Genomic DNA, 144,179 nt, shown 5'->3' on the forward strand with positions numbered 1-144,179 from the left:
TTCACTTACTCAAAAGCACCCAGGAAATAACTGCTAAAAAAAAAAAAAAGAACAGACCTGAAAGTCCCCTGGCTCCCACTACATTAACTTCACATCTGGCAAATTTTATTGCACTATGTGTCTCCTATTGAATTTTCTAGTTTATGCAGTCTCTCTTGTGCTGAGGGTTGTTTCATGAACTTATGCACTTTGCTTTGAGTTGTTGGGGTTTTTTTATCCCCTGAAGCTAAAAGTTGCATCCCTATTGTGAATAAAATAGGAAACAGATTTGTTCTTCTCAAATGTGTTGGGCCTTTAAATGGAAACTGGGAGGAGAAGGAGGGGACAGCCTGCAGCCCTGCCACATTCTTTCCATTGATACACATTGACACCAGTCAAAAGTCTGATTCTGAGCCCCTAGAACAATAGATAGGAAAATGTTTTCTCTATTGTTTTTCTTCTGTCCCTTTTAAATCAAGCATAGTGTTGAAAAGCACTACAGAGCCTGGTCTAGGGCTCGTGTCCTCTGTTAGTCCATAGAATAAGACAGTTACTTACCCCACAAGTTCAAATACCAGCATACTGGCCAACAACAACAACAAAATGGTTTTATCTCAGTGTGAACTAAGCGTAACAGCTAAAAAATGATCTGCTCCAGGGGAGAATCAATGTGCTTGACTGGAAGAAGCAAATGTAATTTTCAGGCAAGCAGGTAATTCCTCATCTTCCTGCCACAAGGGTATGAGGTGTAGGTTCCTATGCAGGTGTAATGCTGAAGATACAGTTCAGCAATCTGACTCAGGCCTCCACCACCACTGTCTTTCAGTCATTTTCTTGTCAACATTTTCTTGCATAACCATGAAATAAAGGAGCCTATAACGAGGTCTGATGCAGCCACAAGATAAAAGAGCAAACTGTGCTACTGCTGTTTGTTATGGGATGGGAGCGGGCATAATGCAGAGGCTGAAACTGGTGGCAGTGTCCAGTTCGTGTCCTATACCTACACAGACAGAGGTAAGCTAGCATCCAGAGGCTTGAACTTAGACTCAGCATTTATTTCACTTACTAATTTAAAAAAAACCCTTAAATGCTGGATTTAACTTTTCTTAACCACCATCAGTTTTGCCACCAGCATACAGCAGACAGTAGTACTGATGAAGCTTCTGGTTCTCAAAACCGAAAAAAATTATGAATAACAACTGAGTAAAACTAATTATAATTAAGACAGAGCTAGTGTTCTAAGCCTATTTTCATTTGCCTCAACCTTTCAAACTCATCTTCTTGAAATAAATATGCCCATTCTTAGCTGTCACTCTGAAGTATTAATTAAAAATAAAACCAAACCACAAAATACTTCACCACAAAGAAACAAACCTTGAGCAGAAGTGTCTAATTTAATCTGCTTCATATGTTAATTAAACAAATGCTTTTCAGAGGTCATAATGCAAAATTTGGCAAAATAATGGTCAAAAATAGCAGTTCAGTCTTGTCCTATGTCTTACATATGGATGAGATGTAGGAAACAAGACCCTTCAAGCTGGAGGACATTTGGTTAATGACTTTTACAGTTATGAATGTTAGAGTCTTCACAATGTTGGTCAAGTACTGCACACAGGGAACAGGAAATCACTTTCTGTTTTCTTTAATTTGTCTTCATTTTTTAGACAGCCTGAGCTTAACAGGGGTTTGTATTCTGAAGTGGTTCCAGATTCAATGCTCTTCCTCTTCTCAGCTGTCCCAAATAACAAAGCACCTGAATGTTAAAACGATATTGTTGGCCTTTCTCAGATTCTGTTCAATAATCTTAGTGGGTGAGATTTGAATTTTGAAAAGTTGTAATCAGAGGAGAGTTTGAATCAATAATGGTTTTGTGACATCTTGAGCGATAGCTTGATGTTCAGTGAATCTGAGTACCTACAGTCTTGAAGTTTTCTGAACGCACTGTTATTGCATCCTGAGAAGGTGTAAATTCCAATGGATTTACCTGTTGTGTTGAGTTTTTTTCTTTAACAAAAGTAAACCCAGCAAAATTTGCCATAAACCCCTTTCCTAGATCAATTCTTCTAGCAAAATGCTAGGCAATTTTTCTGACTTACACAGCTGCCTTATTATGTCACTGGGGAAAATCATAGGTGAGAATAGGTGCCACAGTGAGGAGAATTTAAATGCATGTCTGCCTACACTCTGATCTGGACATTCCTCACAGAATGATTCTGAGTATTAGACAGGCTGTGGGGGAAAATCCAGCTGTGAGGGTTCATATAGGATTGAATAAAAATGTTATCCCTATTAATAAACCAGGACTTTATGAAGGATGACTTTTTCCTGGCCAGATCAGGTAGTGTATCAGCTTGCAGGGACTTCTCCCATCTTCACTTTTTAATTTCATGAATAAAAACCTGCCAAAACCCCATACTTGATTAACAAGTTAATAAATTCCCAGCACTTCTTTCATCATCAGAACAAACAGAGGGAAAAACACTATAAAAAGAGCATTGAATTACAGTTGTGACCTGGTCTTATGACTATGCTTCAAAATTAGGTGTTTCTCAGTTTTTTGACCAACTCTGAAGGAATAAAGGGAGTATCATTTTACAACATTCCAAAACAATATTTCAGCTGGAAAATGAATGGTACCAGTAGATGCTAGAGTAAAGACAGGCAATCCAACTATAAAAGTGCTCCTCATTTCCTATCCCAGACAGCTGAAACAAAACAGATGTCACAAAAAAAAAACCAACAAACAACCCCCCCCCCAAAAAAAACCCCACCCCAACAAAAACCCAGAAGTTAATCAAAATCTAAAGAAAGAGTTCAGAAAACAACTGTGATACAGGGTCATAGATTCATACAAACTCCTTGTTAAAGACTCAATTTCTACCTCCTGAAAAAATATGGAGGAAATGAAAACAGGCAAATTATACCAGGAGCATGAGCATTTCATGAAATATTGTGAACATTTCACTATATTCCATACTGCCTTTAGGCAGTTAACAGTGGTTCCGAACACCAATCCTGTATTGTTGCTGTTTTAATCTCCTTGACAATGGTGCAATTTCTGGATATGCATTATTTACACTGACCTAATAGGATCTTATATTAGCATCGTTTAGACAAAGAGAAAGATGCAGGTTATATGATAATTGGAAAAGGAATAGCTTTGAGAGGCAAAAGCAATTCTGAAGAGCTTTAAGTAGAAGTATATGCAATCACTTGTAGTGATGAAAAGCAAATTGAAAAAACAAGAATACTGCTACTGAAGTATGAGTTCTTCTATCCTGTTAAGTTCTGCAAGCCCGTTAATACACTTTCATCAATAATGGTGTACACAATTAGCACTAATACTAAAGTTAGGACAAAATGGACTACAGACCTTAGGTAAGATTGTGCTTCTTTGTTTTAAACATTGCATACATAATACTAAAAGATCATGGGATCGTCAAAAGGCATGAAGTTCCTGATGGATCTCAGAAGACAGAGGATGACACCCTGCTTCCTATCCATTTCTCAGAAGAAATAATAAGCCCAAAGACTAGAAGAGCTGCAGATTTTACAGACTTACCCTGATTGTTCTGGCTCCTCAAAGTAGAACCAACTATTTTTCATCAGACCCACCTCCTTTTAAAATCTCCATAATTTGGAGATTAATGGTATAAATGAATGGTAAAAACGAATGGTATAGATAAAGTGATTACCAGCAATATAGCTATAGTGGTTTTGTCAAAATAAGCCTAAAATTAGGATTGTTTGGCTGATGTTAGAATTTATTCTGTATGGGAAGATACCTTCCTCTCTGTGTTCTACTCCCTTCAAATTCCTGCTGTGCAGAAGAAACCACTGAAGTCAAGAATGTGCTGGAGGAGAAAACAAAAGAAAACAACATGTAATGTATGTCTATTTTTTTAAGTCTTTCTCACTGTATTGACAGTTCCAAGAAATAAAAATATGAAAAAAAGCCCTCATGAAACAGGCTCCAAATATTAAACATTTATATGTATTATAATATGTAAGATTTTGTTATAGATTTTAACACATATTCTGAATGTTTTTATTAACTTCAGATTTTTTTTAAACAGCCATTTAACATCTATATTCTGAACTTTTCCCATTAAAAAGCACGAGTGGAAAAATCAGGACTTTCTCCCCATTGTTTGCTTGTTGACTTTTTGCTATTGAAAACTGTGTGTCTATTGCAATCACATAATGATGGAACTTGGTCTTTGGAGAAAACCTCTTATCATTTAGCAAGAAGTGCTAGCATTACTGATAGTAATTCCCATGCGCCAACATCAGTATCAAATCTTTAATGTGAAAGTTAAAGGGTTTTAATGTGTTCATTTTTTTTTAAATAACAACCAGTCCAGGTCTAGGTCTGTGAATAATGATGCCATGTTTTGTTAAACTCCTGAGCATGAAAATCTAGATCAAGCTGACGCTGAAGCCAACAGCATCCCATAGGAGTTTCCATCAAAGAGGTATTGTGCTTTATGAGTGCCATGTAACTGACTCAAATCTCCAGCAAGAAATTGCCAGTAAGTTAAGAACAGATGTACCTAATTGTGTTCTTATGGAGGAAAAATCATGGCCATTACATTAACTAAAAAGGCATTGCACATGCGCAGATTATAGCTGTGCATCCTCCAGTTCTTATGTTTTTAACAACAGACTTTTATGTTGGTTTCTCATTATGTCTGTGTCTATACCTATACATTATGTATCTCCTAAATCTTCCATTTACCATAGTTATTTCTCAAAATGGTGGCAGGGAAAGGGTACTACTTAATAAAATGTCGCTTTTTGTTTTATTCTCTTGTGAAAATATCTAGCTAGTAAGCTATCACCTGAAGAGCGTTGCAACCCTATTATCCTTGGGAGTGACCATTTTTAGGGCCTGAATTTTGTTATGTCCTACTTTCTGGATGAGTTGCTATTATTTCAACAACTGTCATCACAGCATAGGCTTGACTTAACTACAGCGAGTACTACTAGCTAAAGTGAAGAAAAAACCCCTCTGTTAATATATGCAAGCTTGTACTGTAACCACTGAAACTGTGAGCTGTTGAGCTCAACTGTGGACTGAGGTTAAGCTGTTGAAGTGTTGGAAGAACCAGCTATAAGGAAGTCTTGGTAGTGGTATTTCTGAACATGTTTGATAATTACTTGTCAATATCATATTCTCAGTGTTCTTTTTATTGCTGTGATTTCAATAAAATTCATAATCAAGGATTTAGCTGTCTGTTCTGCACTTGCACTGAAGGAGAACTTATCATTTGATTGCACATAAGGAAAACTTGTCAAAACCACTTATATTTGTCTTTAAATGTGAAGTTTAGCATCATTGTAATTACACAGGTGAACCCTTTACAAAGTGAGAAATCATTTTAAAAGGTAAGAGAAGATTTTCATAAGTGGAATTTCTTCTTTCTTCATATATTCAGCTCAGAGTTGTAGTGGTTGCATCACACTGTGGATGCAGAGTGTCCTAATAGTCACTCCTCACAATAGTAGTAATTTATTCTCAAGGGAATATATTAAGAAATATTTCTTTAATATATAAGTATCATTAAACTGAAAGGTACTGATTATGTATTTCAAATTGTGTTTACCATAGTTTTACTCTTAACTGGAAAATGGTTGTGTGTCATGATTCAGCTCACACACAAATGACCAGAATGCTTTCTGTTTTCCAATCACTTGCCTGCTATGTATTTAGCAGCTCAAATTTGTTGTTGTTGGCTTGTTACTGGGAATAAAATTGACCATTTCAGTTCAGTGCCTAGGGGTAAGCTATTTAGTACTACGACTGATACTACCTAACTGTCATAACAAAGTATCAAGGACTGATTCCGTGAGATTGTAAATACTACCTTCCCTACTTCTAAAGCCAGTCTTTCCATATAGTTAGGCGTGTAGATATAGTGACTTGAGAAAAAAATAGGTATTAGCATATCAAGTTCTTTCTAGAGAAACTGAAAAGGAAATTTCCATTCTATTTGTTCAGTAATTTTCTGCCAGAAGTTTGAAATCAAATAAAAATGTCATTTTTACTGGTTGTGTTTCAATGGAAGAACATTTTGTTTCTGCATTTTGCTTTGACTTTTATACAGAAATACATAGCGACAAAATCATGGAAAACAGGACAAAAATGGTAGCTGTCACTCAGCCCTTCAAAAAAAAAAAAAAGCCATTTTGTTTTGGTTTATACTTCAAACTATAAAACTAGAGTGAAATGAGCATGTTTATTTATAGAGGAAAAAAGCTGATCGTGTACTCAAAGAAGCAATTTTTTAACCGTAGGTATTTTTTGTATGTAAAAGACTTCAAATCCTGGATATGTACAACTTCCATTCCCAGGGCTGCCAGCACAAAAGATGAAAATAGCGAGAGAAGCCAACATATGAACAGCAGTCTTTTAAACGCTGGGGATCTGCAAAGGCCTGCTGTGTTGCATTATATTTGTGGATTTCAAACTGCAACATGCAGATGTATGCACATGAATAATTTTGAGCACAAGAGCTTTAATCCCCTTGTAGAAAATAGAATCAGTCAAATGTGTAAAGGTACAACATGTATTCATGGTTTGGTGACTGAAGCTTAAGACCAAGTTCTGGGACACTGACTTTGTTTTCAGATATCTTAAGTTTTTTGCATATGTGCATGAAAGAATAACTCTCTGAATTCATGCTTTCTGTTTGCCGCCTTCTTCATACATCTGGGAAATCTGATTTTTTTTATATACTGGATTACTTTAATACTAGAGTGAGGTATGAATTATTATTTTTGAACTCCATGGATTTTTCTACTCTAATTATAGGCTTGATAGTCTCTTTGACAGTATGCCTGCCATTGTGTGGACTTGAAATGAAAGAGTGAGAAGGTACACAGCTCAGAAGTAGTTCATTTCAATCTTCGATGCATTCACTAAATAATTCAGTATCACTAATGGAAATCTGATACACAGGGGTGGGGATGTGGGGCACTCAGTTGTCAGGGTCTGGCCAGCTCAGTAGCTTGGGAACAACAATGGAGCAAATGTGAAAAAAATCTTTAAACTGTTCTTGAGTTTTCCTCTTTGCTTTCCTGGAATCATGTTACATATTTTTGGAGCTGCTGTTGCTGATGGCTAGAGAGGGTGAGAGAAAGAAATTGATATTTACAGTGCATCTGAAACAAACAAGGCAAGCTCAGCTCGAGCTGACCTTTTTAACTGGTGTGCACAGGGTGGCATTTGCTTTTTGAAAAGTACAGCCTCATTCTACTCAGCAGTGGGACTGAAAACAGCAAAGCACTTCCTGGAAGCAAAATGCATAAAGCCTCATCCTCTGACTTCATAGTCTGAGCTTTAGAGTAGAATTTTTCAAGGGCATCTTTGGAAAAAAGTGCAAACTCCTGTTAGAAGCTGGTGAGATCCAAGTAGCTATCTATTTCAGGTGGCTTGTAAAATCGCTACCTAAAAGTACTGGGAACCCCCACCTCCAAAGGAAAAAATTGTTACTTTTCAAAGAACTGGAAATCTGCAAGGAAATTCTCCTTTCTAAATTAGCTGTGTGTCCAGACTAGAAGAGTCGAAAATTGTTTTTTTCAGCATGGGTTTTTCTGTATGTCACAAGAAATACAGACTAGACTGTAGTTCCACGAATCATGTAAGAAATAAAGCACTGGCTGGAAAACAAAGTCAGGAGAGACAAAACTGGAGATAGGCCTCCCCAACTTCACAGTTGTTTTAATAAGGAAAATATCCCTGTGGCAAGTAAAAGGTCATAGTTTGTCTTCCACCCATCCCTTTTCCCATGCTGTCCTGTTCTTTCCCACTGGGAACCAGCTCAGTAGGCATCTTTAAGTCTGTGATTAACATATAGTTGATGACTTTTTCTTGGCAAAAACAGTTACATTGGACCTCCCAAGATTGCTGTATTCACAAACTGTCTAACCACCTCTGTCTTTACAAGTTCTATCTCAATAGCAAAGGTTCAATCAAGAAATTCAATCGTTATACTCCATGAATATCAAAGGCATCAATGACAGCAGGCAATTTGGGGCAAAGAATATCCTTCTGTATTTGTACAGTGTTTATTGCAATGGAAACATCAGTTAACCCTCAAGGTGCCATTGGGACAGAAATTATATTAATATTAAAGCACCTTTACTTTTTGTCATTAGAAAACTGAGATACTTTCTTTTTCAGTCACAGGTGCTTCAGACCATAATCTGCCATCTGAGAAGCTGTGTTAACCTCATCTGCAGTTTTAATTTGGACTTTCTGAACCAAAACGCAAGCCGTATCACACAAAACTAATTTCTGTGCATGTAAACTCAGTTTCAGAGAATTAACTTCTGAGCTATGGAAAACTAGGTATGGAGAAACATGGTGAGCAAATTTGGCCAAAGATTGTCTGTTGACACTGTTTCTAAAATGTAGTGGACAAATGAGGCTTCTAACATCATGCACAACTTTGTGAAAAGGAGTTGCTTTCTGCAGAAAGTTTCCTTTGTTTGCTGAAAAGCTGAATGTGTTAAGTTTTCAGTGTTTTAGCTAAGACTCGGATTTCTGTGAGAAGAGATCTCTTGACCCACTTTGACAGAATCTGTTTTGGGTTCACTCAGTGTGAGCTTACAGATGGCCCCTGTCTTCTTCCTACTTTGTTACTCTGACACACTTGACCATCTGAAACGTGCTATTGTGGTTGTGTGGAGAAATTCTGAGGGCTTAAAGTGTCAACCACTACCAGGTGTTTTTTGATAGAAAGTGTCTTTCTCTAGATGTTCAACGGTGCTTAGCACCGTGATGCCAGAATTTCATTGAGAAGCCCTCAGGAAGGTTGAAGCTAGCTATCAAGGATCTGTTCAGCTTTGCATGCTCTAAACACGAAGATGAAGTTTACTATTGAGTGCTCATTTCCACTCGTCCAGCTGCTAGAAACGATATTCTCTCCATCTCAAGCCATCATTTTTCACTGCAAATCAAAATTGTTGTTTTAAATTACATCACTGTCATTAAATCTGCCGGTGGTGCAAATCCTGAACAGCCATGCCAGGACTAAACAACATAACTGTGTGATGAAAAGAAGATGCCAAGGTGTGGATGGAAGGGAGTAGTTTACTTTTCGAAGAAAGACTCCAGGTGGGTGCAATTGCCCACGCTGGGACTAGCCGCACAGTGCTTTTCATTGTCACAGATGGTAGGTGTTAGATGATGCAATGTGTATGGTGCCAGACAAATTACTTTTTTAGCTCATTCCTCTGGAAACAGGAGAAGAATCTGAACTGGATTTCTGTGCAAACCTGGAGCAGGAGCTGCAAGCTGCAACCCCAGCAGAGACTCAAGCAGTCAATGGGCCCAGTCTTTCGAATCAAGTCAGCCTTGCTCTGGGGATGGGGAATTACACAGAAATCGCCTGGAGTTTGGAACAAGTCCACTTAGTTTTAAATTAAGCTGTGAATTGGGGAACACTCTTATTCAATGGTGTAATGAACCTACAGGTTGGAAAAGCCTGCTCCTAAGTGAAAGCCTCAATATAACACCAGCAACCACTACAGCCAGAAGTGTTGAAACACCATGATGAAAGTTGTATCGTGTCTCTTTCAGCCCAAGTTGAAATTAAAAGATACTTTTTTTTCCTTTTTTTGTTTCCCTCTTCCCAGCAGTATTTCCAGTCCAACACTGTGGTGGTCTAACTGGCAAGTTGGAGGTTAGCGAGGCTAAAGTTAAAGCTCGCCAACTCCGACAGCCAAAGGCTACGCGAGCAAAAGCTGTGGCTGCCTGCGCCTGGAACGGTAGCACCGGCCGGAGGGTACCGTGAGGTGGCTGCCCCTCGCCCTCGCCTCCCCCCGGCTCGCCTCCGTGGCCGGGGCGCCGTGAGGAAGAGGAGGGGAAGCTGCTGGCCTTAAAAAAGCCCGTTACCGGCCCGCGTGCCGTGCTCGCCGCAGCGGGGGCCGCGCCGCGCCGCCCCGCCGGGCTCCCCCTCGGCGGCGGGCGCACGGGGAGCCGCGGCCGAGCCCCCCCCGCCGGCGGAGCGGCCCCGTCCCGCCCCCTCCCCCCCCGCCGCCGGGGGCGAGGCTGCCCCGCGGGTGACCCGCCCGACGGGCGCGCCCCCGCCGCATCACACGAGGGGGCAGCGCGGCCGCTCCCTCTGCCCCGCCGCCCGCCTGCCTCCTGCCTCCCTCCTCTCGCCGCCTCGCTGCAGCCCGGGCTCTGCCGAGTCAAAGCGCGGATCAGGTTCCCTGCCCCAGTATAAAAATCTCGGCGAGAAATCTCCGGCGGGAGAGAGGGACCGTGCGCGGGAGGAGCGCGGCGGGAGGCGGCGGCGGCCGGCGAGCCCGTCCGTGGGGGAGCGAAGGGACGCGCTGCGGCGGCGGCGGCAGCAGAAGCAGCAGCCGCTGCTCACCGGGGACGCCCGCGGCTCGCCCCTCTCAGCTGCGGGAGAAGAGCTTTTTGCCGCCCGAAGTAAGTCCGAGGGGGCGGTGGGGGCTCCTGGGGTCCGCCTGAGGGATGGTGCCCCCCGCGGGGGTGGGTGGGGAGCGCTTCCCCCCCCGTCCTGCCCCGGTTCCAGGAGATTTTCCCCCGCGGGGCTCCGCAGCCCCGGCCCCTCCTCGCCTCCTCTTGCCGCCCGGCGGGCGCCGGGGAGCGGGGCCGTGGGGTCGGGTGGGACTCGTCGGGGCGGTGGGGGAGCGCCTGCGGCCCCGCAGGCACCTGCCCGGGGCAGGTGGGGGCCGAGGTCTGGGGGTGCCGGGAAGCGGGGACGGGGTGGCGGCGTTGGCCGTGGCGGGGAGCGATGCCGCGCTTGACGGGCGCCCCGCTCGGGGTGGCGGCCGTGGGTCGGTAGGTGGGAGCGTCAAAAAGCCAGGGCGGGGTGAGAAGGAGAGAGGTGGCCGTGGGGGACGTGAGCCGGCGGCGAAGGGAGGCAGGAGTCCTCACGCTGCTCCATCTCGAGGGGACAGAAGCGCAGCGGAGTGACCCCAGAGCGGCAAACCCCCTGCGGGTCCCAGTTGTCCTGTGCCAGGAATGTCCCGCTGAGACGCGGGATAATCAGGTTAAATTGGAGCCTCAGACCGAGCACTTTAGCTGATTTTTTTCTTGGGACTTTGTCTTCTTATCCCTAGTTTACTTCTAGTGGAACAAATGAATCTAGCAAGTGCTGATAGACCTATTTAAAACTGTTGTCGTTAGTTTGTGTCTTTCTTTTCCTCTGGAGGGAGAGGTTGGGAGAAAACGGGAGTTAACAACGGTGAAAACACAGTTTTCTCCTGTTGAGCATATGCATTATTCTGCAAATGTGTCCTGATCTCCAACACTGGTGCTTCTAACTCCTTATCCTCCTTCATCCTCTCCTTTTTAAAAGTAGAGCTTTTTATAGGGGAAGGGTAGTCTTCATTCTTCAGGAGCTCATCTGCTCCTTTGACATGTTCCAGTTGGCTGTCGCACACCTCTCTTCCACACTGCAAGTGGTTTGCCTTGGTAGTGAGTGTCTACTATGCACTAGCTTCGGGATACACTCCGCAGCTGGATTCTAGGCTGTAAACCCTAGAGACTAGGTTGTTCTTGGGACTATTGTGGAAATGTTTGTGACATGCATAAAATCTTTTTCGGTGAGAAAAACCCTGCAGCTATGGATAGGGGTAGGTGTTTTAACTAGATCCTGCTCGCTCTAAAAGACCTGTATTAAAGTGGAAGAACGCTTTACCTGTGGCTTATCAACTCTTGAACTCTCTGCCCTTTCCTTATTTTCCCTTTGGACTTTGATTTTTTTTGAGCTTTCAACAAAGTTCAACTTTTTGGACAAGAAATAGACTGAGTATGTAACTGTGCTAGGTAGAAGGAGGGAAGAGTTGGAGAGAAAGAGAGAAGGGAAGGGTACGGGAAAATTTGTTATAAAGAAGTACTTGTCTTCTGCATTTTCGGGACAGTGTGCTTGAGCTAATTTACAAAGCAAATTTTAAGTAGGTTTTTGTTTGTTTGTTTGTTTGTTTGTTGTTCACCCCTTCCCCCCCCCCCCCCCCGTGTATTTCTGTTTCCTCTCTGCAAAGAAATAAGAATTTTTAAAAAAGGAAAAAAAAGTCTGAACTTTTGATCAAGAGAAATGGTCCAAAGGGAAAAAAGAAACCTGTGTATTTGTGACAAAATTTGTTGATTTGCTGTAGCAATGAATATTTGGAAGTGAATTGCGAGGGTACTTCATTGGAGAGGACAAACAAGAAAAAAGCAGCAACAAAAGCCCTGCTGCATAATTTAGTGATTCTTCCTGAAGAGAAGGAGAGCAGGGGTTTAATATGCTCCTGTCTCCAGACTAAGCTAAACTGTTTGATAACTTATGACTTGTGAAGCTTTGGATGAAATTGAAGGACACAAACTGACTGGTGTTAGCATGCTCCAGAGCAAGCTCGTGGGTGGAAAAAAGAGAAGCCAGCAACAAATCTTTCTTTTACAAATGGTAAGTCTTTTTTTATAGTGTAGAAGTGGCCTAAGAAAAACAGACGTTTTGCAATTATCCAGATATCTATCACCAGTTATATGAGATGCAGTCTGAGACTGGTACATCCTTGCCAGCAGAAGGTTGGTTTTACCACAGTATTATAAAACAGTGCTGCTATCGCAGTACCATATGCCTTTATTCCTCTATGCCCATACTGACACTGAGGACACTTTAGAGGCTTATCTTATTCCTGACACAACTGTCCTGATGGATGTTTTGTGTAGATTCATCTTTCTGTTGCTAATGTGAATATTATTACTTAGCTGACCTCCAGCAGTCACGGCTCCAGCAAGGTACATCCCTGACATGTCCTATATTTCTTCTTGATCATTCCGGGAATGGTTGTTCCTGAGTCCTCAGATAACAATTAAAAATAGTCCTTTATAGAAGCTCTAAAAATGCACTCATTTAACTCATACTCTTATTTTAGTGTGGTTTGGTGACAGGAAAGATACGATTTATCAAGTGTGATGGTGCAACAAGTGTTTTAGCATAACACTACGGCATTAGGAATGGAGCTGGCATTGCTCATGAAACCTCCTGCTCTGTTCAGGCCCCCTCATTACCTACACTCCCAACCGTGGTGTTTTCTGTGGGAACTGGTCTTTAACAATGTACGCTTTGCTTCGATATTTACAACCTCTTGCTGATCAGTGTATCAAAAGCATTTTCGTTTAGAGGATTCATTTCAGGACTTTAATTGAGGAAATCTCTTTGTTTCAAGCCTCTATAATAAACTATTCAAAGTGCTGTCTTTGAACGAACTAGGTCACTGTAACGCGCACACACACAGAGTGATTCTCATCTGCTTAGGGTAGCCTGCATTCGGTTGAGCCATATCCCTGGTGAGCTTGTCCCTAATTTATCCTTCTTGGACTGGCTTGTTCACAGGGAGCTTATGCTGAAAATTCACTGCTGGAGGTCATTCTCCATTCTTGGCATCTCTGGCAGCCTTAAGCTTAAATTGCAGCCTCATTTTCTATCCAATCAATACCACTCTTATGTGGCTGAGTTTCCATGGTGCCCCCAATCTTCTGTCTACATATTGATGTCTGACAGCAGGAATAGCATTCTGTGTTGCTATATATACTTACTAAACCTGTCAAAACTATTTAGGGTCTGTCGCACTAATTTATATCCATATCCTGATATTATTTGTATCTGTTGAGCTTTGACTGATGGAACTCGCTGCACTAAGGAATCAGCCCCAACAATGCACTCCAGGGATGGCTCAAGGGATGGACGTTTTGAGAAAGGGAAAAAGACTCTTCTAGAGTAGCTGGGGTAGTCTAGAATCCTTTGAGCACAATAGAGTCATTTTGAAAACATCCAAGTCTCAATGGCTCCAAGTTAATGCTTTGGAAATCATTCTCCATTGTGCTACTTTGAATGCATAGAGGGTCCTCTCCGATGGAGATGTGGAGAGGAAAATAGAACAGTGGGCATTGTCAAGTGTTCAATGTGCATTTGAGGCAAGTTGGAGGAAATTTGAGTCAGTTGTTTCATACTAACTTTCTTCAGCAGAAGCACTGTGGAAAAATGAAATTAAAGGATCGAGCCATGTCTTCTGTAATGTGAATGTTTGTGTTTTGCTACAGTAACCCACAGGGCATTGTAGTTGTGTAAGAAACGGTATGGCCGTGTCTCTGTGGATTGACACAGCAGCCACTAAACAAGGTGAGAAAAGATGTATCTTCTATGTGTCGTTAACTTCCGAGGGACTGATACTTGTTATTTGTGCCAACAGCAATAGACACTAAATAAAAAAACAGTAGATTTTTTTTTTTTTTTTAATTTAAATGTGCTTTGCAAACCATTGATCTTGTGTCAAACAGATGTGGTCATCAGCTGGAGAAAATCTTCAATCCTGCTGTCTTTAACATGAGCTTGATCCAGCCTATGAAATGAATTGGCTGTCAGTATGGAATTTGCTGCTTAAAATTTTGTTTGCACTGAGTCGCCAGAAGAACTGATTTTGCGATGCCAAGTTCATTAATGCTTTTCAGACCCTCTTCTGGCTCCTACAGTCTTTTCACTAGTGAAAAGTAAGGACCTTTAAGACTTTAAAGGCCCTGTTGCAGGTGGTGTTTGACATTGTGGTTCAGTTTGTTAAGCTTTCAGCAATGGCTTACCTTATCATGGTAGAAGGAATCAGAGGGACTTTACCAAACCAGACACTCTCTTGGCCAGTATATCCCACCTTATTTTATTCCAAAGAGTACAATTACTGAACCGTTTAAAGCATCTGACTCTACTTCCCGCAGTGGCACCGTGATGAATATTTTTTTTAAACTTTGCTCATTTCCTTGCTTGCTTATATATGTGGGAGTGACTTTTTAAAAACTGTAGTCATCTTGCAGACTGCTTTTTAATGTCTTTCAGACTGAAGGTTGAGAGACCACAGCTGTAGGCAGTTTCATGGGAGATGAGGGGGAATGTGAATATCATAAAGAGCTAGATACATTACTGATGCAGCCAGGTGATTTCCACCCCCTCTGTCCCTCCACTCCAAAAAGATTCTGCCCTTCCTTGTCTTCCCAGAATAGCAGATTCTGATTTCAATGTGGATAATCTCTGAAGGTGAGAAGTAGTCTTAAGTCTGAGGTAAAATCCAGTTTTGGTACATTAAGAAAAATATATTGCTGTGTTAATTTGGGCCCTAGGAGCACGTTGCTTTGCAAGTGCCATTGATTGCATGGCAGCTGCAACAGAGGGGTTTAGGGCAGAAGAACATTACAAGAGTTGGGGATTTTCTAGTAAAAATAGTCTCTGAAAATAAGTAGCGCTTGGGGCTATAGTCCACTGCCATTTAGTAAACTGCAAAGTTCAAATTTAAACTGGACCTTTCTCCTCTGAGGCCTGCCAGCACTATTTCAGAGCTTATTAAATGTTTCATGAGAGCGTTATAAAAGTCTTCCTTCCTCATTAGTTTCTACAGAGTTCCAGTGTAGCTTGGACATTGTAAACATCCCCTATTCAGTTAGGGAATGATACCATTGTCAAGTGCCTGTGGGGAGGGAAGAGAAAGAGGAGAAATTCTTAGTCCAAATGCTTGTTTTGACACTGGTCTGCAGCTAGCTAACATTGTAAATGAAATTCAGTATTTGCCATCTTCAAATGATGTTTTTGGAGGAAGTCACTATCTGTACGAGTTCTCCTCCCAGGAGTAAAACCAGACCGAACAACTTGGAGGGAAGAGTTGGCTTGATGGGCTCTTCTTTCCTTCATCAAGCCTCTCTCTATGCACCTGGGCTGATGCTCTCTTGGCTTAGTGGGGCTGGTCCAGCTGTCAGCGGAGACAGGCACAGACAATGAGGTTGAGTTAGACTATTTCTCAGCCTTGAATGCAAAGTTGGTCTTGATCTTCTGAGATCATTAAGAAAGAGAGACCACTCTGCTTGTGGCCACCATCTGACTTTGCTACCTGCATCTGTCTGTTGCCTTAGGCTGTCCCTGATGATTAGAAAGGTGAAAACCAGATGATTGTGCCATACGGGTATAAAAGACAGGAGGAACTACTTGTGTATTGACACAAGCAGTAAATATATAGATATCTGTGGAAGTCAGAATGGCCCTGTCTGGTTGCAAGAAACAAAAATGACTGAACTTGGTTCTCAAATTCAGTTCCATTGAATATCAGGCATAAACCCTGTTTTGTTCTTGTGTTTTGCTTCTCAGAGCCATGCAAACAATGGCATTAGTTTCATAACCAACTAGAGATGATCTGACTATTGCATTTAAGGCTTCCTTGTTTCGACCGGAATGCTAGTACAACAGATTTATTTATGTATTTATTTTTTTAGCTATACTTCTCACACATCATGTATCTCAAAGTGCAAAAGAGTCTTAGTAGTGCAATGCAAATGTATGCGCCCATCTGTAGCCAGCAACAGAAGGCTCACAGTCTGGACCATCTTTGCCTCCATGACAGGAGCATCCCAAATGCGCTTAATACTGTGTGTAGGTAGTTCTCATACCAAAACCTTTTTGTGTAAAAGTAGCTATTTTACAGGTGTTTTGTCTTTTTTTTTTTTTTTTTTTTAACAGATTTACAGCGTGCAAGTAACAGTGGGAAGAATGACATTGTCTCAAAATGCCCATTTGAACATTTCTGTGATGCTTTTCTAGGCACTTTTATAGACAGTAATGGATGGATGTTTCAAGAAAGGTCTACTGTCTTTGAAAGTGATATAAGGAAGGGACTTAGAAATAGCCTTGGTAGAAGGATGGCACCTCTAATTTGGTGCTGTTTCTGCAGTATTACAGAACTACCAGGTCACAGTTTCCTTTTGGACAACTGAACTTCTTCCATTTCGATACTGAGATCTATTTCAACTCACTAAGAATCATATTCTTCCTGTTAAGCAGAGATTAATAATAAACGAGGCACGCCTCCTCCAACCATTATTCAAAGTTGATGCTTCAGCAAGAACTTCATTAGAACAAGGACTATAGAGTTCAACCTAAGATTTAGAAAGGGTGCCCACCCCTTTGTTTTGGTGACAAATTCTTCAAAATAAGACACAAATGAGGTATAATGCTGGTAAATGGTTGTGACTCTTCTTGCACTTCTTGCAGCAGAATCTGATTACTTTCATTGGAATTGCCTTTAGAGTGATGCACCTTCTAATAAATTAAAGATAAATCAAGAGATTGTTCTGTTCTTCTGTCTTAAATCTGGTAGGAAAACACTTTTTTTCCTTTAGTTTGAACAATAAAAATTATGTGTTCAAAAGGAGCCTCCCCACCCCCACCATATTAATCAGAAATAGTTTAAACTTCTTGTTCTATCTACTTAGGGTTGTTTCTCCTGGAAACCCCAGTCTTCTGTGGTAGTACCTTAGCTTTCCATCCAGTGCTGCTGAAAGGCTCCCGAGATGCAATGATTGCTTCCTGATAGCTTGCGACACCTGACTGCCTGTTTGTTTGTTTGGATTGCTGCCTTCCCAGAGGTCACAAAGATGTTTTTGTTTGCACAAGAGTCACTTGCTTTTATTAGAAACCTGCCTGGGTGCAGCTGATATGCAGTAGGGACCCAGGGGGTGGAATAAAAAAATCTAAGGCCAACAGATAGGATTTTCATAAATTTTCCAGAAACATTGCAAGCTTTGATTCAGGAACTTCATGTCATTTCATTATTAAATCCTCACTTCCCTAAGATGTCCCTTCAACCCGTGTTTCTTTTCTGATTTGCGCGTTGTCAGATACTTTTGCTAATCTCTGTAGTTGATGCTTGCTTAAGTGATTATTTGGCAGAAGTGTGTGAGCAGGCATGTGTGTGATTGTCGTTGGCATGGCAGTTAGTATGATATAGCATTAGCATACTTGCTCCATGCTGCAGGCCACCTTCTCTTCTAGGCATATTTATGCAGCAGGGGAAAAAAAAAAAACCAACAAAAACCAAACAACAGAAAGCCATGGGGGAGCCAGTTATTCGTATGGTGACCTTCTGGCCAGTTTGACCAAGGACCAACAGAGTTCAGAGGAGCCTAAAAGCTGCTCTCGTTTTCCTTCTATTACTAGTCACAAACAGATCATTCACCAGCAGAGGATTTATGAGCTGCAGGGATTATGGGCTGCCTCAATAGGGGTATCTACGTTGAATTTAGTTCTTGGGAATTTCCCTGCACTTGCAAAATAGCATGGGAACCGTATTTATGGGGTGATAAAGAAGAAAAGACAAGCTCCGCTCCATGTTTGTTAGCTCACGACCCTGTCTTTAAATGGGACATAGAGTTTAAATTTGTGTTTTGGACTCATTAATATGGAACAACCATTGGGATTATAGGTGTATGTGTTTTAAGAGGTGTCAGTCTCTCAATTACTTGTAATTTGAGCTATAGTCTTTGCATGTCTTGTGCATTGGAACAGTTTTCGTGATTATGGGTTATCTCACTGAGATAATAGTGGGATTTACTTAGACAATGTAAATGTAAAAGTACATCTGAAACCTTTGCTTGATCGGTGCCTTAATTTATAAAATTAAACACAGTTAGCGGAAATAAAAATCTTCAATGATACCATAGGCATTCAGGTGCATGTCCTTTATGGGTGGGTATGAAATCTCTTGTGATAACTTTCATAGCAACACATTTACTCTGGAGCCTTCGGCAGCTTCACTTGATATTTTTCTGGACATCTATTTAAGCATGAGCTGCTCCTGTATTTTTGGTTAAAATCGAGCTATCGAAGAGCTGGTTTTCTTTTCCACTTTCTGCTGTTCTTCTATCTGTCCATGTTAATAACTGTACCTTTCCAAGGCACGGTGTGGGCGGGGCATAACTCCCTGACAAAATCAGTCACTGTACAGCTGTCTGGTGCTGTGAAGGTTCTGGCTTTTCCTGATGAGAGGTGGAGGCTGTCATCTTCCCATGGGATCAGTCATCAGTTATACCTCTGAAGGGGGACCACTTCTGGGCTTAACGTCTAAAATGGTTTTGTAAAGCTGTTTGGAATCAGAAATGTAGGAGAGTGGGGAACATGTTCTCTCCTTGTCTCCAACTACCTGCAAAACTGGTCATGTTTTCATGATGAAAAAATCTGAAGTTCAAAAAGGGATGGGAATGGAAGGAAAAGTGGGTGAAGTCCTTGCTCTTAAGTATAACTTTGATCTAGAAAAGTTATTTTGAGGCTCTTTCAAAAAATATTTATAGATTCTTTTAGTATTTTGCAACCGAGATAATATTTACAAACACCCCTTCTTATTCATTAGCATAATGTGCTACATCGTCCTGGCCTTTCTTTGGCTGCTTTTCTGTGCTCAAATACAGCATCTCTGTGCGAGTTTTCACAAAGGGTGAAAGCTCTTAAAAATGCCTGGAGATTGAATACTGACATACAAGGAGAGGACTAAAAAAGAAAGGGAATATATTACAGCATGTACTTGGTTCATTTAATTGCGATGTACTATAGTTTGAATTATTTATGACTATATCTACATGGAAGTAGTCCTTTAAATAAGAACCCCACCTCCTTGTGCAAACCACAACTAGGTTGAGTGGATATGGAGGCTGTGCGTTTTCATAGAGAAAAATAATGATATGTATAGACACTTTGCCCCAACATTGTGCTTTACACATGTACATCAAAAGCGAGTGTCTGGAGAAACGTTCCAAACTGTAGGGATGTGTAGCAAAAACGTGTTATCTAACTTTAGACTTTCCAATTGTGCAACACGTACTATAAAGGACAAGTTCACATCTTTCTGTATTGACAGTTTCAGCACGTGCAATAAGGTTCTAATTCTAGTTAGGATTTTACCAACTGAGATTTCTCAAGTAATTGTAGGTGGGAATTTCTTGTCTTATTTAAATAGGATCTTCTGAAACAAACAAAAAACTCAAAGCAGGAGAAGTCTGTGAAGTGAAAATAATCTAAGTCAAGAAAAATTGAGGTTGAAATATTTCACATCAGGCTTATCGAAATGTGAATTTTTGTGTTACTGAATCCAAGATTTCTGTACCAGGTCAGTGAAATTCTAGTGTGTATCTAAACTCTTGCAGCACGTAACGGGTATTGAGGGAATGGAAACAAGATATTGAGCCTACATATGAGGTTGTTAGATACATTGGCTACAGTAAGCTCTTTGTGATGCCCTGTGATGTCAGTCTGATGCGTTCGTCATGGCATTTTTATGATCACAATGTCTCACAAAAAGAGTGGTATAGTATACAGCAATGGGAAATGAGGAGCATTTTCTCAAATTTATCCTTTCCTGATCAGTTTAGGTTTTTTTTCAAAATATACCTTTGAATATTAGAATATAATTGTAATAATTGTAAACATTTGTAAACAATTGTAATAATTGTAAACTATTACACAACTATTTATTTACAAAATAAACACAATAATTTATAATTGTTGTTTACATTTATTACTGGTATAATTATAATTATAAATATACTGAATGGAATTTTTATTCCATTTTTTCCCAATGACTTGTGTTATGTTCTTTTCAGTTGCTCCACAGGACATGGTGTTTGGATTTTTTTTTTCTTCCTCCCTGTATCATCATAGCTTCTGTTACAAAAGACATTTTAGCCTAAGCTGAGTGTTAAGTAGACCCTTAGCCTAGAATAATAGAGTTTTCACTGCCTGATGCCGTGTGTCATTTGTGTGAAATGAAAGGAATATTTTTTTAATGTATATTTTTATGGGTATATTTTTGTAGGTATATTTTCATATATATCTCATTTATATATGTCTTCTCTTCCCTCAGGTTCAAAAAAGTATTCTAGCCTTAAAAATGTTTTGGAGTAGCAGAATTTACAAGCTGTGGCAGCTGATCCCAGCTTGGCTGCCCACTTTGAGCAGCCTCGCCAACTTCTCTAGTTTCCTTGCTGATTCGTGTCTGGTCTCAGTTTTGCTGTCTTGCAAAGCTAAACCACTGAAGGCTGCTACTGCTTCTGTAGCTGTGAAACAGGTCAGGTTTTTCTAAGGCATGGCTCAAGTCCGGTGATTAATAGTCCAGTTGTACAAGATACAAAAGTGGATGGAAGAGCATGGGTCGAGTTCTGTAAAACTGACAGGGGTTATGTGGACTGCTTAAAACTCTTTGCAAGTAGCCTTCATCTTCCTTAGCTTTAAATGTACAAAGATCTGAAATGAATTCTTCCCTGAACAGGTAAACCACACCTAAGCTGTTTTGGTTTAGAAGATGTATTTCCATAACTCTGAATAGCTGATGTTTCCTTAATCTTAATTCTGAATTCCTGTGTCTCTAATGTCCTTATTTTTATAACCCCGACTTCTCTTTGCTTCAACCTCTTTTCTATTTAAATAGTGTATTAGGTTATCTTTCACAAATATTACACATTCTCTCATGTTTCTTATTTTCAGTGGCCTTTTAGAGCCCCACACCTAGTTCTAAATCAGCAAAACATTTCAGCTTAGTGAAAATTTAACCTGTCATTCTATAACTGCATTATAATTTCCATAGTCAAACTTTTTTTCATGTTGCAGTTTAAAATTTTAGAAGCACTATTCCAAAGTTATTTTCAAGTCTGGATGACTCTTCTGCTAAGCACTAGGATATGACATCTTTTGTCTCCAGAATTTTTTCTGTGTCTAGAAGTAAATTCAGTAATCATTGGTATATAGTGGTATGTAAGCATGTATGTATTTTTGTTCCATTAGACTTCAGCGTGTCTGGTGAATTTTATTTGATATTTGTGTTGTCCAGTTGCCTGGGTAGCTGCGAGCACAAGGACCTCCATACTGTTGACTAATACAATTTTATGTGGGCAACACATTTTGTTGCCTTGTTTTTCAGATGATTCATAAATGAACTCAACAACACTGATCCTAGGCTGAACTTTGGGTGTTACAACCCCTTCTTCCATACAAAGAACTGATTATTGTTCTTACTCTGGGATTCTCACTTCCTTGGCTAAGATTTAGAGAGTGACAGGACCTTACCACTTATCCCAAGATTACCAAGCTCTCCTAATTGCTTTTTTAAAGTCTTTGAAAATCCAAACGATTTACATCTAGTGAAAAATAGCCAGAGTAAGTTTTTAAAGTCTTCTTGTAGATTAATGATGCATAGTTTATCATTGTGAAAAATGTGGCTTTTTAGACTTTTATAGTTTGTGAGGTTTCTATTTCAGGCTAGCTGGTTTACACTTGTCTTAACTGATTTTTTCCTAGCTCTGGAAGTGCAGTTTAGTGAAACTGAATTTCTCAAGCTGTTTCTTTTTTTTTTTTTTTTTTTTTTTTAAATTGACTTTATTTTATTTTCCCTAATTCTGTCTGGCAGTTCTGCCTCAAGTTCTCATATATAAACCTAGGGCATACATCTCTCGTCCCTACTTTGAAGTGAAAACTGAAGCAGAGGAGCCATTTAACTTCTGTACAATCTCTTTTTCTGCCCTCATTGAATTTTTTGCATTAGGGTAGTCTGCCATATATTCTGCAGGAGCTACCGGCTCTTCTGGAGTTCCAGTTTCCCATGTGCTTAAGGAATGCCTTATTACTTGTCACTATGTATTTGCCTCCTTGTTCCTCAACCTTGCTCTTGGACCTCTTAATCTCCATTTTGCATCTCACCTGCCAAAGTTGTTCTCTCCTATTAGTTTCACTCAGGCTGGATTTCCATTTTCTTTCTCTTAAGGGTATTCTGTGAGTGAACAAATTCTTAAACTACATTTGAGAAATCGTTGGTTAGTTGTTTTTTTGTTTGTTTTTTTTTCTTTCTTTCTCAGTGGCCAGAAGTATCATCAGTGATTGCATTTTGGCACCCTTTCAGAATATCTGTAGTCATTCCTTTCATGCTTTATTAAAGGAATGTTCACAGGGAACAGAAAGAAATGACTCCCAAACACTGTGCTTCTTGAAGCCTGGTTCTCTTAGGACTGGTAATGACCTCCCAATTGTAGCATCAGGGAGTAACTTTGGGGTGAAGATTTCAAAGGACTGTGAGAGAATTCTGTTTACATCCTATGGAAATGTATTTGAACTATTGCAATTCTTCCTTTGGAAACTAGTCTAGAAACACAGCTAATTCCTGAACCAATTCTTTTCCACTGTTTGGGACTAGCTCATTGTAGCTTTTCCTTCTGAAAGCTTCAAACCAGCTGCCTACATATAAACTGATTACACTGACAAGAAATAATTTTTAAAAATTTCATTTTCACATTTCTAGGAAATGGTAATGTTGTCATCATTTGATCGCCAAGTATTTTACATTGATCATCTCTGGTCTGAATCGGAGGCTTGTCTTCTATCATCTCCAAGACTGTAGCTCAGAATTTGTAGTTGGAAACACTGCCCTAATGTACCTCCTTGCAAGGAAAAGCTCATTGAAGAGAGCCTGAGAAGTCAGATTTGTACTTTAAGAGTTCTTCCTCTTTCTTACTTGGTATAAGTGCAAGTATAGCTCAAGGTTGTACGTTTTCTCTTTTTAGAAGAATCCCCTCTAAGCATTTTAGCTAAAGGCCCAGTCTAAAGTCTGTCCAAGTAATTAAATATGTATGTAAAAGTAAATGTATGTATGTATGTAGACTCATTGTGATTTAGATTGTCTGTATAATTTAACACTTTTTGTGTTGCTGCCTTTTTTTTTGATTAATACTTGAGCAAACTGTGCTCCAGGAAGCCATTTGTGATAGCAGAAGTGCAAGCTGATTGCAGTTGTGTGTTGATGCCCTGATGCTTTCCAGCTGTAGTAAATGGACAACTATTTGAAAACAAGTATGTTAGAGATGGAATATCCTGTAAAAACTACCCATTTTCCCTTAAGTCTGGCTGAGTTCAATTAATGTGATGCTTAGTCTCCCTGCATCTCACAGAGAATGTTTTTTAACATTACCTTTTTGTAGTACATTCATGCTTCTAAAATGTCTTTCATTTAACTTCTAGAATTATTCACATTCTGGGCAAAATTGATGCTCCCCCCATTTTCTATTATGGAAAATCAAGACTTAGCAAGTTGAGGTTACAGGTACTTTAAGGTTATTACCTCTTAAGTAATGAATCCCAAAGCAAATCTTTGGGAATAGGAGGAATATATTGTTGCATCCTTCATTTTGGAGCTATCCTCTGTGCTCAGTGTTGGTAGGGAGGACAGGGTTTGGGCATCCACTTACATGCTTACTCCTCAGCAGGTCAGGAACAGCCCCTTCTCCAGGTTGCATCTCTGTGCACAGATGGAGTGAGGGAGACGGGAGACAGCAATGTGTTATCACCAACTGATGTCACAACAAACAATCTCAAAGTCTCTGTGCATCTTTTTTTCTATTTTGATGCATGCTGGCATTTCTTTAGCAGAATCAAATCAACTTATGCAAACATATGCCAAGAGCAGGAAGGGAAGGCTAATTGATCAAGAAGAATGAAATGGGCTTCTGTATTTAACAGTTTTGGGTTTTTTTTTTTGCTAGTGGAACAAGATTTATAATAATGATTACTAATCACAAAGGTCACTCAAGCCCTTTCTTAAATTCATATATTTAGAGAAAAGCATCTGTAAAGGAATATATGAAAAGAGCCAGTTACGGATCTCAGCTGGGTGATACATACACGTTCTTCCTTAATTTTTAGCAAACCAGTGTGTGCAAGTTAGGTGCATTGCACTTGTAAGCCCCATCTCTCAGCATTTTCATATAAACCTGTTAACAGGATTGGGCTGGACTTAAGAAAGAGCTCGTTCCTATTCTTGGTGAGCTCAGGTGGCTTTTATGTAGGATGCTGTAATGGGCACAAGGGCTTAGTGCTCCTTGTCATCATGTGAGTCGCTGAATGCATTACAGTTTTTGTCATGACACACACAGCATCAGGAGTAACAGAAGCCAACCTAGGTTGCAGTTAAGCTCCTGCTTCTAATGATGGTGCTTTTAGATTGCTTGCCTATGACACTTCTGAGTGTGGCAAATTAAGGAGTGACAACAAGTAGTTTTTGTTTAAGGTAAATAATTGTTTAGGTGGAACGAGCAGAAAAGCGTGCCTGGTTTTAATGGTACTCCACTGTGTATAGGCTTTGGAAATGAAATAACTTGACCTTTCTTAATAGCATACTTTGTGTTTCACATCCAGCTGCTATTGCCACTGGATTGAACCATGCAGTTAGGGCATTCAGTGGTGGGGGAAGAGAGTAACAGTGTCAGAGCTCAGGGGAAACGTTTTTGTCATACAACAGGTCGAAACAAAGACTGCCAGCCTCCTGGGGCTGGAGCAAGCCTTCAGCTTGGTACGGTGGGTCTGTGGGTTTTGATGGCTCTGTTAACACAGCAGTGTCATATCAGCACAATGATAATGCTAGTGTACTCTGCTGCTCTGGTGTTTCCCAACCCCATCCTGGCTCATGCAGAATTCACGACATCGTCTTAGGGTGTGCTTATCCATATGTGTGGTTTGCAGGCTGCCGGCAGCTCTGCGAGGTCCCGGAGTACCCTGCCATTGATCTGATTCTCCTCCTCCTCTGTTTGCATGGCGGAGCAGAAAACACATGTATAGAACTTGCAAATCATAGCAACACAGGTCACAAGCAAAGTGAAAGTTGAAGTGGTCCTGATAAATTGGATTGTTTCCCTGAAATTGAGAGAGTTTTTCACAGAGAAATGAAACATGCTGTCCTTTGGGGTTAATAAAATGTGTACACAGAAAATTTGGAAACACGGTCGTAGAATAGCAGTGGGAGGTCTGACATCAGTTTCTGTACATGGCTGAGGATGCTGAGTGTTCATCTCTTAACTCAGCCACTCCAGGACAGCTGAGCTCTAGTTGCAGTTTGTATGGGTGGCTAATAACTTTGATGCACGGTGACTAACCTAGGTACTGGATACTTTCAGTCGGGACACATTTTGGCCTGAGAATTTGTATTTTCAAGCAAGAGCTGAGTGTGGTGGCTGGAATGTGTTTGACCCCAGTTTGGTCAAACTTCAGCATCTGCCCCTTTGGAGGCTGGCTTTTTTAGGCAGAGACCTCTCACAGCTTTTGTGTTTGGCATTTGTGATTCCTGTGACATCTGCCGTAACAATCAAGGCAGATGAAGATCATGTCCAAGAAAAGACTGAAGAGGATTACAAGGTACTCTAAACCTGAGGACAGAGAACTTCTGTGATGTGCCATGACAAACCAAGGCAGGACACGCTGAGAAGCTCCCCCACCTAATGTTCATTTTAAAATCAGCTCTGCTGTCCTGCTCTTACACCCTTTTCCCAGGGTCAGGCCTGGGAAGGCAGGTGGGGCAGCGGGGCTGGGATAAAGAGCTATCACACTGTGGGGAGCGGTGGATGCTGCAGGTAGCGATGAAGAAATGCTGGCAGTGTGGTGGTGGGGAGTACAGTGACACAGGGTGCCTGGGGTGTCAATACATCATTTTTTTCTTCTTGTGGCTAGAACAGGACTGTGAATACAGAGGAGGTGCTGTAGGATAAGACACATGGTTTTATGGAAGTTCGGGGCAAGAGAAATGAAATTGTGCAGACATGGTGTGAAAGATATTTGCAGAGTTGTGTGTGGGAATGTTACATTTCACTTTCCTGCAGCCAGCTTGGTGTAGCTAATAGTATTTAATGCTCTATTGTTTCTTTGTTTGTTTGTTTTCCCCCTTTTAAGCAATGTATTTAACTCATAAAGGAAAAAGAAATCTTATTCATGTATGTAGTACCTTCCTGGGAACTGGGAAGAACACAGGGCAGTTTGCAGTTGACACACAGAGATGTATTCCTGGCTGAATAAGCTGTTCCTGAGATGCTGAGGGCCTATTCCTAAGCAGGCGTGGGATCAGGCTTCCATGGAAATCTGGCTTTCTGTGTCATACTGTCAATTCAAAAGATTTCAGAAGCTTTTTAAAAAGTTGGTCATGATCTGGACCCATTTCTGGTTGTTCTCCCCCATTCCCTTGGCTGTTCTAATTACTTCTTTTAATTTGCAGTGCCTGATGCTTGAGGAGAAATCCCATCACAAATCTATCTAAAGTCTCTGGATTATTTACTGCATAGAGAATTCAGGCCTTCTCTTGCTCTCCGCAGGGAAAAAGAAGAAAAAAAAATAATGTATTGCTGATAGTAAATTGGGTTAAAAAGGGAAGAGATGGAATAAATACACCTTATGCTCCCTTGGATGTAAGGACAAGTGGGTGGAGTATCAGACTGCGAGGGAGATCAGAGGAAGAGCTTCTCCAAAGATGATTCTCCAGGCAGGTGAGGAGCTGGCTGGTCTGGTGGCAGAAAGTTTGCAGACTCTTTGAGGAAGTTGGTGTTCTCATGGTCCTCAGAAACTTGGGTGTTACCTAGCATCTCTTTCCCATTTTCTTGGTCACACAACTGCATAAGATAAAAGCTTCATCGAGCTCCTAGACCTTGGACTGGTCTTGCAAAATCCAGCCAGCCGTTGTGAGAGGGGTTAATTCACACCGTTGGCACAGAAGACAAAATGGATCTTTGAAACAAATGTGGTGGTGGGGGTAAACCCATCAATCATGTGAATACTGCTTTACAGTAATTCACAACTGCAGCTTTTTCCTTAAGCAAGGGCTGGCTGAGTCCGATCAATCCCTTGGCTCTCAGATAGGTCTCAGCAGGCAGTAGCTTGTGCCTTGTGGGTTTGTATGTACATGAAAGCCCACTTTATATTAACTCTGTGGCATAGTATTTTTTTTCCTCTCTCTAAACCCCTTAGCGCTAATTCAGTGCAATTATACTCACTGAATACAGTACTGACAGCCCCACTCCTCCCCCTTTCCTGTCAGGATATTGGCCTAAAATTCACTAGATGAAGAAAATCCAAAACAATGATGGGATTCTTTGTTCTGGCCTTCTACATAGGTTTTTATTATTTTAATGTAACCCGTTGGTCACACTTTCAAGTATTTTCTCTAAAGCTGAAAACAATTATTTTTTTTCCTTTTAAAAATTAATGAAAAATTAGACTTTAGTCTTTAAGGAAACTGCTAAATATTGCAAAACTCATTACTAACTGAGCATTGGCATAATTATTAACAGTCTGGGGCTGCTGAGGACCTCTTTCTGCCTTTTTGGAAAGGGGAAAGGTGCCAGGAAAAGGCAGGGAACTTCTTTTCCACCTGTTCCTTCCCATGTCTATGTCTGCGTGTTAGCAATGGGTGACATTTTGCCTGTCGTGCTTTCAGGGCTGAAAATAAAGATGCAGGTGGCTTAGCACAGCATGTTTTAGTCCTGCCTAGTTCCATACGTATGAATGAAACTTATGTACTGGGAAATATCTGGAAAGCAGTGACTAAAAAGGATTTTACGGGGTCATAGGAGGTAGGTATTGGCAGATGAGGTCTGAATGTAAGTGCTGTCGTGAAATGTCTAAACCCAGTTCTTAGGCATGTAGGTGAGACAACCAGACTAGGGCGATGGTGGTGACGACATAGATGCAAGGATAAAGCATTTTGTGTTGGTGTCAACATTTTCAAAAGGTACAAAAATGAAACAGAAAAGGAAAGGAAAAGCTCTCCAACAAACTAATGGTTGGAGAAAGTTCACTCTGCACCTTAAAGAGCTTAGTTTGCCTGACAGACTCAAGGAGAACAGATAACCACATTATAAATATCTTTTAGGAAAAAAAAATAACAAGTATGGAAGGCCTCTAACTTACTGGGGAAAACCATGATAAGAAAAATTCAATTACAAACTAATTTACTATTTTACAGTGTCGGTGGTGGGAGGCAGGATGATAATTTCACAAAAGCTTTCATAGAAGGCAGCGGTTCCCTCATCTTGTGAGCCGTAAATGGCAAATGTAGAGTTGTGGATTCCGTAAGATTGGTACAAGAAACTAGCTTGGGGCTTTTGCAAAAGGGCATCCATTTTGTCTCAACAGAAGAGTTTTTCTCAGCAGCTCAGAGGTGAAATGTGGGTAGGTCAGCAAAACAGGAGTCTGTGTTTTAAAAGATAGAAAAAGTATCCTTCTTTATCAAGTAATGGAGTTTTCTTTTTTACTGTAACACACAAATACTGTAATTTAGGTACCAGTTACTTCCTACAAAGACTGTAACGATGCAAGTCACACCTCTTGTGTTGCTCTTTATCATATCAAATTGTAACTCAGCTGTTGTAAACCTAGTAGAATTGAGCCAAACGTCATGTGAAAAACAGAGTGAACAGGGAAACATGCATTATAGAAACTAAAAGGGCCGTGCTGGGAGGGCCATCAAAGTATAGAGGTGCTTACTCCTTCCTTTCTAAGTGTGTATGGTTTTTTCGGTTTGTTTGTTTGTTTTCTTCCCCCCCCCCCAAGCCCTGCTTACCTTGCCTTAGTGGAATGTTAGCTAAGTGTGTGCTTTTCTTTCCAATCAAGAATGATTTTCTTGATAGCAGACAGACAGGCCACAGCCCTTATTCTTGAAACTGTAGTCCTTTAGGTCTCCATCCAAGCATTGTCTTACTGTCTTTAGGTCCTGTCTGTATAAAGCCTCTCAGAAAAGTGAGTCTGAATGAATAAAAACATGCATTTGTGAGATAGGTAGATTGTGTCATTTTTTTTAATGTAAACAAATCTCTATAGAGTGAAACAAACTAAATCAAACTAAGGTGTTGCCTGTTTAAAGAATAATATCCACACCATTGTGTGCTATTTCTTACCCACATTTAGTTGGGGAATGTGCGAGGTACACAGGGATAAGGAGGTCTGGATTTTGCAAGACTGAGGAAACAGAGGCATTAGAGAGGAGGAAGGTGTCAGCTTTATGGGTTTCCTTTGCTCATGGGATTAAGGGACCTTTATTTATGCTTTTCTAAACATGTGGATAAGCCGGTTCTGTTTCCAGAATCAACAGAAATGCTGATTTTCCTCTCACTGAGAAGAACGAAGGAGTTTAGCAGCTTTGCACTCTAGTTCAATTTGAGAACTGACTATAGTTATAATAAATTGCTGGCTTTATTTAAGAAGGTTCTGAAAGATCAAATCCAAAGTAGGATTTTTGCAAATGGGAAAAACTTGTTTGTTCCTCTCACTGAGAATATGGAACTGTTCCCCAAATTACATTTCACTAAATTGAGTTTTCATGTGTAATACAAATTGGGTGGGGAGGACAGGGGGCAAAAAGCAGAAGTTGTAAGCCTGTGATGTGGAAAATGGTTATAGCCTGCATCAGTTCCCCAGACCTTAAGTGTTGCCTCTGTTCTCTCTCCTGCTTTGTTTTATGCAAAGATCATGCTTCCCTAGTGACCATTAGGACCCATTACCTCTTGTTTTATCTCTGTGATTAATGTTGCCTGATTTAATGATGATGTTGATGTAGTGGAACCATCTGGTGATTCAACTTCAAAAGGCTGAAGCTCTAGTCTAAAAACTTTGGATAGAAGTGGCAGTATTGGGCCAACCTGACCTGTGGAGCAGAGCGAAAGTTATTCTGGATTTCTAGAGCTGATGAGATATTTCTTCTCTAGCTTTACGCGGGTAGCTCCTTCTATTGCTACAAAAAGTGTTTTCAACAAGTTTTGTTGTTTAGGTGAGGGCATGTTAATTTTGAACTTTCTTATGTGAGTAGTTGCCTAGGTAGCAAACTCTCTATCACAAGAGACAACTTCGTTTAAACAACACAGACAATAAATATTACCAGAGCCAGATAAACTGCAGAAAAGTGGGCATCTTTATGAGATTAGAAGGGCAGCAGTAGATATGACAGAGGCATATACATTATGAGCTATTCTGATTAGCTCCTAATCCTTAAACAGACTTTACTGAACTCCGTCTGGTTGAATTGCTCTCTCTGGGGACACTGTTTTTGTATTGCTGACACAGAAGATCCATCCATGCTACCTTTTGGGTAATTGTGAGCTGCCAAGCCTGAGAGTTCAAAGCCTGGAGCACACTGCATTGGGGAACAGCAGCCAGGAGCCGGTGCTCTTGCTGAACAGATGGTGACCCAGAAAGCTGTATGCTCAGCATTAAGTACTTAATGACATGCAGGTGTCCTTCATGGTCAGGAGCACTCAAGTTTTTAAATTTACTGTAGGAAGTTGGTTACTTTGAAGACCAAATGAGGCTTCCCACCTCTGTGGAGCCATTTGTGGCACAATTTACTGCTACCAAAATCTCTGTTTAACATAAACAGATGTGCAGCACAGAACTGACCTGAACTTCCCTATAGTGGGAATTAAGCGTGGATCAACCAGAGACATCTTAATTCAAGACAATTCAAAGCCTTATCCTGAAGCCACCAGAGAGAAGAACCATTTAGAGGGTAATTCCCCACTAAGATAATACTATTATCTGTTCTTAACACTAGCACAAGTTGGTTTAGACCAGAGCTGTGTGGTTTCTCTGCCTGTGTAGAATAGCAGACTTCTGCCATGCCCTGAATAGTCATTTTTTATAAGTAGCAAAACCTTTCCTAAAGGATACCTTTCTTTCTGTTTGCCAACCATCTTTTGGAGAGGCAAAGCTACCGGTCAATGGGTGTGGGAAGAGAGGAAGAGGTCTGCAGACCAGAGGAGTAGGGAGGATGAGTCAAGGTGGAAGGAGCAGCACAGTAAGGTTTCTTAGGCTCTTTCCTCTCCCCCTCTTGTGTGTTGTGGTGCTCTCTTCTGTCCTCAGTTTATGAGCCTGTAGCATTACTTCTGGCTCTTACATATCTGCAGAATGGCTTCTCGTGAAGGATGAGGCATAGAGAGGTAGCAGTGATTCTGCGTCATGCCTTCAGTGCTGGCATTCTTCTGCAGTGAAATATACTCCACTAGCTTTAACAGGTGATACTTGCAGGTATTTGAAGGGAATGATTCTCCAATAATGGGAAACAAGCCACATGGTAAAAACACCACATCAGTTCTAGGCGTTCAGCAGGTGGAAAGGAGAGTTATCTGTGCCTGCTTCCATTTATGATAGATGCATTCTGATAGCTGTGGAAGAGAGACTTGGGAGCAATGGAGAATGCCAGCTTTAGTTTTAGTTCATTTGTATACAAGTTGTTACTTCTATTTTTCTTTTTTCAAAAGTCTTTGTGAATATACTAGGTCCCTCTTACCGTGACTCATAGGCAGTATATACTGTATATACTGAAGTGACCATTTCTCTGTCTGTGCCTGAACTCCCCTCCCTGGGGAATCCACAGGGTAGCTCAGACTAGAGCTAGAGTATGACCCAACATGAAAGGTAATGGAGATTATCAAAAAGCTGAAGCTTAAGTATAAGTTCTAAGCCTGAGCTCACGGGCCAGCAAAGGTGCTAACGCCACTCCCAGGAAGCTTGACTTGGCATCTTGTTCACTGAATTAACAATGAATAAAGTTTAATGATTCCTGCTTTTCAGGTGATACCTTTTCACTAGAACACTAAAAAAGGAATTAAATTGTGGCACAGGGATTGGGGGAATGAAAGAGAATCATGCCTGGTTAGCTTTCATAAGGAGGAAAAAGAATCTCATGATTCAGAATGTTAATCGCTCTGTAAGGGGTAACTATCTCCTCACTTAATCTGTAGGTACGCTCATTTCTGAGTTGTACTTAATGAGTAAACTTTGGACTGGTCTTCGATGAAAAGGAGAACTGAATTATCATTTTGCTGTAAGGATAAGGCAGGAAAGCAATCTTAGGTAAGAATTTGCCTCTTACTGAGTTCTGCCCTTTACAGCTTTTCTCTCATAGCCATCCCAAAGTTCCCTGCTGGCTTTTGCCTAATTTTTGGTATGCATGAGATAAATTTTGACTGGTTATTCTGGGAATATCATAAATGATGTAAGTATCTTAGTATAATCTATGACACTCTTACCTAATACCTTTCCGAAAGATTCTGAGTTTAGGGAATCACTTGCCACTGCTTCTTGCCTTCCTTCTGTCCTGCTTATCTCTTTTTCAAGTGATGCAGACAAATAAGCTCTTTGAAGCTGCTGTTTCTCAGACTTTCCTTCCTCTCCCTCTCCCTTTCTTTCTGTCACTGGCATCAGCAAGCTCCCTCAGCTCTGTAGGACAGCATGCAGCAGCACGTTTTCCTTCATCTGACATTGGGAGACAAGGTGTCATTTTATTTTATTTTTTTTCTTTTACTGGGCATCTGAAACAGATGCCTTGAAAGAAGGAGCTCTTTGCCAGTGCAGTTGTAGTGGGGTTGCGAGAAATGGGGAAATTAGAGGAACACGCCGTAACCAGTGCTATGTCTGAGCGAATAAGCTATTGCCTCCTAAGTGCATTTATTCTCTAGTGCTAGAAATTGCCTTGATACTGGCTATTTATCACATATCAAGACAAATCAAGCTATGTGATGCAGAGGTGATGGGGGGGAAAGCAGGTGTATGTACTAGGGGCAAAACACTTCAGAAGTTGGAGATCTGATGAAGTGAATTTAAACACTACAAACAGAGTTTTGTTTCTAATTATATTTTTAACTTGGCAATGAGTTGCCCATCCTTTAGGCTTTCACTGCAATTTCTTTTCAGTCATCTTTCCCTTCTCCCTTCAAATGTCCACCCTTCCCTGGTAATCTGACAAGAAATTCTGTCTATGGAAGGGGCTGAGGAAATAACCCCTCCTCCCCAAATAACAGCATTTTTCTTGGCAAAATCTGCAGTTTTTGCAAGTGAACTATGTTCCCTCACACCTCCTGTGCTTTTCTTTTTCAAATCACATAACTTCCTGCATGAGGTAACCTTTTCTATCTTGGTCTGTCTCTCTCCCTTGCTTGCTCTCCCTCTGGCTTGCTTTTCAGTCAGTGTTGCTCTCTGGGTCCCTTGCTCAGTGATGAATGAGTTTCATTCATCTTTCTTTTGGGGGCTCTGTGAAAAGCTTTAGACTTTGCCTGCTCCCATTTTTTCGCTTGGCTATTCATTTCCATGGCGATGGAGAAAGGAGGGGGGCGGCAGAGTGGGTGGCAGTGAGGCCAGAGGTCAAGAGTGGCCACTTTCTGAATTAAAGCTTTGAATTCCATTAAAGGTGACACGTTGTAACCTGGAGTAGCTCTCCAAGAACTTGGCTGTCAAAGTCATCAAAGCAAAGGGAGAGGGAGGCAGGAGAGAGAGGGAGAGATCAGAGGAGGAGGAACCCAAGAGCTTGGAGTTGCTGTCAGGATTACATCTGGTGACTTAATATAGGGGTAGTTCATTTGTGTCACCATACACTGTGCTTCAGTGAGGCCATGCTCCGAAATCTGCATGTGGATAGGGTGTGTGAGGTAGAGAGGATTCCCCTCAGCCTTTGACCAACAAATGTAATCTTCTGATTAAGTAAACAACCCTTCCCCTATGAGACATGGGAGGGTGGAATTGAGTGTAGGTAAGTGTCTTGGCCACTTTGGGATTTCATTAGGTTATTTTTTCATTTCTTTCACAGAGATGCTAGGAGGACTCAGCCAACAAAGATGAGAGATATTTTCTTGGCATGGTACAAATAGTCACTGAGAGAAAGTCTGTGTCCCAGAACACAGCGTGTGAAGTAGAGCACAGTGTATCGAGCTGTTTCCAAACATCCAAAATTTAGGTTTTTTGAAAACATTAAATTTGGAAATTTGCTAATCCCTGTATTAAAAAAAAACACAACAAACCCAAAACCAAAACCCAACAAATAAAAGAAAACCTGCTGAATTTTGTCATTTACAGATGTTTCTTCTCTGAAGGTTGATTAGAGGGGGAGAGGAATTGTAAGGAGTCACCAGGCCCTTATGCCCTGTGTGCATGATATATTCTGAATTCACATACCCTCTTTGAATGATCTCATCATGGTGGTAATCAGGGTCTGTATTAAAACCCCCCTTTGTCACTTGTGCAACCTCATGAGCCGGTGGTTCAAAGCAGAATTTTCTGTTAGTTCCTAAATGTGTGATCTTGCTTCTGGTACTATTGAGTTTCAGAACTCATCTCTCTTATGATGACCTTATCCTAATGTGTATTAGCAGGAAAGCCTGCTAATTTTATAGTGTATAAATTTTTTTGTCCTTGGTTTCATATGTTTTCTGGATTAAATAAAAGTCCCAAAGTTTGGTGCTAAATTCCTTGTGGAAATTGCTTTGAAACCTCCCCCCCAGCATTATATTTCTCAGCTTTCTAAATCTATCTGGATCCCAAACTGGACTATACTGTGTCTGTTGGTCCTGCGTGTGCTGCTGTCAAAACCTGTGCTGTGCGCTTGGCAACCAAGATTTAGAAAAATCTTTCTCTACTCTGAATCACACTAGGTATGAAGCCTTCAGCATCCAGGTCAAGTTGGGATGTCTGGAAAGACTCAGTTCCTCCTCTCTCAGCATACTTAACACTTCATAGCAAGGTTTTTTTCATCCTTATGGTTTGTCTGCCTATTTTACCATTTACTAGCATCCCTGAGCTTCCTTGTGGCCCTGTAACAAATGGCTTAATGTGCTTGAGGTGGAGGAGTATTCTAAGTTTTTTTCTTTGGCTAGAAAATTGTGGCTTTTATTGCTGGAGGCTGTTAGGGTTCTTTGCTGAAAGTAAACTGTGACAGACTTTTGCCTGTGTTTTGCTGTTGTTTTTTCTATTTTTATTTACTCTTTCATATAAAAAAATATTTTCAGAATCTTGTAAAATAACAATCTTAAAGATTCTTTATTATTTTCCAAGTTCATATTTTCATGGTGCTTTTCTCCCCTTGTGTGGTACATAAGACAGTAGTAGCCAGTAATTGGTCAAGTAAGATAATGTATTATTTTTTCTTCGGTATTTCTTCACTTCTTTAAAAAGCAACAAGGAGGGACTGAAAGCAAAAGGAACACTGGATTTTTCAGATTAATTTACACAAATCCTGTATCTTTGTGATGTAGTAAAAGTAAGAACTGGGGCTGTATATAGTGGCCACAGGAAAGTTATTAGAAAAGTTTTACATTCATGTTTGTGGTTTATTTGGTTGTTTGTTTATTTTGGTTTTTGGGGGTAGAGAAGATAGGGAAGGAATAGTTTCAGGTGCCAGAAGTACCCTAAACTGAGAAACAAAGGAGAAATAGATCTTACATTACTAAATGAATGAGACCTCTGTCAGTCATATGTAACTCCAGAGATGTTAAAAGTCCTCTAATTAGGGAGAGAATCGTCTGTAATATGTATTATTCCATGCTAAAGGAGAGACTGCTGAGAGAAACAGCTCTAACTTTGGAGACATGCTGCAGCTAATAAAAGCGACTAAACCAGCCAGGGAAAGGATCAAAACTGTAACAGCAACCACTGGTTCAGAGGTATGCAAACTCAGGCTGAAGGGACCTCAGAAATAGGTCAGAGACAAAGTGAATGGAGAATAAAAGCATCGTAGGTCTTTTTACATGAGCGATAGAAAGAAGCAGTGCAGGGACTGAGCGTGGAGAGTTTCTTTGTTAGTAAGGAAGATATTGGCCTACTTTAGTAGACTCAGACTCTCAGTCTGCCAGCACCCGAATACGGGGGAGCTGCTGTCATATTTATAATTCTGGCATTTGATCGGCGATCCCTCTGTATCTGCATCATGGTGACGTTCATTGCCGCATATTCTTGATGCAAGGGTGCTGTGAACTGCCCCGAGAGCAGCACTGTACTGAGTACTGGCTGGTGCACTAGGGCCATTCTCTTTTCCTCCTTAAGAGATTTAGCTCCTTTTTTAATCTGCTTTGGCTGGTGAGATGGTTGTTTGAAACAAATCTGCTCCAGCATGACTTTCAGTTCTCTTAGTCCTCTATTCCCTTCACCTGAAACAGGATAAACAAGAAATTAAGACAATGGGGAGGAAGCATAGAGATGTGATTTAATGTGGGGACTTGATTTACCTGTTCTACTATGCTTGATCCTACTTTTCCACATACACTTTCCTTCATGAGACAATCCTGTAGTTTGAGCCTCAGAGGTGTTGCTTTGCTTAGTCTTCCTACGTTTCTTTGTATTTTCATACCTGCTGGTAATATACTCTTCCCCACTCTGTAGCAAACCCACCTGTTAATGTTGACTCTGCTTAAAAATGCCAGTACAAGGAGTAATCACAAATCTGACCTCATTGTTAATCTGTGTGTTATCTGAGGAGTGGGAGTACACTGCCTTGCAGAGGCTGTAATAGGATTGATTGGATAAAGCACAAGCAGTTTCCCTTCCTCTGTCAAGCCATTTTGAGAATTAAAATGCAGAAATAACGCACTGTGTAAGCTGTAATAATTATGCCTTCCATTTAGAGACATATCTTGCTGAAAAGCAGACATGACAAAACATTAAATCCCAGGATTTTTGCCTCCCTAGCTGGTTGGGTTTTGACTGTAAAACTTGCACACACTAGTGTGCATGCCACACAGCGCTGTGCATGGTCCAGGGTTGGGAGAAGCAAAACCCCACACCACACTAAGGGAATTTGACCAGGTCTGTGAGTGTCCATCCTTGTACAAAACCAGGCCTGCTGGTGGTGTCAGGTGCTTGTGAGGCTGTGGGGCTCTTCCTGGCTGAGCACAATGCTGGGTATTCAGAAGCCATCTGGTCTTGGTCCTGGGCTCTTGGTGGCTCTAGGTGGCTCTGCTTGAGCAGGGGGTTTGGGCAAGGTGACCCCCAGAGGTCCCTTCCAACCTCAACCATTCTGTGATTCCTGTACTGGCTAATTGTGTGACTCTTGAGCAATTGTCTTGTTCAGGCTTGTACCCCATCGCTGTCCTGTTAGTCAATGTGTATGCTACAGCATAGCACTGTGTGCTAGTAGACGGGAGAAGGGAGCATGAGTGGTGTTGAAGGAGAAGGGGACAAATGATACTAACTTTTTACTTGGAGGAATTACTAGTAGAAACATGGCTATTTCAGCTACTGTTCCAGCCACATGCACAGACTGACATCCCGATAAAGACTCGTGTGAAGGGACAATGTTCTTACTCCTTCAAAGAGACTTTATTGCTTTGTAAGACAGCCTGGAGCTGCAGGGAAATTAGTCCTGTGTTGTGGTTTATGCTGATGTAGAACTTAAGACTGAAATGCTTTCTAGGCACCCTGCTTGTTGTCTTTGGCCATGGAGCAGGGAAGCCAAAGTGACCAGGGGTTAGCTTTGGAGAGAAGATGTCTAAATAAGAATTGTGTCTGCTTTGGAAGAAAGGCCAAACCTCCGATGTATGCAGAGGCACATTCAGATGTTTTGTGCAGTCCGGAAGGTGTGCAGAGGTCCTGATTGCATTAAATGTTTAAATATGGCTTTCCTGGAACCCATAAGGATGAATTGCTGCTAGAACTGGTAGGACTGCCTTGGGAATGGGCTGCTGTCATCTGGGTACTGGAATAGCTTGAATTCCTCAGACGGATTCTCTCCTTCCTGCCCTCAGTCTCCAGCCTTTCTCACTAAGAGCTCTGCTTTTTCTTTCTAAGGTTATTTCTGGGTCAGTAAAGAGGAAGATATAATCCGTGAGCCTTGTGAGGTAGTTAGCTTAATCATCCAACTTTCTTCTGGCAGAAAGCTGCTTACAACAAGCCTATTCTGTGACAGGGAGAGGTGGGGGGAGGAAAAGGGGTGGGGTAGCCTGGATCACAGATCTGGAAATAGGTGCTGGAAATCCCACTCTCCTGACATAGAACTCCCATCGTTAAATCCCTTGGCAGCCTCTGCTTTATGTAAATGTTTATAGAAGGGGGAATCAAATTACTCTGATCTTCTAGAGGTTGGAAATCTGACATCTACCTGTAACAGTTTTCAGTTAAATTCTGTAGGGTTTAGTAGTAATACCTACTAAATTCTGTGTTTCCATCTTTTGAAATCTTACAGGGTGCTTTTCTTTAAAGTCTAGCCCTTAATAAGTTTCAGCATAATTAAGCTATCTTCATCTTGGATTGAGAAGAGAATCTTCAGAAGGATTTATTTGTATCCATTTCCTTTGCTGAGTTTCTAAAATGTCAGGACACAGAAACTAATCACCTGGTCTCAGGGTGTTTGAGCAACCATCTCAGCCCCCGTGTCTTCAGTGCAGTTGGCTGGGCTGAGCTTCATATTCAGATACTTTCTGTATTAGCCTTCCTTCTCAATGCACAGCCTGCTTGTCGCTGTGTCTCCTGGCCCATTGCATTCCTGATCATCATCTTCCAAGTCCTTTTTCATGATATCTGTTTTAGGCCTTTGCCATCTGTGACACAGTCTTCTGCCCTGAAACATTTCAGTCTTTTCTTTCAGTGACAGTGTTGGGACTGATTGTTTCTCAGTTCAGTGTATCTAACATACAGCTTTTGTCCTATCACTGTCAGCTTTTGGAGACTGTTTCTCTTAACGTTTCTACATAACATGTATGTATATGCAACATCTGTAAAAGTAGAGCCTTATTTGTTTTTTTCCCCCCTTGGGAACTCTTAGCTGTAATAAAGAATCACTGTTATGCATTCTTTGCACTGTTTGGGGTGGCTGTAGTATACACCCTGCATGCAATATTGCAAATATGGGGCATAAGAAGAAGAAAGGGACATGGTACTGGGCTGTATCTTTGAACTGTATCCTTGGGAGAGAAGGATCAGTCTGATGCCTAGCTGAACTGAGCCTTTCTTTGCGCCCAGGTGCACTCAGTCAGCAAGGAGGCATTCACTGGGAAATGGGTCCAGGTCTGGAAGCTCAAGGGGTGGATGGAGGGTTGCAAAGCATCACAGTCAACTTATGTGAGATCCAGTCCTGTCTCTGGGAGGGTTTTTGAAGGTAATCAACTTGTGTCTCATGCTTCATGTATGGTACTTGGGAGACATCTGTAAAAATAGGCTGCTGGGGCTGCTTGCATGCTTGCATCTTTCAGATCCCAGGTATAGATGGTGTAGGTGTAAACTGTTCTGTCCTGTCAACATGCTTGTTTTTTTCCTTATTTATAACTTTTGAGTAGAAGTGCCTTTTTTGCAGGTGACGTGTGTGTGCTGAGACTTTACCTTGTATCTTCAGGAATGAATAGGACCCCAAGTGACAGGTCATGTAGAAATATAGTACTATAGTATATATTTGATTATTTTTTCTTATTTAATTTAAAATAATTAGCATACAAGGGATACAGACGAATTTGAGTCCAAGTCCCTGTCTGCTTCTCACTGTGTTCATTGTGCCTGGATCATGATTTTTTTCTTTTTCTGGAAAACTGCAGACCAGGCAAATGTTGACTCTGAGAAGATCAAGCAAATAATTTCTGCTCTTCTTTACTTTGTACTGTTTCAACATGAGGTCAGATCAATGGAGTGAATCAGAAGTCAAATATTTGCCCTGACCCTTAAGGAAACATGGTCCTTGGGGTGGAGTGATAGAAGACATACTGTCTTTATTCCCATATGTTGCAAGGGCAGACTGCTGTGAAGGCCAGCCCTGGTATGGTATTGAGGACGTATTTCAGGTCTCTGTGCATCCGAGTGTCACAGTAACCAGCAATGTTGCTCTAGGGATCTAGGAAGAGTATCAGACTAGCTGCTCTACTGAAGCTCTAATTTGCTCATCACTTTTGGCTGATGTGATTAGCAGTCAAGGCTAATTACCTGCAGGAATGCTCCCTCTTGCCTCCCTGAATCCACACATGAGAAAGCTGGTGTTATGATCCTTGGTGAGATAAGCTGTTCTTCCTTCTTTCCATCACAGGAGAAGATACGAATATTAATGAAACAGAGACAAGGGAATGCTTCAGGATCAAATATTCTCTTTCTTGAGTTTTTCTTCTTTCGGTGTTCTGCTTTGTGTGGTTTTGTTTCTTCTATTCCTCGAAGAATGGCAGAAAAATTCTCAGAAGCAATCCCATACACATACACCCATTACATGAACAGATATATGTTGTGTGCCAGCAGTTTTTATTGTTGGTGAAGAAAAAGAGTGAAAGTAACTGGCAAACAGATATAAAATGTGTATATTTCCTTGTCAGTAAATGTGATGCAGTGACCCAAGGAGGGGATGGTAGAGAAGGAAGTTAATTGAAATGGTCTAGAACTTCAAGAGAGTCTGAATTTGACCCTGCCTTCCTGCGTACACGTATGCCAGATGCACTTTATCGGGCAGGAAGGCAGTCATACCCGAAAGCTGAATTTCACTTTTCATAGCAAACAGTAATAGAAAAGAGCTAAGAGGTTTCAGTATACCCTGTGGATCACAAAATATCCAGAAGGAAAAAACCTAAAATGACTAGGCTGGGTTTGGGGTTTGTTCCCTTGTCTCCCGCACTGGCACACATAGCAGAAAGTGCATTCAGCCTTGTTGAGCTAATTGTTTAGGAGTGGAATTAGGATTGATGTACAGGGAGAATTGAGAGTGTATGACTGAAATCCATACAGGACTGCTGACTGAATGGTATTTTGTGTCCTGAAGATTGTGTGACTACAGTAATACAAAAGGTAACGAGGTAAGTTAGCTTATAATGAACCCTATGAAGCCAGTGATTTCCAATATTCTAGCTATTCAGGATAAAGCTGAGCTACATTTATATTTAGCTATATTTAAACTATTGCAGTCTGAGACGTTATCAGCATTAGCTGGGCACTGAGCAGAGATACAAAAGATCCCCATTTTGTGAATCTAGGTATCTCATGTGGCAGTAAGGTCCTAAGTCCCTCAGGCATTTATATCTAAGCACTTGCCTGGTTAAACCCTATCAACACAACAGGTGACCAGAAAAAATCATGGAGTTTGTGGGATCTCCAGCCTCATTCATTAAAGGCAGGAGGTTCACTTCATGTTGGTTTCTACCTGAAAGGACACTGTGGAGAGGTTGGTGCTGGTCTCTTCTCACAGGTAATTAGCGATAGAACAAGAGGGAATGGCTTTAAACTGCAAAAGAGTATGTTTAGACTGGACATTAGGAAAAAATTTTTCACAGAAATAGTGGTCAGACAGTGGAATAGGCTGCCCAGGGAGGTGGTGGAGTCACATCCCTGGATGTCTTTAAGGGCTGTTTAGATGAGATGTTGAGGGATGTGGTGTAGGGGAGAACTTTATAGAGTAGGGCTGATGGTTGGATTCGATGATCCCAAGAGTCTTTTCCAACGTGAATGATTCTGTGAATGTTTGGGGTTTTTTGTTTTGTTTTGAGTTGAACTTTTTGTGTTTTATCTTTATTTGTGCAGAAGTTGAGATGGAAAGGGAATATGTGTGCATGAAATTGTCCAGTATGTTATCTTTTGTTTGTAAACAAAGCACCTTTCATCTCTTCTTTCTCTTGGCATATAATGTCCAATAACAAATAGCGTAATTTTCAGAAAGTTTCAACAGTGGAAGGTTGTTCCTTGCCCTTTTATGAGCATTGCGCTCTGCTTTTTCAAATTTCCTTAAGAGTCATGGTGCCAAGAGATCTGAATTGGTGTAAGTCAGTGAAAGGATTTTTGTTTGAGCTTGAACTGCCCTACCTTACTCATGCCTTATTGCAGTTGAAACCTGAACTCAATCCTCATAGGTATTTTCTCTGATAGAGACTAAAAGACAGTCTCAGGAAAGCTTAAATACCACTTGTTTCTTTCAGGCAAGATATTTTGAAATCCACATTAGACTTTTTCTGCCTGCTTGTTGTCAATAATTTCCAAATTCAGTTATATGGTATAGCTATAAAGAGAACAAAATATTTTTCCCCCCTTCCCTATTGGCAACATTTAACTTGAAAGGAGGCTGCATGTTGCCAGAGTCCAGAATCCTCCCACTCCAGTCCTCTCTTCCAGGGATTCTGCAAACCGCTTTGGAATGTGCCAAGACCTTTGGGACACCCACACCCTGGGAGAGAAAAGAAGGATCAGCAGTTTGGTAGCTTTTTTGCATTGGCTTTCTGACATTGCTATTAAGAAGTATCAGGGATTTATTGTCCCTGTTCTATTTGTGGCCATCTATAGCCTTGCAAAGTCTTTTTTTTTTTTTTTTTTTTTTTTCCCCTGGGGATGTTTAGCTGCAGATAGGTTCAAGACAGGTCAGTGGTCACATTAAGATTTTTCACATTCTGATATATCATCATCACCAAGCATTTTCCAATGTAAAACTTAAGTACCTAACATTGTAGAAAATATGTGCTATAATATAATCAGTCATGATGTACAGTGTGTCTGAAGTTCAAGAACATAGTTTTAAATGAAGTTTTTCTTTGCAACTTACACTTTAAATAGCGGTAGCAGTGTTGTTTTTCTTTTTTTTTTTTCATTTGAATAGTTGTGCTTTAAAATCTAAAATAGGGAATACACCTGAGGGTGACATGTTGAGAATTTTGTATATTCCCTTGCATCTCTGACTGTTTTGCTGCACCATTTCATTATGACTTATACCCTTAGTCTTAAAATGGAGAGACCATGTGCATCACTGGACATAGTGTCTGCGGATAATTCCAAAACAATTTTTAATTGGTACTATTTTGGAATTGCTGCATGTTTATGTTTCTACCATCATTATAGGATCTATTTTATGGCTTTGCATGTTGTTCAGTTATTGGTTCAAGGTGAGTATAAAATGTTAATGGATCATTTTTCCCACTCCTTTGCACAAGTATACATAATTGAATAAAGTACAAGGCAATGAAAAAATGGGCTGATGCTGTGAATTGTGTCCTTTAATGCCTGCCTGGTCCATAAAACTCCATTTTGCCATCTAGATAAACTTTGTATTTAAGAATTGAGTTCTGGATAATACGAACTTTATCACCATTTTTTTTACTACTTACATAACTCTTCTCTCTGTCTGGCTTTTAGTACATTCTTCACATTTTCATGTCTGAGTGCTTTCATATGTAGTGACACAGACCTTTTATTACAGTTAAGGTTCCTACTTTCCACAGTTTGTGTGCTGAAGTTGCTAGATTATCAGATTATCAAATCTTCTTGACTCCTGGTGCTAATTTATTTCAAGAGATCAAGCAATGTGGGATTTGGGTTTTATTTTCATTGCATGTGGCTAGGGATGATAATTTTCATATTAAAACCTAACCATTGCTCTTAGCTTGAAGGTACAGGGAGAAGAAAGAAGCAGGAAAAGGGCAAAGTTAAGTTTAATACTTTGGAAATGCAGCATAATGAAATAGTGAAATGTTATGGTGGCAAAATTTAATTAGCTGAAACATAAGAGAAAACAAAGCATGACATTTATTTTTAGGAAGAAGCCTCCCACAGAGAACTGCAGAATACCTTGCAGGGAGAGGCAGACTTGAGAGAGCTTTTTAGAGTACAGATATTCTCATCAAGCAACAAAGTAGGAAAGTACCTTTAGAAATTGAGTTGTTTATTATTATTGTTGTTGTTATTCTTAACAACACCACCCATGGAGAAGAGTGAGTTGCTCCTGCAGGAAATAGTGCAGAACAGATACATAACAGAATTGGAATCCTAAGAAAATTAGGGATATAAGCAGCTGCTTTTGCAGACTAGCTATTCTGAAGAGAATATACAGCATGTATTTTTGGTGGAAGGGGAAAATGAGGAAAATACTAAAATGAGACTGGAATGGGAGAATTAAGGTAGAGACTGAAAGAGAGGATAAAATGGTAGGAAAAGGAAAGTTAAAAGAAACCAATAAAGGACCATTTAAGAAGAACAAGGGTAGACTATGGGTTGTAAATTAGTATAAATGGAAAAGAGCTTTCTTCTTGCACTTTCTTTTTTTCTGAAAGAGTATTTTGCTAACTCGTAGTTTCTCATATATTAGTCTGAATTAGCAGATGTCCTGGTTCTCTGGATGTGGTCCCATTTTGCACAGCATCAAGCTGCAGGATGCAAAATGCCCTGCTGTGTCTTTTACATGATCAGCAAGAATAATAGCTGAAGAAGTACAGAAGTGGGATTTGTTGTCTTTATGTTATAATTAACCCATCACATGCAGCTGTGTTCAAATATGTGTTTACACGTGTAGGTTTATGTGTATACCTGTATATGTGTGTGCATTTGGTTAGTTGTACCAAATGTCAGTAAGCCAGGGAAGAATTAGCAAATTATAGATGCTGAACAGCAAGAACAGACAAAAGGATTTGTCTTACACTGTAGCGCTGCATCCAGTTTGCCCTTCCTTGTTCTAGTCATACTCATCGTACACCAGTCCACACTGAGGTAGTTTCCGTATTCATACCTATGAAGAGATTGGAAATAGCACTTGACTTTTTATCAGGAGATACCCAGAAAGAAGTTGGTGGCAGCAGGCTTTTGTCTATCAGGAATGCTGTGTTCTGGGAAACACTCAATTGGATGTGACAGTCATGTAAGATGGACCCCTCTTGTAGGTACTAGGACCATTGCATGCATTTAGCCAGAGTTCACCTAAAATTCAGCCTCTGCCTATTTAAATGTTGTGCATCTGACTGTGCACTGATTCTGTTCAGTGTTTGTACTTTGGGGAATGCATAATAGTCTGTGACTGTTGCTGGGCCAGGAAGGGCTGAATGAGTCAATACTGGCCCTGTCTGAAGCAGTGCTAGGCCTGTGAAAAAAGAAGGACTTAGGAATAAGTGTTAATTCACTGTTTCATTCCTTATTTGGTGGCAAGATATTTCCTTATGATAATTAGTACAGTGCTTGTTTAAAAATCATCTTTTCTAGCTCAGTCAGAGGCAACTTTTGCATGAGCAGGCAGCTTAAAATCCAGCAGAGGGCAATGCTGTATTGCACCTGTTCAGATATTGCAAATAAGTCTACCTCGAGGACCTTTGAATTATCTTCCCTAATGAGAAACCATGCATTTAATTCGTGATAGATTATACTAACCTTGTGGTTTTGCAATAAAGTCCTGGAGTATTTCTGGGGAAGTCACTCCCATTGGTGGTAGGTGTGTTGGTGATACAAGACCAGACTGATTTGCATTACATGTTTGAGCTGCTCAGAAATAAACCAGTCATGACTTGTCGTAACTTTACACCAAAACTATCAAGAGTTAGCATCCCCCACCTTTCCTTCTTTCCTTCCCCCACCCCTCCCCAGTACTTAGCTATTCAGCTGTTTCAGTTATATTAAGGCTTTTTTTCCCACCATTGTTCTTGCATTCATTCTTCTCTCAGAAATGAGAAAACTCAGTAGCTAAAATTGACCATGTTCTTGGAAGACTCATTGAAATTGAATTCCTGATTTACAGAAATTGTAACAACCATGCATACCACAGTACTTTTCTGTTCTTTAAACATCTGGGAAGAAATTCAAAGCAAAGGACCAATAGGAAGTACCATTAAGAGTTACAAAATATACTCAGCTCTCTACTCCCTCATGAAGAGTATAAAAAGATATGGAGATCCTACGAGGTCTGGTGCTGTATGATTTCTGGACAGCTGCAGTCTCACAGGTTTATAGGACTCTTGATGTCATTTGAGGTTGATTGCACTCTTGCTGTCTCAGGACTCGCCTGTGTGTAATTCTGGTGTAACTGAAGAATCCAGAGCTTCAGGAGCTCTTCACTCTGACAAGGGCCCATGGGCCCAGAGTGGAGCCCATGAAATTGGTCTTTGAGACACATGCCAGCTCCTCTTTGTTATCACTATGGCAGCTCACAGTAGTAGTGCAGTCCCTAGAAAGATGCTTTTACCATGAGGCTCCCCAAATTCCTCAACCAGCAATAACAGTAAAGGGTTTCAGTTGGGAACAGAGACAGAACGTGTTCCCCAGTGATTCTGTCTGGAGTAGAAGCACCTCTTGGAGAAGTCATTTGAGAGAAGGGAAAGATGTTTAGAAACCGTGGAAGCACCTGAGAAGGGTCTGGTAGGGAATGGGGCCCACACTCACAAAAAGGTGTTGGATTCACTAGCTCATCTCAAGTGCACCTATACCAGTGCATGCAGTATGAGCAACAAACAGGGGGAGCTTGAAGCCATGATGCAGCATGAGAACTATGACAGCAGCTGTCACAGAAATGTGGTGAGGTGCCTCACATGACTGGAGTGCTGCAGTCAATGGCTACACAGTCTTCAGGAGGGATAGACGGGGGAGGTGATGGAATGGCCCTGTATGTAAGAGAATGCTATGACAGCTCAGAAATGAAGTATAGTGATAATGGGGTTGAGAGTGTTTGGAGTAGGTTAAGGGCCAATAAAGCAGATCTTGCTGTGGGAGTCTGTTATAGACCTCCCAACCAAAGCAGTGAGGTGGATGAAGCTTTCTATAAACAGTTGGGGGAAATCTCATGGTCATTTGCCGTTGTTCTTGTGGGGGACTTTAACCTTCTGGGTATCTGCTGGGATCACAACATAGCAGAAAAGGAACAATCCAGGAGGTTCCTGGAATGTGTGGAGGATAACTTCCTCACACAGCTGGTGAGTGAGCCGACCAGGGAAGGTACCCTCCTGGACCTGCTTCTTGTGAACAGGGAGAGCTTGTGGGGGAAGTAAAGGTTAGAGGCCGTCTAAGGTGCAGTGACCATGAAATGATTGAATTTTCGATCATTGGAGAAACAAAAAGAGGGGTTCCTAAAATGGCCACCTTAAACTTCCGGAGGGCAAACTCTGACCTGTTCAAAAGACTGCTTAACAAAATCCCTTGGGAGGCTTCCCTGAAGGATATGAGAGTCCAGGAAGGCTGGACATACTTCAAGAGAGAACTCTTAAAGGCACAGGAGCAGGCTGTTCCCGTGTGTCAAAAAACAAGCAGGCAGGGAAGGAGACCGACCTGGATAAACAGGGACCTTTGGCTGGATCTCAAGAACAAAAGGAGAATCTATTGCATTTGGAAGAGCGGCCAAGTCTCTCATGAAGACTATAAAGATGTAGTGAAGTTATGCAGGGAGAACATTAGGAGAGCCAAAGCACAGCTAGAGCTCAACTTGGCTACTGCTGTTAAGGATAATAAAAAAAAATGTTTCATAAATTCATTAATGCAAAAGGAAAATTAGGGAAAATCTCCCTCCTTTATTGGATGCAGAGGGAAACTAAGGATGAGGAAAAGGCTGAGGTGCTCAACACCTACTTTGCCTCAGTCTTTAGCAGTGGATCTGGCTGTTCACTGGACACCCAATCTCATGAGCTGGGAGATGGGGAGGGGAAGCAGAATGAGGTCAGCACAGTTGAAGAGGAGGTGGTCAGAGACCTGCTACACCCCTTGGATGCACACAAGTCTGTGGGACCGGATGGGTTACACCCAAGGGTGCTGAAAGAGTTGTCAGATGTGCTCGCCAAGATGCAGTCCATGATTTACCTGAAATTATGGCCAAGTGGGGAGGTTCCCATTGGACTGGAGGGTGGCAAATGTGACACCCATCTACAAGAGAGGCAGAAAAGAGGATCCAGGAAACCACAGACCTGTCAGTCTGACCTCAGTGCTAGGGAAGGTCATGGAGCAGATCATCTTGAGTGCCTTTAAAAGTCTTATAATGGACAACAAGGGGATCAGGCCTAATCATCATGAGTTTATGAAAGGCAGGTCCTGCCTAACAAACCTCATCTCCTTCTATGACTAAATGACCCAACTATTGGATGAGGGAAAAGCTGTGGATACTAACTACCTGGATTTTTGAAAAGCATTCAGCACAGTTCCTGATAGGATTCTCATAGAAAAACTGGCTGCTAGTGGTCTGGATGAGCAAACGATCTGCTGGGTCAAGCACTGGCTGGCTGGCTGGTCCCAGAGAGTGGTGGTCAATGGAGCTAAGTCCTTCTGATGGCCGGTCACAAGTGGTGTTCCTCAGGGCTCAGTGTTGGGACAATTTCTGTTCAACATCTTTATTGATGATCTCGATAAGGACATAGAGTGTATTATCAGTAAATTCTCAGATGACACCAAGTTAAGCAGGAATGTCAATCTGCATGAGGATAGGGAGGATCTACAGAAAGACCTGGATAGATTGGATCCGTGGGCCAACGTTAATGGGATGAGTTTCAATAAGGCCAAGTGCCAGGTCCTACACTTGGGCCACAACAACCCCATGCATCACTACAGGCTTGAGGAGGTGTGGCTGGAGAGCTGTCTGGAAGAGAAGGATCTGGGGGTTCTAAGTGACATGCAACTGAACATGAGTCGCCAGTGTGCCCAGGTGGCCAAGAAAGCCAATGGCATCCTGGTTTGTACCAGAAATAGTGTGACCAGCAGAAGTAGGGAGGTGATAGTCCCCCTGTGCTCTGCACTGGTGAGGCCACACCTTGAGATTGTGTCCAGTTTTCGGCACCTCAATACAAGAGAGATATCGAGGTGCTGGAGCGAGTGCAGAGGAGGGCAATGAAGCTGGTGAAGGGCCTGGAGAACAGATCCTATGAGGAGCGATTGAAGGAGCTGGGACTGTTCAGTTTGAGGAAGAGGAGGCTGAGGGGAGATCTTATCACTCTCTACAACTACCTGAAAAGACATTGTAGAGAGGTTGGTGCTGGTCTCTTTTCACAGGTCATTAGTGACAGAACAAGGGGGAATGGCTTTAAACTCCCAGCAGGGGAGGTTCAGACTAGACATTAGGAAAAAAAATTTCACAGGAAGAGTGGTCAGAAAGTGGAATAGGCTGCCCAGAGAGGTGGTGAGGTCACCATCCCTGGATGTGTTTAAGGATCGTTTAGTTGAGATATTAGGGGATATGGTGTAGGGGAGAAGTTTGTAGAGCAGGGCTGATGGTTGGACTCGATGATCCCAAGGGTCTTTTCCAACCAAAAAAAAAAAAAATAGTCTGTATGTTCCCTGTCCTTCCAGGTTGGATTACTCTTTGTAGCAACCTGCAGAGTGACTAGCAGTAGCAAACTGAGAAGGACTTCACTGTAGAAGTTCAAAATACATGTGTTTTTATCATACTGTTTTGATTTTCTCATGTTCTACTTCAAAAACAAGTCAGCAGTGACTTCCATATCTTGCAAGCCAGTTTGTTCTAGGGGACCAGCCACCCTTATTAGGATGCAGGGCAGAGATTCCATTTTCTGTGGTTTGCATATCTGATTATAATTGCAGAGAGCAAAGGAGACTAGAGGGTGGAGTAGATGAGAATGTCTTTCACTGATGCTTGTCTCTAGGACAGTAAGGATGGCATGATATTGATCAATGATATGTTGGAAGAGAAGGAACATAAATAAAGTGTAAAGCCTTACTAATTTTGTCCTTGAGTGATACACATTTTTCCATTTAAATGTTGATTTCTAGAGGCTGCCTTTGTAACTACAGTAGAATCCAACTTGTGCAAAGGGAACTTGCTGCCGAAGAGCAGACAGATGTCCTCCTTGCTGAGTCTGAGGTATACATGCCACTACTCCTGCCCTGCACAGGCACCACATAAAGACATCCAATAAATTGCTATGATTAATGGCTTTTACACCTTTATTGTAAAGAACAGTAAATCAAGAGCAAGGTAAATATTAAGGGGTTTACGACAGTGGGGTACATAAGGGAGGTGGTTGTGAGCTTTTTCAGTGGCAAACCCAACAGTCCTGGATTTACCACTAATATCTAGGCAAACTGTTTTTTCTTAATTTATCTGTGCAGCAATGAAGTTGACTTCAGTTGCTTAAAATTCCAAGTCTGGAGCTGCTCACCTTGCTAATTCAGTGTGTGTGTGTGTGTAGTGCCCTTAGTGATACAGACTGCCTGCTGCTTTTTAGGAGAACTGAGGTGCCTGGATCAAAGATGTAAAACCCATGCTGTACAGATGCAGTGGCTTGATCTGCCTCCTCGGTAGGTACAAAGTCAGTGGAGCAGCCATGAGCTGTGTCATGGAAAGAGGAGCTGTCTCAGGTGCTGTCATCACTTGGTACCTACCAGAACTTTTGGGTTTTGGGTTTCCCCCCCAAAAAATCTAGCCCCAAAAGTAGGTGATTAACTACGCTGTAAACAACAAGTGTATACATGCAAAGAAGGATGAAGGCAAAAGACTGCTGTCACATTTCTCTTCTAGTGAGAACCAAAGTCTCCAAGCGTTGTTTATAAAACAAGCCTCAAAATCCAGCTTTTCTTAAGTCTTTAAGAGTGCAAATATAACTTGCAGCCAACGAAATTCCATTGTCTCTGCTCTGTGGCAAAGAAAGTGTTTTAATTTTTTTTTTTTTAAGGACATTCGGACTGGGTCCCTGAATACCAAGTCCCAGCTGAGCATGAATTCAAATGACTAAGGCCTAAGTCCCTGATAATAAGGGTTTATTAAGGAAGCACTAACGGAGCTGAACTGGAGTGGACTGAATGGCCAAACTGAAATAATGGAATGCTTGTGGCAACCAGAAAATGATTGTTTGTTGGCATAATCCCAGGATTAACTTCTGCCAAGAGCACGCAGTCTTTCCTTGCCAATTTCTTCATATGGGGAAATACAGTACTGAATTTCTGCACGTAATAGCAGTGCAGAAGAATGGGAGGAGAAGTGGCAGTTTGCATGAGGAAGGGGAAAAAAATGTACATCCCAAATGCTGTAAACAATGTGATCCCTAGAGCTCCACTCATCAGCAGGCTCTAAAGAGACCACCTGGGTTTCAACTTTGGGAATATGGTCTGTAAAACATGGTTTTGGCTATGGAGTTCTCTCACTGGACTCTCTAAGTATCCCTGAATACAGCATGCAGGGAACAGAAAAATTTGAAACTTTGTTCTACAAATCCTGCCTTTATGGTAGTTGAAGTGCTTACAAGCAGTTTCTTTCACACATGAAAAAAGAGAGAAAAAGAGACACGTTCTCAAGACAATTCTGTTGAATCACACTTGGCAAATATTTTATTCACTGAGGAATACAGTTACGAGATGTAGCTATACATAACTGCATGTTAAGTTAAAAAGTTTATGGAGTAACTGCTGCTCGTGCAAGGGAGAAGAGAGCAATGAGACTATATCGTACTGCTTTGCCATTATCTAGTAGTCTTTTGGATAGGGTATTGAGTGACGGAGTCCCGATTCACATCCCTGCTCTGTTGGATTGGAAAAGTTTTTCTTTTCAGCCAAAACCTCAAATACCTGAATGCTGTAAATACTGTCCTACAAGTGGTAGTTTCTCCACATCTCCTATGGAAGCTAATCACGTGATATAAAATAATCAAGTATTCACTAGGGCATAACAATTCCACCTTCCAGGAAAATGCCTTTGAGGCCATTAGAAATATCGTAGTATGAGAGAAATTCTCTATGTGGACAATTGAGATGCCCGTCTGAGTAATCTTTGAGCTGTAGCTAGGGCTCTCTTGAGGAGTAGGAAACAGTAATAAAAACCTCAGTTATCAATCATAGGGAGGATCTGAAGACAGATCTTCCAAGCTTTAAATTGTTGTTTTGAAATCAATACAAAATTCAACAAAAAACCCATAAGCATAAATGATTGTTCTCTTTTAATTTCTGCTTGTGTATTAGCACTAAGTTTGTGTGACTAACTGATTGTTCAAAATCCCAAAGGGGTAGTTCTCAGAGATCTTCAGCAAGAGCCTGATTGCTGTGATATAAGGTCCAAAGCTGAAAAACAGTCTGGTTTGGAGACAAGTGGGAAAGGATATTGTCTGCAAACAATCAACCAGTAGATCAACAACAAATCTGAACTGTTCTCAGCCTACTTCTTTTTGTTATTGCATTTGGATATGTGGCATAGATAGGCCTTTTAAAAATTGCCTTATTTATATGTTAATAAGAAGTCAATCTAAATAAAACCTGCCTTCCAGCAGTAGTTCAACCTCCTCCAGGTCTGTAGCCTCCCTTTGGAGATTAAAAATGCCAACTTCTTCCTAAATGCAATCTCATCTTTCTGGCATCTACTGGCTTATTCCGTAATACTGTGATGATACAGTATGTCATCAATGCGACTCTTGTCACACAAGTGCAGAAATCTGGACTTTATTTAAAAAAAAAAAAAAAAAAGGCAAAAAAAGCGCAAGCTCTTTAGCCATTGTGGTTTGGAAAGACAACCGTCCTGGTCTGAGTGATTGGCGGGGTTTTTGGTATCAGGGGAGGGACCTAGAGCAGTGGCCCCCTGTGAGAAGTGTCTCAAAGCTCCAGCAGCTCCAAGTCAGACCCACCTTTGCATCAAGACCAGGGCAGTTAGCTGCGCCTCTGCAATAACATATTTAAGAAGGGGAACCTAGGAGGAGTGGTGGGAGTTGTAAGGAGTTGCGCAGAGAACATCTGTGTGAACACCAAGGTCAGCGGAAGAAAGGAGAAGGGGGGGAGGTGCAGAGACCCCCGTGTCCTGTGGTGGGACGGTAAGGCTGCCCCCCTGCCACTCATGGGAGTTGATGCCTGTGTGGAGCCCCACACCAGCACAGGTGACTGTGCCCAGAGAAGGCGGGGGACCCCATGGGAAGATGGCCCCGCTGTTGTAGTTCAGCACTGGGAAGATTGCAACAGGCAGGGATGACCCACATGTTGGGGTTAGTTTGTGGAGGACTGTCTCCTGTGAGAGGGGGACCATGCTGGGACAGGGGAAGAATGCCAGAAGTTGTGTGTGGTCCTCCCTTTCCCACCCTGAGGTGGAGGAAGCAGCAGGACTGAACACAGCCCCCATTCCCTGCCCTCTGCGCCGCTGGGAGGGAGGAGTAGGGCTATGGGGAGTAAAGCTGAGCCTGGGAAAAAGGGGGGGGTGGAGGAAGGTGTTTTCAGGATGCGGTAGTGCTTCTCACGGTCCTGACCTGTCTGTTAAATGTTGTTGTTGTCAATTTCTGTATTAAATTTAATGTTTTTTTCTTCCCCTAACGAGTCTGTCTTGCCTGTGCCTTAATGGACGAGGTCATCCTTCCCTGTCCTTATCTCAGTTTCCTGGGCCTTTTGCTTTATTTTCCTCTTTCTCAGCACTGGGGGAAAGGGGTGAAGAGTGGCTGCGTGTTATTCAGTTGCCCTCTGAGCTCAAACCAGGACTCTGGGGAAAGCTTTCCATATGTGACTTGTTGCATTTTTATTTATCTGAGTATTGAGTAAACTGGAAAATAGTGCTTGGATCATTTTGTTATTCTCAGGTGGCTATTAACTCTCTACACCAAAGATATGGTCTTAAATTCAAACAAGTTGGTGGGTTTTTTTTTTTGTTTGTTTTTTTCTCTTTGAGCATCCAGTTCACCTGTTTGGACCACCAGAGTAACGATGAGTCTGGTTCTCCTTCAGTTGGCTCCCAAAACCTACAGTTGTCACTCTGAGAATTTCTGTCTCTTGCACAGTGTATACAGAAATCTCTGGAAGATGCAAAATAAAGACAGTGTGAAATATGGGTTAGCCTGCCCACATCTTAAGAAGAGTTTCAGTTTTGCACTGCAAATTTTGCATTATTGTTACTCAATGAATTTTCAGTTCTCTGCTTATTGGTGTATATAATCTTCCCATCCAAAGAATCTGTTAAATATTTAATGGTATAACTCACTTTTTTTTTTTTTTTTTTTTTTTTTTTTCTTCTTGCTTAATGTTCTCCCGATGCTAGAAGTTACTCTTTGTTACAGAAACACAGATGGAATAGGATATGTGTCTGGGTTTGGAAGGATGTGGCTTCCCTTAGGAACACTCACCTTCCCATGGTTTGCTGAATTCTATCTTCCAGTTTGTAGAAAAGACGTGTTTATTTTTTGTTTCAAAGAAGTTGTTTTAGTGGTCTTAAAACAACTTTGTGACCTGAAGCAGCCACAAGGTGCAGAATGACTTATAAGATGTGTGTAGAAGGATAAAGGAACGAAGAGGAGGGGAGACATCATCTGGGACTAGAGAAAATGAGAGTTGGAAGGGTAATTGAAAGAACAGGGTGAAATGGTGACCACCAAATTATAGTCGGGACGTCAGATAACAAGATTTTTATTTTTCAATGGAGTTTCTTCATTTCTTCCAACACCTTCCAGCAGATGAGGATGATAACAGAGAAGGCTAATCCGTCATGAAATCGCATTCCTGCCCTTATTTGGTAGATGAAAACAGGCTTTTGAAAAATTGAATTTATTTTGACCTGTTGCATGGCTAGAAAGTAGCTGCAGCACAGTGTCCTTTGAATAGTAATACAGTAACATGCAGGCTTACTCTGTAGCTATCAAAATTTTGCTGCAAGTACGCAGCTCTGTATTGACTTCCAAAATGGAAAGATTTTTTGAAATATAGCAAAGGAGCTCGACATTCTAAAAGCCAAAAAGACTGCTCTGACGTCTCACCTGTTACGTACTGCACACTTCATTCTCTGCCATCTGCATCAAATGATGTAGCTACAATATTCTTTGACCTTTTTTATCTTGGATAGAAGCATGAAACTTACTGCAGATAAGATAGGTAACTGGAGCAGAGGCAATTCTATCTTTCTGGTCATATTTGAAAGTGGAATTTTCTGTCTAGGATGTTTTTTTTTGTTAAGGTGCAAGACTGTTTTCTCTGAAAAAAGTTCTCAGTCACACACTCTTTTGGGTAATTAGAAGCAAGTTCATTCATGTCTCTAAACCTCAGTTTCTGTTTTGCCAAGTGGAGGTGGTTGCACTTTCCTCTCTTTCCCTGGCTTACTTGTTTCTAGAACAGTCTCAAGGGTGGAGGCACCACTTTGAGGTGCTATCACAGAATGCAGCTGTTCACTATCAGTGCCTTACAGTGTGTTGCTGCAGCTGTTGAAAGGTGTTGCTCGTTTTTAGCACTAGTATGGTCATGGTGAACATTGGCCAGGCTCCCATACCTGAAAAGGGAGTGGCACTGGATCCCAACTCATTTTTTGCTGCCATTAAATGACACAGTGAATGTCCTTTTGTGAATTCAAGGTAAAGTCCATCCTGAGTGGTTGTTAAATTGCTCTGGATTAAGAGAGGAAGTTCTTGAAGTCCTAGGTAAGCAGGAAGGGCTGTGAAGTACCTGAAAGGAGGTTGTAGCAAGGTGGGTGTTGGTCTATTTTTCCAAGTAACAAGTGATAGGATGAGAGGAAATGGCCTCAAGTTGCACCAGGGAAGGTTTAGATTGTATATTAGGAAAAATTTATTCACCAAAAGGGTTAACAAGCACTGAAACAGGCTGCCCAGGGAAGTGGTAGAGTCACCATCCATGGAGGTATTTAAAAGATGCTTAGGGACTTAGTTTAGTGGTGGACTCGACCGTGTTAGGTTTAAGTTGGACTCAATGATCTTAAAGGACTTTTCCAACCTAAATGATTCTATAAATATCAATTGCAGAAGATGAGGTCTGGGGTATTTCTTAGCTGAATGGTATCATACTGGAGGGCATATGTGCCTTGGAGATGCCATTTGCTTTCTGACTGGCAGAGGAGGTAACATGCTACACAACTGCTACCCTCTGCTCACTAACTGCTTTTGGAGGAGAATGACTTAAAAACACAGTCTAGCCTATGTTGCAATGTGGCCAAAACACAGATTTCATTTGCATGTCACATTTGTTTTGATTGAATTAATTTCTTCCTCATTCATTTTTGCATATATGTCCCAATGGCCTGAATTTTGTCACTTGTATCAAGGAGATAATTTATCTGGTAAAAAAAAAAAAAAAAAAAAGTAGTCCCTTGAAAAGACTAATAGAGGGCATAGGTGAAAGGCTGTGTGCTTTCAGCTTAAATGGGTTTCTGACTGCATTGCATATTTTGGAGTGCCGTCTGACTAGACAGACAGCAAAGCAGACAGGGAGTTGTAATGAGTAAAGGAAATAAAATGAGTCGTTTTACTGAGCAGTACAGAGTATTTCCCAGGGTCTGATTGGAGGGGAAAAATAAGTTTCCAACCTGACAGTCATCTCAAGCAGACCAAACTTAAGTATTTGACAAAATTTGATTACTTTTAAGGAAGGGTAGTTATCAAGGAAAAAGGGCTTCTGCTGTGTCTTGCAGCTTTTCCTCAGCAATGCGCTGAGCCAGTGGGAGCTGCACAGTGTTGCTGTTGTTCTCCTCTGCTTGGGAGAGTCTGGCCATCCTGCTCAAAGCCTGGAATGATGAAGACATGAGATCCAGGAAAATAAAGCAAGCTGCAGCTGATCCTGAATAATAAAATTGTCCCTCCACATAATCATTTTTATTATGGGTTTCTCAGTGTTTTTTGAAGGCGGCAACTGCTATTATTCCTATTTCATAGATGGAGAAGTGAGGACAGTGACAGATGCTGTGATTTTTGCTAAGAAAGATTGGTCCAGATGATTCTTGAGGTCTCGTCCAACCTCTATGATTTTCCTATTGCCATTGAGCTGAAAATGTCCTCACTGGGGGAGAGGAAGAAAAAGAAAATAAAAATACAGTGGAGGCATCTGCCGGACTTATACAGTACAGCTGTTCATTATGAAAATCATGTCACAGCTTAAACAGCTCTCAAATCATGAGGCATTCACAATAATGGTATGTCCACTGGTGCTGTGGTGACATTAGTGTATATCTGCACACAGTTTTTGTCCTCGTAGCAGTAGTAATAAGCTTTTGCTGTGGACCTAATTACAAAAATAGTTATATTCATTGATTGCTCCTTTTCTTTTCTGACTGTGATACCCATAGGACATTGTTACAACTGCTGCAATTAAGAAAGTGGGGCTTCATATATTTATTCTGTTTCAATAAATTAATTTATAATAGTGAAGAAAACTTTCTCTTGGCCAGACAGGGACACTGAGAGACTATTTTCTGCCCTCTGTTTAGCAAGTGGATGGGAATATGCCACTCCTTACTCTAACATTTTTGGAAGGTACCCAAATTAATCTCTGATAGATGAAAACACATTAGTTAGACAAGCAGGTGTCAGCTGTATTCCTTATACCAGAATACTCTGTATAACGGTGTTTATTTGCCCTTTACTGGTCCTGTAGTGTCATGGTAGCTGAGTGGTAGGGATATGGTTGCTTCTCAGAGGCATTGCAAAACCATGAAAAAATACTTTGTGTTTTAACAATCTAAGGCAACCAGAAGATCATTAGGTAGAGCAAAGACACTAGTCAGTTTGGGGTGGGAAAGGAAGCAGAAAGAATAACTGTAATAAGAGCTTGTTTCCCCCTAGATAGGCATGCTTTGTCCTTCTGTCATTATCAAGTAATTACATCTTTTGCATGTTGGAGGAGCAGCTCTGAAAGAGAATAGAGAGGATTTACCAGTAGTTCTGGCTGGGTAAATTCATGAACACAACATGTGGATTCTCTGGGAGAGACACATTGATGCAGATGATGCATGGCAGAGTTGAGTCAGCAGCTTGGCCTCGGTCTCACGGAAATGAAAATAATTGGAGAGAATGGAGGTGAGCCTCCTGTGGTCTTCCTGGTGATCAGATTCAGGACTGTTTAATCTCATCTTTAGTCTTGGAGAAATGAAAGAGACCCAGTGTGACTTTGTCCATACTGACACAGCAGCTGTGATCATTGTGGGAAGAGCAGGGAGGGAAAAAAAATCACAGTAACAGAAGTGGCTTAAAATGTCTTTTTCAGTTAGGATCTGGAAATACAGGGAATGAACTGAAATATCAGTTGGTTTGGTTTTTTTTGTTTTATTTTCTCAGCTATAGCAGTGGGAGAGGGAGGTTGATAGAAGAGGCAGTTGCAGAAGTCAGTAGTAGTTACCACTTGAGAGCCCTGACTCGCTCAGACCCGCCACAAGCAAAAGAGAGGAAGAAAATGTGTGCATTGTGGATAAGAGTGAAATAAAAGCTCAGGGAAGAAGGAAGGAAAACTGATTTCAGCAGTGATGTTCATTTCAGTGATGTAGTCTCTAAGAGTTTTGAAGGCCAGGGCTAAGAAAATTATCTCTATATACTGGTTGGGGAACAAAAGAGAAAATAGCAACTGCCCCTCTTACATTTAATAAATGTAATGCTTTTCTTGAAAGCTCGCCATGTTTTTTCCCCCTTTTATTGACATGACTTTCTTAACATCAGTTTATGATACTGAATGGTTTTGGTTTTTTTTCAATTATGATGTTTTAAAAATGTGTTCCCTAGGCTTTCTGAAAATAATATAACTTGTGTAAAATCTCGTGTTGGAAATTTGGAAAGAGAGAAGCATAATTTTTTTAATCCCTTTTGGAGGGTTTTGGCCATCTCTATTAGAATTTTAGTTCCCTGGCCTTTTAGCCATCTGTCATGCCTGTTGTGTTTCTTTAGCACTGTGTTTCTACTTATGACACTTTTCCTCTGAGGAAGAAACCATTTGTTCAGAATGCTACTGTGGGATGCTAAATTTTCACACAAAACAAGGACCCTTTTTGTAATTGATTCCTTCTTCTGTGATCAGGTAAAGGCTTATAGTGTCCTGAGTTAGTAAAATTTTGCTTAAAACTTTCAATGAAGAAATTGCACAGCTCTTGGTGATCCCTGACAGATAGAGCTGGCTAACAAGAAGTCCAAATGGAGGGTTCAGATTTCTAGGTCTGATGTTATGTTCCAGAAATATCTGGAGAGTCAGCCTATTAGAAGCAGTAGGATCCTTTCTATGGCTTGTGTAAAATTATATTTTTAATGAGAGGGAATGCAGTTTGATATCAGTGAACTTGTAAGAACAAAAATAAAATTAATTCATTAAAAGTGCTTTCAAAAACTTGCCATCTTGTTGAAAGCAATGTTCTCCCATGAAACATTTTAATTTTGGCAAAACATTTTTGAAAAATGAAAGAAATGTTCTATCTATATTTGTTTGGACTGGCCATTTTCTTGAGTCTTAAGTCAGTCTAAACTATGCTCAGCACTATAAGGCAGAATTGTTATACCCAGGAGTATCTGTTACCAACTTGAACTATTAATTTGTGTCTGGAGAACTACAAACATAAAATATCCACAGTGTGTGTTTGCCTTAGCCTGATGTGAGAGACAAACACACAATCAACTATGAAAATATTGAAGGCTAGGGGAACTATTATCCACAACTTCACTAATTACTTTAGCCTATTTACTTGAGCAAAGCTAGACGGGACATATTAATTGATCATTAGTTTTGACTTCTTCCTCATTTACATTTTAATAATTTTCTTCAATCATGCAATTCTTGGTTCCCTGCTTATTTTTATGGCATTGGCATAACTTGCTGGCCTTGATACTCATTTTTCTGGCCCTTAATGATGTCCATGTTGAAAAGAGACCATAAAGTTGATTACATACTGAAAAACATAGTCCCTGAACTGCACACTGCAATTTTTGAAGAGAAGTGTTTGACTTGGGCTTATCAGAAGAGTCATGCTGTGATTTTTTTTCCTTTTAAGCTAACTATTTGAATTTGTCTTGTTATTATGGGGACCCTGTGCTGAACATAAATGCTGATTTTAAAAAGTAAACAAAGTCTCCCAAATACAATTTCAGCCTGCTAGAGTTTTCTCACTTCTCCCTAGCTAATCTGCAGCAATTAACAGTTATACTCAATTTTATTCTTTTTTAAAATTTGCCACTATACTGCTGAATAAATTGCTGCTTACCCAACTCCTTCCAGTACTGGCTCACCTTGGAAGCAGTTGCCTGTTCCCTACCAGCTGCTGCTTGACAGCTTCCCCTCCCCTGCATGGAGGGAGAGCATCACTGGAGCTGTTTCCGTGTGGTGTGTCCCCTCTCTCCCCCCTACAGGGAAGCAAAGGAGAGGATGGAAAAAAGAAAAGCTGAGAAGTACCTGTTAGTTGAAACTCCCTGATTCTCTATCTTTTTGCCATACAGAGCAATCTGCCAGCTGCAGTGTGTCATGTGTGTTGGAGCAGGGACCTGGAGGCTGGTGCTGAGATGCTGTCCCTGCTACAGAGCCATCCTCCTATGGCTGAAATGCAGGGAGTTTTATTCGGTAGGGTTTGGGGTTTCCTACACTACTTTGAACTAACATGTGAGCACACAGACTCAGACCACTGGTATCCACTGTTTGGTGTTGCTGATGCAGCTCCCAAAATTTCGTGACTATATCACAAGAGAATACCAAGTCCTCACAGGAAAGTCAAAGGAGTAAGAGAAATGAGCACACAGTTTTGCTTTGGGCAGGACTGCAGTAGCTATGGGACTCTGAATTAATACGGGCGTGTTCTTTTTGGTACACTGATCAACCCATCCACGCCCTGCCCTGCTACTTCCACCAAGAGTAAAACATAATTTTATTACTTAAATTGACCAAAGAAGAAAACTTGGTGTTTCATCATTATTCTAGTAGATTTTCTTTAATAAAATTGTTCTAAAACATAACCATTGTTAGAAATGAGATTAAGGCATGATTTTTTAGTCAGAGATAGTATCATTTGGCTGAGCAATCAGTTGTTATAAGTAAAGGTTCTTTCTTTCCTTAAACCTTGGCTCACTTTTAGGCTCAGACTGCTAAGGCGATAGTAGTAGTTATGTTTGAATTGAACATAGCATTTCTTTGGTCCGTGAAGGTGAAACTAAATGATGAAGATCAGCAAGTTGGCTCCAGTCTTTGTGCTGTGAGGAGAGTTTGGGGATCTTTACCCATAAGGAAGTATACAGAGAAATGTACGTGATGTCTATGTCTACTTATAGTATTCAGGAAGGAAAAGTAAGGTGAATAAAGATTTATTACTAGATAGAGAAATAACATTACAGTGGCAAGGTAGCCAAGACAAAGAAATAAATTACTGCTTTTGAAAACTGCAGTAGTCAGAGTGGAAAGCAGGTAATGAGAAGTTGGTACCTGGAAGACATTTGGGTGAGATCAGAGAAATATCAGGTGCAGGTGGCCTGGGCAATTAATTGGAGAAGCTGGGAAGAGTTGTAGTACCTGCAAATAGATATTGTTGGATTAGCTCCACTCCCCCACCCCACACCCCCCACTGTAATGGTGATCATGACTGATAGAGAGGACTTGAATGTTCAGAAAAAGTCCAGAAAAGATGGAAACCACAGTAAACGTCATATAGCTGTAATGGAGATTAATGATACACTAAATAAATGAGAGCTAGTGATATGCATAAGATAGGATTCATATGACTCAAAACTACCTTGAAGGAGTATGGAAAACACTCTTCTGGTTTGTGTCAACCCAAAGTTGGATGTGATTTAGTTAGAAGTCCTTGTCGTGTTATGCATGAGGAAAATATAATGAGGCGATCTCTCATTATAGAAAGAATTATCTTTCCAAATTTAGATTAGAAAGTAAATGGTGCTAATAATAATAGGGGCTAATTATTTGTGGATTTCATTTCTTCACTACCTACCATAGGACTATAAAAAGGTGATGCTATTTTAGAATTTAATTTTGTATGGCTTTACAGCTTATCCTTAAAGCTCATCCTTAAAAATAAATAAGATGATTCAGTTTAGATTACATAGAATCATGAACATAAATCTAATCAAGCTTTTCAATTTTCAAAGTTGATTTTTAAGAAATTAAATAAACTGGTGATGTGTGTTGGACCAATGCAAGATTTTTAGTAAAGGTTTCAAATCTATTTGTATAAAAGTAAAAAAAAAAAAAAAAATAAATTGTTTCCTCAAGAAAAAAGAGGGGGAAAAAAGTCTGTGGAGAGGAATTCCATATCTAACTGGGGATCACCCCACTAAAGTACTATCAGGAGCTTGCAGGAATCTAAGAAAAGTAGTGTCCTGGAAGTCCAGAAGAGTCAGATTGCTGAGATTTACCAGAAATTTAGCTGACTTAAATCTTGCAAAGAGAATGAAAATCAAATCTAGATATTTTTTTTTTTCCTCTAGTCCTGCAAATAAAGACAACACAGGAAATATGTATGTGTGCAAGGGAAGAGGGAACATTTTACAGTTGGAAGATTACAGTTCACAAAGGTCTGGCTCCAAAAGTGTGTGAGCATTTGCCTTGGTTTTCAGTATGGCAAAACAAGTAGGACATGGAAACATGCACCAGATGGTGAATGAGAAAGAGACCTGGAGAAGCAGAAGTTTCTGCAAGTTTTACAGAGGTAAAACTCCTAAGAGCTGCATAGTCTTTAACTTCTCTTTTACAGAGAAAACTGTGTTTCCATCTCAGAGTACTGTAAAAATGGCACTTGACATTTCAGATTCATTAAGACTGTTAAAACATGCATCAAATACTTCCTGCTGTTGTACAACTGGAGCATAGCAAATATAATATTTATATTTAAGAAGGGAGAAAGAAACAGATCCAGGTAACTGCAGACATGTTCATCTGCCCTCAATGGACTGCAAAATAGAAGACATTTGGAATAAGAGAATAAATTAAGAAGTGGAGGTAAATATTAAGTTTCATTAAACACAGCATGTGTTTACTGAAAGGAGACTGATCTCCCAAACTAGCTCATTTAAGAGCTGATTTTGTAGACGTGACTAATCTGGGACTAATCAAAGTGTAATTTATTAAAGTATTTGTTGTGGGACTTGAGAAATTATTCATTCAAGCAGGAAAAAAGAAGAATTAATGCCAAAGCTAGTTCTAACATGGGTAAGGAGCTTAAAGAGGACTCAAAATGAGCAGTGTTGTCAAATGAAATGATGGTCTATAGGAAATTCTTAAGTCTGCTTTTGGGCTGCATTTTATTTCATGATCATGGGATGAAAATGACAGTGTACTAAAAGACGAAACAGGAAGTCATAGTTATGCTCAAAGTATTGTTTATGGGTAAAGAGGAACCATACCTTTTATATATACACTTATATAAAGTAAAAAATTTATTGTTAGTGTAATTGAAATCTTAACAGTCTAGTCCAAGGATGTAGATGTATTTATTACAGAAAAAGAATATGTGTATGCAGCTGCTATAATAGTAATAACTGTACCACCACCACCACAGTTAAAATTGTTACAGATGCACATAGATTCAAGTACTTTTCCTAATGTTATGCTGACCCTTCCCCAGATCCTCTCGGCTCTAAGGTTTGTGGTTTTATTATGATGTTGGTGGTGGTGATGGTTATGGTGATTTGTTGTCATCCGGGGTCCTCGGTCAGGAGGATGTTAGTGTTGATGATTTCTTCTTCCTCACTTTAGGATTAACTTGGGGTGGCTTTTTTTATGTTTGCTAACGTGCTTTTATGCCTTTTTCTTTCTTCATTGGTCTTCAGCTCTGTGTCATATCCAAACATACTATATATGGCACCTTTTAGGTATGTTGGAAACTGTCTCTTGTTTCTCTTTCTTACTCCTATATCTAGTTTTTTCCAGCTCCAGGTCTTGCATTTCTTTATCTGACCATGAGTTAGTTGTTTATAGCTGGGGGCTCTCCGTTGTCAAGCCTGTGCCACATCTTGTATCTCCCATACCTGTACTCCTCTACACTGCACCTCATGTCTCCGCTTCTCAAGACCTTTGCTAAGATACCAGTCCTGTATTTCTCTGTAGCACATTATTATAATAGAGTCATAAAACCTGGGTGGCTCTATACAACGGCAAAGAAAAATATATCAAACTAGCCATAGCTAATGCTATAGAAATTATTGCTGTTGCTGCTAAACCAAATGTGGCAAAGGTACGAATGGGTCAAGGAAAGCTCAGACAGAGCAAGTCTTGACAAATCTCAGTCTTGAGGCCTTGCAAACTCACTACAAAGCCTGTGGCCTGTCGTTAGCAATAGGAATACATGCAGTATTGCAATACATGCAAGGTAACAGCATTATCAACACAGCGGATGTTTGGCATGTTGTACTGGTAGAGCTGGAGGATATGGATGGGTTAAATCATATGAGAAAACCTGATAGTTCAGAGTGGGAGATTACACTCATATGGACTAATAATAAAACACTTGCTTCTATAATCTGGGACCTTGCCAGCTGCTTTGGAAAGAACAGATGAAGGGAAGGGCTTGTGAGTAATAGTTATTAACAGCAAAAAAGCCACCTGCAAAAGGCATATGTGATCCTAGGATGTGCTACATATGTTAGCTTCAGTAAGGCTAGGAAAAATAAACACTTGCTCGCCAATAGAGCTTCATCTGAAATTGTCTGGTTTGTTCTGGGTGCTTGTGTTCAGGAAAGACTTGTTCAGATGTGAGAAATGGAGAACCTGCATATGAGTTAATTGCATGAGTGCAGAATTGCTCCAGTGAGCTCACTGAGATCCAAAGGTCTAAGGAGCACAGCATGAGAACACCTGGGCCACCTTGGGCTGCCAACTTGGATATGAAGGAAGCAAACTGCATTTGCAGGGCCTTGGGTTGGAAGGAGTAAGCTTTCTCTTGGGCTGTTAGACAAAGCCTGGCACTTCATGAAATTGTCTGTAGTGTTTCTGGACTGAACGGAAGTGTCTACATGCTACTGTGCCTCACTATGTAGATACTGGTTTGTGTCTCTGGCAGAGCTGGGATTTGTGTGCTGCAGCCCATAGCATAGATATTTCCTGAAGGAGTCGGTACACTTAGTCATGTGGACTGTACTCATCACAGCAAACGAATGATTTAATGTATCAGGTTCAGAAGAGATGAGTGTGACTGTAAAATCAGGCCAGGGGTAGTGAGGGATTTGGAGTGGGAGGCTCAAGCTCCACTTAGAAGGTCCCATAAAGTGTGCAGCCATAGCGTTTCTGCCTGACTCTCTTTATGGTGCTCAACATGAAATTGAGCCCATGGATGGATGGTTGATGGAAATCATTAATTTTCTGATTGCCTGCCATTTAAAAATTTTCCTTTAATTTTTTACTCCCAAGCAGAGAGTGACTGTGAAATCAACTTTAAGACTGAAGGAATTCCTTTGCCTCATTTTTGTTGGGAGAAGCCACTTGCTATGGTGCATCTCAGCTGGGCTTCCCTTCTCACCTTATTGCACACTTCATGTTTTCCCAACACTCTATATTTCAGTGTTTAACTGTCATTAACTACTTCTCCTCTCATTCCTATTTTGGTGCTCTTTTCAAGATTACTCACTCTCATTTTCTGATCTTGTTCCAGTTTACCATTTAAACTGTTCCAAACTATCTTTCTCTGTTTTTACCTTTTCTTCTTCTAAAGTTTCCTGGAGCTCACCCCCTCCCCTCAAATGTTTCTTTTCTTTCCTTTTATTTTGTCTTTTCCTGTTGGTTGTGAATACCACTTCTATTTGTTTAAATGCTGCTGTCTTGTTCTGTTTAGGGGCTCTTACACAGGATTTTAGAAATATTTTCCGTTCATGACACATGAATTACTTGTTACCATTGGTGCAGATAGAAAGGTCATTACAAAAATCACAATGTTAAGGAGGAGCCCATCTTATATCTCACGAAACACTTGAGTTTTTTATTGCTATTAGCAGTTTTGTCATTTCTTTAAATCAAAGGTTGAACTGGAAATGTTATCACAGAATCTAATGAAAAGCAAACATTGGCACCTTAGAATTTTGAAAAAATAAACCAAAAAAGAAAAAGATATTTGCAGTGGAATATATTGTTTTCAAAAACAAGTCCAGTCTGACAAGTTTTTTTCTTCATCCATATTTTTAATGGCCAGCTGAAATATTTGCAAGGAAAACTGAAGACTGAACTCAATTGTTGATAGTTGGTGTGGTGATTTAGGCCCTGTCGGGACCTGAGACCATGCCACCGTTGTCCTTCCCCTACCCTCGGACCGGACAGGGCAGGGAGTGAGATACAAACCCTGGGGTGGAGATAAGGAAAAATTGAATACAATAGTGTAACAAATAATAAACTGAACAACAACAATAAGCAGAGATATACCACAAGGATAGACCAGCAAAGGGGAGCAACGACGAACAAAAGCTGTCGCTGCTCTTCCCGCACTTGGGCGCCCGGACCTGACGTCAGCATGGTATTGAATAACCCATCTGGAGCTCCCTCCCCACTGCTGGGGAAACTTAACCTTATCCTAGCTGAACCAGGACAGGTGGGATTTTCTGGACTTCTGAAAAATATCTAATATTTAATGGGTACTTTATATAAGCTGTATGTAATTTTGTGGGCGCATCTGCCCTTGCTGATCTATCATGTGCAAAACAATTATGCAATTTTCTGTTGTCACACTGGTTGCGTCAAATCTGAGGTATGGCAAGGCCTCCATCTGTACAATATGGCTTTTCACTTGTTGGTAGTTAATAGCAAAGGCACTTCAGGAAGCAGTTTGGTGCTCTCTGCCAGAGGGAGATATATGTGTATATATATATCTATATCTGTAGGTTTAGTGTTTGCCTTAGACAACTTGGCAAGTGTTTTGGCTGTAGGGAGACTTCAAGTCTTAGGAAAACATCCTATATTAAGGCTTTATGGGATTTTGTTTATAGGGCTTCTGGAACATTTCAGATTCCAAAACCCAACTATTTTCCCTGCCTGTTTTGCTGAAAATAATGGCAATCAGATTTGAATTTGAGTCTCTGTCAATTTAGTATAAGGCAGCTTCCCAAGAAACAGCTATCCATGGCTCCTGGTGGCTGCCAGAAACCCATGGGGTGCATATGATCACACCCCAGGTCCCCGGGGTGGGCAGCAAGGATGTAGGAGGGAGGCCCAAGTCCCCTCTTGCGTGCGGTGGCATTCTGTGCAGCAAACTCACTAGTGCTGCCTTGCTTCAGCTTCTGACATCCCCAGACAGCACACTGGGACGGTGTCTTGAGATAAGTATTTGTGTCTCCTTCCGTATGTGTTTCCAACGAGCGCTTAACTCCCTCCTTCAACAAGGGATTCTGGTGAGTCATTTGTAAGACAGGAAGTGAGAAGATAAATTGTAGTGAAAATGGGATATGAGGTAAGGTGCAATGCTACTGATGGTGAAGTCTCTCCAAGGGAATGGGTCTGAGAGGGGAAGTTTGGTATCTTAACAGTATTGCAACTGTGTTTGATTATGGAGAACTAGTTTGAAGTAAGTGGAATAAAAAGTCAGGCTGCTTTTTTTTTTTTTTTTTAATGGCTTGTTTTATTTGTTTATTCATTTCATTTTCTGTAAAACGTGAGGGGCTCCAAGTGGAAACATGTAGCAGAAGAAAGGAAAAAAGAAATCCAAGCTCACACAGGACTCGTGTGCTCTAGCTTTGGGCTCTGAGTTCAGTGGAAACACTGGTGGTTCTTTCTTCATGATGGGAAATGGTACTTTCTTTTGAAGTAAACCAAACTGGTTCTAATAACAGATCTTTCAGACATCTGAATGCCAGGTCTCTTGCAGTCTTCACATGAACTTTATTTCAGCAAAACTATTAGCTTTTCTCATCTGGCTTCTAGCATGGTATTAAAGCTGGATACTCAAAAGTCTCAGTGTTTGGGATTCCTCTCCTGTTTTCATGCCAGTTGCAATTATGTTGCTTTTGAGCAAGAGGTTGCCAACAGGGAATATGGAGGAGGGCCAAATTAAATTTCAGATAGATTTTGTTCTTTGTTCACGGTGAGAATTATTTCTCCCCCAAGGCTGCTGTACTCAGCAAAATGAGATCGGGTTGCCTCTAAACTCTCTGTAACATCAACCTAGTTGAGTTTTTAAGGCCGTCTTAGTGGCCAGTACTGTTGACACCTCCTTGGAGGGCTGATGTAGCATGAATCTCATGGCCCTGGTTTGGAAAAAAAAAAAAAAGCTGGAGAAACTTTCCATCCAAGCAATCTCTACTCCACTGTCTTGGTACCTGGCAGCCTGCTAGAGAGGTGTCTCTGACAAACAGGGATGTTGCTTATTTTTAACGTGTATTTGTTATAGCCCTGCTTTCAGATAAACAATGCCAAAATTAGACAATGCAAAGTATAGCGAAGTGAAAGGGAAATATGTGTGTAAGCCACTGAAATCAGCCAGCTCTGAATGACTTTTGGTGATTGGCTAATAACTGATGCTTCTCCATCAAGCAGAAGAGACAGCTTACAGGCCCATCAGGAGCCTCGATTCTCTGACAGGTTTCTAGAAGATGAGCAATAATTCCTGAACTTCCAGTGGCAAAAATCATCCATAACATCAGTGACATAGATGAGGGATTTGGTACACAGGCTGGAAGATAATTGTTAAAAATATTTGTATTGTCTCTGGAATTAATAGAATTGCCCATTCTGCCAATGGCTAATTAAATTTGCCCTGCCTCTGTCTTGTGGCCCTGAAGCAGAGCTTCCCAAAAATGGTGTAGCAACACTTTAGATGGGGTCCCACTTTTTGCAGTCTAACCAACCTTTTTTTTCTCCTCTCTCCTGTTAATCCCCAGAATGAAACAGCAACAACAGCAACGTCGAATGTTCACGGCTGCCCTCCTGGCACTTGTTTTCATTCTGGCAGCTGTGAGTACCACTGAGGCTGGCAAAAAAGAGAAACCAGGTAAGGTCCAGTGTAATTCAGAGCTAATCCCTGAGATAGATTGTATGTTTGGGAGAATGTCAAATGCTTCTGGTTTTGTTATGAAATTCAGGTCATTTGTTAACCTTTTGACATACGGGGTAGGGATTTGTGGCTGTGACGTGTTATTCTGGGTTAAATAGGAAAATAGAAAGTATTTTCCATGAAAGCTGTCAGTTTGACAGCCTGAGAGACTGGAGTCCTTAGTTTGTCACAGAGTGGGTATTGCAAGGCAGCTTAAAATTTGCTCTGGGAATGCTTGATTTAGGGAGAACCAAACAGGAGTGATGAAAGAGCAGTTATCGTGTCGCTTGTTCGGTGTTGTATATGACAATGCTGTGTGATGTGGAAATCTTCTGACAAAGAATTGAACTAACTTGATGCTACAGATAGACAGCCAGACATCTAGCAGTAATTGCTCTCTGTCAGTAATGAACTCAGACCTCATTATAGGAGAAACAGGCCTGGGGTGAAAAATTCATATCTATCAAACTCAGTTTTGATGGTTTTTAAGGAACATATATTTTGGTGTTTTTCTTAAGCTCTTATTATTTACAGACTACTTACACACCAGTTAATATGACCTGTAAGTCTATCAGAATTAGTGTTCCCATTAAAAAAAAAAGGTGTGGCTATATGGAAATACAAGAAAATGTGAACATAATTATACAAGAGCTAGAAGGAAAATAATTCTATATCAGGTTATTTAAAGTTGTGATGTTTTGATGGCCTAACTAATTATTTTTGTGAACCCTTGGGTTTGATAACATTGCTGTCTTTTTTCATCAGACTTGGGTTTAAGGATTTAAATGAAATCATGATACTTACTTTTGTCCCTAAGCAGCAAACCTGCCAGTATTAAACAGCATTTTTGAGTACCCTTCTCCATAGTTTTTCCTTCACCTTTGGAGCATTGGTCATGTTCTGACATAAAATGTGGCATGGTATACCAAATGAAAAGTTAATATCCCACAGCTGTTCCCTGGAGATGCTCAAACCCTCTGATACACAACATCAATGTATACATTTTTAACCTGTAGAGCGTGTAGTGCTTCAGTTGAAACTGAAAATATTTGCATGCCATCAGCTACTGGAGACAGAGGAGTGTTCTGTCTGAGTGAGCTCTTCTGCATGTTTTAGTCACTGATTCCTGAGGGTTTCTAGATGGTTCTCCATCCTGAAGATGAGAATCCACTTGAGAATACCTAAGTGGACTAGTAGACATGATAGTGGGTCTGAATTTAAAGGATCCACCCCACTTTGGAGTCATAGAGGCTGACCTGTCTCTGCAGAATTGTGAAGAGGATTTTGAAGCAGTTGTTTTATGAAGGTCTTCCTTATTCACCCTTTCAGATGCTGTGACTGTTTAGTGAAGTTTGGGGAACTTCTCCATAGTCTGTGGGTATTGACCACTTCTCTTGCTTGGGTTTGGTTCCTTGTCTTCATCCAGAGAAAAAAGTGAAGAAGTCTGACTGTGGGGAATGGCAGTGGAGCGTCTGTGTGCCCACCAGTGGCGACTGTGGTCTGGGGACACGTGAGGGTACTCGCACTGGAGCTGAGTGCAAACAAACCACCAAGACTCAGAAGTGTAAGATTCCCTGCAACTGGAAGAAGCAATTTGGAGGTAAGCATCACACTCTCAAAAGATTTGCTTTCGTTTTTACTTAAGTGTGGAGAAGGAAGCAGATGTCTTGGTGAAGGGGACTACTTCTGTATAGAACATGTAAGGCATCAGAAGGCAGCTTCTTCAGAGCAAAGCAGCTCTTCTGCAGAGTCCATGTAACCTACTTATTGTAAACTCAGTGTTCCAGCACTGTGTTTAAGTCTGCTCTCCTGTGGTGTACAACCCTATTTAAGGTAGCAATGTAAGTGTCATGTGTCCACTCACAGCTGTGAATCTCTGCAATGGTTACCACAGGCATTATGTGACCTTGCGATGTGTGATTTGCAGCATGGAGTATGGTTGGCTTACCAGTGTGTGCATTGAAAGAAGTGAATGAAGACCAGTGTATTTCATCTATATTATTCAGTTGAGAAGGTTCATCTGTAATAGTTCAGAAAGATACGTCAGATCTGTCTTGGACAAGGTGTCTGTCCAGGACTCAGCTCTGATTGCTCTTGCAAACTTGGCTTTATTCTAATGAACAGCTTGTATAGCTTTGACATCATTGTGACCTTGCTAAGGCAGTAGTTATCAGTGTAGCAGTTTCAGACTTGACAAGTTCATAGTTTCACATACATTTTTGAAACTATTCAATCCTTATTTGGTAACCTTTGGCATCACACTACAACTATATAGAAAGTGAATGACATTTCCCACAGCTGTTTCTTTCTTTTTTTAATATATCGATATATTGTTCACAGTTAAATGTATTTGCCTTTATATGACAATAATACAATACCCATGCAAAAGCAAGAGGATTCAGTTTTTAAGTATTGGGGGGGGGGACGACATGGGGGATGGGGACAGACGGCACGGGACTGTAATTATAACTGCAAATCATCTGTATATTTTTCTTGGGATTCTTTTTTTCAGTTGCATGATCCTTTTGTGTGCAAGCACTGGCTATCCATGATATCCTATTAGACTCATAACATTTTTGTTTTCACACTCAGTCATTCTGGTTTAAATATTGCCATTTATTTACTCATTGCAGCGGAGTGCAAATACCAGTTCCAGGCTTGGGGAGAATGCGACTTGAATACTGCCTTGAAGACTCGAACTGGAAACCTAAAGAGAGCCCTTCATAATGCTGACTGCCAGAAGACTGTCACAATCTCGAAACCATGTGGGAAGCTTACCAAACCCAAACCTCAAGGTAAATTCCATTTTCTGAAAGTTGCACACCATTTAAATCCCTGGATTTGTGATGTCCTGTGTCCTTCAGTGGGTACTCAGTAGTACAGGAAATTGTACTTTCATGACCTTTCCTCAGTTCTGCACTGCTCCTATCTCCCAGCTATCAGGCAATCAATATTCCCGAGTTGTGTAGTCAATGCAGTCTCACACACAAGAAGTGAGCTGAAGATTAGGGCTCCAGTTCTAACTTTAGACCACCTGTATTGCTATCAGTATGCTGATGCTCACTAGAACTTTAATGCTTTTCATAAATCACCTGTTAATAGGAATAGACCAATAATAGCATGCAAAAATGTTTATTGATAAAACCACCTTTTATATAGGTTTTGTTTGGTGTGGAATGATGACTGGTTAAAAAAGGGACTGCTTTTCTTCTGGACAGGTAGTGTTGAGGGAATATGTGGATGTTCTGCACCCTTGGGATTGTATATTCTTTATCCAAAGATAGCAGTAAGGAGAGTACAGAATGTATATGTCTTATTTAAATGCAAGTGACAGTGTAATTCCTAGTACACAAAAAGTCATATGCCCTGCATTTGTGTTTCCAGGTGTCCCTTAGACAAAATTACTTTCTTTCTAATCATTAAAGCCTTTTAATGTACTCTTTTGTTGGAGTAGCAGGTGTTATGTGTGTAGGTTGATTTATAGTGGGAGCTACAACTGTGAGATCTTGTTTGAGATATCGAAGTAATGTGTTTTAAGTAGATTATACAAGCTATGCTACGATGACCTTTGTTTGCTTAAAACCAGCTATGTTTAACACATTCCAGGTGCTGAATACTTGGATAATTACAAAAATAAATGTGTTTAGGAGTGACAGGTGCAATTGGGATGATCAATTTTCGGATTGTGGATGGTGGTGCACCATTGATCTGAGGAGTACCTGCAGGTGGCCTGCTCTGCTTGTGCAACTGGAGACACGTTTGATGAGGTTGCAGATGTTTTCTCTGTGTGTGCATGCATCCGTCTGCTTTGCAGTCAGTACAGCTGTAACTGGTTTTCCTCGCACACCGTTCATGGAGTTATCAGATAAGGGCTGAGTCTAGAACCTGTGTAGATAATGACAATCTGTGAAGCAGAGAGGATACAACTAGATTTTCAGAGACCAGTTGACTTGGTTGAGTTGGCAGCAATAAACATACTCATTTGGAGGTGGAAGTGATTGGGTGGGAATGCAGGAAGGGCTTTGAGCTGCGTGATTTTATTGTTTATTCCTCTGGGGAGAAGGACTTTTCTGGGGTTTGGGGGATGTTTTTTGTTTGTTTGTTTGTTTTGGTTTTTTTTTCAGTAATTTTCCATGCCTATGTGGAATTTGGAAGTTTATTGAATAAAGCTTCCTATTGTGCTGCCAGAAGGCCTCTGCCACTCAAGCCGCTAGTAGCCCTCTCTCTGCCTTGTTCTGCTCCTGCTGAGTCAGTATATTCTATCAATGGCTGTCAGAAGAGGGGAGAGGGAGACAAAGCAGAGTTGATGCAGCACTATTTTGTGAGAGCAGTGCTGTTGGGTAGTACAGGGTCGTTTTCAAGTTAGTTTTAAAGGTAGAGCTTGTGAAATTGCTGGATTGTAGTTAACTTTAACTGATTCTAGATTTGAGTGAGTTATAGCTGAGACTGAAACTCGGATCAGGACTAACTGCAGCAAACATAGTTGTGTGGTTTGACTTAATTAGGAAACCAGACTTCATTTGATTTGAAGGAATGCAAAAGGAGAAATAGGTACAAACATAGGTTTGTGATCATAATAACTGTGGGCAGAAATTCTGCTCTCCTGATTTGGATTAGAAATCTCGTGGCATCTTTCTGCATGCCACCTGCTAGTTCATCTGCTGTTGGCATTAGTAGGAGCAGCATGCGTGGAAGTCACACAGTCGCAGCCTGCCTGGGCCCTGAGCTAAAGATAAGAAATCCATATTGCAGATCTGTGGGTATAACTACATAGGAGCTACACTGGACAGTATGTTGGCAGCAGTAGGATGAACTAGACTAAGAAATTAGGTCAAGCAGATTAATACTATGTGAAATGTTGTGCCCTGCTGAACTTTCTTTCTGAGTTAAAAAGCTGAGTACTGACATGTTAGTTGGAATGAGAGTATTTCTGCTTTCTCCCTGCGATGCAGGAAATTACAGGTTGGAGGTAAGTCCCCACCCAACATCTAGATAAAGGAAAAATTAAACTGTGTTCAATCTATAGTTAAATAGGATTTTTTTTTTTTTATTTAATTCTTTGGAGACGAGAAATAAGATCTAGATTATTGTCTGAGTATTTGGAATGGACTGCAGGTACATATTAGCCTCCCTTTTCACCCATAGCTTCACATCAGTAGCTCAAGACTACAAGAGAAGAAGCATATGGTACATTATTTGGGAGCAGCATTTTTTTTTCGGAGGGACAGTTCTGTATTGATATGCAGCTAGACCAGTAAATGCTGATCAAGTGCTGTATGTTCCTACTGTGATTACCTGGAGTAGCAGGGCAGTGGTGCTCTGGCAACAGAATAATAAATGAGGGGCTTATTGATTACAGGAATCCATTCTACTGCTAAACAGTTACCTTTCTGGCTGGTGTGTGCTTCAAGAGCCGCATCACTGAATACATCTCTGACAGCAATAGGTTGAGAGTACCAAAAGCAGATGTGAACTGACTGAGAATATTGTGGTGAAAAATACCAGTATATTCTGAAAAAAGGTTGTTTTCATGATTTTTCTAACTCCCTTTCCAGTGCCCTGAATTTTTCCTTCTGTTAGGTCATGTTTGTAACCTCTCCATTACATCTCTTTTCCTTTTGATTTCATTTGTACATGAGGTGAGTAAAAGCCCCTATCTAGCTTCTCCAGTCAATTGTAGTTTTATATATCTTCTGTGACTTTTTGTCACTTGCCATCTTTTGCAGCTGAAACCTCTGACTTAAATTGTTATACAATTAAATACTTATCTGTTATAATAATACTCTCTACTGGACTTGCCTAAATTCCTTCTTATTGAAAAATCATTTTTGAGTTAAAGAGACTGGACTGTACACAGTATTCCAAGCATGTCCTCCACAGATTTCTGCTGAAAAAGAGAATATCAATGTAATACTTCCTTTAGTGTTCATTACACCCACTAAATAACCTGAACATGTTTTTCTTTTCATCACTGCTTGCATGTGGAGCAGATATCTTTATCTGAGACCTTCACAATTGTCCCTCTTACATTTTTTTAAATGTTAATTAATGTGGTTAGTTAAGAACCCACGAAGGTGTGTGGGTAATGCAGGTAATTTCATATAGGCTTGCCCAATGAAGTACAGTGTATCAGATTTTACCTGACACATTTCCTTAGTATGGCTTGGTGTCCTTACCTTCTCCGTTCTTTGAGAGAAATGCAAATAAATTGATGTTATCTGTAACTGTTGCTCTCCTGTTGCTTGTCCACCTTTCCAGGTCATGAACATGTGGCAACTTTGCTGGTAGGATGAATCCTGTGTCTCTCTTCTTTCACCTAACTATTTTGAAGATGACTGCTGTTTCACAGGAGTTTGATCTATGCTTAACAGAAAGGAAAATTATACCTGCAGAAAAATCCCAAGGGTTATCGTATTGCAGATTTGCTGATAAAAATATATTTTGGTTTTTCAGGAACTTCTATGATTTCAGGAACTTCTATGATCTGTGGCAAAACTTCTGCTAAATTAAACCAGGAGATGCTCATTAACCTTGGGAATCAATGCTGCCTTATAAGCTGGTGACCTAAGTGTTCTTACGGATTTGTTTTATCATTAGTCAGCATTCATGGAAAAGTCTTAAAATCTTTTGGAAACAAACAAAAAGAATTGTATTTTTTCCTTATTAGCAACTGCTCTGTCTGATGATGTCTTTTCTCCATAGCTTTGCTAAGGTATTTTCAGATTGGAAGACAATAGCTTGGTCCTGGACTGCTGTGCTAAAGTGTAGTTAACACAGTATGAAAACTGTTGTTAGTTCTTGAATATTGCGCATTTGGATGGAGAGATTGTCAGCAATGTGATAGTGATATTTAGTATACAAATTGTATTTAGTATACAAATGAGGTCATGAGAAAGCCTGTCACAAAGGCTGGAAAGGATGAAAGGATGATTTTATCACAAAATCCCAGTGGAGGCAGCCATCTCTCCTCTAGCACACATAATTGCATATTCTAATCAGTGTCTGCAAGGCCAGGGATGTTCAAGGTCTCCCTAAACTATCTTGACAGATGTGAAAGACTCAGGCACTTCTGTTGAGTGGCTGCTCTAATGGCCAACTTGCACTGAAGAGCAGAAAATGCTTCTGACATACTCCATCTGGCCTACTTCACGGCCACCCAAACTTGATTGATGGTTGTTCAGGTTCCAGCCAGCCAGAAAGTAAAAGAATGAGGTATTGTCAGGATTCAGGAAACATTTTGCTTTAACTGCTGAGAGAGGAGGAATTTATTTTTATTGAGTTGGGTTGCCTGATAGGCTTTATTTCTTTTTTCACTTTGTCATTCTCATTCTTTCTCTCTCTCTCACCATAAATCTTATACTTTTAGCCATTTATTAAGACAAAATTAAATAGAATAAGCAGTCTGCTGCTCTTTCTGCAATGTACTCTTAATTTTTTGAGTTATGCTTTTTTCTGATAAATTTTTCACCCAGCTGTATTTAGTTCTTTTTAATAAATCTCCCTTCCCAGCTTTTTATCAATTTACAGCACATCTGATCTATGAGTTACTTTATCCCAGTTCAGCTCAGTCCTTGCCACATAGAAAAACAATTCCAACTAAGGCTGGCAAACTTGAACACTGCTTACACCACTGTTGTCTAATAATTGGGGTGGTGTCCAGAGATCACATCCTCCTACATGCAGTGTTTGGAAAGGTTTCTCATATGAAGGCAAGACCTACCCAAGTTGTTAATGGCTGTAATCTCTTTCCTGTAATGCAGATCAGGTGTGGCATTTGAGAGTCTAGCAAGCTGTCAGTGTAGTTCCCTGTGTTTGGCACGGTATGAGTGCCAATGCAGTGGAGGAAAGACAATGCTTCATCTGTTTTTAATAATTTCATATCGTTTGAAGAGCTTTACTTAAGAATTTAGTGCAATATGAATAATCTGCACTACGCTGTTTCTTTTATCTAGCAATCTTTACAGGTAGCATTTAGCTAATCCTCCTATCACTCCTTGGCGCAGAGAAAGTACAATTTAAAGAAAAGTGATAATTGAAAGTTGGAAAGGTTGAATGATTTTTCAGGTTGACACAGTATCAATGACAGATTCAGGTACTCAGATAGGAACTGTTGTCTCTTGGCTCCATGCTCCAACTAGAGGCTGCTGCTCCCCTTTTTTCTAGTCTGCAATTGCAATTATTAGAATGTGATGGTTTACTTCAAGATGAGTGTCTGAACTGCAGTCTTTAACTAGGGTCTTTGACTTTGAAATTAGTAATTTCAGTAGATTTAAGACAGCATTTGACACTGATTTACCTTGTGTCTTTTTAGGGAGCTTGGTGTCAAAACATAGAGTTGTACCGTTCTTCATGGGTGGGTATATCCCCATCCTTACTTTGGTGCCAGGAACAGAAAACAACATGATTTTTTGAGCACTACAGTGGCAGCCTTGATTTCTGCCTGCAGAGAGGACATTTTACAGTGCACTGCCAGGACAGACTGACTGTGCTTTGGTAGGATGATCTGGCTACTGGCTGTTGCAAGGAGCCGACAGTGATATCTGAACGAATTGCTTACCTGAGAAGCAGCTATTCAGACAAACTTTGTGCTGCTCTGATGAAAAGGACCACCTGTGGCCCACTCCATTTTGCACGTTGGGCAGTCTGCGTTTTCTGGGTTGTCCTCCTTCAACTTTGCCTTTGTGCAGCAACAAAATGGTTTTGAAAGGTAACTGGAGGGGACACAGGGGGAGAAGAAATTGCTTGTTAGGACTGTGATTTTGTTCTGTTTGAAAGATTCTCCTGCTTTGACATCACAGTCATGTTGTATCTCCCTTTGTAGGTTTCAGAATTCCCCATCTTTAATGTAACTCATTAGTCGTGCAGGCATGCAGCTAGCATAATAATTAGTATTACAGGAGGCAGAGTAATAAGATCTGCTCAAACTAATTAGATATAAAAATGAGGGATTTTCTCATATTAGGAAACAGCTGTGATAGTTAAACAAAAACCTGAAAGGCAGAACTGGGAGGTTTTTCTCTTGCTCTAAAGGATGAGGCAGGTTTATTGAAGAATGGCCTCTGGCACTGACCAGGAGCCTGCAGTGAAATACAGTGATCAGAGCTCTGCAAGGCAGACACTGGTAGTGGATGCGCAGTGGGAACAGCATAGCTGGCTGATATTATTGTTGCTATCATCATGATTATTTGTATTGCATGAGTGCCCAGAGGCCCCAGTTGAAAAAGGGTGCCATTGTACTAAACACTGCATAAACATTGTGAGAGACAGTTTTGCCATGAATAATTTATGCCTTATGGAGCCAAGAAATGTGAAAACCAAGAGAAGAATCAGTGGTTTGGGGGAGTGAGATGGCGTACTAAATGCTTGGTTGTGTTTCCTTGTGCCTCTTCCTAGTCTGAAGACAAGGCTTGTAACTTCAAGATGAAGTAAAACTCACTGGAAACTTTAGGCTCTGAAACGCATCTCTGTGATTTGGCTCCTGCTGCCATAACATGAGGAAATAAGATTTTTCTCAATTTAAGTGGGAAAGAGTAGGCCATATAAGAAAAATAAACACAATGATGGTTACACTGTGGACCAGGCTCAAGCTGCTAGTAGGCTGCCAGTGCGGCCCATAACTAATAAAGTTTGGATGTCTTTTAATGGTGGTTTTTCTGCTTTGATTTCCTTATGTATCTTGGAGGCTTTGCATTGTAGTCTCCCTTGAGACTGCTTTTGTAGCTTTGAAAAATTATACTGTTTGGATAAATTTGAATGCATTGTCAGATCATATCATAATATCAATTTTATTGACACAGCCCTGATTTCAGGGAGCAGGATGTGCTTGCGGGAGAGGGAGAAATGGAAATATATTTTTGAAAATAAATGTTTTCAATTTTTAGTTGTTCTGCAGCTTTTACAGGTGTTTCTAAAAATAAAAGGTTGAGAATTTTCAAGGGAAGCCTAGACCTCCATGTTTTCTCACCCCTGGTGTGTATTTCAGATTTTTAATTTTTTTTTTCTAGGCTGCCCCAAAAGATGAAAAACTGGATGTGACAAGTGTTCTTGTTTAACCTTCTTGTGCCTACCGGAGTTTCTTTTAGGGTTTAATACAGACCTTTGAGGGTGAAAGTTTAAATAGCCTTGTGTATGCCAATTCTGTTACATGCTCATTGTCTCATTTTCCTCACTTGCAAGAGCAGTCCAGTCTCCTTGGCATTAGTCAGTGCCCTTGAGCCATGAAAATGCCTGAAGCTATGGGACTTGCTGTGATAAAAGATATGCCATCAGCAAATGTTTACACTCGTTACTGTTCCCAGCAGCGAAACAAAGAGAAAGCTCTGTTCCTTCCTTTCTGTCCTTTCCTTTCCTTTTCTACTTCTTCACTTCCTTTCCTTTCAAGCTTCCCTCCCCTTTTTTTATCCCTCCATCTCATTTTCTATGTCACCATCTCTATCTTTTCTTCTATCTGTGCTTACTGTGAAAGTTTCACAGGCAACTTCTTGGAGTGTGGAACATGGATCAAAGCAAAGCCTGTGTCCTTTGCCCTGTGTGTAGATCCCATCTGGGGCAGATGCAGAAAGCACAAATGAGAAATGCGTGTGCCTGGTTTTCAAAAATTAACTAAATAAAATGGTATCTCTGTTCACAGTAAATCACGAATAATTTTCTGATAAATAGCTATTTACTTATCTCAGTCTGACATAGAAACTGCCTCAATGTGTGATTTTTTTGCTTCTCTGTGGATACAGGTAAATGTCAAACTCGTAATGGTTTATTAATACTTTTTGTTTTCAGCAGTCTCCTGCAGACATGTGAATGCAGAGAATAAACTCTGAATGTATCAGTCTGTGCCTGCACCTGTCTCGCTGGCATTAAGAGGGATCTTGTGTACAGCAGACAGAGGGCTGAAGAGCCAGCTGGGACTGGGTCCCTCTTGTGCTGAGCATAGAACATGACAAAGAACAGTAAGAAAGTTCATACCCTATAAAAGCAACAGTACAAAGGTACCAGAGGGAGGAGAGAAGCAGCAAACAGAAAAGGAAAGCGAGTTACTTCTTAAAATCACTTTCCGGTTAGCCAGACCCCTCTAGCAGTCTCCAATTGCAAAACAACCTTCAGTTGAGAAGTGTATCTATCCATTGCAGACTTCCAAATACAGTCTTAAGGCTCTACCATCTTAGATATATGTGACCCAGACAGAAATCAAGGGATTTGTTTCTACAGTCATGAAAATCACAAGATAGTACAATTCTGTTCCTAGAGAGGAGAGTGAAGCTCTTTAGGGTGAGATTTTTTTCACTAAGCAATAAAATCCTTGACTTTGTCTAAGTTAAGACTGCTCCTTCCACATGGGTTGGCATTTCCTACCCAAAATTCAGAAGTGCCCCACACCCCATGGACCACTGCCCTTCATCACCATATCAACCAGCTGCTTTGGAAAGTTTGCCCCAATGAGAGGTAGAGAGCCCTTTAGAAAACCTGCCTTCATCTCTGCTCAGTGGAACTGAGTGCTAGTTCATGGGAAAACTGTGTCCTGAACACCTGGTGTTGAAATTCTTCGCTCTAACCTTCCATCATCATGGCTTTTGCTATTTTGAATGAATTACATTGGTTTTGGGGACACTGCTTGACTTTCATGTATAGGAGTTCAGCAGTGCCATGAGTGAATTGTTACCTTCTTCTCAACAAATGAAGATAAATACCTGCAAATCTCGGCTTACAAAGCTTGGCTTCCATTAAAATGTAATTACCTCCCTTTTGTGCCTTATACATTAAGAGTGACTTCAAATGGTACGTGGCTCTGGTTCAACGTAATTTCTTTTGCTGCTTGCATAGTAAGAATGAGGCTCCAGAATAAAGATGACTATTTAAAGAGGGCTGCTGCCATTCCAAATTACATAAAGTTCTACTTAACAAATTGATTTGTTTACTCGGTAAGATCCTCACTGGAACTTTTGTTACCAGTCATCATTGGGTCCAGTGCTAATCTATGACCACACATTTTTTAATCCTGTGAATAATTCCTAGTCATACAACTATTCACGGGGCTTTCAGGTGATCAATGATTAAATAATCCAGTACGTGCGCATTGACACCGTTTGCTCTTGCAGGGATATTTGTACAACACAATGTGGGTGTTTTTTATCTTGCTGAAAGTGCTCTGGGTTCCAGGGGATAGCAGGATGGCTGTTCAGTGCTTGGTTGCTGCACCCTGCAGGCACTGCTAGGTATTCTGAACTTGCTCTTTGTGTGTGCCCTGGTCTGGGATCCTGGCCTCCATACAAGCAAGAGCGCCATCTGGCAGCCTCTCACTGTGGGATAAGAGGGATGGAGGAAAGTAAAACAGGCACGAAAATTGAGGACTGTTTTTTTGTCCTCATTAATACTCTGGATCATACATAGCTCACTCTTCCCATACTGCAAGGATGCACAGGGATGGTAAAGATAAGTATTTCCTTGACGAGAAGAAAGCCAGAGAGAAGTAGCTCCTGCTACAGCTTTCCTCAGTGTGGCTGTGTGCTGAGCCATGGCGGAGGTGGAAGGGTAGTTTGGCTGGGGCACTAACAAACGGCGCACTCAGAGCAGTAGGGAAGCAGCTACTCTCCCATCCATTCCCTCCACTGCACAGCCTGCTCGCCTCAAGTTTTGAGAAACAACAGCACCCACTCCGAACGCAGGGCTGACCCTGGTATTGGTAGGAGAAGTACCTTTGATAAGGCATTTAATATGTTTAAATTAATGTGTTTACCTGTAAATATCAAATGTATTTACATACCTTTCATAAAGTTTTATATTGAGATGTTCCAGTCTGTGGCCTGTAGCATAATCCTGTCACAGTTAGGCAGTTAGCCCATCTGAGTCCCTGAAATGGCCGGTCTGCTCTTCCGGAATTCTGGGTTATCATCCTGCTTTTTGTTTTGCTCCCTCCTCTCTGGATCTTGAACTCTACTATAGGTAGCTCATAAAGATACCTCCAACTGGTGTCTGGTTCAACACTGAAAAGACTGGTCCCCCTAGCTTTAAAGCAAATGCTGCAGTGAGTAGATTCAGATTAAAATTCTGTGTGGACTGGTGTTAACCTGAATTTCAACTGGTCAAGTTGTTTCATCATAGTGGTTCTCAATATTATTGGTAGTACTTGTCTGCAGCAAACACCTTTCCTGTAGCTAGTGCACAGCTGATGCACAAATTCACGGCTCTGTCTTTGCAAATATTGCATTAATCAGGTACGTGAGGTGAAGGAGGTTGCTGCTGACCCGAAGTGCTTGCAGATGGCAGCGTTCTGCTCAGGGTAATCCCTGTTCACTTGTCAGCTTTTCTTACTTCCTTTTGGCTCCACAGTGAGCATTGCCAAGATCAGGCTGCTTTGCAGTGCCAGTGACGTGTGGAAAGCAGCACAGGGGCTTCCCCATCATCAAGACTGTTTCAGTGGGCACTGCTTGATGAGTTACAGGAATTTCTGATGGGAGGCTTAGACCGCATTAAAAGGCCTGGTAGGAAGCTGCTGAGCAAAGGTCTGTGCTAAACTGAATTGAATTTTGATAATCTTCATATATGGAATAGGAATCTGAATGGTATTATTGAATCCAGGGAATCTTTCCTTCACTTAAATGGCAGATGGCTACAGCTGGTGCTGGGTAATGGAACTGCTGAGCTTTCAGGTAACTGGCATTGTACTCTCAACTGGTCAGGGCTTTTGAGCATGGTGTCAGTGCTGGTATGGGGTGACCTTTCAGTCAAGCCTGGTTACTCTGGGAAGGGGAGCATTGGCAAACCAAGTGATCGGGGTGACATGGGTCCCAGTGTGTCTGCGTAAACTGACCTGATAGCATGTCATCAAAGTTGAAATAGTAGTGTAGGGTGAACAGAGGTGAGGACAATAGAAGCCTGAATGACACAGAGGCAAAGAGTAGGTCTGAGCAATGAGAAAGCATGAACAAAGTACATCTTAAAGCAACTTTACACTTTGTTAGCATGGACATACTGTAGTCTGTAGCCTGACCATAGTCAAAGCAGGTGGAGGGTAGCTGTCAACAGACTTGTGCATGAGAGTATGAACTGCAACATTTTTATGGGTGAGTACCTGGTTATTGGTGACTGTGGTAGGATTTTTAACAAAGCATAAGGACTGGGAAATATTTGAGCAGTCTTTTTTTTTTTTCTTTTTTTATAATGCCACACTCTGGGTGTACATGTCATTTCATGGAGCAAATGTGCTTTGCATAAATACTGCTTACCTATCTGAAAGATTAAGCTGTGGTGGTGTACCTTTAATTGGAGAGGAATTACGTCCCACACATGAGGGTTTTACTCTGCTGAGGCATGAAGCAGAAACACTTGGTCTTTGCATGTAGATGGGTTTGGCAGTTTGGGTGATACGCACATTATCACAATGTAGACAACAGGGAGGAATTGAGCCATTGCTAACAGGAGCAGGTAGAGACTCAAAGGGGACAAGTGCAAATGAATAAACAGTGGGTTGTCCAGTACGTCAAGTCAAGTGAGGATGGGGACCTGATGTGATCACATGATTCCAGGCCAAAACCTTCTCCTGATGGTGACTTCACCTCTGCCATGAACTGCACACACTGCAGTAGAGTCCTGTTAGTGGTCTGCCCACATTCATATGTCTCATTTGTTTTTAGTAAATTTAGTTGAAGTCCGCAGAAGGTCTTTCTGCTTGTGCTGGGTCTAAACAGATTTTACAGATTCAAGTGCTGGTCTGATTGATAAAATGCTACTGTTTCTTTCAGAGAATCAGGTGTTGGGGGGTGAAGAGAGTGTGAGAGCGAGCGCAATCAATACAGAATATAGGAGGGTCAGTGATACAGAGGGAAAAATAGAGGAAGTGGAGGATGTGGGTAAAAGAGGATAGGAGGGGAGACAGAAAATTTGTAGGGGGAAGAAGCCTTTAGCTTTAGATATTAACTTAATGAAAAATGACTTTTTGGGAATGACAGATTGTAAAATAGCGCCAGATTCTGTGAATAGCTCCAGACTGCAGGCATGCCTACATGCACACAGACACTCATACAAAGGCATTGGGGAAAAAAAATAGTTCATTTTCACACACAAAAAAAGTTTACTTCTTTTTAAAAATTATTATCCCTTTAAATGTTAAGCAAAGTTTCTGAGGGAAAGAGATTTTAGAGCAGATTATGTGACTAAACATGAAATAGGTCTTTTATTTTGCTTTGTCTAAATTGGAAACAATTTTTGTCTTGTTGAAAAAGATGAAAAGTGTTGTTTTGAAACGAACAGGAAAAAAAAACAGGAAAAACAACCATCAGAGAAATGTGATAACCTAAGTTTGCCTTCTGCTAAAGGTACCCTGGCCCTGTCAATATCTGAAAGGTGTCAGTGTAATTTCCTTGGCTTTAATGCAAGTAAGCTGGTTTTACCAGAGCTGGTGATTGATTGCTTGACTGTCTGTGTTATGCAAACTGGTCAGAGAGAAAAGAGTCGTATTCATAAAGAAGAGTACTACTTCAAAGGCCAAGACTTCTCATTCACAGTGATATTTGTTATTTAACCTGATTTTTTTTGTTGTTGTTTGCTTGTTGGTTTTTTTTTTGGGGGGGGGGAGATTTTTTTTTCAGAAGGAAGAAGCAAAGGCAGGGTTCAAAGGAAGAAAGTGAAATATGGGTTAAGGCAAACATGCATCTACTTGCTTGCTTTTTTGATTCCAGGAAAGATGCTTCACAGAAACTCAGTTTCTGTCTCTGTAGTACCTGTTGTGCTGTGTTTTGTGCTGGTATCCATGAGGTTTTATTCACATTCCCAGTGAGAGCTATTTTATTTCCCCCATTACAAGGTGACATGTGATACAAGAGTACCTAATCCCCTTAATTCATATTCATTTTTTTATGCCCCTCTGTGAATTTCTTCTACGTGTAGAAATAGCACAGTGGAAGCTGTCGCAGATGATAGTATATTCTATAAAATTTCAGTTGTACCTTCACATTACTCCCTTATTTACCCCAAATCAGTCAGAGCAGCGATGCTCCCTAGTCTCCTCCCTGTCCTGTTGGTAGCAGCTGGCTGGACAGACCGTGCTCTAATGACTCCAGGCCAGACTTCAGTTGCCTCTCAAGTGTACCTAGGTGCTTGTCCCGGACAAAGGGGAAAGGGTTGGCAGTGGAGAAGCTGAAGAAACAAGTGAGCTTTCTCACCACACTCTGGAGTTGCTCTCATATTCAGAGAAAGCCAAAGACTAACAATGAAACAGAAAGGAAGCAAGAGAGGGGTATGTGTGTGGGTAGTGTGTGCAAAGCTTTCTTCCAGCTTTCCACTGAGCCATGACCTGGTTTCTCCAGGAGCTGCCTGCTGTTTTCTTATTTTGGAAGCAAGTTCCTGAGACAATGCTTTGCATGCCAAACAGGGTCAGCTGTACAGATAGGGAAGGGTTCTGAATGGGACACGCACCCCCCTTTCCATCTTCTCTATCACCTTGACCACTCCTTTTCTTTCTTCTTTTCTTTTTTCCCTTTCCTTGTTCAGAATGAGGAAACAAAATTAGTTCTTACGTGTTTAGAGAAGACAAGGGGAACTTTCAGGGGTACTGGATGAAATTATATTTATTGCAGTGACTGCTAGATGCTAATCATGGTTGTTGTTATCTTGACAGAATCCAAGAAGAAGAAAAAGGAAGGCAAGAAACAAGAGAAGATGCTGGATTAATGGAGCCAACTTGGGCAATGTGAGAAAGGGACATCAGCAAACATGATCAGTTAACAGTTTCATTTATACCTAGGCATTTTATCCTAAAATTATTTATAGCTTAATGGTACCATAGAAGGAAACAAAGACAGAAAAAAAAAATCCTTTTTTTATTACTTTAGTCTTTTTAATGTATAACCCTAACACCAATTTTTAGAGGCCTGTCATAAAGGACTCCAAACTCATTTAGAAAATTATGTCTATTGTATATTGAACAGTGTAGAACTTTTAAAAATAGTTTTTTCTCAAGTCTTGCCATAGGTCTCAATCTGTTAATTACTCCATGCAAGCAGAACCTGAACCTGTGTGGAGCTCCGCTGAAGCCAGTGGTGCCCTCTGTGAACATAGGATTCTGGCTGGATGCAATTATAATTAATATTGGGACCTTATATCTGAAAAAAACCCAGACTTGTTTCTTAAGTTCTTATTAGATTTGGATAACTATGAAATTATTTGTTTAAGGAAAGGATGGGGGCATTTTGTTGAGTATTTATGGGCATAGAATTTTTTTGGGTGTGTGGTGACTGTTCATTTCAAAATGCTACTATCTCCAGGTAAAAAAACAGAAACAGTAGCATTCCTATCCTTGGCCATATTTTGCATGTTGTCAGTAAAAATTTTGAAATCTTTCAACAGCTGTATATAGAAGAGTCCTAATTTTTCACGATTTTTTAGAAATGATTTTTCCAAATGAAACAATAGCAAAACTTTCCATTTTTTAGCATATCAGTGCTGGTGGTTAGTAGTGTTCTCTGTTTTACCTATAAAAGCTGAAAAATGCTTTCTTTTATTTGTTTATTTTGCCAGAAGGGAGAATATAATTTTCACAAAAGTCTAGTTCAAATTGTTGTGATTCTGCCTGACCCAACTCCCTTTTGCATCAGTGGGAATCTTCCTGTTGATTTTTATAGCTAGTTGAAAAACAGTATGTCTGTTGGGAAGTAACAGAAGAAATCTGGAAACTGACTGACATAGTTCATATTTTTGACTAAAAAAGGGACAATTTGTGGGACGTAAATCCAATAGGGTTGAAACTAATTTTTGTTTCTCTGATAATAAAGCAGAAAGGAAATATAAAACCCCAGTACCTTTTGCTTTCTTCCACTTTATATAAGCAAAAAGACCTTGGAAAAATTCAGTCAAAATAAAAATATTTCTGTGATTATTTTTTTTTAAATGGTCTGCAGGGAAAAAGAAAAATTGTAACCAGCTGGTTTTCATTTTGTTCAATTTTACCTATTTTGAATCATAAGTCCTGAGAAAAGTCACAAAGTAGAAAAAAGATCTGACAAAGGGCTGGTCCTCAGGTAAAGGTTGTTTAATGAACTAAACAACCAGCAGACCAGACTTTTTAGAGGAGATTTCAGTGCCCAAATCAATTTCAAAATCATTGCTTTTAAATTCTAAATCTTAAAATTCAACAGCAACAAATAAGCTTTGCCATTTGTGTAGGCTGCAGGCTTGCTTGCTGTTCAAGAGGTATAGTCTCCCTTGTACTGCTGTGGATATCCACTGACTTCAGCGAAGCTGCGGCAGGGTGTGTTCAGCTGAGTAAATCACATTTCTCTCTTGGGATTAGCTTGTAGACAAGCAGAGAGTCTTTTTCCAGACTAACATCACTCCCCTTTTCTATGCAAAAGATGTATAACAATTTCAGAGCTTGCCCTCTTTCTTCTCACATGGAGGGTATGACTGATCTGAACTTACAGTGAGGCAAGTCCTTCTGTAGACGTTCCCAAACCTTTTTGAAGCCAGCTAGCCAAGGCTGCACATAGCTCAAGGTAAATTAGCCACATAATTATTTCCCAGACTCCTTGGGTGTGTTTTGCAGTCTGTGTTGGTGTCCTTATTCTGACTATGCTGTTAGACATACCTGAGCCAGTGGTATAGTTAAAAATGTCCCCAACATGTGGTGGATGTGCAATGACCAAATCCAAAATCATAACGGCTCATATTTGGGTGGTTCTGGGTGCTATTTGGTTTCTTCATGGTCTAATCAGGTCTACCTGTGCTTGTGCCTCAGACTTAAACTAGTGGGTTGGTAGGTCTGATTGAAAGCAAAGGGAGAAAGAAGTTTTTTCACTCACCAAAGGTTTATCTGTCTAAATGCTGCATCAGTTCACTTAAAGTGGTTCAGCTTTGAGTGCAAACACTGTTGCACCATTGTCTTACACTGGTTAATCTAGTCCATGTTTCGTAGGGAGCTGGCAGGAGTTGGAATGAGGCTGAGACCAACAGTTTGACTATCCTTTAGCAAACCTTAGATGTGACTTCTGATTTCCACCTCTGTAAGTAAGAAGAAAATAAATTCCCCTGTGTTTTCTCTGACACCTTATGGCCCTCATGATTTATTGCCCACCTAGCTTGTTAATGGAACATTCCTAACAGTTTTTGAAGGAGGCCAGTCAAGTTCCTATGGCAGTGTAGGGCCTCCATGGAGAGAGTTTACAAAAAACAAAGGAAAAAACAAAACCCCACCATGTTAAGACCAGAAGAAAACGCAGCAGTCCTTGTAGTAGTAAAGGGTGTGAAATAGGAGTTCCTCTGTACTACTCAGCCTCATATGTTTGGCTCTATATTGGCATTTTATTGTTGAACGTAATTGGACTTGTATCTGTCGTAGTTTATAAACAATGAAGAAAAATTCCAAGAAGCTAGCAGAAAACATTCTGTGGAAACTCTGGCTGTGAAGGACATGATAAAAGTAATTCATGGCAGAACACAGAGGAAGATTGAATAGGTCAGTCAGGTCAGCTCTGAAAGTAGGTACCTGGTACCTAGTAGGAGCAGTTGCTTCACTAGTGACATTATCATGAAAGCAAGAGGCAAGTATCTGAACAAAACCTTTTCCCACTTTATCTTGCTCAGTTTCCACTTGAGTCATTTTGAAATTTCTTCTTAATTGCTCTCTGATCTTCTACCCTCCCTTCTTTGGGAGGGCAAGCTTGTCTGACAGTGCCGTGGGGGCGGCTACTTCAGATGAAATACATGTTTTACCCTCTTGGTGCTATCCTGTTACAGTTGAAAATGACTTAGTGTAGATGTGTTGCTTAGCTAGTTTAACTGACTGAAACTTGTTTCATGAATGTCCTTCTCAAGAAGTGGCTTCCATCTTCATTTGCTACAGCTATAATATGGTGTAATATGATAGAAACCCCCCAAATGACAGCCTTTTTCTGAGCAAAAGGGAGGGGTGAGTTGCTGAACATCAGCTAAGATCTGAATCTGCATCCAGACTCTGGATTCTAGCAAGTTTAAACTTAGGGGAATTTGGGTACAGCTCACTTCCCTTCCTCTAAGTAGACTGAGCCATGCTTCTAAGCAATTAGGTTTCTCTATACCTTGATTCAAAACAATATTTGAGGATTGGGGCATTCTCTGACTTTGACATGTTTCCTGACAGAAGTGCCCATATTGAAAGAGAATCATTGCTTGTCAGCCTGGCATATTTAACAGATTATTAAGCACAGCAGAGCTATAGGGCAAGGCTCCAGAAAGGGAAACATTTATTGTACATGCAGGTAGATACTAAGTTGTAACTTACTACTTCTTATGTTCTAATTGCATAATGACTTTCTGGACTGTACTGTTTTTCAAAGGAGAAAAATTAGAAGAAATGGAAGAATAATGATTATAAAACGTTATCAACAGTGTTGGAGACTTTGTCAAGAAGAAACAAAGTCAGGAGTATTTTATACAAACTTCTTTTGCATCCTCCTGGAGTAGGGAAGGTAGGATTATTGATTGGCACATTTGGTTTTGTCCTGTGCTTGATTTATGCCTTAATAAAAACTAACCACATGTAGAATGTTACAGAGAAGGAAAGTCCCACTCCAACCTCAAAAGAACATGTCCAATGGGAGGCAATATTAAAAGGAGACGATATGACTGTCTTTTCTGGTTTAGGAGTCCAAGTTATGGTGATGTTGATAGGAGAAAACATAACATTTCTTTAGCTTTAGTGTATATCCTTCAACTCTTGACATGTGGCAATGTACAATTCAAATAAAACATGGGACCATTAGGATGAAATAAGGGGAACTGAATACTTAGGGAGACTGTTTATGGAAACAGACCTATAAAACTCCTGCTAGCAGGGAGCATCTGAACATAAACATTGTGTAGCATTCCCATTTATTTAGTGGAATCCCTTAACATATGATGAGTTTTATCTGAGTTTCCTTAGTCTAATGTCAATGATGAGGGTGGGACAAAAGCCAGCCTGACTTCCCTTCAGTCTAGGAGCGACACCTACATTAACAATATAAACCTGCCACTTTTCTAAAGCAAAATACGGGTAAGGTACACCATTTTGACATGACAAAGTAGTCTTTCACATCTCCCAAATTCATATAGGATGAAGAAGCAGCATGTCAGTGGTAGTAGGTATCCCATATTCAATCTTTTCAAATTCTCTATGACAGCATCTTCTGTGAACTTCTGACTGTGTTCTCTCCTTTTTTGGGACAGATTATACCTGTTGTCTGTCTTCCCACACTCATCCCTAATTTTGATAGCATTTGTAGAGTTTCTGTCAATTTTGCTAAGGCACTCTAGCTGTCAGCCAAACTTCTGTGGATATTGTTGATGCTTCCTCATGCTTAAGGATGTATTCTCCATTTCTTGCTGGATTGTTCCAAAACAGCCCCAGCAAGCCCCTACAGTGGATACCTCTCATTCTGTATTTTTAAGATTAAAAGACATGGTAGCAATTTGTTAATCAGATTACAATGAACAAGGAGATATGAGAACAAGCAAAGAGATTCCCTAGATGCATTGGCAGGGTGGCTTCCTGGTAAAACCTTTGTCATAGCTCAATCTGCGTGAGGCTTTCTAGGAGACAGGAATGCATGACATTTGATGGAAAATTAGAGATGATGAAAGAGTGTTTGTCCTCAAACAGAAAAATAGTTTAGCTAGGTAAACAGTGGCAAGAAGCTGCATCCTTTCCCCCTGTGTCCTCTTTGACCATCAAATTAAAGGGAAGAGATGTGGTGCATAGAGCTTCGGGAATATTGGAAGACTTGCCTGAGCAAACTAGAGCACGGAGAGAACCTCTTTCACCCCATGGGCGTTTGCATTTCAAGAAGGCCTAGTTAGTCTTGTTCATAGCGGCAGAACACTTTGTGCACTTTTGGATCAAAACTAAATGATCCTGAAGTCTACTCGTTATCCGAATGTTCCTTTTCTGCTACTCTTCAAAATTGACAGTCTGCCTTGTAGCCTGATCACTCTGACCTGAGCAGAAATGAGATATTTCAAGGAAAACATAAGAATTCAGATATATTCAACTATTGTTATCTCATTTTGCCCTTTCTGCAGTTTGTTGGTTAAATGTGGGGTGTTTTGGGGTCCCAGATGGCTGAAAACTCAGTAGGTATCTCCTAGCCTTTAAATAGCTTGGCTTTGAGTGAGTTGCCTATGAAAAAACTATACCTATAGTTCTTATTCCTTTCTTAGAAAAACCCACGGTAACAAACAAAACCCACAACAAAACTGAACATGTGTCCAATGTATGTATTTACTGATGAGATAAAACAGAGTCTCCCAAGTTTTCTGATTTCGGAAGGTCACTCAGTGTTAAAGACTGCACAAAAGCTTTAGCCCTGAATTCTGTCATGTAAAGCTAGGAAAATGGATAGCCTCTGCAGGGCTGTCTTACCCATAGACAATTTAATTCAATTAATTACAGTGTTTAAATTCCCTCACTCTAATCTACCTGGCAAGAAGATATTATTTAACTTTTCTCATTAGGTTATTCATTACACTTCCCATATTATAATTATGTAGGTCATCTAGATTTTTACAGCTCAAGGAAAAGACTCTGATAATCAAGTGTGTTGTGGTTGCTGAGGGGACCTGAAGCAGAGGCAGGCCAGTACTGCTGCAGCTTGGAGCTAGAAACCACCTAATGAGGATGTCAGCATCAGACACAGCAGCTCTCTAAATACACATGCGTACATACTGCATATATATATCCATACACAGGGAAGCAAAACTCTACAAAAAAAGTGCATTGATAACTCAAAATGTGTTTCACAACTAGTGCTGCCATATTTTCAAGCTGAAGTAGGAGAGAAAGCTTTTTGTCCTGTGTTGTTATTTACAAAAGTGGTATATAGGGTGAAGGGCTAGGTTTCTTCACACTCAACAGCATAACAATTTAAGGATAGCTGTGTCCAAGAAAAATGCAAAACACATGCCAGTGACATGGCCAATAGGACTTGGTATCAGAGTGATGCTCTCTCCTGTTGCACCAAGTACATGGAAGGTCTTTGTTCAAAGCTTCAAAGTGGACAGACTGCTTCAGTTGGGTGTGAACATAGAAACCAAGGCAGAAAAAGGCTTTTTCTCTGCCAATAAAAAGTGAGGGAAATGGGAAAAAAAGATGGAAAAAACAAAGTAAAAGAGAAATTATCTTAATGCTTGTAGTTTGGGTGTTAAACAGAAAGAAGGACTGAAAGTCAAAATAAGAAATTAAAGCCTGAATATCATGTTCAATGGATTTCTAATTCTGTATATATCTATTAAACCAGTGCTATATGATATCTTCTCATGGGTTACTCTTTTTCCTGTTCTTTTTCCTTTTTTTTTTTTTTCAGTTTGTATATTGATTTTGTAAGCTAGCAGTGTGTTACTCTTGATTTTTTTAAACTTGTATGAAAGCCATATATCCATATTGTAGAATGAAAGCATTAATCCTGTAACATCCCTTAATGTTTCCATTAGCTCTGTGGGATTGTGGGAGACTCTAGCGAATGTATATGTTTACCAATTGTATCAACATAATTTACTTGCTCTTAGTGGCGATAAAGAATTAAATAAACTAATACACAGAAGTGTGGTGTTTTCATTTCATTGTGGAAACTGTAGGGAACTTCCAAAGTTTTTTTAATTAATTCCAAGTATTCTTACTGATCTTTCTTTATTGTACTAATTTCCCATCACCTATAGGTGTTGCTTGTCACAGAAACACTTTTCTTTGTAAATTCTGTAGAAAGAATTCTACCAGAAAATTATTCTAGCAGAAAACAGCTCTTTGATTTGTGCATACTGAAGTCGGTCTGCCCCAATTCCTGACACTTATCAGTTCTGTAAAGTAGCTTGTTTCAGTATACAGTTATTTCAACCTGTATAATATTGACACAATGGTGGGTTACAGATGAGGAGTTCGATTTTTTTTTTTTAAATTATCAGCTAAGCAGTGGGAAAACCTTATTCCCAGGCCTGTCATGCTCAGCTATTTTACTTTAACAGTGACTTTATTGGGTGTGTGTTCAGTGAGAAAGGATTAAGCCTCAAAAGTAGAGCAAAGAATTATTACATTAATGATCTAAATAGAATTATGCAGCAATTCAGGTAATGCTCATTATATGTTAATGTCTTGTCCTTTCTTTTTGTTCATTCATTATCCTTTTTTCCTAAATCTACTTTATTTTCCAAATACTTTTCCTGGTTTTGTTTCTGTGCCCAACTATTAGTTAAAATGTTAGAATAATTAAGTACTCCATACAAGTCATTCCATCACTCACTGCCAAAAGAAAGAAATGCTTCATACAGTTTACAGGACTAGGAGATTTATACAGTCTTCTGAAATTGTTTGGAATAAAGTGAAGTATTATAAGTTATGAAAACTGACAGTGAATTCTTCAAACGACTAATGGACTCAGCAACCTAAATCCTATCCTTGGAAAGGAGACCAAGTATTCACTATTATTTAATTACAAAAGAAAACATTTAGTTATTCTTTAAAATGCTACTTAGCAGTGAGTTACATTTTTAGGTTACTGAGTAATGAGAGAGTTTTAAGATGCTCTTGTTCTTCCATGGGAGATACCTGATCTTGTCAATAAGCCTGAGCTGCTTGTGGATTGTTTCAAGTCATGCTTAGTTTCCCAGAGCTCCATCACATAGGGCACACAGGTCTCTGATTTCTTCTGTTCTTCCCACCTCTGTCCCCAAATGCTGACTAATATAAACAGGTCTGGCAAAGAGCTTTTAGATCAGCTCTTTTCTAGTGGGTTAACTTCATGGAATAGGGTCTTAGAAGACCACCCCTGTCTTCACATACCCTCTTTTTGTTATATATGGAGTACCTGAATGGAGAGGACTTCGTGCAGAAGAGACCCAAGTTCTGCTACCAATCTGTCCTCCAAATTTCTGGGAGTGGTGGTTCATTAAGTGGGTCTATGGATGCAGAGAGGACCGCCAGTGGTGAGTGGGATGAGATGTCCATGCAAAAGTAGCCATTAACAGTGTGAAGGCCACTTTGAAAACTGTAAGACCCCAGAGCTCAACCTATGCACTACTACAGCTGAAGTTAAAAACCTGTTCATACTTCACCATCCCTCTGGCCTTGCACAGGGTAGAATTGTAGTTAAAGACTCAATGCATGATTGTCACTCATTCACACACAGAGACACACTTGTTTCATCCATGTAGATGACAGAGGAACACTTGATTTTCCTGAGAACAGAGAATTTGCACAATCAACTGTTCATGTTCAAGAAAAAACATTCCTACAAAGTAATAATACAACTCTTTGTCCGCTGTCATCTTTTACAGTGATGTGGGAAGTCACCTACACAGACATCATCTCTTGGTTTATCTTAGTTAGCCTATATTAATTGTATCTAGAGAAACGCAAACAAAAGGAAAAAACCCTGTAATCTTACAGTAAACCACAAGTCTGTTATAAAATCTTCACCATTTTCTGAGAGTCTTTCTTAAGAAAGACCATTACGCTTGACATGTGGTCAAATGAGATTTGACATCAAACAAATAAACGAGACATACACACAAATGTGTGTACACACGCATGCATGCACACACATGCACAGAGTGTCATTTACAGAGAAATATCTCCATCCCTTCCAGGTACCTTGAGTTATAGAAGGCTTCACTGTCACACAATCACATTGAAACTATTGTCTCCATTGGCAAAGAATATATTTTATTTTTATTTATTCAGTCTCTGCTTGCTTAGTTACACTATAGTCCTTTTAATTTGCTGTTTTCCCCCATTTTTACTCCAGGAGCAAAATATGAGAGCTTGGATCTGAAAAGGTCAGTAACTACTTCTTGTCCTGTTCAGCAAATAAAACCTTTCAAGACCAGAACACACACACACACAAAGATAAATGTTTTCTGTTAATTGATAGCTATTTAGCAGTTGCTAAGTGTCTTTTACTGGAGGTTCTGGAGGCAGAGTAAAAGAAAAATGTAGTATGCTAGGGATGGAGGAAAGGAAAAAAGCTTTCCATAACAATTACAATTAACGTGCATACTATTACATATTGCAGTACGGGCTGTTGTTTTGTTTTGGTTTGTGTTTTACTATGATATACAGCTTCAAAAACCTACTGTTGATAATAAAAGAGTTCTGCACCCAAGGGTTGTTTTTTTTTTTTCTGTCTGAAAAACTTCAGCTTTTTTATTACATTAACTCTTGTATTTCTGTTATTCTTTACATAGCACTACAGATGCTCAAGGGACCTAGATGCTCAGCCTCGGTCAAGTGTAGTTGGTATCGCTCCAGGGTGCACAGTGGGCCTCAGCCTGATGAAGTGGCTTCCTGGGATGTGCTTGATGCAAAGGGAATCTCCAGCTGCAGGAATGGAATAATTTCCATTTTCTCCTCGAAGTATTTATGGTGGAAGTAGTGGCCAAAGAGGTATAACACAGAGCACTATTACCCCTATTAGCCATTCTCCTTCTCTTTCTCTCTTTCTTCCTTGCTTGCTTGCTTTCTTCCTTTCTTCCACTCTCTGCTTGGGCTAGTACCCCATACTGCTGACCCAGAACTCAGGGAGTAGGTGATTACCTGGGAAGGGATGTGTCTGTGAGTCTGTTGTACATGGTCTCCAAACTTCTGTGGGGCTGGGAGTTTTGAGGTGAAATGTTGAGGAGGAGAGGTGATTTTGGAAGGTGAGAACAGAATGATGTAAAGATCAACACAACAAAAAGCTAGGTACACATATCAGAGAATGACAAAAAAAAAGGGCCCAGACTGAGGTGCTGAAGACTTTCATCCCCAAAATAGGATAACCTGGGCAGTGATGGAACTGTCTGCAAAGAAAGCCAGAGGTTTCTCCCCTTGTTTTCTGACAAGATACACTGAAAAATATGTTGAATTTGGGACCTGATTTTGAATGTAGTCTGAATGTGAAATGGCCCATTTTCAGCCTTGATAAATGTCTTGATAGTCATGATATAATGTATAAAGATCCTAAAATATATAATATCTCAGTCCTGTAACCGTTTACACAAGTGCTGTGCTTTATGTGCTGCAGATAGTCCTACTGATTCAACAGGACACTTCTCAGTGCAGAAATCCAAGGAGTGTCAGGACTAGGTCTCCATGTATCCTTAGCTGGGAGTGAAGCACAACATTTGTACTCTTTGCTGTTGTCCTCCTTTGGTGACAGGGGTCCATCAAGCCACCTGCACAACTGAGTGTCACGAAGACAAAACATACACTCCCTGTGATAAAGACTGTTTTGTAAGTAGTTGATTTTGAACTGGGCCTGTGTATCATCACTGCTACTTGTTGTCTTATCAGGAAAGCTCCCTAAATAAGCCACTGCTTTATCTACCGGCATGGGAAGAAAAAGATCAGTAAATTTTCTTTCAGTGCAGTATGTACCCAAAAGGCTAAGTGCTCTGCGACCTTAATGTAAGGGTCACAATAAAGTGGTACAATAAAGGCAAAATGACAAGCTCTTAGAGGAAGAAAAAAATAATGGAAAAGGTAGCCACTTTCCTACTTTGCAGCATTTTTACTACAGGTCCCTGGAGTAGATGGATTTTTTCAAGGGAGATGAAAAACATTCTAATCTTAAACCCAGAAATATACTTTATTTGCTGTTGTTATTAGTAGCAATGACAAAAACAGTTTAACAGCCATTATTATGCTTTGTATTGTAGTTTAGTAATACGCTCTCAGTTAACACTGTTGATTCAAAATTTTTATGCAGTTTGTCCATGCTAAGTACCCACCATTTCTGTGTGTGAGGTGGAAGGTTAATCTCAAAGGTTGTCCTTAGGCTCCCTCTGTAGTCAATGGAGCATGACAAGTCTATTCAGAAGGTGATTCAGAGTCGAGGGCTAATTTAGCAAATCTGAAAGATGTCATGAAGGGCCTCTCTCCTTGCTAGTTGTGGAGGGAGCTTAGGGAAATTAAGTGTATTAGACTGACCTGAGTTTCTTCTGGTAGTTTGCCCTTCCATTAAGATGGCAAGCTGCAACACTCAAGTCCAGCACTTCAAAGATATTTAGGAATTTTAAAAATAAGAGGTCTTAACAGCTTTGATGATAGGGGCCAGAAAAAGTAAAATGCAAGTGGGCTAAGGCTGTGGTTTGTGGCAGCAAGTGATTGTGTCTGAAGTCTGAGTGCAAATCTTTCTTGTCAGAGAGGAGGGAAGACTGCCCACATAGCACAGCCCTGAAAGGGACCAGAGCACGGGAGAGAGGTGAAAGAGGAGAGCTCGCTGCCTCCTCTTTGGCCCTGACATCGGTATTGAGGCAGAGGGTAGAGAAAGTCCCACTTTTTGTTCTCTTGTTTGCCTCAGCTGAGGGAGGGAGGAAGGCTGGGCAAGGGGCTGTGCCCCCCACTGGGCTCTGGGTCCTTTGTGCCACGCAGCAGGTGTGAGGGGAAGCTCCTCTCCGCGGATGAATGCTCATGTGGATGTGGATGCCCCTGCTCCTTTCATGGCCGTTCTGGGAACCAGAGCGAAGCCACATTTCTCAACAGCAGGCCAGTAACTCCTGGAAACAAGCGAGCACAGGAAGGGGCCATGGAGCAAGAATGGGGATGGTTTGGGAATAGCTCTGCAGGACCACTCCTTATCTAGCATTGCCCCTTGACAGATTTAGGGCTTCGGCCCACAAGGCTTTCAGCATCTCCTGAGAGACCTAAAACTGGTATCTTAACTACTTTTCTCTGTGAAAAATTAATTTGGCCCAAAAATCTCTCTAAATTCTTCAGTTGAAAAGGGCTACATAAACTTTAAAAAAATTATCATAGTACCCACAGGCCCGTCTTATTTACATCCCAGTTCCTTGCTTATTCTCTGGCATAGGCGAGCTCTCGCCAGCCCAACTTTCTTCCCACTGCATCCATATCAGCGGCTGCAATGACAAGAGCTCTAAGCCAAATGCCTGGCATGTGGGAGCCTCTGCCAGGACAAAACCACATATTTAGATCTGTGCTTTCAGTGCCAGGTGGGAGGTGTGAACGTCAAAGAACGGAGTCCTGAAGCTGTGGCTGGCAGGCTGTGCTGTTCATCCAGAGGGCCAGCCACTGTCAGGGAGCTTTGGAAAAACAGAATTAAACCATGAGTTAGAGCCGATGGGTTGAAGCATTGAATTTGCCATGTGCTTCCCAACAAGTTTCAAGTTGGTGCTGTTTCTGCCTCAAAGCCAAATCATGTGATCTCTGAAAAGAAAGGCTGAAATTCCTTTTAAATATAAGGGTTTGGGTATGGCTTTAGCAATCTAGACAAATAAAAAAACCCAAGCTTCTATTCTTTTCTGTAGCAGATATAGTAGGCTGGGCTGTGAAAATTAGTGCCTCCAGAGACTGATCCTCCAGCCATTGGAGCTAAAGCATGTGCTGAATTAAAGGAACTATCCCCCAGGGTGCTGAAGCACTGAGGACTATGTTCAGAGAGCCTTAACTCTCCCTGTGTTCCTGAGAACAGTATTCCTTACTGGCTGGGCTCTTCTGGAGGTATAGAGCAAACTGACAGGAATACAGGGTTTGGAAACTTAAGAAGGAATTAGTCCAGACAAGCAGGACCCTTAATACAAAGTCCTGAGCAGCCTTGCACCTTCAGAGTAGGGAGAAGCTCAGATAAACCTCTGGGTTTATGGTTTCCTAGATCTAAGCCTTCTGCTGATGATGCGAGGATTTTAGTCACTGTATTAATTTTTTCCTGGATCACTGGTTGAAACTTTTGATGATCTAAGCCAAAGCCTGAAAATTAGAACAGACTTGTGCTTTTCCATGGATCAGATGCACCTGAAGATACAAAACTTTCTCTTCCATAAATTAAAGAAACTTCGGTAGTGCTTTGCTTTGAAGATATCTGAGAACTGAGCTAGAGAGAACCAGACCTTTTGGCTGCCAGGATCACTGTCCACTAGTGAAAAAGTGCTTGAAACTTCTGAGTTGTGGTGGTCAAGAAGCTGAACAGAATCGATCTTTTCAGTAGTATGAATTTAAAACTCTGTAGTCAGTGGATTGAGTGTGATACAGTATTTGATGTAAAATCAGGGCTGACTGGGACAAGAGCAGGACACCTCCAGGCAGTAGTTTCCAAAGGATGTGACCTATTGGGAGAAGTGGGGAGGTCTGTGTATTTAGCAAACCTTCTGATAGCATGCCCTTCATTTTTCTTCCTTCATGCATTTAAAGGTAGTTCCCTTTGGAATGGGTTAAGGTAAAAATGTTTCAGTTATCTGGTGTGAATTACTAGTCGTGCTATAACTAATTCTCATGCACTCCTGTAATACCTGCTGGTGTAGCTTTTGCTTTTCTGATACAGCAATCTCACCTGTGAAATCAGATGAGACTTTCCAGAAACTATGAAATGGACATTCTGCAAACAAATGCCTCACTGAAATATAAAACATGAGAGGCCAAGATGGAGAGGTTAAGCCAAAATGAAACGGGAAATAATAAAGCAAATGCATCTTCACAGAATCGCAGAATCAACTAGGTTGGAAAGGACATTGAAGATCATCTAGTCCAACCGTTAACATAACATTGACAGTTCCCAACTACACCATGTACTTCAGTGCTAAGTCAACCCTCCTCCAGGGATGGGGACTCCACCACCTCCCTGGGCAGCCCATTCCAACACCTAACAACCCCTTCTGGAAAGAAATACTTCCTAATATCCAGTCTAAACCTTCCCTGGTGCAACTTGAGGCCATTACCTCTTGTCCTATTGCTTGTTAGTTGATTAAAGAGGCTCATCCCCAGCTCTCTGCAACCTCCTTTCAGGTATCTGTCGAGGGCGATGAGGTCTCCCCTCAGCCTCCTCTTCTCCAGACTAAACACCCCCAGTTCCCTCAGCCGCTCCTCATACGACCTGTGCTCCAGACCCTGCACCAGCTCCGTTGCCCTTCTCTGGACACACCTGAGTAGTTCAATGTCCTTTTAGTAGTGAGGGGCTCAAAACTGAACACAGGAATCAAGGTGCGGCCTCACCAGTGCCGAGTACAGGGGTGAGATCCCTTCCCTGTCCCTGCTGGCCACGCTATTGCTGACACAAGCCAGGATGCCATTGGCCTTCTTGGCCACCTGGGCACACTGCTGGCTCCTGTTCAGCCGGCTGTCAATCAACACCTCCAGGTCCCTCTCTGACTGGCAGCTCTCCAGCCACTCCTCCCCAAGCCTGTAGCGATGCTGGGGGTTGTTGTGGCCCAAGGGCAGCCCCCGGCATTTGGCCTCATTGAAACTCCTCCAGTTGGCCTCAGCCCATGGCTCCAGCCTGTCCAGGTCTCTCTGCAGAGCCTCCCTACCCTCGAGCAGAGCAACACTCCCACCCAACTTGGTCTCGTCTGCAAACTTGCTGAGGGTGCATTCGATCCCCTTGTCTAGATCATCAATAAAGATGTTAAACAGGAGTGGCCCCAAAACTGAGCCCTGGGGGACACCACTCGTGACTGGCCGCCAACTGGATTTAACTCCGTTCACCACAACTCTCTGGGCTCAGTGAAATGCTGGAGTTTCAACCCCAGGCCCCAAATTAAGGCTGACATATGGGTGATTCCCACAGCCCTTCACGAAGGGGGGGTGAGTTTGCCTTTAGGCTTCCCCCCAGGGTGCTCCGGCCTTGCAGACAGAGCCATTGGGTAAATGAGCCCCAGGTGTCTGCATTGAGTAAACAAAGGTCAGGTGTCCCACTTGGGGATAAAAGCTGGGACCATTGCCGGAAGGGCAGTGTCTATCTGTGCAGTGGATGCACTTTGCGGAGTTCCCTGTTGGGGAAGGACCTCCTGACTCCCTGGGACTGGGCTCCAGTCAGGTCTGGCTTTTGTAAATATGGGCTGTGTAGAGTTTCAGTATGTGGCTTCCTTGGTCTTATGTGTTTGGCTTGTTGACTTGATTGTCTCCTGTCCCGTCCCTGGGAGACTGCATTTCACCATTTATTCCACCCGTTGTTGGTTATGTGATGTTGTTGTTGGGGTCAGTGGGATTGATGTCAATTATGTATAATCTGACTTGTTTGTACCTCCAGTGCTCACCCATGTACTGACCCTTTTGTTTCAAATACAATTTAGTTATTGTTTCATCTTTATGCTGGCTGTGTCCTTTCTGCTAGGCCTGATAATTGGCAAAACAGCCTGTTCATCCAGCCAGTTTTTTACCCAGCAAAGTATGCGATTGTCCAAGCCCTGAGCAGCCAGTTTTGCCAGGAGAATGCTGTGGGAAACAGCATCAAAGGCCTTACTGAACTCAAGGTAGACAACATCCTCAGCCTTTCCCTCATCCAATAAGCAGGTCGCCCTGGCATAGAAGGAGATCAGGTTTGTCAGGCAGGACCTGCCTTTCATAAACCCATGTTGACTGGGCCTGAGCATCTGGTTGTCCCTCATGTGTTGTGTGATGGTACTCAGGATGAGCTGCTCCATCAGCTTCCTGGGCACTGATGACAAGCTGACAGGCCTGTAATTTCCCCGATCGTCCTTCTGACCCTTTTTCTATATGGGCATCACATCGGCCAATTTCCAATCTGTCGGGACTTGCCCAGTCAGCTAGGACTGCTGGTAAATGATGGAAAGCGGCTTGGTGAGCACCCCAGCCAGCTCCTTCATCACCCTTGGGTGTATCCCATCCAATCTCAGAGACTTGTGTGTGTCTGTGTGATGCAGTAGGTCACTGACTGTCTCCTGGATTGGTGTGTGTGGGGGGGGCCTTCTCCTCAGCACTTGTTACCATGTTTCCTCCTCTGTCTAGCAGGGGATGGAGTCTCTCCATGGCCTTTCTTTTGCTACTTCCGTCATAGTAATATGTTTTGGAAGAAGTACACAATTTTCACCATGTGTAAGTTGGTCTGGCTCAATCAGTGGTGAAAGAAGTTTGTTAGTGAGCGTAGCTGAAGCCTTCAAACTGTGGTGGGAAAGAACTGAGGAAAACAAGAGGAACATGCTGCATCCTTAAAAGAAATAGCAGGAGTGGTAGGCATAGAGATTACTTTGTGCACATGTAAGAAGGGAAGTGGAAACCAAATTACACACACAGATTTATTCAAGCAATTTTGTCATCAAAATTCAAAGTGTAGAGAATGCACCCAGAGCACCATAGTAACATGGTCACTGGCTTTCAGAGCTGCTTTCCTCAGAGGTTACAGGCCTGATGACTAGCACACCAAATAAAGGTACCTTTATAAGGTCACTGTTGCCTCAGTGAGGGACTTCCACCTAGAAAACAACAACAACAAATCAAGGCTGTTAATAAGTTTCTTATACTTTATATCCTGTATAACATTACTGCAGTCTCTTGTATTCCTGCTACACTAGTCTTGGTGCTAATTTTTTGTACACAGTGCAAGAAATATACAATCCATTTTGGCTTTGGCTTACATTCCTGTGAGATATCTGAATTTGAGCCTTCTCAGCTGTACAAAACTGGCCTGGCCTCTGACCTATGAAATCAACAGGTCCTGTGGATCTCTTGACAGGACCACACAGTCCAGATTTTCAGGGGGGTGTGAGATGGAAAAAGGGATAGGAAAAAGACAACCCACACAAATTCCCACCAGAAATGGGTACAGCAGAAGATAAAACTGCCTTTAAACCTGAAAACACACTTCATATGTATACATGGAAAAAAAATATGTATGTGTAAGAGACTGAATTTTTATAATGCCAACTATGTAATTTTGGAAGTACAAAACTGACATTCTTAGAACTTACAGTTTTCTATTTGCAAAAAAAGGCGTTGGATATCAGCTATGTTGTGGTAACAGAGTTGGGCACTTTGTAGGTGTGGTTGGTCATTTGCTGTCATTCCACCCCAGTGACAGAAGGGATGACTGCTATTTACACCAGAAAGTCAGCTTGAATTATGTGATGAAAGGACAAAATGATAAATTCTGAAGAAATACTGGATGAGAAAAGTGTCAGATCCACAGTGAGGTTCACGAAGAAAATGAGCCAAAAGAAAACTAAAATGCAAGCTTGGTCTGCAGTTTCAAGGTTTCACCTGGCAGGTTGTAGAGATGACAGGATACATTTTCTTCCTGTGCTTGTCTAGTGCTTGCAGTGCACACCCTGGCTTCCTGCCAGAGAAAGCATCTTTTCCCGAGAAGTTTGTTTTCATAGTCTGCCAGGTAGGCTTGCAAAACAGCACTCAAAATTAGACAGACTACTGCTCCGAACAGGTAACAGATCTGCATCAAGAGACTTTAATGGGGAAGATAATGGATTACAGATACCTTTTGACTTGGAACAAAAAGCTGAAATAAACTCTGCTTCCTTAGCATCATTTGACAGTGTAAACATCCAGCATGAATTGAGCATGCCAGGCTCATACAGCACCAAGAACTTAGGGTGTTTAACTCACCGTTCTTTGGTGAGAGACCTCTGCTCAGATACCCTGCTTTCTGTCGTAACAATTATGTCTCTTGAAGCTACTTGCTTTCTAGTCTTCATCTCATCAGAAGAGGCTGCTTCATGAAACATATTCAACAGTCATGAGATGGAGCTAAAGTATTTTCTCTACTCACTGATTTCTCTGTGTGACTTCTTCAAATTAAAACCTTCCATACTCGGTTTTAACTACTAGCTTGTTGAAAAGTTTTAGAAGGAAATCTGATGGGTTTTTTTCCATGCAACCAAAAGAAAACAGTCCCTGAATGTTGTCTTTCAAAAAAGCTGGTCTGGAAGACACCTGAGCCCTGCTTCAGACAGCTTTCCCCATAATGACTCTTGGTCCTCTAGGGAATTCCTGGGTTTGGCTGAATCTTGGATATTCCATTACCCAACTGCATCATCCCAGGGACAGGAGACTGCAGGAGGCATTGTGTTTACAAGCACCATTTGGCACAGCTTTTCTCTCCACTTTTCTCCAAGAATGGGCTGTAAAGAAATGAAGTGGCATGGTGAAGAGAAATACAGCTGATATTTTCAGCGTGCTTTATTTCTTTAGCAACTGCTTATGTTAATGATGTCCCACAGAGTCCATTTGCTATCTGGCATAGGTGGAGAATGCACTGGAGATGACTGGTTTACATAATGTTTATGCAGGCCATATTTTTTTCCTAATGTACAAAATGTAGAATGATGCTATTAACCTCCAAAAATGCCCAGTAGGTGCAACTGCCACCTAGACCAGGACGTCAGCTGAAAGAATACCCCAGTAGCTCCAGCCAGGGAAGCTGTTGGGTACATGTAGGGGAAAAACCTAAAACACCATGTAGGAATGGAACATGAGTCATCAGCCCTGCTTTTGTGTACGTAGAAGTAGGAGACAAAAGTCTAGGTGAGACAGGGAACAGAAAGAAGCAGGTTTACCCAGGACAGAGGTTAATGTCTGAGTAATAAGAGGGCCACAGGACAGCTGGGTCTTCTGTCCTACAATCTGGCCAACATGCTAAGACTTGCACTGTATAAAACATACTGACATGATCTAAGACAACTTGGTCATGTACATATATGTATAAACATAAATATGTTTATATGGAAGGCATATATGCATACACAGATTTCAATATACAGCCTATATATATCTCCTATAGTTTGTGGGTTCTCTTTTGAAAACTTACTTGTGTGCTTAAGTCGTGAAACTGTTTCTGGTGGATTGTTATGACAGCTAAAAATTTAAACAGGTTCAAAGAGTGATTGGACAAATTCAGAGGAAAAGATATCAGGCCTGCTAAATGCAAAATTACCACCTATAATTTAGGAAGTCTCCAAGATACAGCTGTTGAGTTGGCAGTAGACATGAATTAGGAGTTGAAAGACTGTCTTACTTGTCCTGACCTTATCCCTTCTGGTGCCACTGATCACTGTATGTATTGACAAGTCTTAGGGCTGGGCTTGATGCTTGACCTCTGAAATTATTTACCTTCCCCACCAGGAAAAAAAGGCAAAAAATAGCAGATAAACCAAAGGTGCTGAGGGGCAACAACCAAAAATGGAGAAAGGGAAGAGACCACAAAACATTTTTGCCATGCAGCACAGAGAGCTTGATGGACTTCAGCTCTTACCTGGTTGTCTGTCCTCATGTTTTCTGTAATGTTTCCAATTTTTAACTTTAAGCCATTGAGTTCCTTACTGCAAACTTTATTAAACAAGCTTTCCTTCTGTTTCCCTGCAACAGCAATCTGGTGTCAGTGAGCACAGTGAAACAGAGCTCAAGGAGAGCAGAAAGCAGACAGCCCAAAGGGACCAGTACCCAGAGATATGCCCAGGGAATCTGGCAGTGTGTCCTCTTCTCTGGGCATGAGTCTTGCTACAGGCTTGGGTAAAGCCTGAGATGTCACGTATCAGCCCTATATTAGTGTTTTTAAGTTGTCATATTTATCTCACATTCACTGATATTTCTTAAATGAGCAAATAATTCTCACAATTTTTTCTTTTGGTTCCACTCTTCTATACCTCTGTTGCTCCTGAACAGCTCTTACATGCTGTTCTACGTGGGAGAGGTTCGTTACTGGAAGTTAACTGCAAGTATCTTCCTGCAGGGATTTGCTGTGTGAAATCTTGTGCTGTGTTGGTTGTTTTTTCGCTGGACGTGTGCGGAATGGCACGGGCTGTGTCTCTGTCCCTAAGTGAATCTGAAACTATTACACTTGCCTCACTGACAGGAATTATAACATTTTTAGATTAAAAAATTGACATAAATGAGCTATTTCTTCTGACATTTTTACCAGCAAACCACTCTGCTGGATTCTTTCCAGAAAGCAAACAGAAAAGGGGCATCTCTGCATTCAGAGTGAACTCATTTATAATCTGAATTAGTATTAGTGGAAGACATTTCACACTTGATTTACTGAGAGGTTTTTTGTTTTATCTGGGACTTCCTGACTTTTTACTTTTGGCTATATTTCCACTGAGCTACATGAGAGCCTGACAATCAGAAGAATTGAACCATAATTCCCTCATTTTCATCAGTTATGAAATGCTTTATTTGAGTTCCAGTAAGTTGGGAAGTTTCAGTAACAGGTGAACACCTCTATATTTAATTATTTTGCCTACTCTGACATATAAACTCGAAGCTTGTCTTTCTGCCTAGGGAATGTGCTTATCTTTTTCTTTTCCTGTAGTGTGGTTACAATTTGAACTTGTCCTGACTTTATAAAGTGGTGGCGCATGCTCTGAATGCAAACCAGCTATTGCTGATAGGGACTGGCATGTACAGTGACCCCATGAGCAAAGAATAAAATTTTACAACTGTGTCCATATATTGTTGAAGAGAACATGAGCTATCCAGAAAAATGAAAAAATTCAGGTAGTTCAGTGGGACTAGTAATAAGTTGAAGCATTTCTTTTCAGTCATGGCTAAAAAACCATAGTCAGCTTATCCTGCAACTGAATTTGATCAAAAGACACATGGTTAACTTACAGTGAAATTATTTGTCTCCACCTATTTCTGTCTTGAATATGTCATTACTGATTTTTTTTCATTACTCCCATTCTTTACCTTGTCATGTAATTTTCAATGCAGAGTACACTCCGTTAATTTATCCCCTCTCACTATCATAGCTGTGAACACACATTTTCAGCATTCAGCCAGATCTGCTGTTTGAGATGGCCTTCTTCTGCGAACACACTGACATGGAGTAAGTCTGTGGTGATATCCCAGGCTTCTGGTGGGGATACCAAGGGCTGACCAGGTCTCCCAGCAAAACCATCATCTCCTCCCCACAATGAATAGACTGGAAAAACCCCATCATCTGCTAGGTGGATGAGAGATGTTTTGGTACCAGCCAGGCAGTGCCTGTTGTGCAGGCGCAAGACCTTTATTTTTCTTTCCAAAGGGGCTCTGGCTCATGGTGCAGTGCTTTGCAGGGTCACTGCTCAGGGCAATCTTTGGCTGGGACACCTTTATGCTTGCTTTTGTCCCTTCCAGTGCTCCCTGATCTGGCAGCATTTGTGGCCAAGCTCTTGCTGCTTGGCCACCTCCATCAGTTTCCAGTCAGACTTGCCATCAGCCAATGTGGTTCCTCCCATCCCATTTTTGCCTCTGACATTGTCTTATCCCTTGCCGTCTTTACTGAAAAATCCAGTGAGGACTGAGACAATGTTAGCAGGAAAACATGGTGGTAAATCATTGTATTGTGCTTATAAAACCTTTGGTAAGTGAGGGCAAATTAACCTTACTAAGAAAGCACACTACCATCCTAAGCATTTTGCTTTATTCAGTGTCCTTTTCCCATCTCAATGTCATTTGATTCTGACATTTATACTGGGGGAATACTCAAAAAACTTTCTCTGTATATATCCCTCCATAAGCTAACAGCCTCTGTGGGCAGTTAGGTAGGAGACCAGACAGATTGCCCTGGAACACTAATTAATGCAGAGCATTTACTGACATTGCAACACATCAAAACCAATTACACTTCCATTACACTTGTTTACTTTACCCCTTCCTGCGTATGTGCCTGTTGAATTCAGTCCATATTTAATTTGGGAGTGGATTAGCTAATGAGGTGGTAGGATCGGTTACTAGCCTGGCAGCAAGACAATGAAAGCCATCCAGCAAACACTTTCCAAAGTTTTCTCTGAAGGGTAGCAAAGAAAAAATAAACTGGAGCAGGCCTTCTCATTAATCCAGCTTCCCTTAGGAATCGTCTGACCACAGTTCCCTCATGCTGTGAATTCTCTTCTTTCTTCTGTCTCATGGTAGTGTGGGGTGATTGAAAGAATAACTATTGAGCAAAAAGCATTTGTGCAATAACTACTCCAGGGTAGAGAAGAGGTTCACATCTGAACAAATCAACTCCAGAAAAATCTGCTTTTGTCAAATAGTAAATATTCTGTGATCAAAGTGATGTTCCAGAAATGCTCTTATCATTGGATATGGAATAATTCTAATGCTGCATTTCTGTCTCCAGCTGTGTTCATGCAATTTTTATGTGGGGGCAGAAACAGAGCTTGCAGCATTCATAGCCAAACAATCACAAGTGGCAACAAGCAGATCTGTGTCCCACTTGCTGGAAAAGAGCATACAGTGGCAATTAAAAGTGAAGCTCAGAAATACCAGAAGGGAGAGGAACTGGGAATCTGTTAGGGAGGAAAGGTGCTATCAGAGAGAGAGCAGAAATGAGTCTGGTCCAGCTGGGACAAACAGAGCCGAACGGGTAGTGGATCCCATCACAGCTCTGAAGGTCTCATGGTGCCTCAGGTATGTGACAAACCTGGTTTGAAGAGGAGCTCCATGTGCAGGACCAGCAGCTCCAATGCTGTCAGAGCTCACTCGCTGAGCTGTGTTAAGAGTGAGAAGGAGAGCAGAGCTGTGGAAAGCTGCCGTGTGGGACAGTTTTGTGGTGGTTTATGCTGGCATCAGTTCATGAGTGTCAATAAAACCAATCAGGCTTGCAGGAGTTGAGCATATTTGGGGCAGCAAGTACTGTGGGACTTTTCAATTGTGAAGCTGTGTGTCATTAGGAAGTTCATTTTTAAACTACTTTAAAAGTAACAAAATTAGGAAGTCTGTGTTTTGACAGCAATGCTTATGAATTCCACGGACTGAGAGGAGGAAAGAAAGAGGGTGGTGTGGGTGCCGTTACCTCACCAATATTTTATTTGCTGCTTAGTGTTACTCTTATAGACTTCTTTTGCCAGACTTATGATGGTGTCTGGCTTTTTGAACAGTGGCAACTGTTAGGTACAAATGCACAGTCAAGAGATTAGTTGATACTCTTTTTAAAAATGACAGCTGATGTTAATAGCTTGTAGCTTTCAATCATGAAGGGGAGAACAAACAAAACCTTTTCTGCAAGTAATGTTTATACAAGTCCTAAGGCAGGCTATTTTATCCTTTGCTACAGTCAAGATAAAATAAACCAAACCAGACTGTCCAAAGAAGGGAAGGATGAAAGAGTTTTTTTATTCAGGCTCTTCCCTCCTGTTCTCCACTCCCTATTCTCTACAACAAAAAATTGATTGAATTGTGAAAGACGGGCAGTCCAGCATCATAGATTACAAGGAAATGCAGCATGTCTGCTTTCTTTATCAGGAGACAGAACTGCCTTCTAGTCACAGCTCCAGCTAGCCCTTTCAGAGCCCTGTTAGCAGCAGCCTGGCCGAGCATGGCAGCTTGACAGGACTGGGCTGATCCTTATTGTTTTGCTATTGCTTTTCATTCAGGCTGCCATCATTCCGCTGTTTGGCTGCTTTGAGTGGCAGTGTGTCAGGGTCGCATTTCAAATTGAGGACCTTTTTGTGGTGAAGTTGCATGCAATTTCACATATGAAGATTTAAATGAGTGGAAGTCACAAAATTAAGAGATTGAAATTACAACCCTTTCACCTCTGTGAAGTCAGCCACAAATTCAAAACATGGCAGGAAATGGTACAAAGAGGAAAATAAGAGTCACTTCAGCACAGAGTTTAGTCACATACAGATTTCATGTCATGAAAAATGTATTTTGCTTTGTAAACAAATAGAGCTTCCTGAGGAATTAGTATCTTCTGTTTCTGATGTAGTGCTTTTAACTTTTCAGCTCTAACATTGTACTGAATTTTTGGTTTATTTCAATGTAAGGTCCATAGGAAGGAGCAAATAAGTGTGTGTGTGGTGCTCCTCAGTAAACTATTGTTATATTCACTTTGCAAATATCATATGGATATCTGAGTCCATTTTAATTATGGTGACTCATGGACTAGCTACAGAATCATGCAGTTCTTCAGCTACACTATTGCATGGATTAATTTACTGTGTGTCTCAGTTTATAATAGCTAGATTGCTGCCAGTGCCTGGGCTAGGTGGTTTAGAGGTCACAGAATCATCTGGATTGGAAAAGACCTTAAAGATCATCCAGTCCAACCATCAACCTAACACTGACAGTTCTCAACTACACCATATCCCTCAGCGCTATGTCAACCCAACTCTTAAACACCTCCAGGGATGGGGACTCCACCACTGCCCTGGGCAGCCCATTCCAACGCCTAACAACCCCTTCTGGAAAGAAATGCTTCCTCATATCCAGTCTAAACCTTCCCTGGTGCAACTTGAGGCCATTCCCTCTTGTCCTATTGCTTGTTACTTGGTTAAAGAGGCTCATCCCCCCTCTCTGCAACCTCCTTTCAGGTAGCTGTAGAGGGCAATGAGGTCTCCCCTCAGCCTCCTCTTCTCCAGACTAAACCCCCCCAGTTCCCTCAGCCGCTCCTCATACGACCTGTGCTCCAGACCCTGCACCAGCTCCGTTGCCCTTGTTTGGACACGCTCGAGTCATTCAATGTCCTTTTTGTAGTGAGGGGCCCAAAACTGAACACAGGGATCAAGGTGCGGCCTCACCAGTGCCAGTACAGGGGTAAGATCCCTTCCCTGTCCCTACTGGCCACGCTATTGCTGACACAAGCCAGGATGCCATTGGCCTTCTTGGCCACCTGGGCACACTGCTGCCTCCTGTTCAGCCGGCTGTCAATCAACACCCCCAGGTCCCTCTCTGACTGGCAGCTCTCCAGCCACTCCTCCCAAGCCTGTAGCGCTGCTGGGGGTTGTTGTGGCCCAAGGGCAGCCCCCGGCATTTGGCCTTATTGAAACTCCTCCAGTTGGGCTCAGCCCATGGCTCCAGCCTGTCCAGGTCTCTCTGCAGAGCCTCCCTACCCTCGAGCAGATCAACACTCCCACCCAACTTGGTGTCATCTGCGAATTTACTGAGGGTGCATTCGATCCCCTCATCTAGATCATCAATAAAGATGTTAAACAGGAGTGGCCCCAAAACCGAACCCTGGGGGACACCACGCGTGACCGGCCACCAACTGGATTTAACTCCATTCACCACAACACTTTGGGTCCAGCCATCGAGACAGTTTTTACCCAGCAAACTGTGTGCCTATCCAAGCCATGAGCAGCCAGTTTCACCAGGAGAATGCTGTGGGAAATGGTGTCAAAGGCCTTACTAAAGTCAAGGTAGACAACATCCACAGCCTTTCCCTCATCCACTAAGCAGGTCGCCCTGTCATAGAAGGAGATCAGGTTCGTCAGGCAGGACCTGCCTTTCATAAACCCGTGCTGTCTGGGCCTGAGCATCTGGGTGTCCCACATGCGTTGTGTGATGGTACTCAGGATGAGCTGCTCCATCAGCTTCCTGGGCACTGATTTCCGGTGCAGTTACACAGGCCTGTAACTTCCCGGATCATCCTTCCAACCCTTCTTATATATGGGCGTCTCATTGGCCAATTTCCAATCTGTCGGGACCTCCCCAGTCAGCCAGAACTGCTGGTAAATGATGGAAAGTGGCCTGGCGAGCACCCCAGCCAGCTCCTTCAGCACCCTCGGGTGTATCCCATCTGGTCCCATAGACTTGTGTGTGTCTGTGTGATGCAGTTGGTCTCTGACTCTCTCCTCCTGGATTACAGGGGGTCTTTCTCCTAGTCTCTGTCTTCTGGCTGAGGAGGCTGGTTTCCCTCAGTATAACTGGTCTTGTTATTAAAGCCTGAGGCAAAGAAGGCATTAAGCACCTCAGCCTTCTCCTCATCACTTGTTACCATCTTTCCTCCTGTTTCTAGCAGGGGATGGAGTCTCCCTCTGGTCTTTCTTTTGCTTCTTGCATACTTATAGAAACATTTCTTGTTGTCCTTGATTGCTGAAGCCAGATTAATTTCTAGCTGGGCTTTAGGCTTCCTGATTTCCACCCTGCATATCCTCACAGCCTCTCTGTAATCACTGTGTGTGGCTAGCCCCTTCTTCCAAAGGCTGTAAACTCTCCTTTTCTCCCTGAGTTGCAGCCAAAGCTCCCTGTTCAGCCAGGGTGGTCTTCTCTGGCACTGGCTTCTCTTACAGCACCTGGGGACCGCCTGCTCCTGAGCCATTAAGACTTTCTTCTTAAAGAGTGCCCAGCCTTCCTGGACCCCCATACCCTTCAGGATCATCTCCCATGGGATCCTTTCAAGCAGGTGCCCAAACAAGACAAAGTCAGCCCTTTGGAAGTCCAGAATGTCAGTTCTGCTACCCCTGTCCTGGCATCTCTAAGAATGGAGAACAGAAGTCTCTAAGAATAGAGGTTGTCTGAGATATACATTATAGTCCATACCAGTGTAGGTGTGCACTAAATGGTTGGTGACTGGATCACAGTGCAGTATAGGCCAACAAAAGCAGTAACAAAGATATTTGGCAGTAGAAATAGAAAGGACAATGTAGTTTTGGATACTGAAAAGATTTCTAAGATGCTGTAGAAACAGCAGCCATAACTATTAGCAACAATCTAAATACAAGTCTGTAGGAGTGATAAAAGAGAAGACAGCACTGAGGCTTCTGCTATTATTAATCATTGGGGAGATGGAGCAGGGAATTCAGGATCTGGCTTGTTAGATTTGAGCACATGGAGGAACTTGGAGCTGTGACAGTCTGGGAGGGCACCCTGCCATTGTGTGCCATACACTTTGTCCTTCAAAGGTCATATTTAGAACTCTAGTGGAAGCATGCACTTGCTGGGAAGCCAATGAGATTTAAAGGCAGTCTAAAAACATTCAAGCTGTCCTCAGCCCTGTGTCAGAATGGCCAGTGTGCCCAGCACATCACCAAGCAACTTGGGTGAAACACAGGGCATTTTAATGCAAGACATTTTAGCACAGTCCAAAGATGCTGTCATGACAGATGTCAGCAGTGATTCACTGCCTCTCATTTACCACGTGATTAACCCACCTTTCATTCATTCTCTCTAATTTTTACTTTTTTTTTTTTTTTTTTTTTTTAGAAATCATCATGTTCTCATCTTTTCCCATATAAAACCGTCAACTTGTCAAAAAAGAGAGGAGCTGGAAAAAATTCCTCTCCTTTTCACCTTGTCTGGCTTCTTTCAAACTGAGCTATGCAAAGCTCTAGTGCAGCCTGACAAGTCCTAACTGCTGAGATTTCACAGATGCTGGGGGAATGGTGGTGGGAGGGAATAGGGGAATTGTTCCTGCAAGGCCTTTGCTGCAAGATACTGCACTCTGCAGGGGCTCTCACAAACACCTTGCGATTGAGGGAGGGCAGGCAGCTAAAATGGAGCAGATGGAGTCACATTCAACAGGAAAGCAATGGAAGCAGGAATAGAAAAATACGATAAATCTTCAATTTCAATGTAAGAAAAGCGGCTGATTTAAACAGCCAGGAAAAGTGGAAACTTATTTCTGTAATGAGACTGGCCCCTGGAAATGAAGCAGAGGATCCTGAGTCATTATTTGGTATGTTTTATTTTAAGGCAGAGGACTGAAACTGGATTGCAGGATTACTGTGCTACAAGCAGGCCATCTGTCCATAACTGTATTAGACATGATAATGTTCTTTTCTTCACAGCTATTAATACCATGGCTCCAGTTGGCCTGCTCCTCTGCATTGTCTGCCTGGATCTGCCTGGTAAACAGGCAGTGGAAGAGACTGCTATATTCCTAAGACAAATATATTGGTTTGAGTCTAAAAACTTACACTGTAGAGATAGTGAAGTAAAGGGAGCATCTCTTTTCTGCCATGCAATATGTAAACCCCTGGTAGTGGGAAAGTTTAGTAGGTCAGTGCTCAGCAGCAGATCTGGACCACTTTACACTGGTGGTGGTGTTCAGGCATTCACTGCATGATGATGGCACTAGACCGTGACAGTGCCACCTTCTTATTTTATCCTTTCACATAATTTAGACAGTTCTTACTGAAGAGATTTGGAGAAGCATTCCTGATTTGTTGCTTTCTTATGCAGAACTCTAGTTCCCTGCCAGGTGTAATTATAACTGTAGGCATATTTAGGAATCAAGATAATATTTTATGGGTAACAGGAACAGGGTGGGGAGCAGCGACATGATGAAAAGTGAGATCTGCAGAAAGAAATCAGATTTTGCAATAGCAAAATTCCAGCTTATTTGCCTCTTTGACTGTGACACCTTTTGGTTTTGCAGTAGTTGTAAGTGGCATTTAATCATCAGAATACACAGGGATGCAAGTACTCTGTGATTATATTGTGACTTTCTTCTGCCACCATCTGGAACAACAATTGAGTTTACAGCTAGGAGAATATCTCTCTTCTTGTCTTTTTTCTCAGTTGTTATCTTTCCAGATGGAAGATAGGATCTAAGTTTCTCTTCAATAATGGTCAAGCCCTATTTCTTAACCAGTAGTTGCTGTTGGAGCTCTTTTTCCCCCTGTTATACCAGATTCACTGTCTTTCAGGAAGCAGGATTTTGCTCAGGAATCACCTTGGTCCAGAGATTCTTTGAAGTCTGCTGAAAAATGTGTACTCAGCCTTCATGCCACTGAATGAGCAGCCATCAAGGGCATTGGTTATGAGTCTTCATCAGGAGTTTCTTCTCCTCCAGGTTTGGCTTCCAAGATGGACACCACCTTCCTTTGCTTTTACATTCAATATGCTTATCCTCAGGTCCTGAGCTCTGTTCTTCATTTGCCAGGAGCTCAGAGCTTCTGAAGCTGCTGGTGGCAGGGCAGGACTTGCGGAAGAAACACTTCTTCCATCAGCTTCCCAGAGGAAGGGACATTTTTCTGGCAGCCATCCAGCTCCTGCAAGCTGAATATGACAGTAAGGTCACAGTTTCAGGCTTTTCAAAAAGCCTTTCCTCTCTGTCCATTTGAACCATTCACCTTTGAACAACAGAGCTCTGAGCTGAAAGAACAACTTGTCGTACAGCAATCTGCAGCAGCGTCACCCTGGGTCCCCTTTGCAGACTGTGAAGAGCAGTGGGAGGCTTTGAGTATACTGTACCTCATCCAAAAGGAGCCACTGAAAAGGGTCAGACAACAGCTACTCTGCAGATGTCTGTGCTTTCTCTGCTGGCTGCAGAGTGAGCCTGATGTACCTAACTCATCTCCAGGTGTCCATATTGTAGATATTTGCAATTAGGTGAGAGAAAGTCAGTCTCTCTTCTAGTCTAGATACCAGTTTGTCTTTCAAGGGATTGAATATATTATGTCTCAAGTATATCAGTACTAGCTCTGCATTTCATACAGTCCTTGTTAATCTTTATTCAAAATCATAATCATAACGTCCTGTGTTAACCTCATAGGTCTTCAGAAATGTAAGTCTATGTTCAGGGAAGATACTGACCTAACTGTTTCCTCATGCTGAGCTGCAGCAAAGTAGCTGCTGGTACCTACCTGGAGGAGCACTGAGCAGAGGCAGAAGTAGTTGAGCATGGCTGACCAGGGCTGCTGCTCTTCAGGGAAGGAGTCGGGGCTTGGTGGGAGCAGTGACTAAAAGGAGCCTGCCATGATCAACGGCAGGGGCAGGGAGAACAGCTAGTGCTTTCAGGAGGCATTGGAGTCCAGGCATACAGTACCATGGGGGCAAGAGCACACTAAAGCAAATAGCTCTAGGCAGTTTATGTCTTCTTGCTCCCTTCTGCCTGGCCATTGTCTTTGATTAAGACACTCTCATCACTTTAGTTCTTAAACTGTGAGACATCCCACAGTGCAGGTTGTCTCAATCCAGAGGAAGTGCAATTACACTATTACAGTGGGTTCAGTGTCATTATAAAAAGTTTGAAAGAATATTCCTTGGGCATAACAGCATCATTTTGCCAATATTCTGTAACTCAATAAACAAGCCGTAGACCACTGATTCATAGCTAGTGGAAAAAAGAATCACAATTCTCACTAATAACATTTCTTGTTTCTGATTTGACAATAGCTGATGGCAGCTTTTATAGACTGATCTCTGCTGAGCACACACCTGCAAGGAAATGAACCTGTGAGCTAATGCATTGTATAGTCTTAGCGCAGGAATAATTTGTACAAATTAATGATAAAAGCCAAATCCAACGAAGACTGCTCTGACAGCAGCTAGTGAGGGACAGGCCTAGAGGGGGTAGGTGACTTCCCCATGCACTTCCGTCAGAGTCCACATGGTGCCCTGCTCTTCCAGCTGAGACTAGTTCCAAAGTAAGCCAACCTTTTGCAACAGCTGCTTTTGGTTGTGAGTTCTCCCTTGCATGTGTAATCCCCATCTGAGTCAATGTTCTTCACTGCAAGGAAGGATTGAACAGTTTAGCACCAGGTTGAGGGAGGAGATGATGAAAAATGAGGAAAGATACCATATGTGGGGAAAGCAAGTGGTAGTGTATTCCTGGGGCCAAAGGAGAGTTTCTCAGATTCTTCTTTATTCAGCATTTCAGGGCAAAACCTCATCTTGAGGAGAGTTACTTCTTGCTGCAGTTGCTCTTTGTGGTAAACTGCTTTTGCAATACTGTTTCTGATGGAGGATATGTAAGGCTCTAGGGTGGTCAGTGCTTTGTACTGAAGGTCAAACTTCACTGTAAAAGGTTAAGTAACTGTCATGCCTAACTCTGCGTAAAGCTTCAAATGAAATCAGTCTTGATGGCTTCATGCTTCTTGTCTTTCCAGGTGCTCACTGGGCCTTTTAGTATAGTCTGAGATAAGATGTTTACAAAATGTGTCTCAGGTTTGTCTCCAGTAATCAACCAAAAACAGTTCTAAGAAAAAAAGTGCTTTTCCCTGCAAATAATTGCCAGGTGATTTACAACACTAGTATGTGTGAGCCTAAATCAGCTTGATTGAGAGCAGAGATTGAACTGTTTTTCTGCATGTATCAGATCATCCGAATAGAGAAACAGTCTCAAGAAAACTGACTATAGCTGTTCCACTTCTGTGGTTTAGCTGTTTATTAGCGCAAGGAGGACTATGCCACTGCTTTGAGCATACAAATGCATTATGGATGTTGATGGCCCCTTGTAAACAGTAAAACGTGAGAAAAGTTGCAGAAACAGACAGTCCTTACTCAGCAGTCCTTCAGAGATATGGGCTAACAGGTAGTGTGAAGCAAACTGATTTTCACACTGTAGTTTTTAAGGGATGTATGGGAGCCTCTTGGTGGTAAAACTGTGTAAGTGTATCTTCTGATGGAGTTACTCTGTCACAGAATATTTGCTGTGTCTAAAATGGAGTCAGGATGGACATGTTCCCTGTAAAAGATGGTTCTCAATCAGGCTTGAGGGACCGGTTTAGTAAGTTTTTCTTCCCTCTTTCAGGAGAAAAAATGCATGAGTTTGTTTTTGGAGACATATATGTTCTCAATTCCATCAAAAGAAACTTCCCTCCCATGCATTTTAAATGTTCCTTTCCCTTGCCATGATCAATCTGCAACAAGGTTATGATGTGATACTGAATGCTGAAGCTTTCTTGTCCTGAGGAAAGATGATATCTGAAAGGTAAGGTGAAGCAAAATGGAGTTCTCTTCTAAACTAATGAAATGAAATGCAATGCCTTGTGCTAAGTGAAAACAGGCTGCTTGATACGTCTCCTAAACATTAGTGCGCGACACAAGAGGTGATTTACTTACTTTTTTTTTCTGTGTGTAGATTAAGCCTGGGTCCTAGAAAACTACACTTTCTCCCATATGATACCGCCAGTTCTCACTCACTTGGGGAAATATTCTCCTGGTAGAGAAATAAATGATTCCTTACCTGTATGGAGGAACCTATGGCTAAACCAGTAGAGACTGCAATTTTTTTTTTTTTCGGTTTATACTTCTGAGGTACCTAAAGGTGTGTTGTTCATTGGGGAGGATAAATTCACAGTGAAGAACTCAGTTAGAATACAAATGCTATAAACAAAATTAAAATGGCAAATACACTCCACCCTTCCAGTTCTCATCCACAATTTATTAGCCAGTTTATCTATTCTGCTCTCATTAATTCTTTTTGATCATGTATGTCTTTTTCTGTCTTCGTTTTGCACTCATCCCGAGTACACTGTGCTGCAACAAGCAAGAACTATTCAGCAGATGTTTCTGCTTTGCGGACTCTGGCATTCCGTACTTGGTTGTTTCTTGACAACTAGAAATCCTGACTGGGATGTTTCATTTTTCTCACAGGAGCTTTGGGAGCACCATAGAATAACATCTAATCAGTACTAATTCCTGTAGCTTGTATTAACATTAATTACTCAACTTTGGGGACAGAACGTACCCTTAGCAAATTTGCAGATGATGCTAAAGTGAGGGAATGCTTAACATGCTGAACAGCAGAGTTACAATCCAAAGAAACTTGAGTATAGGGCCAACAGGAACTTCATGAAGTGCAGGAAGGGGAGTGCAAAGCTCTGCACCTGGAGAGGAATAACACTAGGCATCAGCACAGGCTGAGAACAGGCTAGCTGAAAAGGGCCTGGGTGTTACAGTGGATGCCAAGCTGTGTGTGTTAGCAGTGCACTCTCAATGCAGACAACACAGACTACACAGTGGGCACTGTCAGGGGCAGCGTGATCAGCAGTCCAAAGGGAAGTGATAATTTCACACTGGTGAAGCTGCACTTCAAATAATTTCAAGTTCACAGACGCTGGAGTCCAGGAGGAAAGCGGAGAGACCACAGAGGGTAGAGTACTAATAGGATGATCAGGGACCTGGAGCACAGACCTACAAGGAGAGCTTGGGGAGCTTGTCTAGCCTAGCCTGGTGAAGAGATTATTGGTCAGACTTGTAACAATAGGATACAGCTATTTGGTTAGGAGCTACAGAGATGTCTGAGACAAGGTCTTCTCAACAGGGGCAGATGGTATAACAAGGAGCAACAGTCACATGTTGCAGCTTTGGAAGTTCAGCAGGTTAGATGTTAGGAAAAAATTCTTCACTGAGGAGGTGGTGCAGCACTGGAACAGGTTACCCAGAGAGGTCAAGGACTTTCTGTCCTTGAAGTTCTCAGGAGTTATCTAGGCAGATCAACAGCTGATCTGATCTAGTGTTGGTAACAGTCTTGCTTCTTATGGGAGGCAGGACAGAGGCATCCAGAGATCCCTTCCATCCAACACTGATGATTATATGAATTTGAGGGATGCAGTAAGCCAATCTAAGAATCCTCTTGCAGTCAAACTTTAACTGAACAGCCCATAGTTATGAAGTGTTACTGAGAAGTGAACTGTATCTTCATGTACAATGGGAAAACTATTCTCCTAAATCGTGCTTCATGTGTTATAAAGCTGCAACAGAGTACATGACTCCCAGATGAGTTTAACATAGGGGCAACTTTTCTTACTGGCTTGTGCCCTAGTTCTGGAAGACCTGTAGTACATGCTAACATGTAAGTATGGACTTTGTTTTAAGTCTTTGCATCTATCTGTTGTTTGGTTAAAGTCCAAAAGTATGTGCGTAATTCTTTAATGAATCAAAGCATTTGCAAGTCCTTAACTGGCTCCTGATGGCTGTTATATTCCTGAAGTACCTCAGCTGTGGCTAACTCTGAAGAATTAAGTCAGACAAACTGAATGTACTTTTTACATTGTGCACATCTGCGTCCCATTTTCAGGTTACCAGTTCACAAAATAGTATATCTGTCTTCCAAGTGAAACTTCCATGAAAACACAAGCTGCTCCCATGTCCTCATGAGTGCAGTTCTTCCCAGAGGAAAACCCCTCAACATCTGCAGAAGCAATAACTATTTCGGCAAGAGAATTTGCTGTCCCTTGCAAAATCCACCAAAAAGAACTGAGGGGAATTTTAAAAAGTAAAGTTGAACATGCAAGAAGTCCATGACATTCTTTAGTGATGCATCAGATTTTTGCCTTGTTGCACTAAAGGCAAGAATGTTATCACTATAGTGGACTCATTATTCACAGAGCTGATTAATTTGCTGTCACAGAGCCAAAGATATTTTTTCACAGTATCTCAGAATCACAGAATCATCAAGGTTGGAAAAGACCTTGAAGATCATCTAGTCCAACCATTAACTTAACACTGACCATTCTCAAATACACCATATCCCTAAGCGCTACGTTGATCTGACTCTTAAACACCTTCAGGCATGGGGACTCCACCACTGCCCGGGGAAGCACATTCCAATGCCTAAAAAACCTCTTCCAGAAAGAAATGCTTCCTCATATCCAGTCTAAACCTTCCCTGGTGCAACTTGAGGCCATTACCTCTTGTCCTATCGCTTGTTAGTTGATTAAAGAGACTCATCCCCAGCAATCTGCAACCTCCTTTCAGGTATCTGTAGAGGGCGATGAGGTCTCCCCTCAGCCTCCTCTTCTCCAGACTAAACACCCCCAGTTCCCTCAGCCGTTCCCCATACGACCTGTGCTCCAGACCCTGCACCAGCTCCGTTGCCCTTCTCTGGACACACCTGAGTAGTTCAATGTCCTTTTTGTAGTGAGGGGCCCAAAACTGAACACAGGAATCAAGGTGCGGCCTCACCAGTGCCGAGTACAGGGGTCAGATCCCTTCCCTGTCCCTGCTGGCCACACTATTGCTGACACAAGCCAGGATGCCATTGGCCTTCTTGGCCCCCTGGGCACACTGCTGGCTCCTGTTCAGCCGGCTGTCAATCAACACCCCCAGGTCCCTCTCTGACTGGCAGCTCTCCAGCCACTCCTCCCCAAGCCTGTAGCGCTGCTGGGGGTTGTTGTGGCCCAAGAGCAGCCCCCGGCATTTGGCCTTATTGAAACTCCTCCAGTTGGCCTCAGCCCATGGCTCCAGCCTGTCCAGGTCTCTCTGCAGAGCCTCCCTACCCTCGAGCAGATCAACACTCCCACCCAGCTGGGTGTCATCTGCAAACTGACTGAGGGTGCACTCGATCCCCTCGTCTAGATCATCAGTAAAGATGTTAAACAGGAGTGGCCCCAAAACCAAGCCCTGGGGGACACCACGCGTGACCGGCCGCCAACTGGATTTAACTCCATTCACCACAACTCTCTGGGCCTGGACATCCAGACAGTTTTTACCCAGCAAACTGTGTGCCTATCCAAGCCATGAGCAGCCAGTTTCACCAGGAGAATGCTGTGGGAAATGGTGTCAAAGGCCTTACTAAAGTCAAGGTAAACTACATCACAGCCTTTCCCTCATCCACTAAGCAGGTCGCCCTGTCATAGAAGGAGATCAGGTTCATCAGGCAGGACCTGCCTTTCATAAACCCGTGCTGACTGGGCCTGAGCATCTGGTTGTCCCACATGTGTTGTGTGATGGTACTCAGGATGAGCTGCTCCATCAGCTTCCTGGGCACTGACGTCAAGCTAACAGGCTTGTAATTTCCCAGTTTATCTTTCTGATCCTTCTTATATATAGGCATCACATTGGCCAATTTCCAATCTGTCGGGACCTCCCCAGTCAGCCAGGACTGCTGGTAAATGGTGGAAAGCGGCTTGGCGAGCACCCCAGCCAGCTCCTTCAGCACCCTCGGGTGTATTCCATCTGGTCCCATAGACTTGTGTGTGTCTATGTCACTGACTGTCTCCTCCTGGAATGCGGGGGGGTCGTTCTCCCAGATTCTGTCTTCTGGCTGAGAAGGCTGGATTCCCTCAGTACAAATACTCTTATTATTAAAGACTGAGGCAAAGAAGGCATTAAGCACCTCAGCCTTTTCCTTATCACTTGTTACCATGTTTCCTCCTTTGTCTAGCAGGGGATGGAGGCTCTCCCTGGTCTTTCCTTTGCTGTTGACCTACTTATAGAAACATTTCTTGTTATCCTTGATTGCTGAAGCCAGATTAATTTCTAGCTGGGCTTTAGGCTTCCTGATTTCCACCCTGCATATCCTCACAGCCTCTCTGTAATCACTGTGTGTGGCTAGCCCCTTCTTCCAAAGGCTGTAAACTCTCCTTTTCTCCCTGAGTTGCAGCCAAAGCTCCCTGTTCAGCCAGGGTGGTCTTCTCTGGCACTGGCTTCTCTTACAGCACCTGGGGACTGCCTGCTCCTGAGCCATTAAGACTTTCTTCTTAAAGAGTGCCCAGCCTTCCTGGACCCCCATACCCTTCAGGACCATCTCCCAAGGGATTCTGTCAAGCTGATGCCCAAGTAAGACAAAGTCAGCTCTTTGGAAATCCAGATGTCAGTTCTGCTACCCCCTCTCCTGTCCTCTCTAAGAATGGAGAACTCTATTATTTCATGATTGCTGTGCCCTAATCAGCCTCCAACCACCACATCATCCACCAGTCCTTCTGTGTTCAGAAAGAAGAGATCCAGCAGGGCACCTTTTCTTGTTGATTCACTCACCAGGTCTGTCAGGAAGTTGTCTCCCACACATTCCAGGAATCTCTGGGACTGCTCCCACTCTCCTATGTTGTATTTCCAGCAGATGTCTGGGAAGTTAAAGTCTCCCACAAGAACAAGGGCAAGCGATCATGAGATTTCTCCTAAGTGCCACCTCTCTGTTCTGGTTGGGTGGCCTATAGTAGACTCCCACTACCACACCTGCCCTGTTGGCCTTCCCCCTGATTCTAACACAAAGACACTCCACCCTGTCTTCACTATACTTGTGCTCAAAGCAATCGTAACATTCCCTAACATACAGTGCCACCCCACCGCCTCTCCTTCCTTGTTTATCCCTCCTAAAGAGTTTGTAGCCATCAATTGGCGCACTGCAGTCATGGGAGACATCCCAACATGTTTCTGTAATAGCCATTACATCATAATTTTCCTGTTTCATCGTGGCTTCAATCTTCTCCTGTTTGTTGCCCACGCTGTGTGCACTGGTGTAGATGCACTTCAGATGGGCTGATGTCCCCAGCACATTTTTGCATTTAGAGGTCCTAAATCCAGCCTGAGCTTTCACAGGTGTTACCACAGTTACTGATCCATCCATATCCCTTGCATCTTTGTTGTGCCCCATGTCTCCATCCCTTGCCTCCACTGCGATGGCAGGGTGAGGGCCATCGCTGGCACACCAGCCCACAAACTGTGGTTATCTACCCTGGGGCTTATGTCTGGGAGTTCCAGTTTTGTCCCCTTCCCCCTTCAAATCTAGTTGAAAGCTCTGTCAATGAGCCCAGCTAACTCCTGCCCCAATATCCTTTTTTCCTCTCCAGGACAGGTGCATCCCATCTGATGTGAAAAAGTCTGTATACTAACCCATGACTGAAAAATCTGAAGTCCTGCCAGCAACACCAGTCTTGGATCCACAAGCTCATCTGTTGGATTCTCCTGTAATCTTCTTCATCCATCCCTGCAAATGAAGGGACGGAAGAGAACACTATTTGTGCCCCTGACCCCTTAATCATTTTCCCCAAGGCCCTGAAATCTCTCTTCACTGGTTTAGGACTTCTCCTGGTTGAAAAACCAAGAGGGTAGTAGTCCTTGGATCTCACTAGAGTGGGGAGTTTTGCTGTGAGGTCCTTCACCCGGGCCCCAGGGAGGCAGTGACTTCCCTATGAAGTGGGTCTGGTCTGAGCATTGGGCCTTCAACACCCCTCAGAGTGGTATCATCCACTGCAATGACCCTTCTGGGGTTCTTTTTGGAATTAGTTTTAATACCTGGTCTAGAATGACCTGGCCTTGGTGGACCTTCATCTTCCTTTTTATTTGGCTCTTTTTCATCATCCTTCTCTGCTTCATTCACAAGTTCCAGCGCCCTGAATCTGTTGTGAAGGGGCACCATGGAAGGCGAGGGAGGTCAGGAAGGGATTTTCCTGTCTCCTTGAGCAGGGACCTGTTTCCAAGCTCCCCCATCTCTTAGGCTCCCTCCTTCTGCCTGGTAGCAAGAGGGTGAGGGATCACCTGACTCTTTTGGAGCCTCCATTTGCTCCTGTTGCTTCAGGGGTGCCAAGGTGCTGCTCCACCAATCAGTCTCGTGTCAGTATGAGTGAAAACTGTGAGGCTGAATTCAAAGTGTGTTTCAGGCCTGTGGAAACCTTTGCTAAGGCTCTTTTTTGAGTAATCCTGTACAAAGCTCAGAGAGAGGGCATTATATGTTGAGACATTCTCATTAGACTGCAGCATTTGGATGATATGTGTATCTTTGTACAGCTATGTGAGCTTAAACATCTGAAAACTCAGATGCCCACTGGGAAGTTCAGTGTACTTTTTCAGAATTGTTTTCTGTTTCTCCTATTGTTTTCTTTCTTTTTTCTTTTTTCTTTTTTTTTCCATGTACTTTTCTGGTACTCTTATTCCATGGAGATAGTGGTTGTATCTTGTATAGAACAACCTTTTGCTATGTTCAAATCCCATTAAGTGATCAATGCTTCCTGGTAGGTTTGAAAGGGTTGCAAGTTGTCATTTTTAGTTATGAACAGGTAAGTTAGTGAATGTCCCATTTGATAAAGATTTCTTATCATTAGAGAGATAAGAACTATGCATGTAACATGAAAGGAACTTATGAGGTCCTGATGACAGCTCTTGTCTTTTGTTTCCTTTCAGAAATACAGTACTTTGAGGTTAAGTGGCTTCCTGTTTTAACTTTGGCTTCAGAAATACATAAAGGTATATATTTTGTTAACCCCAAAATGTCTTGCAAATCCTTCAGCCAGATTCTTGTTGTCCAGTATCGTGTCTTTGTTTTCAGACATTGATATTTGCTTAGTGTAACTGAGTTTGCATTACTGTAATACAAATTACTTCATCCAGGAAAGGAAGAATAACAAAGTTCAAGTACTGTGACTTTTTGTTTGATCTTCACTCATGCTTTAATTTCCATATCAATTATGTATTATGGGAAGCCAGAGACAGAATTAGTGTCAAGAAAAAACAGAAAGAAAAAATTGCCTGAACATGCAAGACTCTCCAGAGTCAGCTCATTCAGCCATTATAATAAATACATTTGTACAAGGTTCTTTCTGTCTCATCATTTTGTCCTGAAGCTGTGATTTAGTCAAATGAAAGAATGGAAAAGTACCACATGCTATAATGGACGTGTGTACAAAACATTAATTTATGCCTTTTCCAAAGCTGTTACATTGTCCTGTTTTCAGCCCACTGGATAATGTATGGGGTTCAGAAACTGTTTTGTACTTCTGCCAGCTGCCCTCTGTGCAGTGATAATGCTCATTCCCCCCTCCTCTATTGTTGTAACACAACTGGTCCATTTGCGACAGAGGTAGTATAAAAAGAAACACCACCTACAACGGTTGTGTGTCTCAGTAGCTACCCTTAGAAGGACTCATGGCTAGACCCTTCAGACAGGTTTAGATCAACATTTAAGGTAGATGCAGTAATCCACTTTAAGACAGACACAATGTGTGTTTTGAAAAGGAATCATTCATGAAACAATTAAGTATTTTTTTAAAATGTTTGGGCCTAGCTTTCCATTGAGTATTGCTGTTAATCTTTGTGGCGCTGCTGTCTTTTTAAAAGGATATCACTGAATTAATATAAAGAAGTCACATGCATATATAATTAGGAGACTGCTATGTGAAATACAGCTTATTTTAAACAATCACTTATTGACATGAATACTTGATGCTAGAGATACCATTTGGTGCTTGGCTAAGCATAAAGACCCATAAGCAAGTATCCATGATTTAGAAAGAGAAGCTGGAAGTAAGGACAAGATTCAGCTTCAGAGGGTAGACGTCTACATTAGGAATCTGAAAGCAATATCCCATGTGAGTTGGGTGCATAAGTACCCATTCTATTCAAAGGAGAATCAGTGTTTTATTTAGCTGTCTGTAGGTAAATATGTGATGAACAGAAATTCCTTTAAGATACCTGAAGTATCATCTTTGCACTGGCAAATATGATGCAAGGCACAAGGGAATTCTGTGCTTTTCTGCACATAAATAAAAGCTGTGAAAGATACCATAGGATAACTGAAACGGCTCTGTGGGCCTACATGCAGACAAATGAAAGAGTCCTTGATCTCCAGTGACTATATTAGGAATTCAGACATCCAGACCACACATGGTCCACATATAGGTAGTCCTCCCAATTTGTGAGTTTGAATGGAAAGAAGAATCTAAAAGTGAATAGTCTTCACTAAAGTTGAGGGTGAGTATAAAGCCATTTTAAATGTATGCCTAAAGATCCATAAAAACATAGTTTTTGAATTGTTGGACTTGTTATAGATGAGGCTTTAATGACTAGTTATAGTGATTGAGAATCTGGGCTCACAGTTGTGCAAGAGTAGTCCTTCTGGGCAATGACAGAACTCAGAGTGTCCATTCATTAAAGTCCTCAGCTTTTGTTCACTGACTCCTTAATGGACCTCTCATTTTTAGTTACTTACTAGGCTGTTCTGGTTTGCATAAGAATAAGCCTAAGTACTTATAAGATTTCTTTGGTCTGGGTAAATCACAGTGTTCTCTTCTTTTACAAGATACCTCTTGTAAATGCTCTGAGTGTAGATTCCCTTTAGAGAAGCAAGATCCTGAGATGCAATTACATCCCATGGATGTGGACTCACAAGTTCACCAGTTGTTGTTTTCCAGAGCACAATACCTGTAGGCAGTCTGTTTAAAAGCTGTTTTTCACAGAAACTGAGTATTAGAAGTTTCTTACATACTAACAAAGTTTTCACTTCCAACTGTGAGAGAGACTCATGGACCTAGACAAAACAAACATCTGAGTTTCTACCCTCACACCATGTTCTTTGGACTTAGGCCAGGTGTTTTAGGATCTCTAGAATTCCTTCTGTGCATGTGTTCTGTACAGCCCATTTTTCTCCCTGAGTATTTGCCAGAGTATAAAAACAAATTCCTTGTCAGCTGAAACTGGTGAATTTACTTCTGTGAGATTTTGTTCACATACCCCTAGCATTTTTCAAGTGGCCTCTGAAAAGACTTCTTATCTATTGGATCCCAAAGCAAATCAATCTGCAGTTAGGGGCAGTTAACCTAATCATATTCCTATGCAGTTTTTCAGAGGTTAAAAATGCTGTCATTACCTCCTGAACTGTTCGCTCCCTTTCTCACTTGTGACTGTGATGTTCTGGCATTTGCATTGCTTATTCAAAAGTCAGTTGTGTTCAAAGAGTTAATGAAGAAGGCAACAGACTTACACTGAGAAAGCACACAAGGCACCTGCTACAATTCAGCCTGTCCCTTGCTCCTAATCGCTATCTGCTCATTGAACAACACTGAGTTAAATCTCCAGTTTAGAGAAACTCTCAGTATTACACTGATTTCATCAAAGCAATGGTGATTTACACTAACTGAGGGTCCGGTTATGTTTGGATTTTTAAAAATAGCCCAGCAGATGAGTGTAGAGAGTGTAAAGGATTAGCACTTAAGCCCTATTTGTGGTTCATTCTATTACATATTTAATCTGTGTTCAAAATGCTTGTGTGGTTTGCTTTGAGGGAATAATTCTCCCATTTCAATTTTGGTTTCTTCATCCTACCTGCAGTGTTAAGAGCTTTTTCCAGAAAATTACCTTGCAGCAGAAGACCATAGTATGTTGAGTGAAACATTCAATGGGCAGAAACTGCAATCTGGACATTTTCAAGGGTAGATCAAATTACACAGCTTGCTGTAGAAAGTGCAAACAAATTTTAGACTGGTCAGCGCTTATCCATTTTGAAAGTACATCACTTTGGAAAGAGACTTGCTCAGCTAATCTATAGCTGTCATGGAAATGTAATTTTTCCTTCTCCAAACCAATAACGGGCACCTGGCAAGCTTGCTTGTGCAACCATGCATTCAAGTCTAGCAGTTTCCATGGAAACGCATCAAACTGTCGCACCCGTTTTCTAACATGCTGCCATTTCACAAACACAGGACAAGCTGTTTTGCACAAAATTCTTGTATAATGCTATTTTGTTTTCTCTCTGAAGACAACTCAGTAAGACTAAACATTTGCAGACTGCAAGAATTGCTTCTTATTCCAACTAAAACAACTCATCTATATAAGAACATGCAGGCTGAACCTTTAACAGACTCACTAAAAAATGCATTTTAAGCTATTGAGCTCCCCATCTTTAGATGAGAAAAATGAAAAGTTGCATTTAAAATATAAGTATATTTATACTGTAATTTAATCAATACACTACCTATGTCTTTGTTTCCCTCTGGGAAGATATTTTAACTCCAAACTAAATACACTGCCTCTTTTCAGAGACTCTCATGATAACTTTTCTGTTAGTTTGATAAATTATTTCAAGGAGTTTAAGGACGTGTGAGAACAGGAGATGGGACTCAGGGATCCAAGAGGTCTTGTCTACTCTATGACTTAAGGCCCATCTAGTGACTAAAAAACCCAAGGCTTCTTTGATTTTGAATAACTTGGATTTCAAGCTGTATCCTAACATACTCAACAAAAAAGGTTTCAGAGGACCTTCAGAATCTCAGACAGAGGTATGGAGGAGTCTGGTACTCTCTTATCAAGACTATCTGAACATGTAGGTTTCAGATGTGGTCCAACACATATAGTCCTCTTAGGTTTTCAGTTTGAGTAAAACTCATGGCAGGTACTATTCCTGCCCTCCCCCCCCCCCCCCCCCCTCCGGTAACTCAACATCTACTTATCATTCAGTCAGTAGCAAGGTTTTCCAGTGAACTGAAATCCTGCTGTGATAATTTTTTGATTCACACAGTGTTTATTTTTTAAAATTATTTCTGAATCTTAGAAGCTGCCAGGTCCTATAAGTAAGGAGTATGTTATGTGGCTGGTTCTCTTTTCAACAATATCAAGCCTTTTGCTGCATTTTTTTCTTCCCTAGGCATTACTGTTTTATTGATATCAGCAGCTGGCTCTCATTTAAGTTGGAGAAGCATCAAGCACTATGAATTCATCCTGTGGAATTACAAAAATTAGTTAACAGTATGTGTGAGATGAAGATCAAAGAAAAGGATCAAAGAAAAGGAGAATTAGGTGACAGGAGCCATAGAATTAATGCAGAGCAAAATTTACAAGATTGTCTTATCCAGTGAATACTTATAGTGGAGATCAGATGGAGCTGGTAGCTAAAAGGCCATAAATGGGATAAATGCCCATTTATCAGGAAGCATCTTTCAGCTGAGGAAACCTGAAACTGAATAGTGTATATTGTAAAAGGTTGAATACACTTAATATTGTCTTGCTTAATGGAAAAATTTGCCTATGCTATTTAGCATTAATTTAATGCTAATGTGCCCATTTAGTAACAATTGATATTAAAGTTTCCTATTTAATGTTAATTGAAAATCACTGGTCTCCAGTTTCAGATAGTATTTAATGTCACTTATTTCAACTAGTGACCAAAAAATGCATTTTTACTTTCACTTGAAAGAAGCACAGATCAGTCACTAGAACTATAAAAATTAATTTAATTCTATAATTGTTGACAAAAAAATGACCATCAAAGCCCTAGAAATATAACTGTATGCTACAAACCACAAAGGACACACTGAGATGATACTGCAGTGGCTGTAAACAGTCATACTATTTTTTTTTTTTTTCTTTCTGGTTGAGCATGGGCAGAAAATGGTTATAATAAGGAAAGGGATTCTGGTTTGACCACTACCTTTTCCACATTAAAACCAGTACTCACCTTTGGACTTACCAGGGCAGATGCCACTGACCTGCCAACAAAACCTTGGTGGCATAACCCCTTAATTTGCATTCCCTATTTGGCTAGCTCTATGAATATATGCTCAAAATATGCCTTGTGGGTTCCAGACTGTCTGTGAACTGTACAAAGATCCTCAGCACCTAACAGCCTCTCCCTATAGTGTCTATGATGCTCAGTGCTCTAGGACCTAAGCTTCTTTTTAGATCCAGTGTCTCTTTTTGGAAATTATATTGCCTTTACTGCAGGTGTGTTTCTTGTATCACATGGACTCTGTGTGCAGCCTGTTAATAAGTTATCTTTGTTCCTTCTCTCATGCATGTATATGCACAGAGTGACATCTGAGGGTAGGTTCATAAAGTGAAAAATTTTCATATGCTGTATTAAGTAGAGTTGCATCATTATTTACAAGTGATCTGCCAGTTTAGCCATCTAATGTGCTGCTGATGTCAGGGCCTTCCTACTGCTCTCCGTCTTGCTATATTTCTTTGCTGCCATTTTGTTCTGTAGGATTTGTGACTCCAGTTTGACACAAGGTATCATGGTTATGCTTTCTGTGCATTGTCTGACTGATTTATTTCAAAAAGTGTGAGCGAATTATACTATTACCTGTTTTCTAAGTGCTGCAGAGAAGCTCTAATTTCTTTCTGTCAAGTTGACTCAGGCACAGCTATTTCCTAAGTCATTTCTCTTCACCAGCAGAATAGTCTCCCACTGAGAATACTCCCTCCTTATTGTGAAAACTTGTATTTTGGTGGGTCATAATTAATAACAGTGATGTTATTAATCTTAAGTGCATTTTCTAATCTTTAAAGCAAAGAAAAGCATAATTTATAATGTTAAGGAATAAAATTATGGCCCACTCCTTCCCTGAGGGGAAACAGGTTTCCTGTACAATTCACAATTCTTTCCCACAGTGAATATAGCCTGTAGCAGGCTTTTAAAAGAAAAGCTAATTGTAGAGGAGTGGGAGGCATGTATGGAATTACTTTGTTGTTTGCCTGGTTGCTCTTGCACACAGAAAGTGAAGAATTAATTCAGGGATATGCTAATGGTAATGGGTCTGTTTTAGATGTGAGCTAGGTGCATCTGTTGTGAGCACCACTGACCGATCATCCTGTTTCTGATTCTGCTGACACACAAACGTCCATATATCTGAATCAATCTGAGGCATTGCACACGTCAAACTGTTGCTCTCTCAGTGCTTGCATTGATAATTCATCTTCTGCACTAAAATTTGACAAGCATAAAATTTTGAAAAGGCCAAGTTTGGGGTCTCTTGAGATTATTTTTGACCTCAGCTTTGACAACGGATGAAGAAAATCACTAACTGTATGCGTTTTGCAAGTCCATTAAGCAACTGAGACTTGGCAAGTTGCTGTTATTAGTAGGATTAGTGATAGCAACCTTCCCATAGCTAATGGAAGCCATCGTTGACATTAGAGGCTTGGCAAACACAGAAAAGTTTGCATCACTGCTGGGGCAGAATAAATACATGCAGCAATCCATTGATGTACTGTGTAGACAAATAGGGGCTTTCTAAACTGAAAATCCTGTTGTTTCGAAACCATAAGGCCATATCCTGGTGGGGTCCTTGATCCCTGAGGTATAAGCATTTCAGAAGGAGACTCTAAGGCTATAATGAAGTTTGCTGTATATTCTTTCTCTTTATGGTAACTTGTAGATGTCAGAAATCTAAATTGCTGGTCTGATGACTGTGGTGTACAAACAGTTGGAACAGGAAAGTAATCCCCACCTCAACATGACTTTGCAGGGGCAAATTGGAATTTTCAAGGAAATATTCCAGACCAACTTTCGACTGAGGAGCACCATCTCCAAAGACAACAGTAGTGAGGGAGATACTCCTGCAAAGGGCTCACGCTCTTCGTGCCTCTCTGCTATTTGCAGAATTGCTGTAATGGCACACCTTTCTTAAGGCAACATTTGCCTGTGCAAAGTGATCTCTCCCCTCTTTCCAGTCTGGTCTCTCTGTCACTCCACCTTCATTAAAAAAAAAATATTATCCAAAGATCTATATTTTCCCATTTCTACCAGTAATAAATAGCACCTGTGGTACTCTTACTCAGTAATGAGTAACTCTAAGAGGAGCTAGTGTCAATGAAGAAGTTACTTATGCAGTAAAGATGTCAGAATCTATTTTTACATGTGCACTGGAATAAGAAAGTCCAATTAATTGAAGCTTAAAAAAATTTAAGAACTCTATGTTAGGAAATGATCATGCCTGGGAGAGTAACCACTCAGAAATTAACTGTTTGGATTGGTTTGAAGAAATGAATGAAGGGATGCAGGAAAGAAGGACAGAGGTTAACTTTCAAAGTATCAAGAGATATGATGCAAAGAAAATATGTAATTTAAGGAACAAAAAGAGACAGTTATATTTACTGAGAAAAAATTATGAAAGAAGCATTTTCTTAGGAGGTGAAATAAAACTTTAGTCCAGTCTTGAGTTCTACTGTAACTATTTTATCCTTTGAAGGATTCCTTTATGTAAGAGTAATCTTCTCATGACATTCAACTGTACAAGAAGGTTTGACAGTTTACCAAAGGCTATGGAAGCGTATAAGAGGACAGTTCAGAAAATGAGGCATGATTTGGGCAACACTGGGCTTCAGCACAGTTAGCATCTTAAGATCTTAATAAGGTCCATTTGGAAACTACCTTGAGAGTATGCCGTGTTTTCTCTTAGAATCATGCCTTTAACATGATCCCTTATGAGGCCTTCTCATGCATAAGTTTTGGTCTGATCTAAGGCTGTTTGTAGTCATTTGTAGTCACCACTCTACCATTTGCTAACATTTTACACTCAGTTTAGGTGAAGGGTGACAGTGACATCTGTCAGCTTCTGGTCTGACTTGTGGGCATGTGGAGAAATGCCCTGTGCTGTGTCATTAACAGTGATGCAAATGGTGCCAGTGATATAAAAATATTATAAATACATGGTGTAGCATTTTAGCTCTGAGGGCTTAAAGCAATACAGCATCTGTGATGGTTGATTTAACTGCCATTAATAACAACTGTCAATGACTGTGGGAGATGACAGAGGAAAAGCATCAGTTTGATTTACACCAAATTCACTCGCAAAAAATTCCTATCTCCTGTCTGAAGGGTTTCAAAAAAATTACTAGTACTTTGCATTGGAGATAACCATTTTTCCTATTCTGTAAAGAAGAGCACAGTGACTGCATCTTGTCTGTGGGCTTTGTGCTGACAGGGGCGAAGTTTTAGAGAAGTATCAGTTGTCATTTTGCTCAAAGGAATTGAATTGCTCTGGATCTTGCATGACACTGACCTCCTGCCCACCCCAGGCAAAAATCTCAGTACTCAGTTACACTTGAGTTGGAGACACTTTCTCACAGGATCCTCTGCTGAACCAGAGCACAGCAACAACCAACAAGTAAGTTCTCTTATCTTTTTGAAGTTACATGTTGTCAATACCCTGGGGTTTGTATCACTGGCATAGGTCAGTTTTTTTAGTGTAAGAAGGTGCTGAGAAGGATAAATCTATTTAATGCAATTGTCTTGCAAAAGCTAATGATCTTGCCACAGCTGAAGTTACTTTATTTGTATCTAAAATATTACAAAAACTTTATTTTCTGAGTGGTTTTCATGTTGAAAAAAAAAAAAAAAAGATTTTTGTAGTTGAAGAAACATGCCACAACTTCCCATTAAAGGAACTTAAAGCCTTAAATGGGAAGAAAAAACAACTTGCAATGGAAAAAAAATATGGGATTTTCTCCTTAGAAAGTTATGCAATGAAATGATTATGAAAATATGAAAATAATGTCTTTCTTAAAATTTTATCTGAAAAAAGTACTGCTTGTTGATTCACATTTTTCAGTGAATAGAAAATTCAACAAAAGTATTGCCATTGATTAAATTTAGTATACTTCTTACAGAGTAAGTGAATATTAGATGAGTAAATATGCTAGTTCCTTCTAAAATAGATGGATAGGGTTGTGTTGTCACATTAACTTATTACATACATAAGGAATGCAAAAGTATATGTCTGTGCCAGACAGTAGAATCAAGGGCCACACCAGAAGTTGAAATCTTATCTCTTTTTTTATTCGTAAGTCATAAACCAATTTATCTCTCACTAATTCTATAAATATTTGCAATTAAATTGGATCTTGCCTTCTCTCAATCCATCTTCTCCTTTCACTGCATCTGAGCTTCTAGTGAAGGAAAATTATGCTGAGCTTGTGGCATCCTTAGCAACATATTATCTTGACATCAAATGCAGGGTCAAACAAGGGTAGGTGCCTTATTGAAAGAAGAATAAGCTTTTACAGGAAGCTCGTCCAATGAGGTAAACATTCCCATGACTCCAGGTTCCTTCAGTGGAGTGTTAGCCAGCACACATATGTCATTATCAGTTCCAAGTGGTGCAAAGAGTAAAGGAGAAGCAAAAGCCCTATGTGCTTCTACAACACTCTTCGAACAGCTTGAAGGTCAGGCAGATGTGTCAGTTTGAGAGATGTATTTTTCAAACATTAAAAAAAAAAAAAAAGTATTCAAGGAAAGCAATATGTTCTATCCTTCAGAAAGCTGACTTGGATTTTTTTCTGAACTTCAAGCCATCTAGTAACGTGAACATTTCAAATTATATTCCTGAGAGACAATTCTTTAAACGTGAAGCACATTTTAGACCATGGATGTAGTTAAGCCTGGAAGAATTTCTACTGAATTGTGATGGATTCTCCATTCTTGAAAACCGTGACATTAAAACTGGTCATTCTTTCATAGAAGACACACTTGTTCAAACAGAAATAATTCACTCCTGAAAGTCTCATGACCTGTGTTGTGCTGTTGGCTGGACTAGACTGTCACAGTGCTACCCTGAGATTACGGGTGTATCTGTGAGGCATTGTTTACTGAAGAATTAATACTTTCGTTCAAAAATTTGTCACTGATTACTGGCTTTAAGTCTTTTTTTTTTTTTTTTTTTTTTTTTTCCTCTGTGGCTGTGCACTAAAAAGAAATTAAAATTGCCAATCTGGGGGGAAGAAGTGGGAAAACGTTTGCCTTCATTTCCTCATGCAGCTGTTTAGCTGCAAGCCAGAAAGTTGTAGGTAAGGGCTATCCCAGCCTTTTAGGTATATTGGATGATGGATGCCTCTGATGCCCACCATGCTGGAAGCCTTGACAACTCCCATCTGAGCAAATCACAGGCACAGAGAACAGCATCATACATATTGTATTTAAGGAATGAGGGAATATTTTGCTGCTGTTTCAGCTTTGGGAAAGTGCTTCATTCCTCTGTTCTCCAGATGAAGCAACTGTTGAGGGAAGCAAGAGCTAGGCTGAAAGCAGAGCAAGGTCTAGGAAGGGAAATGCAGTGTTAAATAGTTTCAAATTCTCTTCCTGACACCAGCAACAAAATCTGAAATGGTGCAAAATGCAGAGTGTTTGTCCTGCTCCCTCACCTGCTGCATTTTTGAGAAGGGACATTACCCTGCAACGAGCTTTTCCTTGCTCTGGCTGTGAGCAAAGACAGCCCTTTTGCTTATATGAATGCTTATGCAGACTGAAGAGAAGTATATTGCTTTTAAATTACTACAAGTTCCTGCAGGATGGTCTAAAATTCGGGGTTTCATATTTGAGAGCTCAGATCCATGAAATCTTTCTGCTTTCCCTGTAACCCAAAGTTTTGCCTGGGCCAGTTCTCTTGAATGCTTGGAGTATTTTTATTTGAGGTATGATTGCAATGAAAGCATAACTTTTTAGTTAATGTTAATTTATAAGCTCTTATGACCAAAGAAATTAAACTGTTGCTGTTAAAAGTGAATATATATGGCAGGAATTTATTTATATATATTCAGAAAGAGCTTGAGGATGAGCCCAGTGGAAAAATAAATACTGTCAATGTTCTGAAATCTCAGAGTGAAAAATGCTATGACTAAACCAGCGATGAAGCTGTTTTATGTAATGTCTCCTTTAGTGAAAAGAAGGCAGGACACAAATTCCTATTACATTATTTTTGCCTCTCCAGATGGCCTGTCTCAGAGGGCTGGAAAATTTGCTTTTGCTAGAAATTATTGCTAGCTTTTTGTTTTCTTTGTTTTTAGAATTTTCAATATGGTGGATAAAAGCAAAAATTCCCTGTGAATATTTCCATCTCTGAGGTGCTGCATCAGTAAATTAGTGGCCACATATATTCTTTTTTCTCACCCACCAACAAGTTTTTCCTTCCCCTCCAAAGGTGGAGAATTTGAATTACCATGAAATTCAAGAGACTATTTCGAGGATTCTGCTGAACAAACATCTTTTTCAGTGATTTGAACTAGACTTTAACTAAGGGACGGAAGGAGAAAGAGAGCAAGAAACTGTAAGAGAAAGAGAGCAAATACTGCTTATCCATCAGCTATATCAGTCTAGCTTTTTTTAGAACTCTTCGAGTTGAAATTAATCTCTCCATTGACTACAAATTTCTGATTTTATAAATTCTCTTAATTAGCCTTGGCACAACTGTACTCACCGATTGTGATCTTTTACAAGGCATTTTGGCATATCATTACAGTGAAAGTGCACTTAGCAGAGTTACTGAAGGATGTGTCACAAAATCTTAAAAGCTGTCCTTCTGTCTCTATCTTTGGAAATATACTACTTGAAACAGCTGTACTGCAACACTAGGTTGTGAAAGATGGTAACAAGTCAAAGATGCTTCTCAAATGTCATCCTCATTGTACACTGAAGGAGTGGTACCTTCTGATCTCTAGTTTCCACATTGTGAAAATTCTTCTCTAAATCGATAAGAAATTGGCATAATTCAGAGGTGACACAGTGAGACAATGAAGGTGAAGATGAATATCAGGCACACTGTATGTTTTTACCTAATAATATTCAAATAATTCCACCTTATTATTTCCTGCATCTCAGGGAAGTTGAAGTTCCCTGCAGCTCTAGCAGTTGGCAAGAATGAATTCAGTTAATTTGTCAACATGTCACTGACCTATTTCAGAATAATCTGTAGAATAGCTACAAGTTCTAGATATATTTCTCTGGCGAGGCAGTGAAAGTGGTTTTATTGCAGATAAACTGACACTGGAAACGATCTCTCCCTTTCCCTTGCAGCATTCCTATGGGCAGCAACTTTTGGCTTTCAAAAACAAGCCCAGACAGGGTCATGGGAGTCTTTGAAGGACTGTGTATGACTGAAAAGTTTAGTACGCAACAAGTAAACATACATAAACTATCAGATGCCACCAGATATTCTGCTGGAAAAGTAAGCCACAAAAAAAGATGCACACTCACACACTTACACAGGCATGAGGCTGTGTAAGCATGCGCCTGTCCACGTATATACATACATACACAATATATATTGGCACATGTGCACATACCTCCAGGTGCACATAAGATGAAGCAAAAGTTTTTCTGTTCCACTGTTACCATAAATGTACAAAAGCTTGTTACTGTCTCAGTTTCAGAACTTAATATCCACACAGGGAAGAACAATTAGCCAAGCATTAGCCTCATACATTTATCATGTCAGTATTGGGGCAACTTATTAACCTTGACAAAGGATTGTAAAGGGGATTATTGCATTATATAGACTTGGAAATTCCCTAAAGAGAGAGGGAAAGTGAGGAAGGGCTTAGCAAGCTCTTTCCCAGTTGATTCCTGTAATTTATGATCTCCAGGAATGTAGAAGAGAGGTGGGAACAAGATGGGACTTTTGGATCTCTTTCTTTTCCCCTGTGACATATGCCATCCCCAAGATAAGTGTAGCTGTAATTGTAATCACTTGCTTGAGGACCAGAGTTGTTTATCAGGAAAAAATTTTTTCCCATCCTTCCTGCATTTGGTGGGAATAAAATACTCCTCCTAGCTTCATGACATATAGTGTACTAAATTTAAGAGAGACCTTTTATTTTCTTTTTGAGTCCCTCTTCATTAGCCCCATACTTTTGAGACTATCCACAGAGTAACAGCATGGTGATTATTTTCTAAAACCCTCCTGTAGTTTCATTAGATTTTGCTGGATCCCGTAATAAGCTATGACCAATTCTCTGAGACCCATGAGTATAAGTGCATTTATTTTGTTAAACTTTATTTTGTTCTCTTCTGTTGCCTAGGGCTAATATTTTTTTGTGTGTGTGTGGCACCTTGTAAAAAAAGAGTATGGGCATACATAGAGGGAAGTGACTGCATTTAAAGAACAATATTCAATTTTTCCCTGGTATCATCAGTAAAGGAAAAAAGAAAGTTAGGGAAGAAGTGCTGGTGGTAGTTTTGATCTTCCTCATTAAACCTGCACAGGAATTATCAATTACATCAGCCTTAGTGTTGACAGAGTAGAGTTGAAGCATAAGGAGTCAGACCAGCCCCTCCAGTTGTCTCTGACTTGTACTGGGGCAGCTGAAAATGGAGAGGGCTGAGAGGAAGGAATTGTGGAGGGTAGTTTGAGCAGCTCACACCTGCATGGTGCGTGGCTTCAGACAGCCATCTGCTCACAATGCTTTCCTAAGACACCTGTGCATTTCCAATGGAAAATAGTTCATGTTTATCATCTCAGTTTCTCAATTTCCCTCTCAACAAGTGTACAGAGAAAAATCAAGGTGAGGCAGAATCAGACATTGTGCCTGGGATCCAGATCATAAAATTGAACCTTTGAATCCATGTTTCTGTTCTTCTATGTTCCAATTAAGTTAGTAGGCTTGAAAAGATACAGAGATAGTTAATTTTCTTCATAATAGCTTGTACCATGATAAGTTTTGGATTTGTGATGAAAACAGTGTTGAGAATATAGGGACAGAATCAAGGCCTTTTCTAGTTCTCATGATGCTCTGCCAAAGAAGAGAGTGGAGGTGTACAAGAAGTTGGGAGGGGACACAGCTGGGACAGTGACCCCAATTGACCCAAAAGGATACTCCATACCATATGATGCCTGCTGATGGGAAGCAGTGAATGTATTCAAAATTTTACTCTGCTTGTGCATGCAACTTTTGCTTTACCTATTCAATTGTCTTTATCTCAATGCATGAGGTTTCTCACTTTTGCCCTTCCGATTTTCTCCTCCATCCCACTGAGGGACCAAGCAGCTGTGTGGGGCTGAGCTGCCACAGTTCTTTTTGGTGCCCAACATCAGGCACAACCCATGACCCTGGGATTAATAGTTCCATGCTCCCATGCCAGCAAAATCTGTCTCTTTGGGTTTAATGTTTTGTCTTGAAGCATTATTTATTTACAGAAGTTCAAAAGGGATGCAAAAAGAACCTTGTTTAGACATGGCAGTAATTACATCTACCTAATACAGACAAGTTAAAGTTGAGTGTAAAACAGAGGTGATCAATTCCCCTTTTTCACCAGAAATGAGTCCTTGTTGTGTGTGCTAGAGGAAACTGGAAGTTGGACCCTTCTCTGCCTTTGCACTGAATTAACTGGGGAACTAGCCCATGACGATGTAAGGGCATGTTCTCTTCAGAGGGGTAACATATGTGCTGTGGTGATTCATTATCAGTTCATTAATCAATAAAGAGCTGACTTCTTATGCAAATCTGAGCTTCTAAAATTTTCATAACTGCTTAATGGAAGGGACCAAAGAAAAGCCAGTCAAAGCTTGTCAGCTATTTGGGATTCAAATATGCATACATTTCCATTCACAATTAATGCAGAGGTGCACTCTGCATGAAGAGCAAAATCACAGGTCGTCCCTGAAATGATTTTTACATGACTTGGAGGCACCTGGTTTTGTTCTTTGGTTGTGTACTTAGGACAGTAAGAGCCCCAAGGGATCCTAGAGGGGATATGTCTTGGAGACTTTGTACTCACTAATTCAAAGTGAAATGTCCTAGCTGCTGGATTAGAAGCATTCATTAAGTTAGTAATTTGTTTTAAAAAGTTTGTTCTATTTCTTTTTGGGTTTTTCTTTTACTTAAAAGTTCAAAGCCTCATTAGAGCAGAAAAGGTAAGGTTATTTTAATAATTTGCAAATTTATTGGAATAAATGTTAGTCAAGGCATTCATTCTATAACAGAGATGACTTTTTTTTTTTTTTAGGTAGGATACTGCAGATTTGCCAAGATGGCACATCAGACTGAATGGACTTCTGGTCAAAGTGCACATGTGCATTAGTAGAGCTATCATTCAATCCTATGTCTTTTGATAGGTCTAAGTGAGAGATTTTGCATAAGGCAGCGTAGGAAATAGCATATAGAAACCATTAGGGATGGAATAAGATAAAAATGGGGATAGTAATTTTACATAAATGAATGACAATAGAGGCAATTTATGCCAGTTTAACTTGTTAGTATATCAGGATGTTAGACAACTGCGAAACTTTAGAGACAGATCAGAAGAGCTTGGTCTGATCACTAAGTAGCTGATAATCTTATTTTATAATTTACTTAGATTAGGATAAAGCAGTATAGCGATATTTGATATATAAGGTATATAATGATATAACATTATGCCAATATTTAAAATGAAAGAAAGACCATGGAGAAGGTGCTCTCGTATTAAGCCTGTGCTGATATCGAGGTTCTCATCTATTGATAATTTAAAAATATCTCAGTGAGTTTAGCTAATGAATTTAGGTAACTTGGGTAAGATTTCCTGCCTTAATAAGTTAATTTATTTTGAAATAACCTTTTCATTTGACTTGTGTAATCCTTCATATCATATGCACTTTTCATTTTCCTTTACATGTGTAATTGTTGGCTGCATACCCTTTATATCTCTGTGTGACAGGATATGTATGAAATACTATTTACTTATTTAGTTATTGTATTGCAGTTTCAAACAAAAATTTCTTTTTATCTCTATTGTTGCTTGGGGTGGGTTGCTTGAACTCTCTTGATTCTCAGCTAATGTCAACAAGTGAGACCAACAGAACCTGTCTTGTTCATGCTCTCTTTTACTCAAAATTTATTAGTTGCATGTGCAAGGAATGTCCAGCACTGCCAAATGGATAACCCCATGGAGACTGACCTTATAGCTTGCTGTGGGGGACTTGTGCTTGGGACAAAGAAAATTCCAGAGCAGCAGGGACCTGAACCTGGGAGCTCTCCATCCTGTGCTGATCTTTGAGCACAATCTGTCTGATTTTACCAGATATCTCAAAGACGTCTGGCCTTTAATCCAGTGCAGAAAGAAAACAAGAAGTAAAGCTTCTCAAAATGCAATTCCTGTTTGATATTAATCTAGTCCCACATATTCTAGTGATCAGGAGAGCATTACTGGGGGAAATGAACTATGTCACGCTGGAATCCATTCCCTCCTTAGCTCAGTCTGCCCAATAATTTATATGATGCTTAGAAACAGCAGCCATGAGTTGTTTTAAATGGAGGGAGACCTGTACACATATTCCTGCTAAAAATCCATCACATTTCTCCCTAAGCTGCCACCCGTTTTCTGTGAAAGCTTGAAATAAACTGTCTGAAGTAAACAGGAGTTCTTTTGTTCACCTCAGTTGGAGATTAATTAAATGCTCTTCCAGTGCTGTTCTCCACAGACACCACAACAACTGCAAACTGGTAAGCTAGTATCTCTGTGTGACTGTTTCCATTGGTCTGTTGCCATCTCACGTTTCACAGGGTTACCAGTATTTTACCCATATTTTTTATTCACCCTAACTCGCACATTGTTCATTTTCTGCAGCATCATCAACACCAGTTTTGGGGTTTGTTTGTAAAGTGTTGCCCAATGGAGGACAAAAGCAGTACCTCAGTAAAAGAGAAAAAAAATCTTTGTTCACATTCTTATCTGGTTTCCAAGCTTAAAATAGAGGAAAAAAGTGATGTTAAACTTGAAGGAGACACACACTTTGCTTTCACCCAGAATAGTGTTCATCTACCCCTTGAAGATTTACTTCATTTGGGGATTGTCTCTCCCCCTTCCTCAAGAGCCTGGATCAGAGCTGTTTGCCCTTGAAGGCTGTTCTGGTTAACAGGAGTTGTCCTCCCACACTCTTGATAACGGCTCCTGGTAAGGAAGAGTGAATTAAAAAACCAAAAGCACTTGAAATGTCAGAAATATTTTTTTCCTTGTGATATTTTAATGAGGTTGCAGCTTATGGTAATCAAGAGATTCCCCACTCTGGAAAAGAAAAGGCGTTTATATTAATCTGCTGTGACACTGATTGTTTTCCTAGTGTGAAATGGTGTTGTGCCTATGCAACTGTTCAACAGCAGCTGCAGCCTGTGCCACCTCGCTGATGGAGGCTCAGAGGCAGGTTCGGGAAATCGGTGATAGGGAACTACTTTTTAATGACACTAGGTATCTAGGTGTCTTTTACAACATCATGTTAAAGGCCCTCCCTTTGACCACTTTGCCTCGGTGAAAGTACAGCTCTCTGTGTTTGTTTTTGCACATGCAGTGGTTTGTGAAACCAAGAACATATTACACCTTTTAAAACATGCAATTACAGTTAATGAGAATATTCCTGTGGAAATATAATTTTATGGGTATGTTAGCTCTCTCTCTTAAACATTGTTTTCATAAAAGCTGTCTGTTTTCCCTTGGAACGTTATTGGCTTGTATTTAGAAACTTTAAAACCCAGCAGATTGGGCTTTCATTTTAGTTAAAGTATGAGAGTGTTGGGCAGTTTTGGATAGAAAATTTTTAATTGTGGGATTTTTAAAAAAATTCCCAAAGATCAACACTTTGAAATTTGGACTGTATAACTAACCAAGAATGTATTTCAATGAGAAGGGGTACTGTTTTACATGTACAGATTGTGAGAGCCTGGATTAACCTGTAGTCACAACACCTGTATATATTGAACATCATCTTGTTTACCCACACTATGCTTTTCCATTCAGGGATATACCCTGCTCCTTCAGGCTGTGCTCTGTGGGCCCTGAAAGTCCATTGGCTTTGGGAAGATGAATTAAAGGTAGAGGAGAAAAGAAAGCTTATTACTAGTTGGCAAAAATGAGCTTTGTAGGAGGCTGCATTTCCAAGAAAAAAATTTTGGGTGCCTACAAATCAAAAAAATACAGAAAGTTATTGTATTCTGAATTGGAGGGGTAGTTTGGAAGCCTCAACAGCATACTAAAGGCTTCAGGGATTGCTCTCTTGAGAAGATGGATTTAGTTGTCTTGGGAAAAAAGCTGAAGTGAATAAATCCCTTGTGTTCATCCAGAGATGAATAGGAAAAACAGACACTGATGAGAGGAGCCCATTCAAGCTGATGAATTACAAACAATGTAGTATATGTGAGTATATTAAAAAGACAAATTACACAGGCAAACTTGCATGTATGAGGCGGGGTCCTACAAGAGTGCTCATGCACATCTTTGAAAAGCTACACTTTTTATAGAGGGAGTTGCGAATAGAATTTCATAAACCACAAGCCAAACAGAAAAGACTTCTTTGTACACCCATGTTGCCTGGGACAGTCACTTTACTAGTTCCTACCATTCTTTTGGGAAAGTTGCTTTGTATTAGGAGGCTGGAACAAATACTAGAATACACAGTACAAATTGGATAGTCATTACCCCCCCCCCCCCCCCCCCCCCCCCCCCGAAACATTAAATGCCACCCTGTGCTTCAGAAAAATAAGAGCCTGGCTCCCATGTATTCTTGGTCACGCAACAGTTCAGCTGAACAAGTAAGTACCTTTACCTGCAAGAGTTGTGCAGGACCTAGTTAAGTTGTGAAGCTGGGTGCCTTTAGGCACATTTTCTTTCTCTGTCTCTTTTTCTCTTTGCCTGAGGCCCAGTAATTATATCTGTATTTTGGGAAAACAGAGACAGACCCCCACACAGACATATAAAATCTCCCGTCTCAACTGTTTTTTATTTCTTGTCACAGAGAGAGGGAGAAGGGCATGACTAGCTTTCAAAACTGATTGCTTGTATGAGGGGCTGAAGCAGCAGGAGGGGTGAACAGTATTAATGCCAATAATGCCAATTTACAGAGTGTGAGAGGACTCTGGGAGGCGTGGGATGATCCACATTTCTCAGAGGCCTGGTTTTCCTGCATGGAAAGATAGTCGCTAGAAATCTTTTCACTGCAGTTTTTAGAGTTACCTTTCTATATGCGAGTAAGGGCAAATCTCCCTAACTTTCCTGTTTTCATCGTCTTTGTCCTGACCCCTTTTCTTTTGCTTGGTTCCCTCAGTCACATCTGCTATGGAAATCCTGTCTCCAGCTGGAAGGATGAGATCTACAGAAACTTTCCAAAGCTGTATGCTGATGACAGCATAGGTGGCTCAGCTGAACAACAAACATCTTTTTTAATACAGCTAAATTCAAGGTTATTCATCTAAGAATGGAAATTGTAGGCCACATTTATATAAGATGAAGTCTGTATTTAAAAAAAAAAATGATTGAGATAAATGACTGAAGGATCACAGAGGATAATCATTGCAACATGTGCTCTAAGGATGATGTAGTAGTAAGACAAGAGTCTATGCAGTCCTTGTTTGTATAAATAAAGATCAATCAGAAGCAGAGGTGCTGTAACCACCATATGTAGTGAGACTATGTATGCTTTTGTACTTAAGATTATCTAAAAAGCAGGAATTCTGGTTTGCAGGGTGTTTCAAGGCATAATCATTGTTTTTAGCCCTGCAAACCAACACTGTTTGATTTTTGCTGTGTGAAAGCTAGAGCGTAAAGGAAGTCAGGCTAACCTGTGACAAGTAGTGGTACTGCTCCCCTGGGCCATTGTGGATTTAAATTCCAGTGTCTGGATTGAGCGTCACACGGGGTGCATTGAAGCCTGGGTACATCTTGGCACCTGGTGCATTGGAGCCTCCTTGACAGTCCCAAGCCACAGCCACCCCCTTTCCCTGCCATCACAGAGCTCCTGTCCCACGGGAGTGCAGCGGCAGGGCCTGGACAGTCCCTCAGAAGGACAGCCAGGATGGTGGTGCTTCCCACCAGGTCATGGGTCCAGCTTTGCAGGTGTCTGCTTTGCTGGGTTTGGATGAGGGATTTGAACACAAGTTTTTCATTCCAGGAGTGGTGCCAGGAGAAGTCTTTCACAGCACATTATGAACTACTGCTTTCTCAGTTTGGGTCCACTGAGCTTCAGTGAATTACAAAAACTGCATTAACTCCAACTGGAGACAATCAATGTGGAGTACTGCTGTCTCAGTGATTAGGTCAATCCCTCGGATTACAGGAGTTAAAGATTCAAGATCCCTGCCTTGAACTCGCATTTGAACATGTGTCAGCCACATTCCTGGAAAATGCTTTCAGTGTTGGTCTAATTCTGAGGCAGTTCAGAAATCTGTAAATCAATATGTTTTCATGCATCCTATGAAAGCTTTGGCTTTCATTGAGAAAAGATATTTCAAATAAAACAGTATTTGCAATCAGCTCTATTTCGTATTTTAAGATGCATATTGACAAACTGAAATGTCTAGAAAAGAGCTACAAGAAATACTGGAGTCCTGAAAAATCTTCTTTGCTACAAAACCTCAGGATATTCTGTCTTTTTAGTTTATCTTTAAAGGTAAATGGTGCCTGTTCACAGTAGATAAGTGCCTATAAGTGAAACAGATTTCCTAGAAGACAACATTTTAACCTTCTGAAGGCATAAAAAACTGCACAAAGGCTCTCATG

At 41.1% G+C, this 144,179-nt stretch overlaps 1 protein-coding gene across 2 annotated transcripts; it reads left to right on the plus strand.

Annotated features, from left to right (window-relative positions):
* Positions 1 to 10,064: 10,064 nt before the first annotated feature.
* Positions 10,065 to 92,171, plus strand: PTN (pleiotrophin). 2 transcript variants are annotated; one of them, XM_074902032.1, is made up of 6 exons: positions 10,065 to 10,423; positions 68,480 to 68,589; positions 70,058 to 70,231; positions 71,265 to 71,426; positions 85,241 to 85,312; positions 87,533 to 92,171. In XM_074902032.1, exons 2-5 carry the CDS (start codon positions 68,481 to 68,483, stop codon positions 85,291 to 85,293), a joined length of 498 nt encoding a protein of 165 aa, XP_074758133.1. In that variant the 5' UTR covers positions 10,065 to 10,423; position 68,480; the 3' UTR covers positions 85,294 to 85,312; positions 87,533 to 92,171. The 2 variants fall into 2 exon arrangements, with proteins under 2 accessions (XP_074758133.1, XP_074758132.1); XM_074902031.1 differs by having other exon boundaries at positions 10,067 to 10,423; positions 85,241 to 92,171.
* The last annotated feature ends 52,008 nt before the right edge of the window (positions 92,172 to 144,179 follow it).

Source organism: Athene noctua, chromosome 3, assembly GCF_965140245.1.
Source record: "Athene noctua chromosome 3, bAthNoc1.hap1.1, whole genome shotgun sequence".
Classification (NCBI taxonomy): domain Eukaryota; kingdom Metazoa; phylum Chordata; class Aves; order Strigiformes; family Strigidae; genus Athene; species Athene noctua.

What these genes read in the sequence shown, in the direction of transcription:
- PTN (XM_074902032.1), top strand. Translation starts at nt 68,481, where the DNA reads ATGAAACAGCAACAACAGCAACGTCGAATGTTCACGGCTGCCCTCCTG. An exon ending in TGGCAAAAAAGAGAAACCAG is followed by an intron (nt 68,590 to 70,057) that starts GTAAGGTCCAGT and finishes GTCTTCATCCAG; the next exon opens with AGAAAAAAGTGAAGAAGTCT. An exon ending in CTGGAAGAAGCAATTTGGAG is followed by an intron (nt 70,232 to 71,264) that starts GTAAGCATCACA and finishes TACTCATTGCAG; the next exon opens with CGGAGTGCAAATACCAGTTC.